At 44.0% G+C, this 144,179-nt stretch overlaps 1 protein-coding gene across 1 annotated transcript; it reads left to right on the top strand.

Moving 5' to 3' along the window:
- The first annotated feature begins 26,749 nt into the window (after positions 1 to 26,749).
- On the top strand, positions 26,750 to 134,690 carry DHH (desert hedgehog signaling molecule). Its single transcript, XM_073563472.1, has 3 exons — positions 26,750 to 27,352; positions 96,649 to 96,910; positions 128,540 to 134,690. Exons 1-3 carry the CDS (start codon positions 27,053 to 27,055, stop codon positions 129,166 to 129,168), a joined length of 1,191 nt encoding a protein of 396 aa, XP_073419573.1. The 5' UTR covers positions 26,750 to 27,052; the 3' UTR covers positions 129,169 to 134,690.
- Positions 134,691 to 144,179: the final 9,489 nt, after the last annotated feature.

Genomic DNA, 144,179 nt, shown 5'->3' with positions numbered 1-144,179 from the left:
ATCCGTCAAAAAAACGGTCCGGTGGAATCCGTTCACATCAGTTAGCAACGGATTCGCTTTCCGCCATTTTGACGGATTTTAACTGACACAAAAAAACTGAAGTCTGAAACAGGCCTAATCAGTATATGCAAAATAAACATTGAACTTATCGGTTGAAGTTCTGGCAAGGGGAAGGCTAGAATATCTCCCAGCGGCGTTGCAAACGGTGCACAAAGTCTCTGTTCCACAGGAAGGAATAGCACTGACGCCCAACAGTGCTGAAGGATTCAGTCCTCTTTGTCTTTAATGCGCTGTAACGTGGAAACAATCCTCTGGATGAATGTCCCAGGAATGGTGCAGGACACGGGTCGAGAGCACGTCCACTAGCCACAAAAGTCCGTGGTCTCTCGGAGTAGTCTCTAGGCCGTGGTAACAGTAACTCAAGTGAGACAACAATATTCACTGGTTTGCCCACAGACGGTAACTCAATAACGTCAGGGGTGAACCCCAAGTCAGTAGACGGAGGTCTGGAAGCAGGGGAGTTGTCAGTAAGAGCTGCGGAGAGGGAGTCAACAGTCTCCTGTCGCCTTCCCGCCAAGTCTGTCTTGTTCCCACGCTCAGGCCCCCTTAAGTACCCCGCGCCCCCAGTTGTCTGACCAGATGGCAGATAAAAAAGAAAAAAATAGAATGGCACTAAGAAACAGTCTACTTAGGGTGGTTTCACATTAGCGCTTTTTAAGCGCACGCACGGCCGGGGGTAGCTCCGCCCCCGAGCCGGCTCTCTGCCCGGCGTGCCCGCCCCTTGCTTGTAGCGCCGCCTCCTAGCGGACAGCGGCGCCTGCGATCGGCGCACCCTATCTTTAGCATAGGGTGCGCAGATCGTGCGCAGGCCGTGCGCTAGTTGCGCTTTGACCTGCGCTGCGCACTTTTGACGGTGCGCCGTGCGCGCCAAAATCGAACTTTTCGGATTTTGGCGCGCACGGCGCACCGTCAAAAGTGCGCAGCGCAGGTCAAAGCGCAACTAGCGCACGGCCTGTGCACGATCTGCGCACCCTATGCTAAAGATAGGGTGCGCTGATCGCAGGCGCCGCTGTCCGCTAGGAGGCGGCGCTACAAGCAAGGGGCGGGCACGCCGGGCAGAGAGCCGGCTCGGGGGCGGAGCTACCCCCGGCCGTGCGTGCGCTTAAAAAGCGCTAATGTGAAACCACCCTTACTGGTGGAGTGGGTGGACTCTGAGTCTGGACCCGTGGAAGCGTGTTAAACGCGAAACGGCCGTAGTCCTGCCTCTTGCCTGCATGCCTGCACTTGCCCTGCCCTCACAAACCTTGTCCATGTATACTTTTCTAAAATAAAGGACTTAGGTTTTTTATGATACGGTAAACGTAGTGTGCTGCTTTTTTTCTTATTTTTTGGATTGTCTGACCAGATGGTTTCTCCCTCCCTGGGGAAATATCCCCCGCTAGCAGTGGTGACAGCACTGATAGTTCCAGCCTTAAAAGGCACCGCACACCGCTGACTCCGTCTTCTCTCATCTTCTTACACCCCCCCCACTCTTTTCACTCGCCATTCCATGGGCGAGGCATCTGGAACACAACTGGGAAATCTACTTTCAGTTTCAGCGGTTTGCCGCCAAATTAATTGGTTTTGATTACACCAAATGAGGGGGTTGGCCAGCCGTAGTTCATTCGGAGAGACGTAGTTTGGAAGGAGTAGTGGAGTCTTTGGACAGGGTCAGGACCAGATCTTCATTCGCGTCAACGTTGTCCCCAGGAGTCTCAGCTCCCTGATCCGTGGGCGTACTTTTAGATGGTTGTACGAGTTCTTCCTCCTCTTCCTCCGCCACTGTCACTGGAGGTACTTCTTCAGATACTCTGGGAGGTTCTTCCCTTTGTCTGGGATCTTGAGAAAGGCATGGCTGGAGCATATTCCTATGGAGCACCAAAGTGGGCGCATTCTCTTCTTCTGGAAGAATTTCATACATAGGACCCTCCACACCAACTCGATGCTTCAGTCTGTAGGGTCTACTCTCCTATCGGTTCTCCAGCTTGTCCCTCACCAACACTCGATCGCCGACCTGAAGATCTGTCCCTCGAAGAGAAAGCTTCTCAACATGTTCGAGCTCCCGGAGCCGGGTAAGCACTAGACAATGCAAGATCTGCAGCCGGTGCCGATGTTCTCGGACCCAGGTAGACACCCCCGTCTGTGGGTAGTCTTCCCCTGGATCCAGTTCCAGCTCCATGACGTTCTTTTCTGCTTGCCCGAACAACAAAAGGAATAAGGCGTGTGGCCCGTGGTTTGATGGACTCAATTGTTATATATCCACACAAGTTCGGAGACATATTCTGGCCACCTGGCCTTTCTGTCATCTTCCAGAGACCTTAACATTTCAATCAGGGTACGGTTGAATTGTTCGCAGGTCCCGTTTCCCTGAGGATGATATGGTGTGGTGTGTGACCCGTCGAACCGGTAGATGCGCTGTAATTTGTCCATCACTTTGCCCAAGAAACACGCTCCCTGATCTGAATGGATCCACTGTGGACACCCGTACACCTGGATGAAGTGTTTGCAGATGGCAAATGCAGCTGTCTCAGCCGTTTGTTCTCGGGTGGGTGTCACCACCGCAAATTTCGTGAAGTGGTCTATCATCACTAGGCAGTGGTCATATCCCTGATGAGCTGGCCCGATTGTTAAGTAATCAATAGTTCCAGAGGAGCGGATGTTATGATTGTTTGCACTGGAGCCCGTTGTTCTGGGGACTTGGCCAACTCACACACCCGGCAGAGTTTACAAGCCTCTTCAACTGCTGCTCTCATTTGTGGATGGTAAACAAACTGCTGTAGCCTTGAAACATTTTCTCAGGGCCAAAGTGTGCCCCTCCCTCATGGGCGTCATTAGCCAGCGCAGGTAGTACTGTTTCTGGTATCACCACCTGCCAGGAAGCTCCCAGTCCTTCCTGGAGTTGCACCTTCCGGTACAGTAGTCCATTTCTCATCTGCAACCGCTCCCACTGCCAGAAGATCATCTGGAGTCAAGGCACTTCGCTGTTTTGGACTAGACAGCTCCCCCTTTGTCACCCAGTGCCTAAACAAGGAGAGTTCATGGTCCTCCTGCTGTAACTGTACCCACTCTTCTCGAGATCTTCCCAACATTCCTTCTCGTCGGGAGGCCTGCATCAGGTCCAGCGTGGCCGCTGCCGTCCCAGCGGTCCTTCAGAACCTGGGAACCTCCTCCCCCTCTGACAATTTGTCTCTACTCTTCCACAGCGGTGCATGTCTTGCTCGAGACAGGGCGTCAGCGTGCGTGTTCTCTGCTCCTCTCCTGTAGGCGATCCGGTACTGGAACTTTGCCATCCTGGCCACCCAATGTTGTTCTAAGGCATCTAGCTTAGCATTCTCCAGGTGCGCCAATGGGTTGTTGTCAGTTCGGACCAACACCTCCGAGCCAGACAGGTATTCTGTGAATCTCTCCGTCATAGCCCATACCAACGCCAGCAACTCCAGCTTGAAGGAGCTGTAGTTGTCCAGATTGCGCTCCGAATCGTGAAGGGACCGACTAGCATAGGCGATCACCCTCTCTTTCACGTCCTGCACCTGCGACAACACTGCTACAAGTCTGTGTAAGCTGCCGTCAGTGTGGAGAATGAACGGTAAAGAGAGGTCCGCATAGGCCAGTACCGGGGCCTCGGTTAGTGCTTTTTTTTAGCTCACAGAACGCCTTCTCCTGTTTATCTTCCCAGGGAATGGATCTACCCTTGGCATTCGGGGGCACCCCCTTCAGGAGTTCCAGCAATGGTTGTACTACCCGAGTAAAGTTCTTCACAAAATGTCAGTAATATCCTGTTTGGCCTAGGAATGCACGGACATCCTTTACACTTTCTGGAATCGGCCAATCTCTGATCACCGCAATCTTCTCTTGTGATGGTCTCACTCCCTCGGCAGAAACAATATGCCCCAGGTACTCGATCTGAGTCCGGAACAGGTGACACTTCTGTGATTTCACTTTTAGCACGTACTTCTGCAGATGGCTTAACATCTGCTCCAGTCTTCGTAAATGGTCTTCAAACGTAGCAGCGTACACGATGATGTCATCCAAGTAGATTAGGGTGGCCTCAAAGTTCAAGTCACCTAGACACCTTTCCATCAGCCGCTGGAACATACCCGGGGCATTGGCCAAGCCGAACGGCATTCGGTTGAATTCAAAGAGGCCCATGGGAAGTATGAAGGCCGTCTTCGACCGGTCCTTTTCGGTCATGGGTACTTGCCAGTAGCCACTGGCGAGGTACAGTGTGGAAAAGAATTTGGCCTTGCCCAATGCAGACAGAGACTCCTCCATTCGGGGCAGGGGATATGAGTCGCGTACAGTGCAGGCGTTAAGCTTTCGGTAGTCCACACAGAACCTCAGGGTTCCATCTTTTTTCTGTATTAGAACAACAGGGGCCGCCCACGGACTTTTGCTTTCTCTGATGACACCTGCCTGTAGCATCTGACTGAGCATCTCTCTCACTTCTTGGTACAACTAAAGGGGAATCTGCCAGTAATGTTCTCGGATGGGCACCGTCTCTCCCATAGGGATCTCATGAGTAATTGCCATAGTGCAACCAAAGTCATCTTCATGATTAGAAAAGATGGATCAGTGGCGCCCCAGCAATGCCTCCACTTGATGTACTTGAGTGGGGGTAAGCTTGGACAATTCAGCACGCATTTGCTCCAGGACACGCCAACCCTCTTGGATGTACTGCGGTTCGGCCGTCTTACGGACTTACTGCTAGTTGTATGTCCTGGGGCGGTACGATTTCCTTAGGCATGCCCACCACTCGAGCTACTTCACATCTGTGTGGGACGACAATATTCTGATTAATGAACAACCAAAATACGGAGAACCTGAGTTACAATATACTATTAAAATAAATATTTAGTCATACAAAATTTCATTACATAAATGGTAAAACATACAATAAAACATTAGCTAATCTGTTAATACGTACAGTGGGGAAAAAAAGTATTTAGTCAGTCAGCAATAGTGCAAGTTCCACCACTTAAAAAGATGAGAGGCGTCTGTAATTTACATCATAGGTAGACCTCAACTATGGGAGACAAACTGAGAAAAAAAAATCCAGAAAATCACATTGTCTGTTTTTTTTTCATTTTATTTGCATATTATGGTGGAAAATAAGTATTTGGTCAGAAACAAGCAATCAAGATTTCTGGCTCTCACAGACCTGTAACTTCTTCTTTATGAGTCTCCTCTTTCCTCCACTCATTACCTGTAGTAATGGCACCTGTTTAAACTTGTTATCAGTATAAAAAGACACCTGTGCACACCCTCAAACAGTCTGACTCCAAACTCCACTATGGTGAAGACCAAAGAGCTGTCAAAGGACACCAGAAACAAAATTGTAGCCCTGCACCAGGCTGGGAAGACTGAATCTGCAATAGCCAACCAGCTTGGAGTGAAGAAATCAACTGTGGGAGCAATAATTAGAAAATGGAAGACATACAAGACCACTGATAATCTCCCTCGATCTGGTGCTCCACGCAAAATCCCACCCCGTGGGGTCAGAATGATCACAAGAACGGTGAGCAAAAATCCCAGAACCACGCGGGGGGACCTAGTGAATGAACTGCAGAGAGCTGGGACCAATGTAACAAGGCCTACCATAAGTAACACACTACGCCACCATGGACTCAGATCCTGCAGTGCCAGACGTGTCCCACTGCTTAAGCCTGTACATGTCCGGGCCCGTCTGAAGTTTGCTAGAGAGCATTTGGATGATCCAGAGGAGTTTTGGGAGAATGTCCTATGGTCTGATGAAACCAAACTGGAACTGTTTGGTAGAAACACAACTTGTCGTGTTTGGAGGAAAAAGAATACTGAGTTGCATCCATCAAACACCATACCTACTGTAAAGCATGGTGGTGGAAACATCATGCTTTGGGGCTGTTTCTCTGCAAAGGGGCCAGGACGACTGATCCGGGTACATGAAAGAATGAATGGGGCCATGTATCGTGAGATTTTGAGTGCAAACCTCCTTCCATCAGCAAGGGCATTGAAGATGAAACGTGGCTGGGTCTTTCAACATGACAATGATCCAAAGCACACCGCCAGGGCAACGAAGGAGTGGCTTCGTAAGAAGCATTTCAAGGTCCTGGAGTGGCCTAGCCAGTCTCCAGATCTCAACCCTATAGAAAACCTTTGGAGGGAGTTGAAAGTCCGTGTTGCCAAGTGAAAAGCCAAAAACATCACTGCTCTAGAGGAGATCTGCATGGAGGAATGGGCCAACATACCAACAACAGTGTGTGGCAACCTTGTGAAGACTTACAGAAAACGTTTGACCTCTGTCATTGCCAACAAAGGATATATCACAAAGTATTGAGATGAAATTTTGTTTCTGACCAAATACTTATTTTCCACCATAATATGCAAATAAAATGACAAAAAAACAGACAATGTGATTTTCTGGATTTTTTTTTCTCAGTTTGTCTCCCATAGTTGAGGTCTACCTATGATGTAAATTACAGACGCCTCTCATCTTTTTAAGTGGTGGAACTTGCACTATTGCTGACTGACTAAATACTTTTTTTCCCCACTGTATGGATATGAATGACCCACAAGAATAGTGGCCGCAGACTACGGGCAAAAAAAGCTAGCAGGACAATGCATGATGTGTATATATAACAAGATAATGGCATTAGAAGAAAGTAGCCAGTGAAAATTCCAAACAGCTGACCTATTAGTGTGAAACAACTTGAGTTACAAGCCTAACCTTAAGATAATAAAGCTGAATGGATGTGCCCAAATAAGAAAAACACCGCTATAGTATCAATAGTCAACATATATACAGGGCCTGCTAAATTTGCTAAATAAGAGTAAAAGGGTTAATTACTCATTGGTACTGTGGCCATGTACCCCAACGCGCATTTTGCGAGCTGTGTCGTCGCTTCCTCAGGGGGCGTGTGATCAGTGAGGTTCACACAACGCATCAACACGGTTCCCTCTCGCACCACGGCCAGTGTCTGGGCCACTAGTAATCCTGCAGGCAGTTGCTGCACTACTGGGGGTTCCAATTGAATTTCCACCCCATCCAGCGGGGCATGAGCTTGTACGGGTAGAGTTAGAACAGTCTGTCCCTGTGGTAGGGTGAGTTGCGTGGACGCCGGCACCACCACCTTTCTCCGCGCTTTTCCCCCTGGCTGGAAACTTCCTGCATGTGGGCTATGCGTATCAGTGGCTGAAACACACGCCGCTGGGAGTATGCGGACTCCACTGACTCAAAGACAAATGTGAAGGTTCATCACTCAGCAACTTTCCAAACTCCTTTAAAATAGTAATTCCTAAGGTCACAGTGTAGCCCTAGCCAGCCTCTCCCCAAGTCAATACGATCCCCCTCCGTCCGAGATCTCTCCCACACAGGGATACTTGCATACATGCATCCAGACCATGCCTGCAACCGGGATGGGCAGGTGATTCGCAGCCGTCAGTTTCACTACCGGGCCCCATTTGGGCCTCAGGGATAAGGGAAGTGCTGTCAGAAGCATATTTCCGGCACTGTGGTCACCTGCGACCAGGTATCCACCAAACAATGTACTGCCCGTCCATCAAATTCTGCCCATACCAGTGGACATGTTGATACTAGATTCGTGGGACTTTCACTTCTCCTTCCTTTCCATTCTGGCTCCGGGCGGCATCCTCCAAGCTCGGAGCCCTTTAGTTTAACGGGTGGCATGGACGGGGCCTGGCCCATCGCAGACACTCCCTGGCCAGATGTCCTATCTCTCCGCAGTTGTAGCATGCAAATGACCTCGGCCGACGGGCCCTTCGGTCCTCATTATGGGCAATTGTCCCCCCCTGACTTCCAGCAGTACACTGGCTAGTCTTTGCTTTCTCTGAATATTCACTAGCTCTCGTTGCATCTCTTCGGCCCATTGAGGTTCAACTGCCGATTGAACTGCGGCTTCACCACTCTGGACCTTCCCTACCGGGACTGTCACCCCCTGCTCCTGTTCACGTGAGCAGGCTTCTCTTCCTATGTGAGCGAAAGTGATACGAGGGTCTACACGCACCCGCTCTCTCAATGTCTGCTTGGTCAGGACATCACGTAGTCCGTTCACCAACAAGTCACGCAGCATCACATTCATCTGCCCTATCCCCATCCCATCTTTTATAACAATGGCGGTGTGGAGTTCTTGTAGGGCATTCATGTATTGTGTGACCGTCTCCCCCTCTCTTTGCATACGGCTAAACAAGCGTGTTGTAAGTTCCCCTACTTCAGTGGGGCCTGTTATGAATGGGTCACCGAAGAGAAAAAAGCAAAACAAGCTAAGCCACAGAAAACCAGAGTGGTTGGTAACTATGCAGGTTGCAGATCCCTGATCTTACCACACAGCTAGCAGTAGCCATGGAGCGTGCCTACGATCAACCTAGATGCCTCATCACGGCTGGAGGGCTACATAAGCCTAAAGCAAGAAAAGGAAAAACTAATTGCCCCAGAGCAGACCCCAAAGGAATAGATAGCCCCCACACATGTATTGACGGTGAAACAAGATGAAGGCACAAACACAGGCAGGAAAATAGGCTGAGCAAATGATAGGCCCAAACTAACTAGACAGGAAAGGAAAGGGAAGACACTGTCTGCAACCTGCAAAAAATCCCACAAAAATAATGTCCAAAACTTCTGATAGCAAAATTAACCCTGAAGTCACTAGACTTCTCCCACTATATCAGCACTCTGAAATATTCTGAGACAGAGCAAAAAGAGACCGAACTAGTAAGGGACAAAAAGCCAATTGGCAAAATACTGATTAATAAGGGTGGAAATTCAGCTCAGCCCCCAGCCGGGGCTGGCAGACCACACAAAAAAACTGAATAGACCAACAAAATCAAGTGTGAACATTAGCAGAAAAACTTAGCTTTAGATGACTGGAACAGAGCTGAAAACCAAGAGCTGACAAGCCATAAGGAATCACCAGCAACTGAATAGGGCGTCGGCTGTCTTAAATCCAATCTGAGAATCCTGAGATCCAATCGTCATCCTCATTCTCAGGTGGCAGATCTCCACCGATCAAACCAGCCGCACCACCTCCCGTCACCACCAGAGGGAGTCCAGAAGGGGAACTCACAACTGGTGAACCAGAGAATGAACTCACAACAGTACCCCCCCTTGAGGAGGGGTCACCGAACCCTCATCCACGTCACCAGGCCGATAAGGATGGGCCCGGTGAAAAGCACGAACCAATCTATTGGCATGAATATCGGAGGCAGAGACCCAAGAATTATCCTCTTGACCATAACCCTTCCATTTGACAAAATACTGGAGTCTCCGTCTAACCAAACGAGAATCCAATATTTTCTCTACCTCATATTCCACATTGCCTTCGACCAACACAGGGTCAGGAGGTGCTGCCATAGGAACCACTGGCTCAACAAACCTCTTCAACAGAGATTTGTGAAATACGTTATGGATCTTGAATGTAACTGGAAGAGCCAATCGAAATGAAACAGGATTAAGGCTGAGTGCAGACGGAGTTTTGAGCCCTGCGGATTTTTCCGTGCAGAATGGAACCGCAGGTCAAATGACCTGCATTTTTCCTGCGGATTTCTTCCATTTTTCACGCGGTTTTCATGCGTTTTTTGTGCGGTTTTCCATTGCGGTCTTCCCCCTGCGGATTTGGTGACAGGGGAGATAGAAAACCGCACAAAAGAAGTAACATGCTGCGGATTTTGTACCGCAGGAAAACCGCGTGGAAAAATCCGCAGCATCTGCACAGCGTTTTTTTTTTTTCATTCATTTTAAAGGTACTGTACATCACAATGCGGATATGCAACGTTTCTGCGCGGTAAAATCCGCTGCGGAAACGCTGCAAATCTGCATCGTGTGCACATGGCCTAAGAATTTCCAAAATCTTATAAGGACCAATAAATCTTGGCTTAAATTTAGAAGATGCAACCTTCTTAGGAATATTCTTAGATGACAACCAAACCATATCACCCACTTTAAACCGGGGACCAATGGTCCTATGTCGGTTGGAAAATCGCTGGGCCTTTTCCTGAGAGAGTGACAACTTATCCACCCATATCTGCTGCATTCTCTTAACCACAGTGTCCACACCTGGGCACGACGAAGATTCCACTTGCCCTGAAGAGAATCGAGGATGAAACCCAAAATTACAGAAAAAGGGTGACTGTTATGAATGAGTCACCGTAGGAGGCAAAAACAGAAATACTAGCTAAGTCCAGAAAACCAGAGAAGTTTGCAGCTATCGGATTGCAGACCCCTGAACCTATCAACAACAACTAGCAGTAGCCGTGGGGGGTTCCTACGGTGCCCTAGACCCCTCGATCACAGCCGGAGAACTAAATAGCCTAAAGACAGAAAGGGAAATCTAAACTGCTCCAGAGCAGACCCCCAAAGCAATAGGCAGCCCCAACATATAATGACGGTGAAGCAAGATGAAAAAACACTCACACAGATAGATAGGCTGAGCAAATGATGGGGCCCAAGCTAACTAAATAGGACAGGATAGAAAAGCTGCTGTCTGCAATCCGCCAAAAACCCTATCAAAACAAGAGCCAACAGACTGATAGGGAAAAAAGCCCTGAAGACGCTAGGCTTCAAAAAGACTATATCAGTACTCAGGTATTTTCTGAAGACAGAGCAAAAAGGAATTCAGCTCACCCCAGCAAGGAATGGCAGAAATCCAGAAAAAACAAGGCAAAACAAAACCAAAACACAAATGCAAAAAGCCGAGCAGAAAACTTAGCTTTTGAGGAGCAGAAATCAGACTGGTCTCCTAGAATCCCTCAGAGAAATCACCCGCAAGGCAGAAGGGTGTCGGCTGCCTTATATCCAGTCAGCAATTCCAGTGACCCAGTCATCATCATTCTGCTCAGGTGCTTGATAATCAGCCTCACTACCTTCCTTCACCAGAAGAGGGAGTTCATCAGACCTCAATGGTGAAGGGGAAAATGAACTCACAACAGGTGACATCAAAGTGGCAGAACTAGCTCTATTGTTCAGTGCGAATTCGGCCAAGGGCAAAAATGAGACCCAATCATCCTGATCAGCAGATATTAAACATCTCAAATAAGACTCCAAGGTCTGGTTTGTTCTCTGTCTGTCCATTGGTCTGGGGATGAAACGTGGAGGAGAAGGATAACTGAATTCCCAGATTGGAACAAAAGGCTTTCCAGAATCTGGAAACAAACTGGACTCCTCTGTCGGACACAATGTTCTCAGGAATCCCATGTAACCGAACCACCTGTTGTAAAAACAAGGGCACCAACTCAGCAGAAGATGGCAACTTTGGGAGTGGTACAAGATGGACCATCTTTGAAAATCTATCACAAATCACCCAGATAACAGTCATTCTCTGACAGACAGGAAGATCAGAAATAAAATCCATTGAGATATGGGTCCATGGCCTCTTGGGCACCGGCAAGGGCATCAGCAACCCACTAGAACGAGAACAGGATTTAGACCGAGAACAAGTTCCACAGGTCTGTACAAAATTCCTGACGTCACGAGATAAGGCAGGCCACCAAAAGGACCGACTCACCAAATCTATGGTGCCAAAAATACCTGGATGACCAGCCAATGCGGAGCAATGAATTTCAGACATCACTCTGTTTCTCCACTGGTCAGGAACATACAATTTTCCCATAGGGCAACGCTCAGGTTTATCCTCCTGAAATTCCTCCAGGGAGCGTCTCAAATCGGGAAAAATGGCAGAAAGAACTATCTCCTCACCTAGGATGGTAGTAGGCTCGGTCACACTAAGAATCGGCAAAGAAACTCCTAGAAAGGGCGTCTGCCTTAACATTCTTAGTGCCCGGAAGAAAAGAGACCACAAAATTAAAACGTGTGAAAAACAAGGCCCATCTAGCCTGTCTAGGATTCAAGCGTTTGGCCGACGCAAGATAAATCAAATTCTTGTGATCGGTGAGGACCACAACCTGATGTCTAGCTCCCTCCAACCAATGTCTCCACTCCTCAAATGCCCACTTCATGGCCAGCAATTCCCGATTCCCCACGTCATAGTTGTGTTCAGATGGGGAGAACTTTTGAGAAAAGAAGGCACAGGGATTCATCTTAGAAGTCACAGGGTCTTTTTGGGACAAAACAGCTCCTGCACCAGTCTCAGAAGCATCTACCTCCACCTGAAATGGAAGTGAGACATCAGGTTGCCGTAAAACTGGAGCTGAAGTAAATCTCTGCTTAAGCTCCTGAAATGCTGAGATAGCCTCAGGAGACCAATTTAGCACATCAGCGCCCTTCTTGGTCAGATCAGTCAGTGGTTTGACAATACCAGAAAAATTACCGGTCTGCTGTCCGGTCCGACGCCTCCCTTCTTCATGCGATGACATCCTCTTCTCCCGTCCTGTAATGGCTGCGGCGCAAGCGCACTGCTCTGCCCTGTTGAGGGCAGAGCAGAGTCTTGCAGTGCGCAGGTGTCGGGAAAGGTCCGGCGCCTGCGCACTGCAGAATTCTGCTCTGCCCTCAACAGGGCAGAGCAGTGCGCTTGCGCCGCAGCCATTACAGGACGGGAGAAGAGGACGTCATCGCATGAAGAAAGGAGGCGCCGGACCGCAACGCCCACCGGACCGGACCGCCCACCCCGGTGAGTATAATATAACGTGTTTTTCTTATCTTTCAGGTTACATCGGAGGCTTATCTACAGCATTACAGAATGCTGTAGATAAGCCCCCGATGTCTATGCCGGCAGCTGCAAGCCGAAGAAAAGGGTGACAGATTCCCTTTAAAGGGCACCACACACTGCTGACTCCATCTTGTCTCATCTTCTTATACCTATATAACAATGATTGTTAAAATTCATAAATTTGTGGGGAGGTTTTCCCCATTTTTGCCTCTGGGCTTATTCTATATAGGTTTTGTAAATTTCTTAAGATGTTAAAGTTAAACAAAGGCTGAGCAAACGATGGGGCCCACATTGACTAGACAGGACAGGAAAGGAAAGACACTGTCTGCAATCACGCAAAAAACCCTGCAAAAAGTCCAACACGTCTGATGCACAAAAACACTAAAGTCGCACGACTTTGCCCACCTATATCAGCACTCTAGTATATTCTGAAAGCAAAGCAAAAAGACCAATATAAAAGGGGACAAAACAAACTGGCACATGCAGTAACATATGGGCGGTGATTCAGTACAGCCCCAGCCAGAGCTAGCTGACCTGCACCAAGCAGAGATAAACAAAACCAGATCAAATGCAAACTGAATAGCAAATGAACCACTTCGCTGAACATGCAGGGAAAGAGCAGGAGACATCAGACCTCAGGAGGCACAAGAAGAAAATCACCAGCAGGGATAGAGAGAGTCAGCTGTCTTAAATCCCAATCAGAAACCCCAAATCTCCAATCGTCTTCCTCATTAACAGGTGGCAAGCCTCTGTCAATCAGATCAGCTCCACTACCTCCAGTAACCACCAGAGGGAGCCCAGAGAGAGAACTCTCAATCTGACCAGCTCCACTATCTTCAGTAATCACCAGAGGGAAGCCAGAGAGAGAATTCACAACAATCTCCCCAGTGACTCATCCACTGGCTTCTTCTCTGATGCAGGTACCATACACTTCTTCTCCCACATCTACTCTGGATGTCTTGCGATTCACCTCAAACTTTGTGTGTCAGCTAGGCTTCTCAAGAACAATGCCTTCTGACTCGTTTCAGGGGCTACCCTCGACTGACTGTCCCCCGGAAATCTCTCTCCGCTAATTCCCCATTAACACTCCTCTAATTAGCTCTCTAGTGTCCTACAACAGTGCTCCATTATGAATGTGCTCAGTGCCCCCATCTTGTGTCCATTTCCACTAACTACACTGTCCCTAACATAAATATATATAACACAATATGGCAGTAAACACATATACACAGCTTACATATAATGCACAGATTGATACATACAATACATTCAAACATATCCATAATTTAAAGGTAAACAGTGTTAACAATATTTACAGGGCTAGGGCCTGACCTCCTTACTCTTAAGTCTGTGCAGTGTGAGTACTGAGACTCCACACTACAGACATGATATTGTGACGGGTCATGCTGTGACAGTCTTTAGTAAGGAAGAGGGAGCTCAAACTGTCCCTGGAGCTGGGAAACTAACTATTCCTATCCCGGGCGTACTCTTAAAGATAGAGAGACTGAGTCTCCGACCTTACTATGCTCCTATAAAACCCTAATCTGTCCCTTCCCCCACGCCATGAGGCATGGGACATAAATGAAAGGTAGACCAGACACAAAGACAAAACAGGGATAACAGAAAACCTCTATAATCCAAAAGCACTAACCAACACTAGGGCGGAGGACAGGAACAGGAAGGAATAAACTAAATGGGAAAATGTGCGGATATAAACACACACATAAAACAGCAAATAACAGAACACTACAACTACAACTCCAACTACTTAGCTTTAGCACACAGCACAGGAAAACAAATCTTTCATCAGCAATGACTAAACGCCCAGAGCCGGCGGTATATATAGAGGGAGTAAAGTTGCAGTTGCAGCTAAGAACAACCGGGCTGGATTCTTCTCTTATCCAACATCATATAAGAGTCGGGAGGCCACCCTAAAAATTAGACTGCCGTCTGATCTCGCCAATATGTATGAAGGTGGGGAAATATGTCAGGGGGGAGAAATGGGTATTAGTTTCTGCAAAAATGTATGTAATTTTTATGTGAAAGTGGAGGCGCAAGGTGACCTTGCTATGAGTTGAAGAGAGTTAATAATGTAATGTCACAAAGCTAAACTCAGGCGCTGCCTTTCCCCACAGAGACCTTATTTGAAAGGTGTTAGTCATCTATGCTTTCTAGTCATGTAGTAGGTTAGACCAGAAGATCAGGGCTGCATCATTACATTTTACACACTGAGAAACCTGCTCTAAACTATTTTGCGCATGTTCTTTTTCTGCTGTTTTGCTGCCTGCTAATGATGGGTCACCATCATACTGGGAGAAGTAGTGGTATACATAAATTCCATTTAAAGGCAAACTTTTATTCAAAAATGTTAAAAACACCTACCCAATGCAAAAAAAGGTAAAATACCAATAATGAAAAAAGACCAAACCTTTAATATCCCTGCACTAGGCCTCTATAAGAGAGGTACTTATCATTGGCCAAATTCATCCGATGATAAGTACCTCTCTCGTTCTTGAGCCTGACATTATCTTACAAATACATCTCTGCCCTGGTGGCTGGTGGGGTAGTTAGGATATCTTTTATGTAGTAATTGTTTAAAGCATTTAGCCTTCCAATAAGCATTTTTTTGGCTTGGCATGTCAGGTGAATTTGCATTAACTTATTACTGATTATGTAAAAAAGTGTTGGGTACTTATCTGCTTAAGTTTGAATTTTTGATTATGATATATCTGTTATTTATTGAGGTATAAGAAACCTGCTGAGAAACAATTATGGCCGCTGTATTGTATATTTTTCTCCTCTATGTTTTCATTTCTGCACTATAAGACATTGTTTTCCCACCTATATCAGTAGGGAGATAATAGGGGAGTGAGGGACAGTCCTCGTTGAGTGGGGGTGCCAAAAAATCATTTCTTAGGGTGCCAACCACCACAGTCAGGAATAAATCAGTCAGGCCTAGTGCAGGGATATTGTAGGTTTGGTTTCTTTTCGTTATTAGTATTTTACCATTTTTTTTGCAATGGGTAGGTGTTTTTTTAACATTTTTGACTAGAATCATGGAATCCTAGAATCGTAGAGTTGGAAGGGACCTCCTGGGCCATCTGGTCCAACCCCCTGCTCAAAGCAGGATTCGCTAAATCATCCCAGACAGATGTCTATCCAGCCTCTGTTTGAAGACTTCCATTGAAGGAGAACTTACCACTTCTCGTGGCAGCCTGTTCCACTCATTGATCACTCTGTCAAAAAGTTAGACTAAAAGTTTGCTTTTAAAGGGAATTTATGTACACCACTATTTGAATTAATTTCCTTAATTTTTTGACTTTGTACAAAAATGGGAGAAGAAGTACACTCCCCCAGTGAAAAACATTGGGGAATATCCACTTGGACTTAACAAAAGTTAACTCATTAGGTGGCAAATATTTTAATTGGTAATATCTCTGTAACAGAAAGACAAAATAAAAAGATAATAAATAATGTTTTATTCAGTTCTGCAGTCATTGTACATTGTGTGTACAATTTAACATGAAAAATTTGGTGAAAGGTCCTCTTTAAACGTATATATAAATATATATATACACTGCTCAAAAAAAGTAAGGGGAACACTTAAACAACACAATATAACTCCAAGTCAAGCACACGTCTGTGAAATCAACCTGTCCAGTTATGAAGCAACACTGATTGTGAATCAATTTCTCCTACTGTTGTGCAAATGGAATAGACAACAGGTAGAAATTATAGGCAACTAGCAAGACAACCCCTATAAAGGAGTGGTTCTGCAAGGGGTGATCACAGACCATTTTTCTGTTCTCATCCTTTTTGGCTGTTGTTTTGCATTTTGTCATTGCTCTCACTTCTAGAGGTACATACAGTAGCATGTGTCTATAACTCACAGAAGTTGCTCATGTATTGCAGTTCATCCAGGATGGCACATTAATTTGAGCTGTGGCAAGTAGGGTAACTGTGTCTGTCAACGCAGTGTCCAGAGGATGGAGCAGATACCAGGAGACAGGCCAGTACACCAGGAGACATGGATGAGGCCTTAGGAGGACAACAACCCAGCAGCATGACCGCTACCTCCTCCTTTGTGCAAGGAGGAACAGGAGGAGCAGTGCCAGAGCCCTGCAAAATGACCTCTAGCAGGCCACTAACATCCATGTGCCTCCTCAAACTGTCAGAAACAGACTCCATGAAGGTGGTATGAGGGCATGACGTCCACAAGTGGATGATGTGCTTACAGCCCAACACAGTGCAGGGTGATTGGCATTTGCAAGAGAACACCAAGATTGTCAGATTCAATATTGGTGCCCTGTGCTCTTCGCAGATGAGAATAGGTTTACACTCTGTGGCGGATTAAGTGGACTATGGGCCCGGGGCTGTTCATAAAACCTGGGCCCCTGTACCCCCCTTCCCACCCGAGCGCTGCGGTCCCCGTGCGGGAATTGACAGCTGTACGGACCGCAGCACTTGGTTTGCTGCGGGTCCATACGGAAAACCCGCCACCATTCCACCACGTGTGGACATGGCCTAAAAAGACGTTGCACATAAGCTGTAGGCCTACGGCCAATACGCACAAAATCGCCCAACGTGATCCTGGCCATAGGGGATCCACTTTAATGTCCCCACTTTAATTTGAAGTCCCCTTACTTCATCCATTGCAGTCCCCTATCACCCACTCACTTCATCTGCAGTGCCGCTTCATCATTTGCAGCCCCTTATCCCCCCTTCCATTTCATCATGTGCAGTCCCCTTCCCCCCCAACTTCATGTGCAGCCCCACTCCCCCATCATCATGTGCAGTTAATTTTACCCCCACATCATGTGCAGTCCCCCTTACCCCCAATTCATCATGTGCAGTCCCCCTTACCCCCAATTCATCATGTGCAGTCCCCCTTACCCCCAATTCATCATGTGCAGTCCCCCTTACCCCCAATTCATCATGTGCAGTCCCACTTACCCCTTAATTCATCATGTGCAGTCCCACTTACCCCTTAATTCATCATTTGCAGTCCCCCTTATCCCCCACTTCATCATGTTCAGCCCCACTCACCCCCCCTTCATCATATGCAGCCCCACTCACCCCCTTCATCATGTGAAGCCCCCACTCATCCCCCCTTCATCCTGTACAACCCCAGTCACCCCCCTTCATCCTGTACAACCCCAGTCACCCCCCTTCATCCTGTACAACCCCACTCAACCCCCTTCATCCTGTGTAGCCCCACTCACCCCCCTTCATCATATACAACCCCACTCAACCCCCTTCATCCTGTGTAGACCCTCACCCCCCTTCATCATATACAGCCCCCAGTCACCCCCCTGTCATCATATACAGGCCCCAGTCACCCCCCCTTCATTGTGTACAGCCCCCACTCACCCCCTCCCCCATTTAATTCATTTTATAAATAAAAAAAAATAAATAAAGTTCCCCATACTTACCTCACAGCCGGCTCGCTCCCAGCAGCGCCTCTGCTTTCAGCATTCTCCGGGACATGTCGGCGCGTGCACGATGACGTCATCGTGCACGCCCGACATCTGACCCGGAAGTACAGCCTGAGGGAGCCGGAGCTGAGCAGCCGTCAAGGTGACGGCCGTGCACAGCTCCCGGCCCCGGCCTCATAGAATGTGACGCGGGCGGCTGTATGCTGCCGGCGGCGTCACAGCACAGGGCACGGCCGGCACTGTACAGGTGCTGGGGGAGCGGCCCGGGGGGCATTTGCCTCTCTGACACCCGGCCCAGCCCGCCTCTGCCCCTGGGCAGTGGCGTAGCAACTGTTTGTGGCGCCCGGGGCGGTCGAAAAATTTGCCGCCCCTTTGGGCGTTGATAATTCGGAAGCATCCGAAGAGCCCACATTACACTCAAAGATCTAATTTTTAGTCTGCTACTAACTCTGCTATTATTTCTAAATTTCTAGACTTTCAACTTCTTGCAGTTCTCTATATGTATGTATTAGCTTGATGATGCTGGATGAAGACCTAATGGCTTTTTTTAATACTAATTTTTAATAATGTGACAGAAAAAAACCCAGAAAGTACAAATTATTTTGGCGGACAGGGGGCGGACACTGACAGCTTGGGGTCCCTGTGCAAGAACTGTGTCCGGGCCCCCCTCCTTTTATGGCGTCAAAGCTACGTGTGTGTATATATACATATATATATATAGATAGATTATTGATGTTATATAGCCACACACACACACATACAGGTATATATTACATAGTCTCCTTTATTATGTATATTGCTGTCCCTTACACAGTGCCTTCTCTTGTTATGTACAGTTCCGTCCCTTACATATTGGATTATATAGAGCCCTGTTATTTATTACATACCGTCCTGTCTTGTTGGCTGTATAATGCAATGATGGCTGATGGAGCATGGGAAAGCTTCCTTTCTAATGGAGGAGCTGATGGACTGGTAGTTTGGTCACCGGCTCTTCGATCAGCAGTCATTTTATATCTAAAAAGAGAGGGGACTATGTAATAAAAGAGGGCACTGTAAATAACAAAATTAACAAGAATACACTATGTAAGAGACAGCACTATACATAACAGCAGAGGAAGCTATATAATAAGGGACGGCATCATATATAACTAGAGAGGATGGTACGTAATAAGGGATGGTGTTATACATAATAAAAGAGGAAACTATGTAACTAAGGATGGTGTTATACAGAATTAGTGAGTACACTATATACTAAGGGACTGTGTTAGACATAATAAGCGATAATGTCTTCCTCCACCTCCCCCTGTTCCTAAGGCCATTATAAGTCCCCCTTCCTCCCATCCCAATCCCCCACACCCCTCATTGTCCTCCTCCCCTCGCATCCCATTATTGTCCTCTCCCCCACCTCCATCATTTTCTTCTCCACCACTATCTTTGCTTTCTCCCCCACCACTCCCATCATTGCCCATTCCACCACCTCCATCATTTCCTCCTCCTCCACCACCCCCATTTATTGCCCTTTCCACCACCACCATCATTGCATTCTCACCCACCACCCCATCATTGCCCTCTCGACCATCACCCCATCATTGTCTTCTCCCCATCACTGCCTTCTCCATCACCCCATCACTGCCTTCTCCCCATCACTCCCATCATTGCCTGCTCCATCACCCCATCACTCCCATCATTGTCTGCTCCATCACCCCATCATTGCCTGCTCCATCACCCCCATCATTGCCTGCTCCATCACGCCATCACTCCCATCATTGCCTTCTCCATCACCCCATCACTGCGTTCTCCATCACCCCATCACTGCCTTCCCCCATCACTCCCATCATTGTCTGCTCCATCACCCCATCATTGTCTGCTCCATCACCCCATCACTGCCTGCTCCATCACCCCCATCACTGCCTGCTCCATCACCCCATCACTGCCTGCTCCATCACCCCATCACTGCCTGCTCCATCACCCCCATCATTGCCTGCTCCATCACCCCATCATTGTCTGCTCCATCACCCCATCACTGCCTGCTCCATCACTCCCATAATTGTCTGCTCCATCACCCCATCATTGCCTGCTCCATCACCCCCATCACTCCCCTCATTGCCTGCTCCATCACCCCATCACTGCCTGCTCCATCACCCCATCATTGTCTGCTCCATCACCCCATCATTGTCTGCTCCATCACCCCATCACTGCCTGCTCCATCACCCCCATCACTGCCTGCTCCATCACCCCCATCACTGCCTGCTCCATCACCCCATCACTGCCTTCTCCATCACCCCCATCATTGTCTGCTCCATCACCCCATCACTGCCTGCTCCATCACCCCATCACTGCCTGCTCCATCACCCCATCACTGCCTGCTCCTTCACCCCATCACTGCCTTCTAGACCATCACTCCCATCACTGCCTGCTCCATCATACACACAGACATACATACACACAGACATACACACACACAGACATACATACACACATACATACACACAAGACACCACCTCTCTCCTCTCACCTGTCCGCAGCATCGCCAGCGCTTCCTCCCTCACACAGCAGTGGCCGCTGAATGATGACGTCATTCAGCGGCGCTCCTCTGTGTGAAACAGGAAGCGCGGCCTCCGGGCAGGAAGCAGGACGGACCCTTGCCGCTCTGTTCCTGCTATTCACTCTTGCAGGCAGCGGAGCTGCCGTGATCGCTTCGCTCCCTGCCCGCCGCTGCACTGCACTGCAGGGTGGAATTGCTGCTGCCGCGCCGCCCCCACACACATGCCGCCTGGGGCGGACCGCCCCCCCCCCACGCTACGCCAGTGCCCCTGGGCCCCCGGGCCCCCAAAAAACCTTGGGCCCGGGGCGACCGCCCCATCCGCCCCTATTAAGATCCGCCATTGTTTACACTAAGCACATGTAACAGACGTAACAGAGTCTGGACCCGCCATGGATAAAGTTCTGCTGCCTGCAACATCCTCCAGCAGGACCGGTTTGGCAGCAGGTCAGTAATGGTGTGGGAGGCATTTCTTTGAAGGGCCACACAGCCTTCCACGTGCTAGCCAGAGGTACACTGACTGCCATTTGGTACCAGGAATATATCCCAGACCTATTGTTAGACCATAAGTAGGTGCACTGGGCCCTGGGTACTTTCTGATGCATGACAATGCTAGCCCTCATGTGGATGAAATGTGTCCGCAGTTCCTGCATAATGAAGGCATTGATGCTATGGACTGGACTGACTGTTCCCCAGACCTGAATCCAATTGAGCACATCTGGGACATCATGTCTCGTTCAATCCACAATGCCACATTGCACCACAGAAGGTCCAAGAGTTATCAGATGCTTCAATCAAGGTCTGGGAGAAGATACTTCAGGAGAACATCCGCAGCCTCATCAGGAGCATGCCCATGCATTGTAGGGAAGTTGTAAAGAGAGAGAGTTGAATGCAATGGAGAGCTGAAGGCAGAGGAGTTAACAGAGTAGAGTTTTTACTGTACAGGAAGTTAAACAAGGAATACTCCACGCAGGGAGACAAGACTAATAACAGCAACTACGGAAATTAAGTACAACCATCATGCACAATAGAAAGATATGCAAAAATGGGGTAACTTATCGCTTGCAGTTCTTGCAGGGGAAAGGCTGGAAAATCTCCCGAAGGCGTCGCAAATCGCGAACAAATTCTCTGGCTCTATTATGGAGGAACGAGAAGCACTGTCTTCCAACGATGCTGATGGATCTGATCCTGGCTGGCTTGAGTACGCTGGGTTGTAGAAACAGTCCTTTGTGTGGATTCCTCAGTGATGGTGCCGAACATGAGCCGTGTGCCCACTCACAGACCGCGGTAGCGGGCGGTACTCTGGGATAGTCTCTAGGAATGCAGCAAGTCGGCTTATCAGTCACCACAGGCAGGACTGGACTGTCCACAAGAACAGGGTCAGACAGTAACTCAATAGCGTCAAAGTCAATTGTGGGGTCGGCACTCTGTGGGAAGGGTGGCGTGGAGTTGTCAGCTGGAGCAGCGGAGAGGGAGTCAACCTTCTCCTGTCACTTTCCCGCCAAGTCTGACCCTTTCCCGTGCTCAGTCCTCTTTATATTTCCCGCGTCCCCTACAGTCTAGCGTGAAGGTCTTTCCCTCCCAGAAAAACCCTCCCCCGGCAACAGTGATGACATTCCCGATAGTTCCGGCCTCAAAGGGCACTGGATACCACTGACTGTGTCTCAGCTCATCATCTTACACCTCCCCTCTCATTTTACTCGCCATTCCACGGGCCAGGCATTTGGAACCTCGTTACAGATCAGGTTGTCTGTTCTAGCCGTTTGCCGCCAAATTATCTGATCCTGATTATGATTGGGGGGTTGTCCAGCCGTTGTTCATTCGAAGCGATGTCGATTGGAAAGAATAGTGGAGTCTTCTAATGGAGGCAAAGTTCTGCACCTGCTGCAATATTTTCATCTGGGGGCCCAGGGGTCGGACCAACAGACGTATTTTCAGATGGCTGCTCAGGAATTTCTTCTTCTTCATCTTCTACAGTCATGGGAGGCACCTCTTAGGAACCTCAGGGGTTTCTTCCCTTTGCATGGGGTCCTCAGAGAGGCATGTCTGGAGCATACTCCTGCGGACCACTCTGGTGGGCGCATTCTCTTCCCCTTCTGGGTAGATCTCGTATACGAGCCGTTCCGACCCGACGTTTCACTCTGTATGGCCTTCTCTCCCACCGATTTTCCAGCTTGTCACGGGGGATGCTTCTCCTGTACCAACACTCGATCACCAACATGAAGATCTGTCCCCCACAGAGGAAGCTTCTCAGGGTGCTCCAACTCCCGGGGCCGCATCTGATCTAGATGATGTAAGGTCTGTAGATGATGGCGATGTTCTCGGAACCAGGTAGACACCCCCGTTCATGGGTAATCTTCCTCTGGATCCAGCTCCGCGACTTCCCGTTTGCCCGAACAACAAGGAGTAAGGTGTGTAGCCGATGGTTTGATGGACCCGATTGTTATAGATCCACATGAGTCCGGAGACATACTGTGGCCACCTAGTCTTCCTGTTGACTTCCAGGGTCATCAGCATGTGGATTAGAGTACTGTTATACTGCTCACAGACCCCGTTTCCCTGAGGATGGTACGGTGTGATGTGCAAACTGTCGATCTGATAGATCTGCTGTAATCCATTACTTTTCCCAAGAAACAAGCTACTTGATCCGAATGGATCCGCTGTGGGCACCCATACACCTGGATAAAATATTTACAAATGGCGTGCTCAGCGGACTCAGCCGTTTGGTCCCGGGTGGGTGTCACTACCGCAAACTTTGTGAAGTGATCTACCATCACTAGACAGTGGACGTATCCTTGGTGGGCCGGCCCGATGGTCAAGTAGTCGATGGTCAACAGATCCAGCGGAGCTGAGGTTACTATCGTCTGAGTAGGAGCTCGTTGTTCTGGGGATTTGGCTAATTCACAAGCCCGACAGAGTCGACAAGCTTCCTCAACCGCTGCTCTTAGCCGAGGATGGTAAACAAACCGCTGTAACCACTGGAACGTTTTTTCAAGACCGAAGTGGGCCCCTTTTTCGTAAGCTTCGGTGGCCATAGCAGACAGCACCGTCTCTGGAATCACTACTTGCCAGGAAGCCCCAAATTCCCTCTGTAGTTGGACATTCCGATATAACAGCTCGTTTCTCATCTGAAGACGCTCCCACTGCCGAAGCATCTTCAATGCTTCTGGAATCAGAGCACTCCGCTGTTCTTGATTAGGCAGCTTCTTAAATGTCACCCACTGTCTGAACAGAGCAAGTTCACGATCCTCCTGCTGCAACCGAACCCACTCATCCCGAGATTTTCCCAACATTCTTTCATGATGGAGGGATTGTACTTGATCCAGCATAGCCGCCACCGTCCGAGCGGTCTTTCGGAACCGGGGAACCTCCTCTTCCTCTAACATCTCATCCTTACTCTTTCCTGGTGGTGCATGTCTTGCTCTGGATAGAACGTCAGCGTAGGTGTTCTCCGCCCCCCTTTTATAGGCGATTCTGTATCGGAACTTCACCATCCAGGCCACCCAGCATTGCTCCAAGGCCCCTAACTTGGCATTTTCCAGATGTGCTAATGGATTGTTATCAGTGCGCACCAGAACCTCCGAGCCGGACAGGTATTATGCGAATCTCTCCATCATGGCCCACACCAATGCCAGCAACTCCAGTTTGACGGAACTGTAGTTATCCAGGTTGCGTTTTGGAATCATGAAGGGACCAGCTAGCGTAAGTGATCACCCTCTCTCTTCCGTCCTGCACCTGCGACAACACAGCCCCAAGTCCGTGCAAGCTGCTGTCAGTGTGGAGAATGAACAGTATAGAGAAGTCCGCATAAGCCAGTACTGGAGCTTCGGTCAGCGCCTTCAAGTCACAAAACACCTTGTCTGGCCTCTTCTCCCAACGGATAGATCTACCCTTGGCATTTGGGGGTACCCCTTTCAGGAGTTCGAGTAACGGTTGCACCACCCGGGCAAAGTTCTTCACAAAGCGACGGTAGTGCCCCATCAATCCCAGGAACACGCGGACATCCTTTACGTTCTCCGGGGTTGGCCAATCTCGAATCACTGCAATTTTCTCCTGTGATGTCTTCACTCCCTCAGCGGAAACAACATGACCTAGGTACTCAATTTGAGTCTGGAACAAGTGACATTTTTGAGGTTTCACCTTTAGCCCATACTTCTGCAGAAGGCTCATCACTTGCTCTAGTCTCCGCAGATGATCTTCAAACGAGGCTGCTTATACAATGATGTCATCCAGATAGATAATCGTGGCCTCAAAGTTCAAATCACCTAGACACCTCTCCATCAGTCGTTGGAACATACTGGGGGCAGTGGCCAGGCCGAACGACATCCTGTTGAATTCAAAAAGGCCCATGGGGAGTATGAAGGCAGTTTTTGCCCGATCCTTGTCCGACATGGGCACTTGCCAGTAGCCACTGGCGAGATCCAGCGTCGAGAAGAATTTGGCCTTTCCCAACGCAGACAATCCGGGGCAGAGGGTATGAATCCCGTACAGTACAGGCATTAAGCTTGCGATAGTCTACACAGAACCGCAGTGACCCGTCCTTCTTCCGCAACAGCACAAGGGGAGCTGCCCATGGACTCTGGCTCTCCCTAATGACACCCGCTTGCAACATCTGACCGAGCATTTCTCTCACTTCCTGATATAAATGGGGGGTATCTGTCGATAACGTTCTCGAATGGGTGCTCTATCCCCCGTTGGTATCTCGTGAGTGATTGCCATGGTGCAGCCGAAGTCATCCTCATGGTTCGCAAAAACGGACTGATATCGCCCCAGCAATGCTTCTACTTGGTGCACTTGGGTGGGCGTGAGTTCAGACAGTGCAGAGCGCATCTGTTCCAGAATGTGCCGACCCTCTTGGATGTATTGAGGTTCGGCTGTTGGGGAAGTAGTGACTTTTACCAACCACGGGTCCTCCGGATTTACCGTCAGCTGTATGACCTGAGGCGGGATGACTTCTTTGGGCATGCCCACTATCCGTGCGACTTCAACTCTGCATGGGACGACGATCTCCTGGTCTGCTAATTTCACGCAGCGTACAAGCACCGTCCCTTCTCGTACCACGGCCAACGTTCGGGCCACCATGAGTCTCGCAGGCAGTTGTTCCACTACCGAGGGTTCCAATTGGACCTCCACCCCCTCCAGTACGGTCTGTCCTGGTGGTAGAATGAGTGGGGTGGAGGCTGGCACTACCACTTTTCCTAACATTTCCCCTTGACTAGAGACTTCCTGCACCCGAGCTGTGCGGATTAACTGTTGGAACACCACTGGTTTAAGGACAAGTGGGATGGCTCATCACTCAACAGTTTTCCAAATTCTTTCTTGGATGTCATCTGAGTGCAGTCCGATGATTCCCACGCAGCCATGTACTTGAATGGGTGAGTGGCATCCGATTTGGGCTGCAATTTTTCTTTCTCATGCCAAATCAGCATGCAAAAAAATAAATCGCAGTTCTGCACTGCCCCATAGAATAACATTGGTCTGAGTTCTATCCTATATAACATTGGATAGCACGTGTCCATGTATACACTGGTGTGAATAAAACCTTAATTGTAGTGATCTCCTGAATTAACTGTTGTTAAAAATTGAAAAAACATCTATACCAAATGTTAGCAATGAAAACTACAGCTGTTCCTGCAAAAACGAAGCCCTTGTACAACCACATCAGTAAGAAAAATACAACTCTCCGAATATGGTGACACAAAAAAACATAATATATAAACAATTATTATTTAAAATAGCTTTTTTTTTAATCACTGACCCCCCAAACAAAAGAATATATATATACACACACGATCACATGATACTAATAAAAAAATGTGTCGTTCTTTAAAAAAAAATAAAAAAAATCATACAATGAGATGGCTACATTAACAATAAACTATGTCTAAAAGAAACAAACACTAAAACAGCCTGGAGGTAAGTGGTAAGGGGTGAGACACTGACCAGAAGAGGGGGTGTGAGGTGACGTTGGGACCATGGTCTGTCTGATGAGCTATTAGACCCTTGTGGTCGGACTGCTGCAGGCAGGAGGGAGCCGGGCACAGGCTGGAGGCGTGCCCCGGGGTGGGGACAGTGCCCTGTCCGGCTCCCTATATCAGGCAGGCGATGGCCGGGGGCAGGCAGAGAGCCGGCATGCTGTGATGAGGACAGGCGTGTGCCCATGCTGGATGTGGCAGGGGCTTCTGGCTAGGCATCTCCCTGACGTCTCATCACTGACACTGGCATTCTATTCATTCTGCCATATGTGCCCCCTGGTTACCTAGGACTGTGCCCGGGGAAGTGATGACGCCCGAGCTGCGGTCCGGCTCTGCAGGTGCCTGGCAGTAGCAGCCGTCCTTACCTGGTCTGCCCATGACTGACCGCTCGGGAAGTTTCCGATCACACTCCGTGCTGCAGCGCTGCGCCATCTCTGGGATGCCCACCATGCCGCTGTGAGAGCGGAGATGCCATCAGCCCGGCGGTTGGTCCTGGTTGCCTGCTTCTGGCTCCTTCTGGTCCCGGTGAGGTGCTGCGGTCCTGGCCGGGGTCCAGTGGGCCGGCGCCGGTATCTGCGGAAGCTGGTTCCCCTCCGCTATAAACAGTTCGTGCCCAACGTGCCGGAGAAGACCCTGGGGGCCAGCGGGAAGACGGAGGGCAAAATCCGCCGAGACTCCGAGCGGTTCCGGGAGCTGGTTCTGAACTACAACCCCGACATCATCTTCAAGGATGAGGAGAACACCAGAGCAGACCGAGTGATGACTGAGGTGTGTACCCAGCAGGTGCCCCGTCCCGGAGCGCATACGATCGCGTTGTTCGTCTTGTGAGATGATTTCCTAATTATTGCTTATGTCATTCATTCTCTTCTCTGCTCCAAGGGATCGTTCTCCATGAGGGCTCCTCTCAGGGTGTATTGTGATAGCAGCATTACTGACTGATGCCATGTGGCTCTATTCTCAGCAGGGCACCCCTAGCCTGCGCCTTTATATTAACCCTATGAAGACTAGTGCTGAAGATGATTATATTGTAATATGTGGCAGCAGATCTGTAGCTGGAAAGGGGCTACAAGGTTCATCAATGACATACATAGGGTCAGACACTTTGGCCCCAAATCATGAGGGTGTTTCTGGGGTAATATTTGCGAAAATCAAAGTTGTGCAAATATCTTGCATTTTTGCTGGTGGTGAGATCGGGCACGAAAAAGCATGAATCTGATCCATCAAATCTGATGCCACCAAGGGGTCAGAAATATGACCTAGAAATATACTCTGGCCCTTTGCTGGAGTCACATTTCAGCAGAGGCACAATTGTGCGCTTATGTCATTAAGTGCCGCCTCCTAAAGCCTAACCATGGCTTTAATTTTTATTTCATAAATCAATAGTACGCATGAAAATAAGAAACTTTGTAATATATCTTATCAGAGAAGTCTGCTTCTTTATGGGACAGAATTGATCAGTCGTTATCAAAATTCTTATTTCTGGGGTAAAATCTGTGTATAGTGAAGACTTTCCCATTACTGAGAGAGGAGAGAAGAGCTGCGACTGATAAGATTCTATGTGGACTGGAGGGGGAGGAGGAGAAGTTCTGCCTCTGGCCACTCTCTCCTCCCCTCCTTTCCTCTACATAGAATCTTATCAGCACCAACCGCCATCTCCTATCTCTAATGTAACAATCTGCCTTCACTGAATGCACCAAACCGCTGCACGACCAGCTCTCCCCTCACCTACTGTATCCTCACCCATCCCTTGTAGATTGTGAGCCCTCGCGGGCAGGGTCCTCTCTCCTCCTGTACCAGTCGTGACTTGTATTGTTTAGGATTACTGCACTTCTATTTATTGTGTGTATTCCATGTAAAGCGCCATGGACTAAATGTTACTATAATAAATAATAATAATAATAATAATAATAATACAGATTTTACCCCAGAATTGAGAATTTTGAAATTGAAAGATCAGTCCTGTCCGAGAAAAGGGCAAAGTTCTCTGATAAGATATATTACAAAGTTGCTTATTTTCATGTGTATTATTGATTTATGAAATACTAATTAAAATGACGGTTACTCTTTAATGAATTGGTCGCACCTTCTCACGTGGTGCCATGCACAACACAAGACTTGAGGCATCACGCCCTTAGGGCTTAGGTGAGATTTTGCTCTCTCTACGTGTCCATGTTTTTGCTCATTGTGTTGTTAGGACAATAGCATAGCTGTAGTGGGTGCAGAGGTTGCATTTGCACCCAGGAGACCCAAAAGATCCCTTTGAACCATACTGTTAAAGAACCTTGATAGTTGGGGGCTTTGTTGGAGATTTTGAATTGGGCCCACAAGCTGCAAGTAACGTGACTGTGGTAAATGACCACTCTGGGGTTTTCTTTTATTTCACCACCCAGAGTTGGACTGGCGCTCCAGAGAACCAGAGATTCCTCCGGTGGGCCCTGGCTTCTTCTTCTGGAGAGTTCACAGTGCAAAACCGTGAGTGGGGGGAGAAAGGTGGGCCCTCAGAATCAAATCCTCTGGTGGGCCCAAGGTCTTCAGTCTGACACTGTCACCACCAAATAGGTATCAGTAATGTATATTGCCTGTGGTGCTCGCCATCTTCTGTTGTTCACAGCACCTCTTTGACTGGACTTGTGACTAGCCGTGTCACTCCAGTGTTTGCTAGTTGGACTGGAAGTCACCTCTCAGGGTGAGTCTGAGACTTCCGGCAGAGTCAGATTGCCGTACATCTTGTGTCGAGAATCGCATCGCTGGCCGGCACCTCTCCTGACCTGAGCATGACAGCGTGATGGATTACTATGCAGCTGTCAAGCTCAGGGCAGGAGAGCCGACAGCCAGGATGAAGTCCACGAGGTTTACCATGCGATTCTCACACCAGAGATACAGCAGTCTGTCTCTGCCCTTAGAACGAGGCTCTCATAGAACCATTTTCTACACGTTGGGGAAAGACAGTCTGATTATCCTGATCAGACTTTGATCAGAATGGTATCAGGTGGAGAGAAAAAAAATGTTTCTCCACCTTCTTCTCCGTTATGTCAGTCCATGAAAATCAGACCGCAGTCGGATGTCATGTCCACTTCTTGCACGGACCCTTAGACTTGCATTGCCGATTTTGATCCGATACTTAGATCAAAATCGGAAATGTCTCCAAATGTTTATGTGGACCACTCAGTCTGGGGCAAAATGGTACTTGTGCACAGCCCCATAGAATATCACAGGTGCGTGTGCTATCCGCAAAAAATAGTGCAAGAGCATCAGTCATGTGCATGGGCCCTTAGAGGGATAGTGACTGTGTCACCAGTGTTACCATTGACTTCGAGGCGGTCAGACCATACATGCTCACTTTTTTTTTTTTTTTAAATAGATTGTCAATTAGATTGCAGGTTGGCCCATAAAAGACCAAAATATATTAAAAAAAATCTAAAGCTGCCTGACCTATTTATTCTGTCATATATTTGGTGGCGTATGGATAAGGGCTCATTCAGGCACCAGTTTGGTTCGATTTTAATCAGTGTTCGTGATCAGTTTCATCAGAGCGCCATCAGATTTTCTCGAATGAAAAAACAATGATGAAAGTTTCTGAAGCTTCTCCTTTCAAATAGTGCGTGAAAAACGGACGGCATTCGGGTACTGAGCGATTTTTACATAGACCTTCAATGATGAAATTGATCAGAGACTAGGATCAAAATCGGACATGTCTCTTTGATTACCTGTGGACTATACAGCCTGCCAAAAATCACAGACATGTTAATAGTCCCATATACTATAAGACGTGCAAGGTCTATCCTTGAAGAACACTGATAGAACTCATTGCAAGAAAAGCTAAGTCTGTAGTCACTTTCTGTGATTGCAGACATATTAATCCCAACCAGCACACGCACGGCGAGGATTCGCCAGTTTTTGACCCAGGACCGTGCAATATGTATGAGTTATACATACTCCTGGCCAGTGGGTGGGGCGGCCTTGCTCTATACAAGTGTATGGAGAGAGGCCACGTCCACTGGCCAGGAGTGTGTATAACTCATACATATTGCACGGTCCTGGGTCAGAAACTGGCGAATGCTCGCCGTGCGTGCGCTGGGGAAATTCATAAGTCGGCAGTCACACAGAGTGACTACAGACTTATCAATTTGGACCGGACAACCCCTTTAATAGGTTTTCATATCAAAATTTAATCAGAATACTGGCAAAAAAAAAAAAGGATTTGACTTTTAATACAAAAGTTCACCTTCATACATCATTTTAGAATACATTAAAATGTGGTCTATATAAAAAGTTTGTAGCTTTGTAAATTCAATCCTTTGTTTATCTTCTACTGAAACTATGTTACAACTCTGGCACCTGAAATATAATTCAATGTATTTACAAAGTTACTCAACTTTTTTTTTATACACATGTTATCTGTGTGTGAAGTGTTTAGTGTGTTCAAAGGTGAACATGTGCTTAAAGAGAGCATGTCACCAGGTCAAAAGTGGCCAGATTCTACTGCTATACTGTGTTGCTATTCTCTGAGTATGTCTGGTTTTTTTATTGTTGTTTTCTTCAATCCTCCATATGGTTCCTGAAATATGGGCTTATTTAACTAGTGCTAATTTTTTAATCTCTTCTAAGGGGGTGTTTCTCACTGGATAATAATGCAGAGCAGCCTAAATAAACGCTCCCAAAGATTCCTTTGAGCCATGCCCCCTTGGAAAGACCAAAAAATTAGCATTAAATTGAAAGGCCCATAGCTCTAGAATGGTTGATAAAAAGAAAAAAAAAACACAAAAACCTACATACTCAGGGGAGCAGTAGAAATAAAATTGAAGTAAGGATGAGAAAACCCAAACAGTAAAGATCAGGGTTTGTTACGGACACCTAGTGTCCAGTGCTGAGCCTCCAAACACAGACTTCTAAACGGAAGTCCATGATACTGTATGGGTTCGTCAGACAAATAAATCTTGTTGACAACGTGACCCGGCCTGTATAACCGTGTTAAACAAATAAATGAGTAATTTAAAAAAAACAACATTGAATGTCCCTTATTTTTTTATAACCAGCTAAGGGAAAGCAAACAGCTGTGAGATGGTCTTATTATGCTTGGAAGGGGCCAATATCCTATTCATATCAGTCCACAGATGTCTGCTTTGCCTTTACTGGTTGTAAAAAATGGGGGTACCTATTCCCTCTATTTTTAATAACCAACATAGGTTAAGCAGACAATTGCAGACTGATTTAAGAGACTGGGAAGGTCCATGTAATTGGCCCCTTTTAAGCTTAAAAAGACCAGCCCTCAGCCATCCTAGAAATGGCACATCTATTAGATGCTCCAGTTCTTGCGCTTAGCCTCTGCTCTTTCAGATTTCCCTGGTGCATTGGCAAGTGGGGTAATGGTTTTGGAGTTGATGTCAGCAACTGGTGCTGACATCAAGCCCAGGAGTTAGTAATGGAAAGGCGTCTGTCAGACACCCTCATTACTAACTCTATAGGCAAAAGAAATAAACACACAAAAGTCCTTTATTTGAAAAAAAAAAACTCCCCAACAATTTCCATCTTTCACTCATCTGTAAAAATTCCCAAAAAAAGTCACGACAGTTAAATAACACTAAAAACACCCTTTAGTGCCGCATGAAAGACACTAAAGGGTGCTAGTTTATTATATGTAGGGGTTGGTGACTGATAATTTCCTTATCCGCATGTGTTTGCAGGGCAATTGTCCGGCTCACCAAAGTTCGGGTCCCTATTGGTTTCTATGGGGTTTGGAGTCAAGTTCGGGTCAAGTTTGGGTACCCGAACCAAACTTTGGACTAAAGTTCGGTCAAACCCGACGAACACGAACTTCCACGGGTCCGCTCATCCCTAAGTAGGAGCAAAAAGTGCCCACGTGTGACCAGCTGACATGCCCTCTTTAAAAAACAGAATGTCTTAAACCTAAAAAAGCAAACTGACGCTGTGGGATCCTATCCATTAAAGTTTTTATTTCAGAGTTATGATGTGATCAAACATATTGCTCCATTTGGCTTTTACGCAGCAGTCTAGGTCAGCTATGGCAGTAGGATGTGGCATGGGCAGACATGAGTAGTTACGCCCTTTTAGCGGCCACACTGCTGTCTGTTAAGGACATTTAAATGTGTTCAAAATAAAGGCTCAAGGTTTTTTAACTCTTTAACTACAATGGTGCTAGATGACCTTTTTTCTTTTATTGCTTCTTTCTCCTGACGGTTGAGCAGTATGTTTTTTATGGCGGGACTACACAGCGACTTTGGCCCATTCGGTCCCATTCAATTATGCTGTGATGTAGCAGCGGCATATAGCAATTTGGACACATGACCAGTCTTGCTGCCAATGTCTAGCCCCAGCGTAAAGGTGCATGGTTCCCCTTTAATCATCGATATTACTTTTGGCAACTTCTACAATAATTGTTGAAGAAAGTGACAATTATGGGACCTCTGCTGTTAAAGGAACATGAATCTGAGCCAATCAGTCTGTGTGGACAGTATTAGGCCGGGGTCACACTTGTGAGAAACTCGCACGAGTCTCGCATCTCAGTACCAGGCACTGCCGCCGGCACTCGGACCGGAGCGCTCAGCTGCATAGAAATACATGCAGCAGCACACTCCGGTCCCGAGTGCCGGCGGCAGTGCCGGGTATTGAGATGCGAGACTCGTGTGAGTTTTTCGCAAGTGTGACCCCAGCCTTTGAGCGGCATCAGCAGCGTGATGAGAATTAGGCCTCACTCACAACTCCGAATTTCACTTACGAGTGCTATCTGAATTTTCACAGATAGCACTCGTACCCATGATATTCTATGAGGCTGTGCACGTGTCCAATTTTTTTTTCTCAGATTGCGGTTTCCACGGAAAATATCAGAGACATGTACAATTTTTGGTTGGAGTCACACGAGTGTATGTTGCCTCGTGCGACAAAACTTGGGCCAATTATGAAAATCGCACTCGGCTCAAACTCTGTCAGAGATTGAGCCAAGTGTCAGTTCTCTGTGCTCCAATTTTCTCACATGAGAGAATCTCAGAGCAGGTGCAGAGGAGACGGAGAAAGTAATTTCTCCATCTCCTCCATTGCCGGCATCCGCAGTAAAGAAATGAGGGTGTTGATTGGCAGTTATGATCATGTGGAGTCATATTTGTACCGCTGTTTCTGATTGGCACATTATTGCTATGGTTATTTTGATGCATGACATCGATTGGTGGGCTTTCTTGGGGACTTTGTATTTACATTTGGATTAATTTTACTACATTTATAATAATGATACTATGTTGAGTAAAATTTACATGATATTATGTTGATTTACACGTACAAGTTTCTGATGGATGTAAATCTGTGTATTTATTGTAATTATATGTAATGGGTGTTACCGAAGTGGTGATTGGCTGTGCCACACCATAAAAGGTCACCATTTGAACTACATGTTGTTCTTGAAAAAGGCCACAATATGGTCGAAACGTTGTATTTTTTCACTGGCAGAATAAATCTTTGACACGATTTTTCACCTGGATGGGATGCTGCTCTCTTTCTTTTTATTGGACCTTTTTTTTATATCCATATGGCATCCGTCTGCCGAGATTTTCTGGCAGGCTTGCAAAATGGACATATAATGGAGTCCAATGACAGGTTTTCAAACACAAACGAAAGAATAGATATGGACACAAAGAATACATATACATATATATATATATATTATATATACACATGTCATAGAGACATATATATATACAGTTGTGGCCAAAAGTATTGACACCCCTGCAATTCTGTCAGATAATACTCAGTTTCTTCCTGAAAATGACTGCAAACACAAATTCTTTGTTATTATTATTATCTTCATTTAATTTGTCTTAAATGAAAAAACACAAAAAGAATTGTCCTAAAGCCAAATTGGATATAATTCCACACCAAACATGAAAAAGAGGGTGGACAAAAGTATTGGCACTGTTCAAAAAATCATGTGATGCTTCTCTAATTTGTGTAATTAACAGCACCTGTAACTTACCTGTGGCACCTAACAGGTGTTGGCAATAAGTAAATCACACTTGTAGCCAGTTGACATGGATTAAAATTGACTCAACCTCTGTCCTGTGTCCTTGTGTGTACCACATTGAGCATGGAGAAAAGAAAGAAGACCAAAGAACTGTCTGAGGACGTGAGAAACCAAATTGTGAGGAAGCATGAGCAATCTCAAGGCTACAAGTCCATCTCCAAAGACCTGAATGTTCCTGTGTCTACCGTGCGCAGTGTCATCAAGAAGTTTAAAGCCCATGGCACTGTGGCTAACCTCCCTAGATGTGGACGGAAAAGAAAACTTGACAAGAGATTTCAACGCAAGATAGTGCGGATGTTGGATAAAGAACCTCGACTAACATCCAAACAAGTTCAAGCTGCCTTGCAGTCCGAGGGTACAACAGTGTCAACCCGTACTATCCATCGGCATCTGAATGAAAAGGGACTGTATGGTAGGAGACCCAGGAAGACCCCACTTCTTACCCCGAGACATAAAAAAGCCAGGATGGAGTTTGCGAAAACTTACCTGAAAAAGCCTAAAACATTTTGGAAGAGTGTTCTCTGGTCAGATGAGACAAAAGTAGAGCTTTTTGGGCAAAGGCATCAACATAGAGTTTACAGGAGAAAAATAGAGGCATCCAAAGAAAAAAACACAGACCCTACAGTCAAACATGGCGGAGGTTCCCTGATGTTTTGGGGTTGCTTTGCTGCCTTTGGCACTGGTCTGCTTGACCGTGTGCATGGCATTATGAAGTCTGAAGACTACCAACAAATTTTGCAGCATAATGTAGGGCCCAGTGTGAGAAAGCTGGGTCTCCCTCAGAGGTCATGGGTCTTCCAGCAGGACAATGACTCAAAACTCACTTTAAAAAGCACTAGAAAATGGTTTGAGAGAAAGCACTGGAGACTTCTAAGGTGGTCAGCAATGAGTCCAGACCTGAATCCCATAGAACACCTGTGGAGAGATCTAAAAATGGCAGTTTGGAGAAGGCACCCTTCTAATACCAGGGACCTGGAGCAGTTTGCCAAAGAAGAATGGTCTAAAATTCCAGCAGAGCATTGTAAGAAACTCATTGATGGTTACCGGAAGCGGTTGGTCGCAGTTATTTTGGCTAAAGGTTGTGCAACCAAGTATTAGGCTGAGGGTGCCAATACTTTTGTGTGGCCCATTTTTGGAGTTTTGTGTGAAATGATCAATGTTTTGCTTTCTACTTCATTCTCTTTTGTGTTTTTCATTTAAGCCAAATTAAATGAGGATAATAATACCAAAGAATTTGTGTTTGCAATCATTTTCAGGAAGAAACTGAGTATTAGCTGACAAAATTGCAGGGGTGTCAATACTTTTGGCCACAACTCTATATATATAATTTGAACAGTTCTTCATAGCAGAATAGCCGCTGAAACATTTGCCGGCTTCATTGAAATCATTCCAAAACCCGACATGAAATGACACATGGTTTACATACAGTAAACCATTTCATTTCATGTTTTTTTTTATATGTCTTTCACTAATAATTAGATGAGGGTATGTGTGTAAAATTTGGGAGGTGTAGGTGTTAATTTAAGGGGTTAATTCGTTGAAAAAAATTGTGTGGGCTCACGCGGAAATTTGTCAACCAGAGAGGTAAAGCAGGTGAGTGAGGGCAGATTTTAATAGCCTTGAGAGGGACCATTGTTTTTGGTCCCCCTAGCTACAAAAATCTGCCCCCAGCCACCCCAGAAATGCGCATTTATTAGATGTGCCTTTTCTGGCACTTATCCTCTCTATTCTCATTACTGTAGTGGTGGCAAATGGGTTAATATAACAAAGGGTTAATGTCACCTTGCGATTGGAAGGTGACATTAAGCCGATTAATAATGGAGAGGTGTCAATAAGACACCGATCCATTATTAACCCTAGACTATGAAATGGTTAAAAAACACACACAGACATTAATTAAAAAGTCTTTCAATGAAATAAATACAAGTTTTTGACTAATTTTTATTATTCGCTATTCCAAAATTAAACCATGATCTGCAAAAAAAAACATAAAAAATCAACAATATCCTTACCCCTCCGCCGTTCAGTCATGTCCCACGCTGTAATCTTCACAAGGGGTTAAATAGTTTACAATGAGGACCGGTGCTAATGCGACCAGCCCCACTGTGAACTACTTCAGAATGAATTAGTTCAGCTCTGCACAGCCTCCCTGGCTGCCCGGAGATTAACTAATTATTGTGGGAAACTTTCTGACTTTTTTCCCACGCCAGTCAGTTCACCTCAGGTCAGCCGGGGACTCTCGCTGACGTCACTGAGACTGCGGGGAGTCCCCTGGCTGACCTGAAAACAGTATGAATTATAAATATATATATATATATGTGTCTCTATGACGTGTGTGTATATATATATATATATATATATATATATATATATGTATTCCATATGTCTATATATCTATTATTTTGTTTCTTTATTAAACCTGTCAGTGTGATTTTACTGTATGCAAAATCAATTGCCGGCTTTTGTTAAAGGACACCTGGTGCGATTTTCTCGCAAGTCACACTTGTGGTCCATTTGTAATCCGGTTTTTTCTCTCACCCATAGACTTGCATTGGTGAGTCTCGGCCGAGAATCGGTGACAATCGCAGCATGCTGCGACTTTCTCAGCCCGAGGAAAACGGCCGAGAAAAAATCGGGTGCTGTGTGCTGCCCCGTAAAATAACATTTGGACGAGTGCAATGCGATTTTTATCGCATTGCACTCGTCCGATTTTCTCGCTAGTGTGACTCCAGCCTTATAAAGATTAATGTCCACAGACTCAATTAATCAGTCAGACTCTAAACTCTACAACATGGGCAAGACCAAAGAGCTTTAGAAGTACGTCAGGGACAAGATCATAGACCTGCACACAGCCGCAGCGTCCAATCCGCAGCAGCCAGATGTTACAGCATAGTGGATGGGATTTAATGAAATCCCATCTCCACTATGTGTTCAAAGACGCAGGTGGCACCTTTTGACGGTGCGCCGACCTGCGCCAAACGCAACCTGCTGCAGTTTGGTTGCGCCGGCGCACCGTCAAAAAGGCGCATGCGCCGCCAAACGCATACTGCGCACGGCCTGCGCCCCCAGTGATAAAGATAGGGGACGCAGGGCGCATGCATCGTCATGCGCCGGTAGGCGGAGCTACCGGCGGAGGCGCGGTAGGGGCGGGGCTTAGCGGCGGCCGTGCGCAGGCCGTCGCTGCGCTCAAAAACGCTAGTGTGAAACTAGCCTTAGATGCTCAGTCCCCGCAAGATAAATATCACAGTGCAATGTATAGGATGCAGTGATTCCACATGGTTCAATGAACACATGCGGAATCACTGCGCATACAAAGCCGTCAGCACTTTGGATGGAGCGGTCACGTGCCCCGTCCTAAGAGCCGTGGAAACATACCCTTAGACTGTATAATCAAAGTAATCCCTTCAGAAAAGACCAGAGGTATATGCATACAGATGACAACATTCATTTGTGTAATAAATAGTTAATGCAGCATACCAACTCACCCCAAATGTATATAAGAGTCATAAGAGGGGGATATACTTTAAACTGTGCAGTATTGGATAGGGAAGAGGAATGGAAGTAGCAGCAAATATTACCTAGTGATGGTCTAGTAGTGGTCCCCGGTTCAAGTGTGACGCACACCCCAAAGCGCGTTTCGGAACTAAGGCTGGGTTCATACTGCGTTACAGCAGCCCGTTCAATGCATAGCGTTGACAGGCTGCGTTAACGCTATAGCATAATGCAATCGCGTTATGCTATACCGCTAGCGCAGATGCTTCATCTGCGCTAGTGGTGACGGAGCCTCAGACGCTGCAGCCTGCGTCCGAGGCTCCATCACAGAATGACGACACATCGCTAGTGCATGCCGATTATGGCATGCATTAGCGATGCGCCAGATAATGGGAGGGAATGGCATCGTTAACGGACTGCGATAATGCAGTGTGACCCCAGCCTAAAGGCCCAGTTACATTTAGCGATGCACCAGCGATCCGACCAGCGATCCACCCCGGTCAGGATCACTGGTGCATTGCTAAATGATCGCTAGTGAGCTGTCACACAGGCAGACCTCACAGCGATGCAGCAGCGATGCAGCGCACGATACTCACCTTTCACACTCAGTGATCCTGACGTCCTCCCGCCCGCCTCCACGCGTTGCTCGTCGTCACAGCAGGAAGCCCAGCAGGAAGCACCCGACGAGAAATGGAGCCGGACATTCTCGCGCGATCAGGGATGGACAGCGGGGGAGCTGGTCGGAGGTATCACACATAGCGATATCGCTAGCGATATCGCTATAACGTCACAAAATTGGTGACGTTATAGCGATATCGCTAGCGATATCGCTATGTGTAAAACCCCATTAAGTCCTTCATCAGGGGGAGGAGGGGAACTGTGTGGACGTGTCGGCAGACGTTACAGCAGCTTTCAGAATCTGGATGCTATGATATATTTTCCCACATTTAAATAGTAACCATATAGATTGTGGAAATGTGCACACCTCAAACAGTTATGTGTTTATGAGCAAAATTATTATTATCACAACCACCTGAAAGCAATATCAATTGTGTGTTTATGCCATGGGTGGTATATATTGTGTCCATGCTGTATTTGATTGGGTAATTAGAAAATATCCTAAAATGTTGCATCTTGTCCATTGCCATCATGGATTGCATTATTTGTGGAAATATGTTAATAAGGTATCTTTGAATCTGAAGAATTCAGTTTGCAGAGTGTTGGTATTTTCTCTTACTTAGTATCATGATTAGTCTGGCTGATAAATGGATGATGATGACCTGATGAACTTGATCATTATGGAGCAGAATGGATCATAAGAAGATTGATATCATTATCAATTCATGTGCACATTCTTAATCCTGGTATAAAGAGCCTTTTATACAGGGCGGTTATCGGGCGAGTGATTATTACATGGAGCCAACATTCCTAACTGTTTCCCTTTGTAAATATGTAAGTGATTGAATAATCTGTAATCATTTGCTAGTTTGCTGCCTTTATATAGAACTAACAAGCTGTCTCTCAAGTGATGATGGTGATTATGAAAAAGCGCACTATAGATGTAATGTATAAATTTGTGTTTAGTGAGCAATAATGACATGGTAATATTTTATATGAGCACACGGTTGACTAACTTCCCATGTGAACGTTCGCCTACCCAATTATACCTTGAAAGATCTAAATGTGCTTAACGGCTCATGCAAACGAGCATATAAATTGTACGTGTGCTGTCCAATTTTCAGTCAGATGGTACGGACAGCACACTGACACTGACCCATGTTATTAACATTCTTCCTCAGGCTGACTGTCCTTGAGATAAAAATCACATTATGCACAACTTTCTTCTGAGTCTCTGATTAGACTCACGCATTGAAGTCTATAGGTGCGTAAAAATAAATTGGATGATCCCACACAACATCCGAGTGGCATCCGATTTTTACGGATACATTTCTATTATAAACCTAGGAAACTGTATTTCGTCATGTACATTTTTTAGTGTAAATTTATGAAAACTATCGCGCACGGACACACAGAAGAAAATTGGATGAAAAGTTTTGCGGATGAATCTCTGATCTCTCACACACGTGTCTGCAGGAGCCCTAAGATGACCATCCATACCACTGAGATTTTTCTGGTCCGTTTTATATCAGTGGGTTTTTTAAATCAGATTTTCATCAGAATTTGGTCAGTTTTAAGCCCCCTTCTCACATAGCGAGATCGCTGAAACATCACCGATTTTGTGACGTGCCAGAGATCTCCCTACATGTGACACGCAGCGGCGACCGGGTCCCCGCTGGATATCAGTGATCGTGCTCAAATGTTCTGGGCCATTTTTTCGTCATCGGCGTCCCGCTGGCCAGTGCGCATCGCAGTGTCTGACGCCGACGAGCGACCTCGTTGGCGACGCAGAACTCAGGGACGCAGGTGGGAATCGTTTGAAAAGCTGCTGTGTGACAAGGTACCAACGACCGCCGAGGCCGTTACACGGATCGCCGGATTGTTGCTGCGTCGCAGAAGAGATCTGCCTGTTTGGCAGCTTGCTAGAGACCATGTAGCGACGTACCAGCGATCCTTGCCAGGTCGTATCATTGTCGGGATCGCTGGTGCGTTGCTAAGTGTAACGGGACCCTTAGTTTCTCTTATGAAAACAAATGGAGATTTCTCAAGATTTGCCTATCGAACAGTCAGTGAAAAACAGACAGCACACGCACGGCTTCCAAGTTCCACTGGCGAGTTTGATCCCAGACTCTGATCAAAATTGGACATGTCTCCATGATTTTGTGTGGACCACTCAGACCACAAAAATACATGGATATGTGAACATCCCCATTCTCCGTTAAAAAAATGGATATAACTTGTACGAGAAAAACTGACGTCTAAATGAGCCCTCAGCTACAGTCTCCAGTTCAGCAATTGGACCACCATGGTCTTCAAGCCGATTAGAACAATAATAAATTATATTCTGATTTTATCATCTACCATATATATTAAAATAATCTTGAAGATAAGCCTTTGCTTATATCACCAGTACTCAGACCTCAAAATACATTTACATATCTATGTGTGAATTATATTAGCGGCTGTTTTATGAGCCGTAACAGAGGTTCACACAATGCGTGTGTGATGTGTTTTCTGCTGTGATTTTCAAGAAACGCTTTATTGTATTTCTGGAAATTTGCAGTAAAAGCACGTCAGGAACGCATTGTGTGAACATGGCCCCACTATTAGAAGCTCAGTCTCTTAGGTGTAGCGCTCCTTCAGTGGCCTATTTTGGAGAAGTACATTCCCATGAGTTATGACGGTGCATTTTTATGTCAGCTTCCTTACACTATAGTTCAGCTTGAAATCTTTTCAGATGGGTCATTTACATACCTAAGGTACATTTTAGCCTTCCCTTCTGGTGTCTTGCTGCCCCCTCACTCTTCCTCACTTTCCTGTGCAGATTCCATGCTTGTAGCGGTAATATTTTGCAGTGTATAGCTTTATATTTATGCCCCATTATACCCTATTTAACATATTAAATGCCACTGTCAATCACTGACAGCGGCGTTTGACATGAGTGTGACGGAAGTGTGTCACTAACCTCGCTCATTGTCGTACCTGACACGATGAGCTTGTCATGACAACCAGGTGTCTGCAGAATGCCACCGTGCTTGTCAATGCAGATCTTCTATGAACACCGGCTCGTGGCCAGCGTTCATAGTACAGGGTGGGCCATTTATATGGATAAACCTAAATTAAATGGGAATGGTTGGTGATATCACCTTCCTGTTTGTGGCACATTAGTATATGGGAGGGGCAAAATTTTTCAAGATGGGTGGTGACCATGGCGGCCATTTTGAAGTTGGCCAGTTTGGATCCAACTTTATTTTTTCCAATCAGAAGAGGGTTATATGACACATCAAACTTATTAAGAATTTCACAAGAAAAACAATGGTGTGCTTGGTTTTAACGTAACTTTATTCTTTCATGAGTTATTTACAAGTTTCCCTTTGTTTACAGCCATTGACATGTCGCAGAGGTTAACACATGAGGAGCGGATAGAAATTGTGTTGATGTCTGGTGAACGCAGTACCCCGGGTCATTGCAGCAAATTTCAATGCAAGACACCCTACGCAAGAAAACTGTCACCATTCCCATTTTATTTAGGTGTATCCATATAAATGACCCACCCAAAAAAGTCTGCATCATCACTGAACATAAGGTTCTGTGTAAACTGAGGGTCCTGTTCCAATTTTTGTTTTGCTCATTCTGCAAATTCAGCGCGCCGATCTGGGTCACCAACCATTCCCATTTTATTTAGGTGTATCCATATAAATGGCCCATCCTGTAGATGAGCATTTCTGCCACTCATAGGAAGGCTGCAGCCCTGCTAGTTGTAGCACAAACAATCAGATGATGGTAGCTTCAAGACTCCTTCGGAGACTATAGAAGCAAGTAAAAACTAGAAAAAAAAGTTTTAAAAAATATAAGTTCAAATCACCTCCCTTTTGCCCAATTTAAAATTAATAAAATAAAACAGTAACAAAAAAAAATTACACATATTTGATATCGCTGCATTCAGAAATTCCAGATCTATAAAAAAATTTAATTTAAATTAATCAGATCGGTAAACAACGTAATGAGAAAAAAAAATCAAAACTTCAGAATTACGTCGCCGTAGCATTGCAATAACAGGCGATCAAAACATAGTATCTACCCCAAAATGGTATCAATAAAAATGTCGGCTCGACGTGCAAATAATAAGCCATCACCCAACCCCAGATTACAGTGGAGACGCTGCGGGTCTCGGAAGATGTCGCCATTTTTTTTTCTTGCAAACTTTGGATTTTTTTCACCACTTAAATAAAAAAATAACCAATACATGTTTAGTATCTGTGTACTCACTCATAATGACCTGGAGAATCCTATCGGCAGGTCTGTTTTAGCATTTAGTGAACATGGTAAATAAAAAAATCCAAGAAACTATTGTGGAATTGCACTTTTTTGCAATTTCATCTCACTTGGAATTTTTTTTTTACTGGTTTTCAGTACATTATATGGTAATATCAATGGTGTTGATCGAAACTACAACTTGTGTCTCAAAAAAACAAGCCCTCACATGGCCGTATTGACAGAAAAATAAAAAAAATTATGGCTTTAGGAAGAAAGGAAGCAAAAAATGAAAAAGCGAAAATGAAAAATCCCAAGGTCATGAAGGGGTTAAATGGAGCCTGTAACCCCCAAAATGTAAATTAAACTATATAAAGATCATAACTGTAGCATTTCATTGTTGTAGTTACTTTAAAAATCATTTTATTCCAGATGCAAATGATTGGGCTTTGGTTTTGGTTGGCGTGGTTAAGGGCTCAGTGCTCAGTAATGCCCACTCAATTTGTTTTATAAGCAGTTCTCCCTTATCCTGTTTGACAGTGCTTGCTTCCCCTGAATGAGCTGTAATAACCTGCAGGAACGTGGGATGCAGTCACGCACATGGAGGCAGAGCAAGGGTTAAACAGGTTTATTTACAGGGGGATGTGCTCCACGCAGGGAATGAGGGATTGTAGGGTGACTGTGAGGAATGGGGCAGAACTGGAAGGTTGGCTGGGTAGGTGAGGGACGAACAAGAGTTCAGTAATAAAGAGGTTAAACTTATCGGACTGTAGTCTTTTGTTGTGAGGAAGTACAGGGTTCCAACAGTGGAACCGGCAACATTGGCGCGGGTGGTCTCATCACAGTCAAGAATCCAACGGTGGCACCAACAACAGCGGCACATGCAGCCTCTCAAGTCTCTGTCCACAATAAAGAAACAGCCTCCGGGGAAAATAACAGGATACTGGTCGGTGAGAGGGGGTCCTGCTCTCACCACTCTTAGTCATAAGTCCACACTCAGAACGTTTCACCGCAGGGACAGTGCCATGCTTCTTGGTCAGTCCAGCTACTACTCTCAGGGACTCAGATCTGTCACTGCGCACGCCGGGCCTTCACGCACTAGCGACTGTCTCAGACTTGTCAAGAACACAGAGGGTGCTCACCGCGTACTGTCGGTCTGTCTCAGTCCTCAGCAGGAGGGCTTTTTGAGTATATGGTCACTCTTGGGCAGAATGGGTGCGGTACTCACTGTCTCCTAGTGTACGGAACCTGGCTTAGCTCTGCACGCTCCGCTCTGCTGGCACAGCTCCGCACGCTCCGCTCTGCTGACACGGCTAATTCTCCCAGCACTACAGCTCCTATTCCGGACAGCAGCAGCACGGCCTGTCACAGGGCCAGCACTCTCTGGAGGGGGAAGCAGAGCGCGCTCTTCTCTGCTTTGCACGCTGAAATTCCTTGGCGCCAACTCCTGCTCCAGTGCTCGCTTTTCCATCTTATACCCCTGTGTCAGCGTGCTCTCTCTCTGGGCTCTCCCCGCTCCCTCCTGTCAGCAGGAAACTCTGTCTCTCTTCTCCTTCCCTCCTGCAGCAGGAGAAGGTCCGCCTCCCTCAGGCTTTCCCCCAGAAACAGAGGATGCAGCCGCTTCAGTTCCGGACCAGGCATGCAGGTACACACGATCCGATCCACCTCCTTACAGAGCATTTTGAGTGCACACTGCCTCTGAAGTCGTCAGTGTGCGCACTCATTGGGGGCATTTTGGGGATGACAGACTCCCTTTCATAGAAATAGTTAAACTGTAATGCTGTAATGTAGCTAATATGTACCATACCTTATTCATAGGTGTCATACTCAAGGCCAATAGGCCTAATCCGTCCCGCCATGTCTTTTCATGCTGCCTGTTAGGTTAGTACAAACTACAATACTACTTCGGCAAACTCTCCTTACGGGGACAGTGGAGAAGCAGTCGGAGCAGTGTTGAAGTGAGCATCAGAGATCAAAACTTAAGATGGCAGCCCCCCCGTGCTGGTGCCACTCTCTCTACTAAGTACTGACTGCGTTCTACAGTCATGGCCAAAAGTTTTGAGAATGACACAAATATTATATTTTCACATGATCTTCTGCCCTCTGGTTTTTATGTGTGTTTGTCAGATGTTTTTATCACATACAGAAATATAATTGCAATCATATTATGAGTAACAAAAGGTTATATTGACAGTTAGAATGAGTTAATGCAGCAAGTCAATATTTGCAGTGTTGACACTTCTTCTTCAGGACCTCAGCAATTCTCCCTGGCATGCTCTCAATCAACTTCTGGATCAAATCCTGAATGATACCATTTAGTTATCACCTTTGCTTTATGGCAAGGTGCTCCATCATGTTGAAAAAAGCATTGTTGATCGCCAAACTGCTCTTGGACAGTTGGGAGAAGTTGCTCTTGGAGGACATTCTGGTACCATTCTTTATTCATGGCTGTGTTTTTAGGCAAGACAGAGAGAGAGCCCATTCCCTTGGCTGAGAAGCCACCCCACACATGAATGGTTTCAGGATGCTTGACAATTGGCATGAGACAAGACTGGTGGTAGCGCTCACCTGGTCTTCTCCGAATAAGCCGTTTTCCAGATGTCCCAAACAATCGAAAAGGGGATTCATCAGAGAAAATGACTTTACCCCAGTCCTCAGCAGTCCACTCCCTGTACCTCTTGCAGAATATCAGTCTGTCCATGATGTTTTATCTGGAGAGAAGTGGCTTCTTTGCTGCCCTCCTTGAGACCAGGCCTTGCTCCAAGAGTCTCCGCCTCACAGTGCGTGCAGATGCACTCACACCTGCCTGCTGCCATTCCTGAGCAAGCTCTGCACTGCTGGTAGCCCGATCCGCAGCTGAAACACTTTTAAGAGACGGTCCTGGCACTTGCTGGTCTTTCTTGGGCGCCCTGGAGCCTTCTTGGCAACAAGGGAACCTCTCTCCTTGAAGTTCTTGATGATGCGATAGATTGTTGACTGAGGTGCAATCTTTCTAGCTGTGATACTCTTCCCTGTTAGGCCATTTTTGTGCAGTGCAATGATGACTGCTCGTGTTTCTTTAGAGACAACCATGGTTAACAGAAGAGAAACAATGATGCCAAGCACCAGCCTCCTTTTAAAGTGTCCAGTGGTGTCATTCTTACTTAATCATGACAGATTGATCTCCAGCCCTGTCCTCATCAACACCCACACCTGTGTTAATGGAGCAATCACTGAAACAATGTTAGCTGGTCCTTTTAAGGCAGGGCTGCAATGATGTTGAAATGTGTTTTGGGGGATAAAGTTCATTTTCTAGGCAAATATTGACTTTGCAAGTAATTGCTGTTAAGCTGATCACTCTTTATAACATTCTGGAGTATATGCAAATTGCCATTAGAAAAAATGAAGCAGTAGACTTTGTAAAAATTAATATTTGTGTCATTTTCAAAACTTTTGGCCATGACTGTACATCAACACAGCTTGTGCTTAGCAGAGAGGGGAAGCAATCACAGGGAGCTGATATGATCTTTGAATCTAAGCAGAGGTAATCAGAGCAGATGCAGCCAATAGAGGAGGCGGTGCCTGCACATGGAGTGGGTGCCATCTTTGTGAGTGAACCATGCATACCATGAACACAGTTAGCCAGCACAAACAGTGAACGCAGTGATCGCAGTCTGTCTGATCAAACTGTCATCGCAGATCACAGTCAGCTTATGCAAACGGTGTACACAGTGCTCACAGTCAGTCAGCACAAAAGTGAATGCAGTGCATGCAGTTAGTCAGCACAAAAAATGAACGTAGTGCACGCAGTCAGTCAGCACAAAAAGTGAACGCAGTCAGTCAGCACAAAAAATGAACGCAGTGCACGCAGTCAGTCAGCACTTTTATGATGTTCCATTTTTTAATCAGAGCAGACTCAGCTAGTACTTATATTCCCACAACAAGGGCCTTAGAAAACATGGCGCTTCCCACCAAATGTATAAACCAAACAGACTAAGGAAGCATGTTGCCATAAAATACACGTTGCTTTATTAAAGTACATATAAGACACACATACATGATAAAAGGAGATGTGTATACCAGGGTATCACAAGTACATGGCATCCAAAAGTGGAAATAGGGGCTCAAAACACAGTGCTATACCGCCAGAAAGAGAAAATGCAATATGATCATAATGTGGGCGCTGTATTATAGGAATATTGTATATTGTAGGAATATACATGACCTGTGACACCGCGATCCCCGACGCGCGTTTCGCCTTAGCTTCGTCCTGATCGCGGTGTCACAGGTCATGTATATTCCTTCATGAGGGACTGTTAATACACCAACTTTATTCGGGAAAAACTTGTTTGTATTATGTCTCCTGATTTACCGTCAGGATGATGTCCACATTCAGGATTTTCTTTGTTTATCATTATAGCAGCATATGATATATGGGGGCACATGACTTCAGTAAATTATGATACAGCGCCCACATTATGATCATATTGCATTTTCTCTTTCTGGCGGTATAGCACTGTGTTTTGAGCCCCTATTTCCACTTTTGGATGCCATGTACTTGTGATACCCTGGTATACACATCTCCTTTTATCATGTATGTGTGTCTTATATGTACTTTAATAAAGCAACGTGTATTTTATGGCAACATGCTTCCTTAGTCTGTTCAGCTAGTACTTAGCATAGAGATCAGTTCATCTTGGATTCTTGGAAGTCTGATACATCCCTCTTAGCTCTACTACCCAAAGCCAGCTCTCCTACCTCTACTACCCAGAGACAGCTCTCTTAGCCCTAAGAGTGCTGTAAGTCCTACGTCCTAGGAACAGTTCTTTCAGCCCTATTGCCCAAGGACAGCTCTCTTAGCCCTACTACCCATGGATGGCTGTCTTATAGCACTACTACCCAGAGACAGGTCTCTTATAGCCCCTGCCTAGTGTATGCATTGCAGTACGGGCACAAAGCTTGTTGCATGGACGTCTGCATGAGCCCTTACAATTACAAGTTGCCCTTTGAAGTCAACCATAATGCTGATGTAGCCCTTAGTGAAAATGACTTTGACACCCCTGACTTATGTCATTGACCCTGTTCATTTTGCTGTTCTGTTATTCTGCAGAATAAAAACACCATTAAATACACATAAGATCTTATTCCAGTTTCTCTTTTTTAAAATAGCTAAAATTGGGCAATTTTAAAAAGCTTCCTGGTTTTCATATAAATAAACACTTGCACACAAGACCCTATTTGACTTCTTAATATGTTTTATTAGGACACGCTCCCCCTTAATCACATCACCTTTTCCCCACAAGCTCCTCTAAACTGTACAAGCTTCTGGTTTAAATAGGATCAGCTCTGTTCATGATCCTTTCGGGAATGTGTCACGTCACTAGAGATCGGTGCTGGGTGCCGTATGTAATCCTCAGCCCCACCGTGACCAGGAAATCCGCTCAGGGTACGAGGTATCAGGGTTTTATTCTACTGGTATAAGGCAGTAACGTGCACTTATGTTAAACCTCTACTGTGCTGTGAAGAAGGCAGCATCTTAACCCACGATCTTCCGTAAAAATCTCCCACCCATTATCATCAGAATGAATTTTGTACTCTTGGAAATGCATATTCACTGATGGGTTTTATGTCCATTCACCTTTCATATCACATACAACTGTAGGCTGACGTATAGTCATAAGTACCACATATCATCCAGCAGCTGAAAGGCTCTTTATTCTTTGTACTCCTGGATGATAGAAATTGTAATTCTTATAATTTAGGAATAAACTCAGCTTTTGTGTTGTTAGACTAAATCCAAGCAAACTCAGAAAGACATGTCTATAGTGGTGGGATTTAATGCACATGTCCAACACTGGGATGCACAGAAACTGCAAATTTGTGATTACTTACAGCACTCGCCCTGCAATCACAATGGAAGTCAGTGAGGACCAATTAGGTTCCATTTACATCAAATGGAGCTGTCTTAAAAGGGTATTTCACTTAAACATTTATGGCATATCTATAGGATATCCATCTCAGGATCCTCACTTATTTTTAAAATGGGGTCTTCCAACCCATGTCCCACCTGCTGAATAATGAAAGGAAAGACTCTTCAGTTATTCACAAAGGAGTTGCAGACACAGTTCAGCAAGCGGAATAGCAGAAATAGGACAAGAACTTTAAGAAGGGAACACTAAGGATCTGTTCTGTTAAATTTGACACAATTTCTGCACTTAATGACAATATACACCCATGGTATTTCTGTAATACTATAAAAGGGCGTAGAATCACCCACATTTTATTAACCAGTAGAGGGTTAGTGGATAGCTTTGGGCAGATGTTTATAACTAGAGAAGGGGGTAGTACCAATGGAGCTTCCCAGGCTATAAATATAAGCTCACAGCTGTATACTTAGTCTTTCCTGGTTATTAAAATGGAGCCCCCCCCCCCCAAAAAAAAAAAAAAAAAAGATGTAGGGTCCCTCTGTAATTAATAACTAGCAAATAATAACTAGTACAAGTACCTTCATGCAGGATCCAGGAACTCATTAATAGCTACAGGAAGCGACTAGAGGTTGTTATTTTTGCAAAAGGAGGATCTACAAAATATTAATGTCACTTTTATGTTGAGGTGCCCATACTTTTGCACCGGTCAAATTTTGTTTAAATGCAGATTGCACATTTTCTGTTAGTACAATAAACCTCATTTGAATCCAGAAATATAACTGAGTCCATCAGTTATTAGATATATGAAACTGAAATAGCTGTTGCAGAAACCAAAATTGTTATAAAGAAAAAAGGTTAACATTAATAGGGGTGCCCAAACTTTAACATATGACTGTACGAGAACAATTGCAGCATGCTGTAATTTTTTTTTCTCAGTCCAATCTGAGCTGAGAAAAAAATCACAGATGAGCGGGGACTTATAGATTACCATTAGTCAGAGTGCACTCGTCCGTGTTTCTGGCAAATGAGTATGAGCCCTAATGTTATGGATCATGCAATAATTACAAGCCGGAAAAGCAAAATTTTACACATGTACATATTACAGTAGCAATGCTGTGAAAACTTATGTAAGTGTTCACAAAGCCTAAAGATCCATTTACACTGCACAATTATTGTCCCACGAACACGCATTTATGATAAACATCGAGTCTAAACAGGTTGCCAATCACCCGGCGAACGTGCAAAATGTTTGCTTGTTGGGTGACATGAACTTTCCGATTGCACAAACCCATAACATCGTTCTTTGTAAGTAGGAACTTCGTCGCCAAGAACAATGACAGTCTACGCACACTGAATATTCTATTACAGATCATTCAGTGTGCAACTGAAGTGCTGTGTGTCTGTCTAACTGGGCTTTTAGATAACCGCCGATTGGTACATACAGTAATTACCAATATGGTCAGTTAAGAGTAGCTGGTGATAGGTTAATCTGAGATTAAGTGGACTTTACAAGATACTGGGCAGTGACTACCTGGCCCATCAGAGTACCAAGAGATCTTCAAATTAGTTATTAAGTGCCAAATATGCTTTTATTTTTTGGGGATTTATTAATCTTCAGTAAATCCATACATAAATATACGTATTTTATATAGCAGTGACTACTAGCTAACAATCACCTACTGGAAGGCAGAGTTCATCTGAGAATGGAGCTGAGTGCTGAGGTTGTGGAAGTGCTCCATCCAACCCAGAACAAGTGCAACCTTATTAGCATATCACTTTGAAAAGGACTGTTCTGTATCAAAGCAGCGTTTTTGTTTCATGAAGGTATGGCTTCACTTGTGTTCTCATAATCTACTTGTAATTGTTTTTTGGGTAAAATTCCCCTTAAAGGGGTGGTCCAATATTCAAATTCATTTTCGTCCTAAATCTCTATTTAATGCCATAATCTAAACTATTTTCCAATATTCTTGAATTAATAAGAGGCTTATCCTTCCCTAACTACACTATTTAACTGCTTTTCTTTTTTTTCTCCTTCATTTTTGATGACACTTTGTTTGAATATCCCAGTGCATGCTGGGATACTCAAATTAAGCATCATCAGGGGGCAGAAGCTGGAGTCACTGCCGAAACCTCTGTCCCCTCCTTGAAACAAAGTGTCATGATTAACCTTTATTTCAGGAGCTAGGTTACTTCCCACATGATGTGCACTGTGTGATGTGCACAATGACAGCATGCTCTCTTGCTGGCAAAGATCAGCTAACTATAGCAAGCTAGCAACAGAGCCCACTGGCAGTGCACATTGTCAGAATTCCAGGTGTGCAGAGACCAGTGCTCTCCTACCCTCCCTGCAATTGAAATACTTTTTCAATTATCGCCACAGTACTGGTCCCAGTCTGCCAATCAGAACCATGTAGTGACGCTTGCGGGGCAGCACTGGTGTCTGCACGCCGGGTTTTGGAATAACGTGCGCTGACATTGTGGTCTGTTGCGGCTCAATACTGCTGATCTCTGCCAGTGAGAGAGCGTGCTGCCATTGTGCACATCAAATAGTGCACGATGTTTCAGGGACTAACCTGGCCCCTGAAACGAAGGTCATTGATGATGCTCTGTTTCAAGGAGGCTGCAGGGGCTGCGGCAGTGATCATGCACTGGGATTCTCAAATGAAGGAAATAGGAAAAAAAACAGTGTAGTTAGGGAAGGAGAGGTAATTTTTAATTTAAAGTATATTAGAACATACATATGTAAATTAGATAGGGATTAGGATGAAAATTCATTTGTATTTCGGACCACTCCTTTAAGTAATTTTGCCACAAGTTTGGAAATATACTTAGGGTCATTGGACTATTTGATGCTGCCATCCTCATACTTCGCGGCAGGCATGGTGTTCTTCGGCATGCAATCTTCCAAATTATTCTCTATAAATAACAATGGGCTTTAGGACTGAACAGTTCCATTTTTGTTCCATTATACCAGAGGACATTTCTCCCAAAAGTAATATCTGTGTGTCCATGTCCAGTTTCAGACTGTTACCTTGCTTTCTATGGTGGCTGGCTTCTTTCTTTATAGTCGCTTATCAGGCTATATCAACATAGGACTCATTTTACTGTCTGTTTAAATACTTTTGTACCTGTTTCCTCCAGAATCTTAGCTATGTTGTTTGCAGTTTTTCTTGGATTGGCTTGTTTCATTCGCAGACATCTCTAGGGGACAGAACATGTCTCCTCCTTGATGTCTGCATGCTCCAATGGGGTTTAAACCTTCAGATTATGTATTGAACAGATGAACGTGATATCTTCAGGTGTTTGGAAATTGATTCCAAGGATGCACCAACATCCAAGTTTTTTCTAATTTTTTTTTTTTCATTTTGTGGCTTTGTTTTGATTTTCACATCATATCAATCAAAGAGACAAGTAGGCCTTATAATTCAGCCACACACCTCTTAACTCACATGAAGTCGATTAACTTAATTAATCAGTAGCTCCTAAAGCCATAACATCGTTTTCTGGAATTTATCAGTGCTTGTGTTGTGGCTCACTGGATTTTCTGGAGGCATGTTTATAGGTTGATTATCGAATATGCCCTTTGTAAAGACCATAAATATCACCACTAAATAAAAAGGCCTATATCTTTGGAACTGTATTTCAGATTCCCAAAAAAAGCAAAAGGCAGATTATTTAGGGAAAGAAATGGCTCAGGAATTGGTGTAGGAAGGAGGGGTTTGGGTTCCTGCAGAACTGGGCCGACTTCTCAGTTGGCTACAGGTTCTACGCTAGGGACGGGCTGCACCTCAATGGGGAGGGTGCAGCTGTGCTGGGGGAGAAAATGGCTAGAAGGTTGGAGGAGTGTTTAAACTAGGGACTGGGGGGGGGGGGGTTGGGTATTCCTTTTATAGGAGGGGAAGACAGTGCAGATAGAGACCTGGGCGCAAATAATGACATTGGGGGTGGGGGTGGCATGGGGGGTGGGGTTAGAACAGTTAATAATTTAAGAAAGAATAGAGGTACAGAGAGATACATAAAGTGCATGTATTTTAATGCCAGAAGCCTCGCCAACAAGATGGAGGAATTGGAGTTAATGTTGTTGGAACATAATTATGACATGGTGGGGATGTCTGAGACATGGCTGGACGAGAGCCACGACTGGGCGGTTAATTTACAGGACTATAGTCTGTTCAGAAATGACCGAACAAGTAAGCGAGGGGGAGGTATGTGTTTATATGTAAAATCATCCTTAAAACCCATCCTGCGTGATAATATATATGAATCTAATGAAAATGTAGAGTCCCTGTGGGTAGAGATAAGGGGAGGGGGGAAAAATAATAAATTACTGATAGGGGTTTGTTATAAGTCTCCAAAAATAATGGAAGGAACAGAGAATATCCTCATAAAGCAAATAGATGAAGCTGCGACTCAAGGAGAAGTCATTATTATGGGGGACTTCAACTACCCTGAAATACATTGGGGAACCGAAACCTGCAGTTCCAGCAAAGGTAATAGGTTTTTGACAACTATGAGAGACAATTACCTTTCACAACTGGTTCAGGACCCAACAAGAGGGGGGGCACTGCTAGACCTAATATTAACCAACAGGCCAGACCGCATATCAAATGTAAGGGTTGGGGTTCACTCGGGTAATAGTGATCACAAATTAATAAGTTTTCATGTATCCTTTAATAAGATGTGTAGTAGAGGGGTTACAAGGACACTAAACTTCAGGAAGGCAAATTTCCAACGGATGAGAGATGATCTTGGTGCAATTAACTGGGACGATATCCTGAGACGTAAAAATACACAAAGAAAATGGGAGACGTTTATTAGCATCCTGAATAGGACCTGTGCACAATATACACCGTATGGGAATAAACATGCTAGAAATAGGAGGAAACCACTATGGCTAAATAGAACTGTAAGGGGCGCAATAAGTGACAAAAAGAAAGCATTTAGAGAATTAAAGCAAGTAGGTAGTGATGAGGCATTAAATAAATACAGAAAATTAAATAAATTCTGTAAAAAGCAAATCAAAACAGCAAAGATGGAGACAGAGAGACTCATTGCCTGAGAAAGTAAAAATAATCCCAAAATATTCTTTAACTACATAAATAGGAAGAAACTAAAAAATGATAGTGTTGGCCCCCTTAAAAATAGTCTGGGTGAAATGGTGGATGAGGATGAGGAAAAAGCCAATATGCTAAATGACTTTTTTTCAACAGTATTTACACAAGAAAATCCCATGACGGATAACATGATCAGGGATAAAAATTCTCAGTTAAATGTCACCTGCTTAACTCAGCAGGAAGTACAGCGGCGTCTAAAAAATCACTAAAATTGACAAATCCCCGGGCCCGGATGGGATAAACTCCCGAGTAATGCAGGAATTAAGCACAGTTACAGATAGACCATTATTTTTAATCTTTAAAGATTCCATAATAACAGGGTCTGTACCACAGGACTGGCGTATAGCAAATGTGGTGCCAATATTCAAAAAGGGGACAAAAACTGAACTTGGAAATTATAGGCCTGTAAGTTTAACCTCAACTGTGGGTAAAATCCTGGAGAGTTTTCTAAGAGATACTATACTGGAGTATCTGGAGAAGAATAACCTTATGACCCAATATCAACATGGGTTTACAAGGGACCGCTCCTGTCAGACTAATCTGATAAGCTTTTATGAAGAGGTAAGTTCCGGACTGGACCAAGGGAATGCAGTGGACGTGGTGTACATGGACTTTTCAAAAGCTTTTGATACGGTGCCACACAAAAGGTTGATACATAAAATGAGAACAATGGGGATAGGGGAAAATATGTGTAGGTGGGTTAAGAGCTGGCTCAGGGATAGGAAACAAAGGGTGGTTATTAATGGAGCACACTCGGACTGGGTCACGGTTAGCAGTGGGGTACCACAGGGGTCAGTTTTGGGCCCGCTTCTTTTTAGCATATTTATTAATGACCTTGTAGGGGGCATAGAGAGTAGAATTTCAATATATGGGCAAAAACACATGCAAAAACATTTGACAAACGCTTACTAAAGCGCGTAAAAAAACGCATGCGTTTTCCTGGGAGCAGGGTGTGCGATTCTGCTCAGGTTTATTCTGCTTCAGAATCGCTACGTGGGCACATAGCCTAAGGGTAATTTTGACCAGGGGTGTCCAAACTCTTCCATGCCACTGTATATTTACTTTTATGCACACCCATAGAAATATTATAGTAGTAGTGTTGTAAAAACTAGTAAATATTGTAGGTGGTATGTTATATGGCATATGTAGCATTGTTTTATCACACTTTATTTATATTGTAAAGTTTAGTGAGCATATATATGCATCAGAGATTAGATTAGCAGATTGCCACCACCCCAAAGTGTGCCCTCTCTCTCTGAGATGTGTCTGACATTCTTCCCTGCCCACTGGAATGGCAGTAATTTCAAGGATTTTGAAGTGTTATTTATTTTTTTCTTTTTATGGGTGATAAACTTTTGCTGACCCTGCAGCACTCCTTGAACTCACAAAGCACCACCCCCTTTAGACAACAAAGCCCCCCCAACCTTCTAATTTCCTTCTGTTGCACACCTTGATCTCTGTCTCCACCTTACACTGATACCTGCACAGGTCTGGCTGCTGCTGAGGTGTAGATGGGGGCAGGGGTTTTCTCTGTGCTTCAGGTCCATATATATATATATTAACACACAAAGGATGACTGGCAGCATTTTCTTCACTTTATTACTATCATAACTGTATTCTCATGATCATTGATGTTAAGGTCCTTACTATGCACTATAGTGAGGTGCAGTAGTATGATACTATGCAGTCATGGCCAAAATTGTTAGCATCCTTGAAATTGTTCCAGAAAATGAAGTATTTCTGCCAGAAAGTTATTGAAAATACACGTTTTCTTATACACGTTTTATACCTTTGTGTGTGAATTGGGACAACATAAAAAAACGGATACAAAGAGGCAAATTGGGCATAATTTCACACAAAACCCCCAAAAATGGTCTGGAAAAAATTGTTGACACCTTCAACATAATATTTGGTTGCTAACCCTTTGGAATAAATCACTGCAATCAATCGCTTCTTATAACCACCAACAAGCTTCTTACACCTCTCAACTTGAATTTTGGACCACTCTTCTTTTGCAAACTGCTCCAGGTCTCTCGTATTTGAAGGTTCCCTTCTCCCTACAGCAATTTTAAGATCTCGCCATGGGTGTTCAATGGGATTTAGATCTGGACTCATTGCTGGCAACTTCAGAACTCTCCAGCACTTTGTTTCCATCAATTTCTGGGTGCTTCTTCAAATATGTTTTGAGTCATTGTCCTGCTGGAAGAACCTTGACCTAGGATGCAAACCCAGCTTTCTGACACTGGTTACTACATCGGGACCAGAAATCCTTTGGTAATCTGATTTTATGATGCTTTGAACACAGTCAAGGCACCCAGAGGCAGCAAAACAGCCCCAAACATCTTTGAACTTCCACCATATTTTACTATAGGTAGTGTGTTCTTTTCTTTGTAGGCCTCATTCCGTTTTCAGAAAATGGTAGAATGATGTGCTTTATTAAAAACCTCTATTTTGGTCACACTGTCCACAAGACGCTTTCCCAGAAGGATTTTGGCTTACTCACATAGATTTTAGCATACTGCTGTCTAGCTTTTTTATGTCTCTGTGTCAGCTGTGCGGTCCTCCTGGGTCTCCTGCCATAGCATTTCATTTTATTCAAATGTCGTTGAATGAGTTGCCCTGAAACTGATGTACCCTGAGCATAGAGGACAGCTTGAATTTCTTTGAACTTGATTGGGACAGTTTATCCGCCATCCAGCCTATCCTATGTTGCAACCTTTTCTCAATTTTTCTCTGCCATTCATGTCCATGAAGATTAGCTAGAGTGCCTTGGGTTGTAAACTTTTTGGTTATGTTGCGCACTGTAGACAAAGGAAAATCAAGATCTCTGGAGATGGACTTGTAATCTTGAGACTATTGATATTGTTCAACAATTTTGGTTCTCAAGCTTGCAGACAGTTCTATTCTCCTCTTTCTGTTTTACATGCTTAATGTGGCACACAAAGTCAAACACTCCAAAGATTTCATCAAATTCTTCCCTTTTTTCTGGTTTCTGATGTAATTTTTATATGTCCAACTTGATAGTTGCCACAGGGGAGTTTTAACGAGCATCACATGCTTGAAGCAAAGTTGTCGACCCACAATTTTAGAAAGGTGCCAACAATTTTGTCTGGCCTATTTTTGGTATTTTGTGTGAAATTTTGTCTAATTTGCCTTTTTTTCTCAATTTTTTTGTGTTGTTCCAATACTTATAAAGGAAATAAATATGTGTATAACAAAGCACGTGTAATTAAATATTTTTCTGGGAGAAATACTGCATTTTTCTGGAACAATTTCAAAGGTGCCAATACTTTTGGCCATGACTGTATGTTTCTTCTTCTCCCTCATAGACGTTGTTTAACACCACCAATTGTGATGAGATCCACCTGGAGAATCATTAGGATCAGAACAAAGAATCAGAACGTCACTGGAAAACCGGCACCTTGCACACCTCCGCACCTCCCTACTCAATGCGTCTACTACTCTGCTTCCCCAGCATAAGACCATCTACCTGAGCTGCCTTGTGCTCACTGCCAGCTCTGCTCCTAGAGAATCCCCATCTGACTACAGGCAGGCGAGGCCAGATCTTGCAGGAATTTAATCCTTTTGTGTCTAGCAGGGTTCACCTTCAACAGCTTATCCCTAAGCAGCAGGGGGTTTATTAGGCAGCTCCTGCCACAACTCCTTGCCGTTGGTTTTCAGTTGCTTGTCTCTGGTTCCTGTGGGTACATGTTTGTACTGACTCTCCTGTTATTGGCCCACTTTGTTTGCCATTTATCCTGATCTCGCCGCACCTGACTTCGGCTTCATATACTGAATTTGTGCTGTCTGACCTGACCCTGGATTGCCTGACCACATCTTTACCTTTGTTTTCCAGTACCTTGTACACATGCCTCTCACCCACTGGTCAATTGCTGCAGACTCGGGGAATGCCTTGGAGTAGTACCTGGTGACTACCTGTGGCCACCTATCCTCACCATCAGAGGCTCTGGTGAAAACCACATAGTCACTTGGTTACGCCCCTCTAGGGTAAACCCGGCCAGTGGTGCAGTGGATCCACACCCACTAGTGTTACAGGTATTTTGCTAACTGATATATGATATTAGAATGTACACTTATTATTACTGTGCTGCTCACACGATCATGACTTCTATGGCCGGCTAGACATGTGATTATCAGATAATTTTGTATTTAGGCAGATTTTTTTTCCTGTTGTATATTGTGATACACTATGTTACATATTGCATCATTGCACACTTTGTATTCAAGCACATAACCATTTAAACAATGAACGATGCAATTGTAACTCACAATTAGCATCGTCAGACAAGTGGTTACATAGGATGAGAATCGTGCATGAAATGGTTAAATAGTTATCGCTACATCGTAATAAAGAACACTGTGCACTGTGATCACACAGACAGATATCTGATATGTATTTGTGTTCATGTTTAAATACCATAAGTGATAGTATTATTTCTTGAACAGGAGTTCATAACATATTATATAAATATTTCCATTGATATTTTACAAAGAAAATATAATTATTGATAAAATGTTCCATAATCAATTTCATGGTTTTACAGTGACGAGCAAAAGGGTAACAATGTTTTGAACTTTTGACTTTCAGGCTCCATATCTCACCATCCCATACTGCTTTGAACGTGAGACTGTCTGCCATCATTTTATAGACAACCACCTTGGCTATCTCATACATAAGTTTGGTTTGCAACTATTTAGCATATGATTAGTTATGCAGATTCTTGTCATGTCACTGTATTGTTACCTGTTTTGCTCCTAAAAAATCTAAATTTAAATTTGTATTATTTTGTTAGTATTTTGTAAATTCACCTTTGGCTTTCAATACTGCTTGAATCCTTCTGGACATGCTTTCGATCAGATTCAAGCATGTCCCGACCATAATCTAATCCCCGGTCTCTTCTACACTTTTTCTTCAACTCTACCCAGAAGTACTCGATTGGGCTGAGATCTGGGGACTGTGGGGGCCAATCAAGCACGTCTACTTAATTGTCATCGAACCATTTCTTCACCAATCTCGCTATATTCTTCATGTTGTTGTCCAGTTGGAACACTATGTTGTCTTTTTCATACCCATAGTACTTGAGTGTACGAAGTAACTCATCTTGTCGGATACTCACATATAACTCAGCATTGAGCTCACCATTGATCCTGGTCAAGTATCCAATGCCTAAAGGTACTGTCACACTTAGCGATGCACCAGCGATCCCGACCAGCGATATAACGCGGTCAGGATCACTGGTGCATCGCTAAATAGTTGCTAGTGAGCTGCCACACAGGCAGATCTCACCAGCGACATAGCAGCGGTCGGGGGTCGTTACTTACCTGTCAGACGAGGCGATCCTGATGTCCTCCCGCCCGCGTCCACGCATCGCTTGTCGATGCCACAGGAAGCCCAGCAAGAAGCTGACGACGAGAAATGGTCCAGGACGTTCTCGCGCGATCAACGATAATCAGAGGGGGAGCCGGTCGGAGGTAAGTATCACACCTAGCGATATCGTTAGCAATATCGCTGCTACGTCACAAAAACCAGTGACGTTATAGCGATATTGCTAGCGATATCGCTTAGTGTGACAGGCCCTTTAGACAGTGAAACAACCCCAAATCATCAGGCTTCCTCCATCGAATTTGACAGTTCTTTCAATTTCTCGATCCGTTAGCCTCTTTTTCCCTTGTTTCTTACAGACCCATTTGCAGTTATCAGAGCCTAGTCTATTGACTTTCATCTCATTGCTCCAAATCACCCGTTTCCAATCTTCTACTGTCTACTTTTGTAGATCCGCAGACACAGAGAATGGAGAAGATGAAGAAATTAAGTTCTAAAGGTACTGTCACACAGCAATGTACCAGCGATCCCGACCAGCGATATGACGCGGTCAGGATCGCTGGTACATCGCTAAGTGGTCGCTAGTGAGCTGCCACACAGGCAGATCTCACTAGCGACATCGCTGGGGACGGGGGTCGCTACTTACCTGTCACACCAGGCGATCCTGCGTCCTCCCGCCCGGCTCCACGCGTCGCTCGTCCTCACAGCAGGAAGCGCCGCAGTAAGCTGACGACGAGAAACAGTCCTGAACGTTCTCGCGCGATCAGCGATAACCAGCGGGGGAGCCGGTCGTAGGTAAGTATCAGACACAGAGATATCGCTAGCAATATCGCTATAACGTCACTAGTTATAGCGATATTGCTAGCGATATCTCTTAGTGTGACATGCCCTTAAGTCTTCTCCACCCTCATGTGAGAGAATCTGATCACAATAAAGGCCCCGTCTCACAAAGTGAGATTTTGTGATGCAACAGCGACCTCGCCAACGATCTCGCTACATGTGACACATAGCGGCGACCGCCCCCCCGCTGCGATCTCGCTGATCATGCTCAAATGTCCTAGGCCATTTTTTCATTGTTGGTGTCCCGCTGGCCAGCATGCATCGCTGTGTTTGACGCCAATGAGCGACCTCGTTGGCGACTCAGAACTCATGGACGCAGGTGTGAATCGTCAAAATAGCTGCTGTGTGACAAGGTCCCAACGACCGCCGAGGTCGTTATATGGATTGCCGGATCGCTGCTGCGTCGTTGAGTAGATCTGCCTGTTTGACATCTTACTAGCAACCATGTAGCGACGTACCAGCGATCCTTACCAGGTCGTATCATTGTCGGGATCGCTGAAGCGTTGCTATGTGAAACTGTACCCTAAGGTGACAAAGTTTGAGCCGGGAGTCATAAGCATAATTGGCCCAATTCTCTCACATAGCTTAACTCTGAAACAAAATTTTATAAATATCTCCACTGTAGCGTGGACCCAAGGGTGAGCGGAAATGTATTCTGTAGACATCACTTTGGGCACCAAGAGAACTACCGTACTTCTACGGGAAGACATATTGTTTGCTTTTTAGCTATGGACAATATTTGATGAAAATTTCTAATCAAGACTATTTGCAAAGTTGCTCCATTTTTATTTTACACAAATAAACTTAATAGGATAGGTGTAAAGGATAGGCCTTTTTCACATTTTCATTTTTTGACGTCAGTGGAAATCCGCCAGAATGTGAAAAAACGGATCCGTTTCCGTTGTGGCACAAACGGAGGCCACCGGATCCGTTTTTTTGACGGATCCGCATTATCAGCTAGTGGTGGAAAGTTAAAGGAACACGAACCTGGAAAAAGGAGAGAGAGAGAGAAAGAGAGAGAGAGATTTTTCTGCCGCCAGAACAGAATTTGGGGTTAAATTTCTGGCAAGGAAATTCTTCCGGGCATGCTCAGTGTCAAAAAGCGGATCCGTTGCTGGATTCCGTCAAAAAACGGTTGGCAACGGATCTGCCGCCCATAGGCGACAATTATAACGAATGGCGGATAGCGGCGGATCCGTTGCTATCCGCTATTTTGACGCAGACAAATAATGTTTCATTCTCCGTCCACTGAAGTCAGCGGATGCCAAAATTTTGGCGGATCAGTCAAAAAACGGATCCAACGGATGACCATCTGTCAAAATCCGCCGCTAATGAAAGTCAATGGGGAAAAAAATGGATCCGCCAAAAAAATGGCGGATCTTTTTTTTGCAAAACGGCGGATTTTGACTGATGGCAACAAACGGAAATGTGAAACAAGCCTTAGATTTACCCATTAAATGGAATGTAATTCTAAAAAGTATACTGTACATAAGACCTGGGGGTCTTGTAATACACTGCAAAATTGAAATTAGAATCATAGAATCATAGAATCGTAGAGTTGGAAGGGACCTCCTGGGCCATCTGGTCCAACCCCCTGCTCAAAGCAGGATTCGCTAAATCATCCCAGTCAGATGTCTGTCCAGCCTCTGTTTGAAGACTTCCATTGAAGGAGAACTCACCACTTCTCGTGGCAGCCTGTTCCACTCATTGATCACTCTAACTGTCAAAAAGTTTTTTCTAATATCTAATCTGTGTCTCCTCCCATTCAGTTTCATCCCATTGCTTCTAGTCTTTCCTTGTGCAAATGAGAATAAAGTTGATCCTTCTACAATGTGACAGCCCTTGAGATATTTGTAGACAGCTATTAAGTCTCCTCTCAGTCTTCTCTTTTGCAAACTAAACATTCCCAAATCCTGCAACCTTTCCTCATAAGACAGGGTTTGCAGACCGGTCACCATTCTGGTCGCTCTTTTCTGAACTTGCTCCAGTTTGTTGATGTCTTTTTTAAAATGTGGTGCCCAAAACTGGACACAATATTCCAGATGAGGTCTGACCAAAGAGGAGTAGAGGGAAATAATGACTTCACGTGATCTAGACTGTATGCTTCTGTTAATACATCCTAGAATTGCATTTGCCTTTTTTGCTGCTGCATCACACTGTTGACTCATATTCAGTTTGTGATCTATTAGTATACCCAAGTCTTTTTCACATGTGCTGTCACTTAGCCCTATTCCTCCCATTCTATATATGCTTTTTTCATTTTTATTGCCCAGATGTAGTACTTTGCATTTCTCCCTGTTAAAAACCATTCTGTTAGTTGCTGCCCACTTCTCCAGTTTATTTAAATCTTTTTGAATCCTCTCTCTCTCTTCTCTAGTATTAGCTATCCCTCCTAGCTTTGTGTCATCAGCAAATTTAATCAGTTTACCCTCAATTCCTTCATCTAAATCGTTGATAAAGATGTTGAACAATACAGGGCCCAGGACAGAGCCCTGTGGTACCCCACTTGAGACATTCTTCCAACTGGATGTGCAGCCATTTACGACCACTCTTTGGGTCCGATCACTAAGCCAGTTATGAATCCACCTAACAGTTGCCTTGTCCATTCCATACTTAGTCATTTTTTCAATAAGGATTGTATGAGAGACTTTGTCAAATGCTTTGCTGAAGTCAAGATATACTATATCTACAGCATTTCCCTGATCCACCCAATCAGTGATTCCGTCATAGAAGGAAATTAAGTTAGTCTGACATGACTTATTAGTTACAAACCCATGCTGACTCTGTTTAATCACTTCATTCTTATCTAGGTATTGACATACATGTTGTTTAATAATTTGTTCAAAGATCTTTCCTGGTATAGAAGTCAGATTCACCGGCCTATAGTTGCCTGGGTCCACCTTCTTCCCCTTTTTGAAGATAGGAACAACATTTGCTCTTCTCCAGTCTTCTGGCACTTCTCCTGTTCTCCAAGAATTTTCAAAGATTATGGAGAGGGGTTCAAAAATTTCTTCTGCTATCTCCTTCAGTACTCTGGGGTGTAATTCATCTGGACCTGGAGACTTGAATTCATTTAGGTTAGCTAAGTGTTTCCTCACTATCTTTCTGTTTATAGATATCCTGGATTCTTCTATTCCCTTAATAGGACAGTGAATAACAGTTGATGTTACATTTCCTTTCTGAGAGAAAACAGATGCAAAATAGGAATTTAAAAGTTCAGCCTTCTCAACATCCTGTCTTACCATTTCATAATTTTCATCCTGTAAAAACCCTATAGCATCTTTGACTTTTCTTTTACTTTTGACATATCCCCAAAATCCTTTATTATTGCTTTTGACATCTCTTGCAAGCCTCAATTCATTTTCAGCTTTGGATAATCTGATTTGTGCCCTGCAGGTTCTGCAGACAGCATTATATTCTTCTTTAGATATGCCTCCCTCTTTCCATTTTATAAACATTTTTTCTTCCTTTTTAGCATGTGCTTAAGTTCTGTGTTCATCCATCCTGGTTTCTTTAAATGCTTCCTATTCTTCCCTCTTTTCGGAATTGTTAACAACTGTGCTTTGAGAATTTCATTTTTCAAGATTTCCCATCCTTCCTGGACATTTTTGTCTTTAAGGATATCCAGCCATTGGATCCCTCCAATTCTCTTTCTGAATCCCTTAAAATCTGCCTTTCTGAAATCTAACCTTGACGTCTGAGTCTTCACAGGTCTTCCGCCTCTAGTTATCCAAAATTCTAAAATAGCATGGTCGCTACCTCCTAGGGTCCCAGCCACTTTTACCTCCTCAACCATTTCCTCCCTGTTTATAAGGATTAGATCCAAGGTAGCAGTTCCCCTTGTTTTCTCCCTTACCTTTTGGAAGATAAAGTTGTCAGCAAGAGAGGATAAGAATTTCCTTGACCTGTTAGTTTTGCCTGAGAGAGATTCCCAACAAATGTCTGGATAGTTGAAATCTCCCATGACAACTATGTCATATTTTTTGGAGAACTTGGCCATTTGATGCATAAAGAGTTCATCCATATCTTCAGCTTGCACAGGCGGCCTGTAGTAAATGCCTACAATGGTGTCCTTTCCATTGTTCTGTCCTTGTATTCTTACCCAAACAGTTTCCACAGAACTCCCAGTCTCTGAAGCTTCAATCTCTGTGCAGATATACGCGTTTCTAACATACAATGCGACACCCCCTCCTCGTTTATCAAGTCTGTTTCTTGCAAATAAGTTGTATCCTTCTAGTCTTGTATTCCAATCATGTGTATTGTCCCACCAAGTTTCAGTGATTCCAATGACATCATATTTCTTTTCCTCTGTTAGTAGTTCCAATTCTCCTTGTTTGTTGCCCATGCTTTGTGCATTAGTATAGAAACATTTTAGTTTGTGATTGGTTTCTCTTTCTCCAATATTTTTATTAATTAGATTATTTCGTCTTTGTTCTTCCTTTCCACTTCTAATAGCAGAGTTCTCAATAGCATTTGTCAGGTGTATGGCTTTTTCTGGTCTTTTGCTTCCCTTCCCATGTTGTTCTAGTTTAAAGCTCTCCTTACAAGTGTAGCAAGGCGACTTCCAAATACATGCTTTCCAGTCTTCGTAAGGTGCACCCCATCTCTAGCAAGTAGTCCATCGTATAAGTAGTTCACTCCGTGATCCAGAAATCCAAATCGTTGCTGACGGCACCATCGACGTAGCCAGTTGTTTACCTGCAGAATCTTATTCCACCTCCTTGTTCCATGGCCATCCACTGGGAGGATGGAAGAGAAGACCACCTGCGCTCCCAGTTCTTTCACTTTCTTGCCTAAGTCTTCAAAGTCTCTGCAGATGGTTTCCAGGTCGTTTCTTGCGGTGTCATTTGTCCCCACATGTAGTAGCAGGAATGGGTAGTCATCTGTAGGTCTGAAGAGTCCTGATATCCTGTCAGACACATCTTTAATTTTTGCACCTGGAAGACAGCACATTTCTCTTGAAGTTACATCCGGTCTGCAGATAGCGGCCTCTGTTCCTCTCAACAGGGAATCCCCCATGACCACCACTCTTTCTTCTTCACAACATTTTTCTTTCTCCATCCAGGAGGACTCTGAAGGCGTACAAGGTTGCTGTTTGTTGGCAAAGTCTTATCCTGATGTATTTCTTCATCATTCTCCTGCGTGAGAGCCTGGTACTGGTTCCTGAGCAGTATGGGTGCTGACTGCCTCCTGATCCTCCTGCTTCTCTGGGTCACATGTCTCCATTCCTCTGTTTCTTCAGGTGCACTTCGAATTTCTTCTCTTTCTGTAACATGAAGAGATAATTCTGCTCTGTCCAAGAACTCTTCACCTTCCTTAATGATCTTCAATGTAGCTAACCTCTCTTCGAGATTTTGCAACTTTTCCTCCAACAGGGACACAAGCTTGCATTTGTGGCATGTGAAGTTTGGCTTTTCCACTGGTAAATCTGTGAACATGTAGCAAGAAATGCAGCTCACCAAATGGCTCCTGGCCTCTTCCATCTTGAGATTTCTTAAAAACGATGAAAGATGAGCTTTTCCGATTTCCTCTTTTCAGCTGCAACGGCCAAAACCCAGTGATCGTTGAGCTCTCGGAGACTCTTCACTTATCCCAGAAGGCACTGGGAATATGCAAATGATCTCCTCAAGACTCTTCCCCTGGTTTTCCGATTTCCTCTTTTCAGCTGCAATGGCCAAAACCCATTGATCGTTGAGCTCGCGGAGACTCTTCACTTATCCCAGAAGGCACTGGGAATATGCAAATGATCTCCTCAAGACTCTTCCCCTGGTGTTTGCAACACCTAGAAGGAAAAGTCATGCCTTTATAGAAATCACAGGATGGGTAGACATGTTAATGATATGCAAATGATAAAAAAAATAAACAGAATTTTTGAATCATCTTGATTTATTCAGTATTGAGTATGAGCAACGAAATACATGCTCTTACATGCCTTGGCTGCTATCAGTGAGGTGATTAATGATTGACTGAGTAATGTGTTACAGCTCTGAATTCATTTGTTCATATAATCAAAATCCACTGGTGGGAATTCCTTTTGCAATTGCTGACCAATAATGTCCCAGATGTGCTGTAGGCGATGGTAGCCATTCACATTACTCACAATAGCAAAACTGCTTCTGAGACACTTTAAAAATGGCCATACAACTGTTTTCACAACCAAGGTAAGGTAACCCCAAGCTGTTAATGTATGTGCAATGAAGACAAAGGGGTTTTTGGCCACTGTACATTATGCCACCCCACACCATAATCCTGGAAGTAGAGACAGTGTGACTTTCCCTCGCGAAGGCCTCTTCATGGCATTGTCCATGAGTCTGCAGATGGAGATCGGGGACTGGCATGGAGATTTAGCTTCTTCAGCAATGAGCCCTACTTTTATCTTGGATGCAGTGATTGGTCTGGAGAATACTTGGGCAATGCCATCAAGATGCCCTCAAAATGAAACATCACACCATTCCTACTCCTGAAATTAAGGTGTGGGGTAGCATAACATACGGTAGCCAGACCCCTCCAGGCTGCATTTGAGATACACTAACAGCTCACAGTTACATTGATTTGGTGATGGAACCAGTGGTGCTGCCATTTTTCAAAAGTGTCCCAAGAGCCGGTTTTCAACATGACAATGCCAGGCCGCATGTTGTATGTGCTACTGTGAGAAGCTTATGAGACTTAAATGTGCTACCATTTCATGCAGCGTCTCCGGACTTTCGAGCACACATGGGACGTCATTAGTCGTCAACTGCAAAGAGAGCTGCCAGCAGTGGATCTTGATGATTTGCTACCCCAAGTGCATTTAACTTGGCAGAACATTCCTCAAGCAACCATTAATGTACACCTTGGCATTCTGTCAGTGAGAATAAGTGCATGCATTTCTGTGTGTGGCATTGAAACTCAATACTGATTAAAATGAGATGTTTTGAACATTTTGTTTCATTTTTCATCATTTGCGTATGATTAACATGTCTATTGATGCTGTGATTTCCAGAGTTTCATGACTTTTCACCCTTGATGATGCAACTTCAATATTTAGGAATGGATATTTTTTATCCAATAATATTCCGAATTGAGAGTCCTCAGTGGTTGATACCTTTTAATGGCTAAAAAGGTGTCAACCACTGAGGACTCTCAATTCTGAATATTTTTCTTTATTATACATCTTTCCTTTATTCTTTGTCCAATGATTAGTTTTTGTGCCTTTATAATGAATGACATCTAAGAACTGAGGAGTTTTAACCAAAAGAGTAGAAATATTAAAAATTCCCATACACTGATTTCGGCTGGACCAGCTGAACATCTATGTTCATGGGGATGTCCTGTGTATGTCTCGATAGCAGATGTGTTAGATAGAGTGGAGGAAATAAGTATTTGATCCCTTGCTGATTTTGTAAGTTTGCTCACTGACAAATACATGAACAGATTATAATTTTAAGGGTAGGTTCATTTTAACATTGAGAGATAGAATATCAAAAATAAAATCCAGAAAATGAGTGTGCCTAATCTTAATCTTTTTAGAAATAAAATACTTTGAGATCATGTGACAATGGAAATAGTCACCATAAAATAAAACAAATTTTGCCCAAAATGTGGATAAATATTAGAAAATATTAGGAATTATGGGAATGTCCAGAACAATACAGGAGTATGAGTGTACATTTTAATAATAGATTTCATTTCAAATATTTCCATACTTTTTCCTGACAAGTCATCCAGAGCAGTTACTGCTGGAGTGTTATCAGCAACCAGACCTCTAGCAACAGTTTTCTGGATTAAGTTATGTATGTAAGTTATGTAGTTCTCTTCCATCCTGTTGGTTTACAGTAAAAAAGCTTGGACGTCTTGTGCCACTCAGATTACTGTGAAACTGTTGAGTGCCACTTTACAGCACTTTGTGTAACTCCAGTGGAATTCATAATATGACATTTGAATACCAGGATTTCAGTTTGTTTTTTTCTCTTTTCTTTGCTCTTCCTTGTTTCACAAATCATTAAGGCTGACAGTGATGTGCAGCAGGTCTCAGTTCTAGATGTCTAGAAATACTGTAGTAGAGAAAAATCCTAAGGCCACGTTCACACGTTCAGTATTTGGTCAGTATTTTACCTCAGTATGTATAAGCCAAAACCAGGAGTGGAACAATCAGAGGAAAGGTATAACAGAAACATGTCACTACTTCTGTATTTATCACCTACTCCTGGTTTTGGCTTACAAATACTGATGTAAAAGTACTGAATATGTGAACGTGGACTAATAGTTTTCTAACAGGTGTAGTCAGTGCCTGTCCAATCGCTTGTTTGTCCATGAATCAATGACAGATCACATCCGTTGTGTGTTTTTGAACCCAGGCGTAGTGACTTACAACATAAAGAAAATGATTTTTATCAATAAATTCAACAGGTGGTTGGGCAGGGGTTGAATTCCAGCCTTCATTACCCATAATCAGGTACGGGCTAGGGGTGAAATTCAGCCCTGGCTTTTGAAATCATACAGGCCCATGCTGTCACTGTCCCCAAGCACCACATGGGATATATTACTATTACTCTGGATGGAAGAAAGCAAGATTTACTACAAGACCAATATTTCCAATGATACCCGTAGCCTGCTGGGGTAAGTGAGGGAGTCAATGACTTTGTGCTTCATCACAGCTCTTAACAGTGTGAGTGTCTTGAGAACACCGATTCTGCTAACAACATAGCAGACAAGGCAGCCCACGACCAGACAGGCCCTTCTGGCATTTGGATAGACTGGAGTGGTGCTAGAGTGCTGGAGGGGAGGCCAGAGAGTAGGAGGTTGCAGTAGTCGAGGCGGGAGACGATAAGGGCGTGCACTAGTGTCTTTGTGGTTTCATGGTTGAGGAATGCACGGATCCGGGAAATATTTTTGAGTTTGAGGTGGCAGGAGGAGGCAAGGGCTTGGATATGTGGTTTGAAAGAGAGGGCAGAGTCGATGATCACTCCAAGGCACCGATCGTGCGGGACTGGGGAAAGAGAGCAGCCATTGACATTGATGGATAGGTCTGGTGGAGGGTTAGAGTGAGATGGGGGAAAGATGATGAATTCTGTTTTGTCCATTTTCAGTTTGAGAAAGCGAGCAGAAAAGAAGGCTGAAATAGCAGACAAACATTGTGGGATTTTGGTCAGTAAGGAGGTGAGGTCAGGTCCAGATAGATAGATCTGCGTGTCATCGGCGTAGAGGTGGTACTGCAAGCCGTGGGATTCTATGAGCTGTCCCAGGCCGAAGGTGTAGATGGAGAAGAGAAGGGGTCCGAGGACTGAGCCTTGAGGAACACAGACAGGGGGCGAGGTGAGGAGGTGGTGTGTGAGAGGGAGACACTAAATGTCCGTAATAATAATGCAAATATTTCATCGACCTTCTGTAGAAATATAATGAATTGAACGTTTGCCTACAAAAAGAAATGTGCCCATCTATGCGTGTTCTGTGCCATGTTAGCAGCCTGTTCTGATATGAGACATGCCATGTGCCTTAGCTTTTCAGACGTCTCCGTCAGCTTCTCATTCTCCCCTCTCACAGCATGCAGTCTCACATGCACAATGAGGGAGAGGGACTGAAGCAGCACCTCCCCATCCAGGTCTAGTATTTACTTTTATTCTAAGATGTTTTTATGGTGAGAAAAGAGGTTTCTGAAGATTTAAGGCCCCATGTACATTAGACTAATGTCAGCTGAACCCACAAATATTAGCTGAATTGTCCAACAGTCTTACGTGTATATAGGGGCCTCCCGGCTCTCCTTCGACAGAATGAGATGTTGGGGGAGAGAAGGCTCCACCACATCAGATTTCCAACAATTGATTTTTTGATTCTCTGTGAGATAAGCCACTGATGGAGGAATTTGACAGCAGGATACAGGAACTATGCATTCGCATGTATGAGGATCTTGGGAGAGATAGCTGTCAGCCATCGGCAATGTATTGGGTATGGTGGGAGTCTGCAGGTAGAGAAGAGGAGACACTGCTGCCAGCAGTTAAGGACCATGTGAGAAAAATATTAATTTAAAGTGTCTGTTGTGAAATAAATCTGGAGCTATGAGCGGCAAAAACACATTTGTTTCTTCGCTCATGATATGCTAATTATATAAAACTGCTCCAGCAGAGGGTCGTTGGGTCGCCCTCCCAGGGCTGTGGGGTACTCGGTACCGGGCCGGTATCAGCGGGATGTGTCACAGCAGCAGGGACCCGGTCCGTGGCCCTGAGCGCCCAAGTAATGAGGGAATGTAATGGTTTGAATGAATAGATCGTGACACCACCTGTGGTGTTCGGCAAGTGAGATGTTAAGCCGACGCTGCATGCAGATCCTCTGGGGCTGGTGGTGTGCTGCAGCCAAAATGGTGAAGCTCCCCACAGGTGAAGCTGTAGCCCCAGGACAGTGTAGATGTGGAGTTAGAGGAGAGGCACAAGTGGTGTAGAAGCTGGTACCCAAAGGTAGCAGTGCTGGGTGTGTTGGCGCAAGAATCAATGGAGGACACCAGGGCTTGCAGTTCCAAAGCTCTATTCACAGTCTGCAGTACACACAGGTGCCTGCCTCCGTGCTGTGTCCTCCGGGTCAGGGACTCAGTCAACCTCCAGGCAAGATGGAATGCTCCCTTCCAACGCTCCGCCAACATGTGCCTTTCTGAATGTCTCCTCTATAGCGCCTTTAAGTGTGAAGTACTCCCAGTACTGAGTTACACTAGAGTGACTCCTGACAGATGTTCCCAAGAACTTGTACGGCAGACAGCTGTAGCCTGCTTCGGGGACTCCCTACTCCTGAGTCCCGGCTCACTATCCAAGTTGCTGTTGTGCCCCCAAGTCATAGATGGGAGTAGTGCATTTACTGCCCACTACTCCACCGGTGTCTGCTGCAGAACCATTAGTGTCCATACAACCTCGGGGACCAGGCCCCGGCCTTGCGCTTAGAACTTCTAGACAGGGTTCTTCCTCTAACCCACGTCCTCTCTGTTCCCTTTTACTCCTTCGTTCCGTTCTAATCTCTCTCTCTTATGGAAGATCAGGTTTCAGTTCTTCCAGGGATCTTCTTTCCTCACTCGTCTCTGAGTGGCTTCCTCTCCCAGACTGACCTGTAATTCTAAACCTTCCCGCTCTTTTATGTATTCTCAACTCCACCCGCCTCCCAGCACGTTTCGTGTTCCAAGCAGGGAACCACCAAAGGTGCTCTGCTACTCTCTAAGCAAGGAGCCGCAATGTGGCTTTGCTGAACTACTCTGTTGTGTGGGGTGCGAGTGTTGGAGCGTGGTCAGGAGCCTCCAACTTACCTGGATGGTGGGGCACCACACCTCAGGTGGAGGTGCAGTACCTCTGTGGCGACTGAGCCTCAGGGGTGCCACATCTATTCCCCCAAACTATGAACATCACATTAAATATTGCCTAGTTAAAAAGTACTTCCGATTATACAAAAATCATACAAGAAGGTTTGGAAGCTATATGCCATAAAATCAATAAAGTTTTATTATGAAAATGTTAAAATGCGTAATAGTACAATGTAATACATATGAGGGCAAAAAAATGCAAAAGAAAAAGGCCTGTAGACCAGGTACATAGGGTTCCGAAAAGTGTGTATATATGAATCCTGTAGTTAATTTATAAAGATATATAATAAGTGTAACCTAGAATAGCAAATGGAGCTTAAAACATAAAGCTTACAATTTTAGATTGATCTATATCTGAAATAAACAAGAAGGATCCTATTTAAAACCCCATTACATAAAAAGACATCAAAATCCTAATCCTTAAATGGCAGCAATGTATAAACATTAATAAGATGCATAGTGCAAAAAGTGAACAGGCATGCTACAAGAAGAAATGCATAATGCAATATATGAGAGCACGCAAACTATGTAAGATGTGACATGCAAAAAGCCAGGGAGGAGGAGGAAAGGGTTACTGCTGCAAATACTGTACCTGGAAGGCCGTGGCACCCCAAACTAGTCCCAACTACCAGTGAGGTAATCATGCCCACTCAGCTTCAATAATATCTTTAGTGCAGGATCTCACCCATAGGTGCACAACATCCTGTGCTGACTGGGCACAGTGAAGAGGTTGTCAGTCATGCACCAAGTGGGCACGATTACAGCATCTAAGGCCAGGCAGGAGGCAGACACAGACATTCTGCTGCAAGTTCTCCTGAAATGATAGATACAGTTCTCCACAGACCTTTTTGGCACCAATTGTCATCTTCAACCTTTTCAGATAAGGGGAAAGTCTGTATTCACTGAAGACAACTTTTATCCGTGAATTAAGAATTTTGAGAATGAATAATCAAGAAGCGAAAGAAGCACATTTCTCTTGATAAGATACATTACAAACTTTTTTATATGCATGTGTATTATTGATTTAGAAAAAAAAAAAAAATGTTGGTTACTCTTTCAGACACTAGGAAATATAATATTTCACATCCAAATGATCATGAAAATTCAGAGGAACACAAGAGAAGCGGCACTCACCACTGGCAATTTCTGTAAAATGCGCTTTATTTCGGTCACAGGATTGCAGACGGAGACATCAGTGAAATGAGCAATGGCTGTTTCGCATGAGGATACGCTTCTTCTGGCTCAAGAAGGATCAAACAAAATATATCCACATAACAGCCGTGTCTTGCGGTGCTCATCTTGATACTTGTAAATTCAGAGGAAAGCAAGAAGAGCATCACTCACCACTGTCAATTTCTGTAAAATGCTCTTTATTTCAGTCATACAAAGACCAGTGAAACAAGCAACAGCTGTTTCGTTTGAGTATACGCTTCTTCTGGCTCAAGAAGTGTGTACTATATGCAAAACAGCTGGACATGGCTGTTACATGGATATATACCGCTCAAAAAAATAAAGGGAACACTAAAATACCACGTCCTATGTTATAGTGTTCCCTTTATTTTTTAAGCAGTATATTTTGTTTGATCCTATTTTTCCCTGTAACTGGGTGTGGTGGTAGTGCCAGAATTTTTTTCCTTCGGTCCTTTTACATTCAAATGAATTATGAGTGGCTATCAATACTATGAAAACTTCTCTATATGTTATATATACTGCAATGTCTATAGCACACTATCCCTAATAATGTGCCGCATTCATGAGTATATGGCACAGGCGATACAGCAGACATGATGATTCTGCTATTCACATTGTGAAGGAGTTCAGGTTGACATGGGAGAGGTGTCTACAACGATTCATTTGTGCCTGCTAGAGGGGAAGGACGCACACAGGGCACAGTGATCTCTCTTTAGTCCCACGTTGCCCTTTTCTCCGTTTGCCCCGCTTCCTGACAGCAGTGACGTCTCTGAAAAGCTCTTTTGTGGGCAGGCTGCGGAGCTAGCTGGTATGTTGCTTCTGAACTCTGTGCTGGCAAATTCTCACCCTGTTAAGTCATTTGGAGAATGGAAATGGCTATTGTTTGGGCTTGGCAAGGAGTCCAAGTACCATTCCACTTGCAGACCTTTTTTCCTAGGTCAATGTGCTTAAAGGTGCAGTCACACTAATTAATGTATGGATTCTGTAATGAACGCTTTATTAGCTGTAATATTCTACTCTGGATCACATTCCTTATATTAGGAATTTAAGTCAGAATTTGTTCTCTACTTTGGGCTTTTTTTTTTATTTCTAAGATTCTGTTATATTTTTCTGCCAGTACAATGGAAAGCGGAAGGTCACTGTCCTCATCTCTGCATCTCCTGTCTGTGGGAGGATAACAAGAGGATGTGTGAGATGCAGTTCAAAAACCGAAGGACAAAACCTGCTGCTGGCTCAGAAAGTCACACAGAACAAACGCCATTGTTTCGGCACAGAATAACTCTGAACTATCGAAAAATCAACATCCATCAACATTCCGCCCGTTCTGGCCACAAGTACTGGAAGGGTCTACACAGATAGATATGTGGCAGACAGACACTGAACGGGCTGAGTGTAGGAGGAGGTGATGCCAGTTTACAATAGGATAACAAGACAACATAAGGCTTATTCAATGGACCGCAGCTGCATAATGTACAGTAACCCACTGAATCTCTACACCACACCATGTATTCCCACATTAACAAACTACTCTGGGTTTGCTAGAATAGAAACATTTATTACAGTGCATGGGGTATATTGAACTCTTTTTATATTGACTTTCACAATGGTAATATTTTTTTTTGGTTTGGGGCGACTGGAAAGTTCTGCAAGAAAACCAGAGTTAGCAGAGTAACTAAACTTTCCCAATTTTTATTTTAGGAATGAGAGTCATTTAACTTTGTAAATCACTTTAATAAGCAATTTTGCTTCAGTCCTCTAGAAAACTTACATCTACGTGACCTCCAAATAAATGAAAAAGAGCCTGGAATCTGGTACATGTGGCCAATTAACAGGTACTGGCTGTATGATCTCAGTCAGGTATGTTTGACTCTGAGACGCTGCAGTGTTTCCAGAGAAAAACATACTTTAAAAGCCACTGGGGACCGAACCTCCCTGGAAATTAGTCGGATAGGCAGGTCTCCGGCAGCTTCTCCACAACCACTGTACTGGTCTGTCTTGAAGACCTATCAATCCAGAGCAGGGAGCATGGAAAAGCTGCTGGGGACCTGCCTGTCCAACTGGTCTTCAGTGTGGCTCAGTCTCGAGTGGCTTTTTTAAAGTATGCTTTTTTTTCTGAAAAAAGTGTATCAGACTTAACCATACCTGCATGAAATCATATGCCAGTGTCTGAAACATGCTGCCTGTGGATCGTGCAGCATTATCAGCTGTCAGGTTCACTTTAATTCGTAATCTTCTTATCTGGTTTGTAAGAAGATGAGCTGGGACAAAGTCAGCAGTTTCCGGTGCACTTTGAGGCCGGAACTATCGGGACTGCCACCACTGTTGCCGAGGTACGGTTCTTCTGGGAGGGGAGGACCTTTGCACTGGACAGCAGGGGGCGTGGGGGAGATAAAAGGGACTGAGCTTGAGAACGAGGGAGATTTGACGGGAAGGCGACAGGAGAACAAGGAGAATGTTCACTCCCTCCCTACTGCTCCGACTGCTAACTCCACATCATCCATCCCCCAGCGTTCTGACTTGCAAACTGGCTGTGTCCTTCATGAGCTGTCATCGGACCCTTCCTTGCTGGATGGCTCCTTCCTGCTCTCAGTGAGAGACAATCTGACTTGCTCTGTTCCTAGCGACCACTTCAGAGGTTCGCACGCTGCGGCAGCGTGCGAGCGTGCATGTGGTTCGTGTTCGACGCCATTCCACAGAAATCCACAAAAGAGACTGTTTCTACATTCCAGCGCACTCAAGCCAAGCGGGACTGGATACATCGGCACGGTCAGAAGACGGTGCTTTTCGTTCCTCCGTAACAGAGCCAGAGACATTGTCCACGATTTACGACGCTGGCAGGAGATATTCCAGCCTCTCCACAACAAGAACTGCAAGCGATAAGTTATCTTTTTCATACACCTTCTTCTCAAATATTGTGTCTGTGTTCAAATCCTGTTGTTGCCATTGCTGATCCTGTCTCCCTGTGTGAAGTATTCCTTATATGATAATAACCTGTTCTTGTAAATCCTGTTAACCCCTTCTCTGCCTCTGGCTCTTCACTGCATCCAACAAATCTTACTTACAGTACCTCTTACATGGTTTTTCTGTACTCAGTTACTATGTACTGCAAGTACAAACTCTGGCAGTGGAAGAAAAGTAGGTATCCTCATAGTACTCAGGAGGATTGTGTTGCCACCTGCATAAGCTCAACTCACTGTGTGTCTACTGTACTGTGCCATCAGCAATAACTCCTCCAGCCTGGTTCTACCAACGCTAATGAAATAAGGCAGCGTTACCATGCCAGCTTTAAAGCAAATCTGTCAGCAGGATTTTGCTAAGCAAACTACAGGCATTTTCAGGTTGGCAGTGTTAAACTGATTAAAATGATACATGGAATGAAGAAATCCATCTTGTGGTTCTTGTGTACTCAGTGTTAGACATTTTCAGTTAATGATATGCCCGTGCTCCATTGCGGGACTGTAGGCAGAGTCTGATCTTCCTACTCTAAGCCAGGAAAACCAAGGATAGACCTGCCCACAGGCCGTCCCGATTCTGGCATATTTAAAACTGTCTAGTTTATAGCCTTCCATATACATTAGAGCAATGTTGGCTGCACCAACCGATATCACCGGGTTCGGAAAACACTCAGTGTGTACTGCGGCACTGGTCAACCGATTATCGGGGGAGGGTAGAAGTTGCTCAGGCATGTCAGAACTTGGACTGACAATGGCTTTGTTTTCCCATAGATAAGCTGCCAAAGTGATTTATGTTGACGGCTTTCTCATTGATTGAGAACACAGGAGCGGTGGACCAAATGAGCTCTCCTATGCATTGGAGGCTGTAAGCCTAATGATAAATTGAAGCATCGTTCAGCCGACAGCCATCCATACATGGGGGTATTAAGTTTACACTGCCTAAGAATAGACAGTATTGATAAATATTCCTTCATTTCTTCCAATTCACGGTCCAATTTTTAGACAAATGGGCCAAAATATTAGTTGATATTGTTTAGTCACTTTATACATCTGGTCACTGGCCAACATTCAAGAATAAACTAGGCAAAGTGAACTTCATTCATGCAAACTTCTCAGCAAGTCAACAAGAGGGCACGTAGGGACAGCTACTGTAAGTGAGGAAATGTGCAACTGACTTTAAGAGAAATAGGGAGAAATGGTTGGTAGGGAGTCTATAGACAGATGGGCACAGATCAGTAACGAATGTGAACTATTAATGTATTTATGGCTGGTTTAGATTTATGGAGTCCAAAGGAATTCAAGTGGAAAGATCTTATTTTGACTCTTGCAGTGGATAACATGTGTTACTTCCAAAAAATTGATAGTATTTATCGAAAATGTGGGATGTAAAGATGAGAGTCACATGGGTCAGATTTTTTAGGGTCATAACCACAGATATAACTGAAATACATTTGTCCTATAAGTCCCCATATGTATATTATCCTTTGTGGTTGAACATAATCCAAAGCCACAATGTAAGGACCTGTAACCACCCCGGACAGGTCTCTTCTAAAGGTTTTCCTGTCTCTGTTGTTTGTTTCTCCTGAATATGTAATACTACATTCGCAAGAGGGAATTACAATTTATCCTGTCAAATGGGTTTGTCTTATACAGTATGGTACTGTCAGGTCAGTATCAGAATATGAAGGGACACACCTCGAATTAGTAACTTCCTGTTAATTAATTCATACGTTTCCTGGACATATATAAATACTGCCTTTGTGAAGGCCATACACAATGACTTTGTGAAGGCCAAAGTTTGTTAATGATGATGGGAGGAAGGAAGATATACAGAAGTAAAAGGAAGCTTCTGTCATCCTTCTGTTGCAGTTTGGAGAGAGTAGGAAGAAAGTTGTAGTCACCACTGCTTGAGTTCAGTCTACGCTCTTTTGAAGAGATGGCAGGAGCACCCAATGCCTCCGCTTCCTTTGTTGTAGATTGGGTATCAAACAAGAAGACACAACAGCCAGTCACACTGTGAAAAACACGGGCACATGGGTCTTTGAAATGTATCAACAAAGAGGGTTTATCGTGAAGGAAATGGAATGTTGGTCATACACACAGGATACTCCTCTGTGAAGCCATTCTAAAATAAGATTACGTGATTGTACATTAGTTTCTTCTCCAGTAGCATGAGATCACAGAACGAGCTACTATATATAGTAATGACAATGCATGTGGCTAAAGGCCTGATCTCAGACATATTACGGTACATCCATTACTTAAAATTCAAGGTATGCCATTGTAGATACACTAAAGTCTAGGTCAATGGTTTTGTTCAGTTCTATCCAAACTTTTAGGATCTTGGGTGTCCGAATTTCATCAGAATCAAATGACAGAAAGTTACACATGCCAAAAATATACCGAAAACAAAGATTTTTCAAAACTTTTTATTTTTGTGAAGATGGTGATAGTAACTTATAGGCTAAGGGCCCGGTCACACACAGCAATCTCACCAGCGAGATCACTGATTTTGTGACGCCACAGCGATCTCGCCAGCGAGATTGCTGTGTGTGACAGGCATCAGCGACCGGCCCCCTGCTGGGTATCGCTGATCGCGCGCCATCGTCCTGGGACGTTTTTCGATCGTTGGTCTCCCGCTGGCCAGCGCGCATCGCTGCATGTGGCAGCGAGAGACCAGCGATCAGCGACGCTGGATGCTGGTTTCCAATGTAAAAAGCGGGTATTTAAGAGCCGCGCGGCTCTTGGATACCCGCTGTTTACATTGGAAACCAGCTTGCTCGCTGGTCCTGATCGCTGGAAGGGCTGTCTATGTGACAGCTCACCAGCAATCAGCCTAAAGATTTCCCAGCGATCTAATCCATGTCGGATCGTTGGTGGGATCGCTGGGACATCGTTATGTGTAACGGGGCCTTAAGACTTATAAGACTAGTATTCCGATTCCAGGTGTATACAACTATATATATATAGACATACACAATGTTATGCGAGTTGTGTGGGGTTCATTACATTTCCCTTATTAAAAGGACATGGTTTCTAGGGTCTGTTCCTTGGTTCACAAACTTTGTGTCCATAAACCATGACAAATGTCAGAGAATGTGATATTGTTAGAGAAATGTCCTTCAAGAAATGAAAAAAAAAGAAAGAGCAAGAAAAAGACAGCCCTATGTAAGTGCATTAACTGTTTGGATCCAACATTGAAGAATAGAGTGTTAAACTCCGAAACTATTTTGGTTGCGCAACAACAGGGCACAAGTCCTTGGTACATGCCAAAAAGTAAGTATTCCAATCATGCACACCCCACCCAGTCAGCTTCTAGCTTTTTCTTCTTCTTCAGACAAGATCCAAGGAACAAAAATACGGTGGATAGCTGAAAAGTCACTGGGGAAATGGGCGCTCCTGATGAAGTGTCTTTTATTTATATTTCTATATAATTTTTTTTTAAAACAAATATCTATAACATTTGTCCAGTTCCTTCTGGTGGTAATATTGCCCCTTTGATTAGGATATCTATATTTGCCAATGTAGTTTGATATTCTGTGTATACATTCTGAACAGCTGCCATAGCTCAAAAGCACTGTATTTTAACTTTGCTAAATAGTCACTGTTCATGACCACAAGGTAGTGGATTTTATTTTTTATGACAGTCCATCAGGAGCACCCTATTTTCCCAGGGACGTTGGAGCTTTCTGCTATAATGGTCAGAAAATGTACTGCTCGTTTTGACCACTGTTATTAAAGAACTGGTAGAATAGTGGACCCACAGCAGGGACTGGTACTCACTATGTTGGGCGAATGTGCTCGGATAACATGTTATGGGAGTGGGTCGCCCTCCCAGGGCTGTGGGGTACTCGGTAACGGGCCGGTATTAGTGGGATGTGTCACAGCAGCTGTGACCTGGACCGTGGCCCTGGACGCCCAAGTAATAGGAAGATATTAATGGTGGAATGTAGTTAGAGTAATAGTTTGTGACGCCACATGTGGTGTTCGGCAAGGGGGGTGTTAAGCCGATGCTGCATGCAGATCCGCTGGGACTGATGGTATGGTGCAGCAAAGATGTGAAAGCTCCCCACAGGTGAAGCTGTAGTTCCAGGGCAATGTAGATGTGGTTGACATGGGGATGTTGCGGTGCCGGAAAGGTAGGAAGCAGACAAGACACAGCGGGGGGCAATTTCTGTACCTTTACTTGATAACTGCAGTCCAGGGTCCTGATTACAGATGGTACCAGAGCAGGCTAGCCTGGAAGCAACTCAGGGATTCTCTCTCAGCAGATGGGCTGTGCAGTCTCCTTCCTAGCACTTATTTGAGGGATCTCCAGTACCGAGTTACACTGAAGTTCCTCCTGTCAGATGTTCCCAAGAACTCTACTTGTACGGCAGACAGCTGTAGCCTGTTCCAGGGACCCCTCACTCCTAAGTCCCGGCTCACTATCAGTGTTGCTGTTGTGCCCTCAAGTCTTAGATGGGAGTATTGCATTTACAGCCTTCTACTCCTCTGGTATCTGCTGTAGGACCATCAGTGTCCGTACAACCATGGAGACCAGGCTCCAGTTCATGAGCTCTTGCGGGAGACAAGCTCTTCCTCTCAGCTCTATCTCAGCGCTCCTTCCTCACGTCTGCACACTTCACCCTCCGCAGACTAACTCCTCACTCCTCCCTCTTGGCCCTCAGAGAGCACTCCTCCCCCGAATTCCGGTTCAGAGCTCACCCTGCTGGCCTGGAGTGGAACTGTGTTGCATGCATAGATTGACTGCGAGAGAGACACGTCGTTGCCTCCAAGCCTGGCATTACCCTCCCTGGAGGAAGGCAAAGCCACTGTGGCGACCATAATCCTGGGGGTGCCACAGGAGTATGCTCTGGTGTTATCCACGTATCTTGGGCGCACTCGGATAATAAATTTGAGACCCTGCGACTGCATGTTTGGCGGTGGAAGACAGCCACAACACATGCGGGGATTGTCTGTTTGCTATCCCCGCATGAGTTGTGGCTGACTACCACCGTAAAGCATGCAGCCGCAGGGACTTCGAAAATACTATCCAAGCACACCCAAGATAACACCCGAGCATGCTCCCATAACATGTTATCCGAGCATGTTCGCTCAACACTAGTACTTACCTACTACGTGGCAGCACGGTGGCTCAGTAGGTAGCATTACAGCGCTTGGGTCCTGAGTTCAAATCCCACGAATAATAACATCTGCAAGGTGTTTGTATGTTCTCCCCGTATTAGCGTTTCCTCCGGTTTCCTCCCACATTCCAAAAGACATACTGATAGTGAATTTAGATTGTGCGCCCCACCGGGGACAGCGATGATAATGTCTGTAAAGCGCTTCGGAATATGATAGCGCTATATAAAAAAAGCATAATAATTAAATAAAATACACATGCTGCAGCTTTCCAGCTCACAGCCATTGTAAAGTTGACAGGTTATTCATACCTTTCACATCATGTGTCATGATGGAAGATGTCATCATGCTCCATTGTGAACAGGATTATTCATGAAAAGAGAAGAAATGCATGCTATAAGTGTAATGAGACGCTAAAAAGGTTTTATTATTTTAATTTATCTGTACAATATTTTTTAACTAAGCTCGCTCCAATACCTAATGAAATATTCAAATTTGTCTTTAAAATGTTACTAGTTATCGCAATATTTTATGTTTGTTAAGACACATGGATCATCAGTAATAAGCAGGGGAAAACATTTTATGTTTGTTAACCAGATAAATTCATTTAAGGCAGTTTTTTTAGCACAAAATGACTGTTCAAACTTGGCACACGAAGCTTGGTGCCATTCAGTGCACCTTCCGACCTAAATAGTTTCCATCTCTGTCCTTGGGTTCCTGTGAAGCCAGAATTGTCAGTCAAGGAAGATGATGATATAAAACAACTAGGTGTAAAGTTGCTTTGATTTGCTCAGCCACAAAAGCTGCACCGAGCACCTGTGCTTGGTTTGAACAGTCATTTTCTACTAATTTCTTTAACAATAGGTGCATGTTTGTAGAAAGGTGTATTCGTTGTATAGCCCCCGTTACACATAACGATGTCCCAGCGATCCCACCAATGATCCGACATGATGGGATCGCTGGGACATCGTTAGGCTGATCGCTGGTGAGCTGTCACATAGACAGCCCCAGCGATCAGGACCAGCGAGCAAGCTGGTATCCAACGTAAACATCGGGTGTCTAAGAGCCGCGCGTCTCTCTCTCTCTCTCGCTCTCTCTCTCCTCTTCTCTTCCCGGCCAGCGGTTCCTTTAAATTTCCTCATTTTTCAGGATCCGTCTGAAAACGAATCCTGTGCCATCCGTTCACATCAGTTGAGAATGGATCCGCTTGTCTGCCTTTTTGGCGGATTTGAACTGATGCAAAAAACTGAAGTGTGAAAGAGGCCTAAGGAGAGCAAGGAGAACAAGGCTCCCTGCTCAAGGTTTAATTGTATTGTTTTCTGTGCACAATGATAAAGTTAAGAGTGGAGGTTTCTCTGGTTGGGCCTCGGTATGTAATTGGGTCCCTGAAGATCCGCACTAGTAGCTACACTACTGCTCATACGTTCTCATGCATTCATTTCATGCAATACCAGTAAATAGCAATTTTCTAATTTAATTAAACTTGATGCACCATTCAAGAAAATAGTAATATATATATTAAATAAGGGGCATTATAAGGTGCGAATAAGATTCATGTGTTAGAACAACCCCCCACTTCCACCCCTATTATACTATGAACTTTAACATTTTGTTGGGCTGAAATGACTTGGCTGGAGTCACACATAGCGACTCACCAGCGATCCTGACAACTATATCAATGTGTCAGGATTGCTATGTGATCGCTGGTGAGCTGTCAAACAGACAGCTTCACCAGCGATCAGCACAGCGACGCCCAGCGCCCGTCGTCGCTGTGCACGTTAGTAACCATCACGCTGATGCAGGAAGCTGGTAACTAACGAACACATCGGGTATCCAAGGGACATGCGTCCCTAGATACCCGATGTGTACATTAGCTACCAGCTCCCTGCATCAGCGCGCTGGTAACTAACGTACACATCGGGTATCTAAGGGACGCACGTCCCTTGGATACCCGATGTGTACGTTAGTTACCAGCAGATCGCTGGTCTCCCGCCTGTCACACGCAGCGATGCATGGTGGCCAGAGGGAGACCAGCGACCAAAAAAAAGTCCTGGCCTTTCCTGCAGCGATCAGCGATACCGGCAGGGGGGCCGGTCGCTGATCGCTGTCACACACAGCGATCTCGCTGGTGAGATCGCTGGTGTGTCACAAAAATTGTGACTCTGCAGCGATCTCGCTAGCGAGATCGCTATGTGTGACGGGGCCTTTAGAACTGCCCTTTGTTCTTCTACAAAGCTAGATAAACCTGATGTCAACAAACAGTTAACCAACACCCATCTTACCTTTTTACCGCCCTGTTCAGAGGCCCCTAACAGAAAATAAGAAATTGATAATTTTCAAATAGAGGGAGACAGATGTTATTGTGCGGCAATATTTGTCCAAGGCAGGTAATGCCATTGTTCCGAATTGTTTGCATTCACAAAGTCACATTGTTGTTAACACTATACATGCTGTAGAAAAGTTACTCATGATTCATTTTCTATTTTTTCATAAACTCTCAAAATTATTCATTTATCAGCACCCAGTGCCAGGAGACTGTGGGTGCTTTTCAAAAAGTAATTTTGATGAATATTTGTGAGGACTTTTTGAATTTTACTACTTGTTTGATTTGTAAAACTTCATGAAAACAATACATGTAAAAGTACCCTAAATTCCCCATACAGATTAGATACAGACCAGCCAACCAACCATCTGTTGTGTGTTGAATTTAAACTCTTTTATCATTTTCCTCTTTTAGGCGATAAACTGCAGGTTGTTGCTCTTTCCCTATTGAAAACATTAACACTAAAGGTACTGTCACACTTAGCGATGTACCAGCGATCCCGACCAGCGATATGACGCGGTCAGGATCGCTGGTACATCGCTAAGTGGTCGCTAGTGAGCTGCCACATAGGCAGATCTCACTAGCGACATCGCTGGGGACGGGGATCGCTACTTACCTGTCACACCAGGCGATCCTGCGTCCTCCCGCCCGGCTCCACGCGTCGCTCGTCCTCACAGCAGGAAGCGCCACAGGAAGCAGACGACGAGAAACAGTCCTGAACGTTCTCGCGCGATCAGCGATAACCAGCGGGGGAGCGGGTCGCTGGTATCAGACACAGAGATATCGCTAGCAATATCGCTATAACGTCACTAGTTATAGCGATATTGCTAGCGATATCTCTTAGTGTGACATGCCCTTTAGTTGATCTAAAGGTCCATTTACACTGCAAGATTATCGTGAACAAGTGTTCTTAGGAATTCACGTTTCACAAAAATCTTGCATTTTAAACAAGCTGCCACTCACCCGACAGATGAGCAAAATGCTTGTTCGTTGGGTGAAATAGTCTTTAAGTTTGCACAAAAGTTAATCGTTCTTGGATGCACTTTGGTGTAAACAAAAATCTGCTTCTGAAATAATGGCCACCTACGTCTATTGCAGATCAATAGCGTTGTGATCTCTGTGACCCAAAGTCAATCATTTTTTTCTGGCCTTCTGTACTTTGCAAGTTTACATCTTTCATTGCATTTAATCAATTGTATTACAGTAAATTTTCAATCCAAAGTGGAATTTTATTTTGGTTTTGGCTACAGTTTGTTTAGGTACTTGGTTTGACATCTCAAAGTCTAAATGTCTTGTAAAGAGGATTTCCATACATCATGCAAAAGTGGCAATATATTAGTAACTCAGAAGTTAGAGCAATAACTAAAGTTTGATATCTATATTTCTATTACTTATTATTATTTTATTACTTTAACTGCATTTGGCTCGATCTTGAGCCATGGCGACTTGATAGATGAACGATCTGTAGGAAGATCGATCTTGTGCAAGTCTACATGGATCCACCAGGGTTTTCTCTTCTGTTATTTTGATGGTATCAAGCCGTTGGGTTGCTGGTTTTTCTCTTTGTCTTGTTCCTTTTATTCTTCCAACCATTCTGTCCTTCTCCATTGATTTCTCTCTTCATATGTGTCAATAGTAGGGAAGTTGTAGCTTGGTAATCCTTGCTTCCAGTGACATGTTTGGCTAGATTTGTTCCAAGATTGATTTGTTTGTTTTTCTTGCAATCCATGGCATTGATAATATTCTTCTCAGCACTCTTCTTCCTCTATCTCGTTTCTTTATCATCCAGGTTTCACATCCATGTTACTACAGAAAAGAACTATGTACGAGCCATGTCTTCAAAACCAACGACATGTTCCTTGATTTGAAGACCTTGTCCAGTGACTTTTTTGTTGATTTGCCCATAGCTATTCTCCTATTGACTTTCGATGTTGTCACTGTATCTTGAGTGATAATTCATCCGAGTAGGTTGAAGTCTTTTGCAACTTTCTGTTTGTCGCTGTCCATCTCAAATGTGTCCCGGTCGTACCTAACAGTAGTCAATATCTTTGCTTTCTTTGGGTTGAGTAGCAGTCCCATGTTCGAAGTTTCCATATTGACACGCCGTAATAAGTCTACCATTCCATCTACGCTTGTTGCTGTCAGTGTTGTATCGTCTGTTTCTTTTACTTACAACAGTGAAAAATACATATTTCTGTGCATTGATCTTTGTGTGTAAACTTATAACTGAGTGTTAACTGTGATATAACTTTTCAGAAACCAAAGATCAACTGCCATGTTATCAGCCTATCAATAACTAGTGGTAATTTACAAACCATATAATTAGGAGTACAACTACTGCAAAGCAAAAAAAAATTTTTTTGTAAATAATAGAAAAATATGGCTATTTCTTTAAAATGGAATGCTCGTTGTACAAAATAATGTCACTGTGAGAACGAAGGGGAGTTGATACTCATATCGCTGCATCCCCTTCCTTCCATCTTTATAAGATTTTTCACTTTTTAAGAAAATGATTGTAAATACCTCCACTGAGCAATTTCACGAACATTTAAAATTTTATCGTGAACTTTTGAGCATTATAGAAAGGATACATAGTATCCTTGAAATTATAGAACACCATTGACATTTTACATTGGCAGTTACAAAGGTCAAACGCAATCCTTTTTTTATGCCACCCTGTGATATCCACTACACCTTGTATTTTATTACATGTTTCTTACTCTTCTGAAGATTTTCCTCAAATTTATAAACACATATATTAATGGCAGGGAGCGCATGTCTCATTTTCAATATCGACCTTTGAGCTGTGCTTATTACTTGAGGATGTTAATTCTTTTGGTAGTCCGGCCACACAAACAAAAATCAATTTGTGTGCCTCAGCTTGATAAGCTTGAGGCATGTATAGTGGAGAAAAAAAGTATTTGATACGCTGCGAATTTTGGCAGTTTTCCCACCTACAAAGAATGGAGAGGTCTGTAATTTTTGTAGAAGGTACACTTCAACTATGAGAGACACAATCTGAAAAGGAAAACTAGAAAATCACATTGTATGATTTTTAAATAACTAAATTGCATTTTATTGCATGGAATAAGTATTTGATACAATAGAAACATAGAACTTAATATTTGGTACAGAAACCTTTGTCTGCAATTCCAGAGGCCAGGCATTTCCTGTAGTTCTTGACCAAGTTTGCACACACTGCAGCAAGGATTTTGGCCCAATTCTCCATGCAGATCTTCTCCAGATCTTTCAGATTTCGGGGCTGTTGCTGGGCCACATTGAGGTTCAGATCTCTACAAAGATTTTCTATTCGTTCAGGTCTGGAGACTGGCTAGGCTACTCCAGGACTATGAAATGCTTCTTACGGAGCCACTCCTTAGTTGTGTGTTTTGGGTCATTGTCATGCTGGAAAACCCAGCCACGACCCATCTTCAATGCTCTTACTGAGGGAAGGAGGTTGTTGGCCAAAATCTTGCAATATATGACCTCATCCACCCTCCCTTCAATACAGTGCGGTCGTCTTGCCCTTTTGCAGAAAATCAGCCCCACAGTATGATGTTTTACCCCTCCATGCTTCATGGGTGTTCTTGGGGTTGTACTCATCTTCTTCTTCCAAACATGGCAAGTGCAATTGATACCAAAAAGTTTTATATTGGTCTCATCTGACCACACGATCTTCTCCCATACCTTCCCCTGGATCATCCAGATGGTCATTGGTGAACCTCAAACAGGCCTGGACATGTGCTGGCATGAGCAGGGGGACCTTGTGTGCCCTGCATGATTTTAATCAATGGCAGCCTAGTGTGTTACTAATGGTAATTTTGATTCTGTGGTCCCAGCACTCTTGAGGGCATTGACCAGGCCCTCCTGTGTAATTCTGGGCTGATTCTGACCTTTCTCAGAATCATCCTTACTCCATGAGGCAAGATTTTGCATGTAGCCCCAGACCGAGAAAGATTGACAGCCATCTTGTGTTTCTTCCATTTTCTAATAATTGCGCTAACATTTGCTGCCTTCTCACCAAGCTGCTTGCCTATTGTCCTGCAGCCCATCCGAGTCTTGTGCAGGTCTACAATTTTGTTCATGGTGCCCCTGTATCCTAGGGCTTCAGCAGTTAAAGTCACTTTGCACTCTGCTCTGTAGCAATATTTGTACATTTATATTAACCATAGCCAATAACCAATAGCATACGAGTGCCCTTATTACACCTGCATGAGCAGTACAGTCTAGTCATGACCCTGATCGCAGGTTTGATTGATTGTTTCCTTGGGCTGTCTTGCCAATACTATAAAGTATTGCTGCCAGCTGTTTTGGGGTAAGAAACTGAAGTTCCAAAGGAGGCCCAAAATTCCTGAAAGAGTATGGGCCCGGCCATGGGTTATTATGGTATTTTGGCCCCTTTAAGTTTAGCAATGTAGGCATCTAGAGAAACACTATATGGCTGCTCTGGAATTTCTTAGTGCCCCTCTGGAAATTATCAACACAAGCTATTTGGCTACTTGTAGACTTATTTCTGTAATATTAGATTACTATTATTAATAGTACTCTGCGCCAATCATCTGCTTGCACTGTTGGCCAAGATTTTCCAGTCTTCCAAAGCCAAACCACCTAGTTGTTTTCCCAGTGAAAGGGTGCTGAAGTTTCAGCAAAAAAGTATAGTGAAAAGTTGTAAAATTGTTCAGTATACGTTCTGTAGCAGTGGTTTTCAAGATCTTGGCTGGCAGTCATTCAATAGGGACCTTCATTGTTGGATCCTCTAGTCTTGGCTCTAGATATCCTGAGATAAGTGTCACTAAAGGACCAGCTTTTAAAAATAAAGCAAATAAAATACATTGTATTACTCTGAGCTTTATTTATGCTAAATGTGTCTCTAAGAATTATCAAATCTGTATTGTGAGTTAATAATGGCATCCTAGAAAACTTTGCGGAAAGTGTGGACAGATCTGTACTTTCTGTAGCCCATCCCAATCTTGTGCAGGTCTACAATTTTGTTCATGGTGCCCCTGTATCCTAGGGCTTCAGCAGTTAAAGTCACTTTGCAATATATGTACATTTTTATTAAATGAATTGTTTCAATTATCAGTGCTTTATCTACTAACAACTATTTCATAGCCAGAGAACAAACATATAATATCAGCTTTGCAATCTTCAAGGTTTATTTAACTTATTTTAACGTATTTTTAATTTGGTTGTACATTGGATATTTATTAAGCGGTTGTGTTCTCTTGAATCTCCTAGCATACTAAAGGCATAAGCTGTCATATGTTTGTACTTTAGGAGTAAAGCCCTATTTATGGCCATTATATGACTTGTTCCTGGTATTTTTAGCCATTTTTCAGATGTCTCTAAGCTATTGGGTTGAGGCTAGCAGTTATATCTTCCATACACTGCACATACAGGGATGAGGGATTCTTTGCCTCCTGTCTCTATGTAGCACACATTCAGAAGCAGCATCATTATGGAAGACATTATATAGTAGTACTGAGCAGTATAGCTGCGAATCCATCTTTGGAGCAAGATAAACATTTACTTTAAAGAAGCTGCACATTATGTCTCTTTACCTGTTCCTCCCCCCCAACCTTCTCCATGAATTTCAAAAGGCAGTTTTAATATGATTCCACAGTGAGTTGGAAGTCCATATTGTCTAAAACAAGATTAATTTGAGCTGTTATTGGGAGTGGCTAGTGATCTTAGGGAGCAGGAAATGGAAGAAAAACGTCTTATAAGTGAAGAAAGAAGCATATTTCTCTGATAAGATATATTGCAAAGTTTAATATATGTGCATTTAAAATTATTTTATGTAAAATTTGTTGAAATTAAATTTAAAGAGAACTCATTATGAGGACAAACATAGGGAGTTTTTGCTCTTATTTCACTCCTGTTGCCTGCCTGAGTATTCTTATTTTTTTTTCTGTCATGTTTTCAAATAAATTTTACAGTTCCAGAGATATTGGGCCTTTTTATTAATGTCACCCAATATGCAAATTTTTATGGTCAGTACCATAGGGTAATTATGCTGAGCAACCTACGAATGAATATGCCCCCAGTGGCTCCTGTGAGCAAAGCCTCTTTGGTAAAGACATTAAGGTTAGCGTATTGGGCTAGCTATATCTCTGAAACTGTATGCCGGATTTTAAGAAGAAAAAAAAGTAAACAGGCAGGAGCTACAGAAATCAAATAAGAGCAACAACTGGCCACGTGTGACCTGGTGATAGGTCTTCTTTAAAGTGTATCACACATGTACAACACATGCAGGGATCACATAGCCTTAAAATTCTCAGTTCCTGTTGAAGTGAATAGGAGCTGACCTAAAGCAGCACCTGGTGATGGCCCCCAGATAGTGAATAGAGCTGTGCTGTTCCTGCTCCGCTCACTGTTTAAATTTGGCAGCGCCAGAGGGAAAAACAGTGGATCAGTAGCAGTGCCAGACGCTGGGCCTTCACTGATCTGTTATTGATGACTTATCCTTAGAAATAAACCGAGAAAACCCACTTAAATAGTTTAAATTTTAACATTATAAAGGAAATACAGAGCCAACGGCACTAAGCGCGAACCATTGTGGTACAAAGCTGCAAGTAAAAAGACAAAGACCACTCGACTCGTCCAAAGAAAAAATACAAATAAAAAATATAAAATATATATATATAACTTGCGCTAAAATGGTGTACTCAGGTTCAATAAATAAATCCAGTAGTACCAGCAAATACAATACTGAGCAAAACAAGGGGTGAATTACCTTGAATGGTGCTTAGATGGCATAAAATAAAGTAGTCCTGGAAGAGGGTCCTTAGGAGCGAGGTAGATGAAGGGTCCTTCCCAATAATGAACAGTAGTCTAACAGTAGCTGGTGTCCCAGATGAATTGAAGTAAAATCTCCATATATGACGCTGTCCCGGCCAGTGACTAGCGTACAGCTAGAGATAAGCAGTGGCCGTCTGTGTTAGTTACAGACGCCGCGTTAGAAGGCAGGCCTACAAGGTCCAGAGACGCTGCAGGACCTTGCGTAACGTCACAGACTCATGATAGATCACGTGACAGGCACTGGAACGCTATGGAGCGCTATTGGGGCCAGAAAAAACTTGCTTTCCTACGCGTTTCGGAATTCTCGGATTCCTTCTTCAGGGATGAAGAAGGAATCCGAGAATTCTGTAACTAACACAGACGGCCGCTGCTTATCTCTAGCTGTACGCTAGTCACCGGCTGGGACAGCGTCATATATGGAGATTTTACTTCAATTCATCTGGGACACCAGCTACTGTTAGACTACTGTTCATTATTGGGAAGGACCCTTCATCTACCTCGCTCCTAAGGACCCTCTTCCAGGACTACTTTATTTTATGCCATCTAAGCACCATTCAAGGTAATTCACCCCTCGTTTTGCTCAGTATTGTATTTGCTGGTACTACTGGATTTATTTATTGAACCTGGGTACACCATTTTAGCGCAAGTTATATATATATTTTTTATTTGTAAATTTTAACATCCGTTTCAAGGATGGTGATTGGTTTTTCCATACCATAAATGACCGCTCCTCTTGCCATGATTTGCACTTGATAAAGGCCTCAATAGGGTCGAAACGTTGTATCTGATGATGGCAGAATAAAAGCTTCAGATTTTTTTCAACTTACATTTCCAAAAGTCTTGAATACTTTCGAACATTTTAAAACAACTTTGTTGCCCATAACAACCAATCACATAGCAGCTTACATTTTCTGCCTTTGAAAAAAGAAAGCCTCTTTGTGATTGGTTGCTATGGGCAATAAAGAGAGTTTTTTTTTATTTAGACATATCACTATAGCCTTTATTTGACACACTGCTTTTACAATTAAAGGGTTGTTCCCATCTCAAAGATCCTATCCCAATATGTAGAAAGTGTAGTAATAATAATAATATTAGCAAATACCTCCCAATTAGTAATGTAGTATAGTTCTTCGGATTAGTTATGTTGCTTAGCCCATGTGCAGCGCATTGCAGTAACTAAAGTATCCATGGTTATGACCACTCATATGGCGATAGTTAGTTATTAGTGGTCATAACCATGGAAATCTAATCAACGGCAATGCCCTGCACATGGGGTAAGCAACAAAGTGAAACACTGCTCCAAGATTTTCTGAATAGAGAGAAGGAATTGAAGCAATATTGGCCATCACCACAACTCTTCCTCTTTCGGAAAGCATTCATCTAATGTGTATGGCCATGTTTGACCAAAAGGAAGAAGAACACCAGTTTGGGATTGTTGAACTCGCCATGGAGACTGCACACCTCGATGCACATCACACTTACACGATACATTTATATATGGCTTCTCTTCACCAAAATCTGCAAAAAAGAGTTCTATTTTTACAATGGCAAATGAAGCATATAACCCCAACTATGAGCTGCTTTTGCAGTGAGTTTTCTGTGGAACATGACCATCGTACGTTTCGTGTAGGGTGTCTCATGAAGAATGTCATTAGGGGGAGTGTTGCAGGAAGCAAAATTTCAAAGTTTTTAAATTTTCAACATTCCAAATCAGAAATTTGCATGGAAACAAGTTAATTAATGACCAGCTATTAAAGTGGAGTCATTGAGCCGTAGTGTGTGAGCACTGGGAGTAATGGGACAGGGAGCTTGGCTCCATTCAGGCGATCATGGCCACATTATTTTTATGAAATAAAGGCTTCAGCGGCTCATAAAATGAGTGCCCCTCTTTGTTATACAAAGTGATCAAAAGTCATGTAAACAGCTTCATCTAATGAGGGCATGTACACACTAATATAGTTGAAAGATATATATGAGGTACAACTTTCTAGCAGTGGGTTGAATGGTTTTTGCCCTGAATTATTTATGGCACAGATTCTGCAAGGTCTTGGAAACATTCCTGAGAGGTTCTGATCCATGTTCACATAATTCATGTTGCTGCACATTCATGCACTTCACTTTCAAGTTGTGAATCTCACTTTCAGCTAAATGTTCCAGAAGTGTTGTATTTTCTTCAGATTTGGGAACTGTGTATAGGGCTCCATACAGATTAACTTATTCATGCTGGGCTGGCCGATCATCTAATGTGTTCCACGGGGGTCTTCAAATTCTCCCAGACAGATGATGTCGGTGGAAGGAAGGATGGGCATGTTGAATTTTGGTGCCTGATCTTTTGGTTCCCACAGGAGATTAGCTGCTACTAGAGAAACCTGGAAGCAGCTTAGATCTCTGTTCCCATTGAAATGACATGTCAAGATGAGCATACACATGTATGTGGTGGCTGGGAGAGAGCTATCTTAGGTGCTAAGGTGTATGGGTACCTCAAGTCATTAGAGTGTTCTGAACTCATTGTGCTATGACATGCTTTTTGACATGATATGTTTTTTTCTCCTGAAAGTAGCCCTTCGCGTCTTATTTTGCATTAATTATTGTATTGTTAACGTTTTTACTTATGACTTGTGTTTTGAAACTGTTAAACTGTAAAGCGCTGCGGAATATGTTGGCGCTATATAAATAAAGATTTATTATTTATTATTATTACTTAGAAGCCACACAGGCCAGAAAATATTCAGTGCATATCTACCAAAAGCAGCCGGAACTATTTGAAAAGTGTAATTAAAGTTCCTGGATCCTAATCCAATTTTTTCAAGGGCCCCACCTACTATCAGTAATTAGAATTATAGCGTCTTGTTATGTGATAAGGTACATCTATGGCATCAGGTCCTGTCCTGAGTTCAGCTGCTACCTTTGCACCTCTTAAAGCTCCACATCTGACATTGACCAAGGCTAGATGAATAAATATAATCACATGATTTATACCATATCTTGATCATACCATCTGCATAATTCATCTTAAACTGAGATTTATCATATCAGGCAAACTTTTGCCAATCTTCAACATTTTTGATAGCCTCAGGTCTTTTGCTCATTTTCAGCTTGTGAATTTCATTAGGCTATAACAGATTGTGTAGACCCATGTAATTTCTTAAAGGGAAAATGAGAATAAAACTCACAGCAATTTCATAACAAGAAAAAAAAATTGCCAAAGTTCATTTAAGGCCGGGGTCGCACTTGCGAGAAACTCGCACGAGTCTCACACCTCAATACCCGGCACTGTCGCCGCCACTCGGACCGGAGCGTTCAGCTGCATAGAAATACATGCAGACACACACTCCGGTCCCGAGTGCCCGCGGCAGTGTCGGGTATTGAGGTGTGAGACTCGTGTGAGTTTCTCGCAAGTGTGACCCCGGCCTTACATGTAGAGTGGCATTGAAATTAACAACTCGTGAAGAGCCCAGCTGTACAAAGCAGGCCATAATGCCAAATGCATAAACGCCTGCTACATGATCCAGGTCTAAAAGTTTAGTGCCAGCGAATAAAAGATTCTTGAATTATGCTAATACCCTTTGATATCACAGTACAGATGCCCTCTGCTAGGAAGCCAATTGGACAACTCTGCCAGAGGTTATCATCATCTTAAAGATTCAAGGTGCTTCAGTTCATTCATGTTCTTCTCATTGCTGTTGTTTCAGCTTCCTGCCTTCCAGTCTTGCAATTTGTAACACTAGCTAGATACAAGAAGGAAATACATGGAGAAAATTGAAAAGAACAAAATGTAATACACCCACCATTAGTAGAGCTGACATGACAAATTTTATGTGCCAGTTATCGTCTCAAAACACAAGATTGTCCCTGGGTACTGGCTGCAGAGCAAGCATACCAGAGATAACTGGCTGTGCCCGTGGGTGACTCGTGGAGGATGGGCAATTGCTTGGGCACAACATTTTGTTACAGAGTTAATAAATGAAACCATTTATTAATATGTAGTTAAAAATGTACATAATTTTCATGGATGACAACTGGAAAATAATGAATAAAGAAAATGACCAGAAAGCGGGATTACTAGGCAAAAATAACTGACAAATGGATATAGAGTTTCCTTTCAGAGGAAGGAAACTGTATTAAAAAGTGCAGTTGACACATTACTATGAGTATTTCACTGTATTCACAACTTAGTATTTGTATTCTGGTTTAGATACATGTAAAAACACAAATCTGACCAGCACCTCCTAAGAGAGTAAGGCCTCTTTCACACTTCAGTTTTTTGCATCAGTTCAAATCCGCCAAAAAGGCAGACAAGCGGATCCGTTCTCAACTGATGTGAACGGATGGCACAGGATCCGTTTTCAGACGGATCCTGAAAATGAGGAAATTTAAAGGAAACGCTGGGAGAGAGAGAGAGAGTGAGAGTGAGAGAGAATATTTTTTTTTTTTGTCCGGCACCCAGAAAGAATTTCGGGTTAAATCAGTGTCTGGAGGATCCGCCAGAGAAAAAAACGTTGCAAGCTCCGTTTTAAAATCTTTGAGGATGGTGACGGACAGCAACTTTTGGCGGATCCTCAAAAAAAACGGATGCAACGGACGGCAATCCGTCACAATCCGCCGTTAATGGAAGTCAATGGGGAAAAAAACGGATCCTCAAAAGAAAATTGAGGATCCGTTTTTTTTCAAAACCTGGCGGATTGTGACTGATTGTAAAAAACTGAAGTGTGAAAGAGGCCTAAGCTGCATTCACTGCAATATACACAAATCAAAGCATACAGCAGCGCTCTGTGTGTGCCAGGATATACAGTGCCTTGCGAAAGTATTCGGCCCCCTGGAACTTTTCAACCTTTTCCCACATATCATGCTTCAAACAAAAATATACCAAATGTAAATTTTTGGTGAAGAATCAACAACAAGTGGGACAATTGTGAAGTTGAACGAAATTTATTGGTTATTTTAAATTTTTGTGGAAATTCAAAAACTGAAAAGTGGGGCGTGCAATATTATTCGGCCCCTTTACTTTCAGTGCAGCAAACTCACTCCAGAAGTTCATTGTGGATCTCTGAATGATCCAATGTGGTCCTAAATCACTAATGATGATAAATATAATCCCCCTGTGTGTAATCAAGTCTCCGTATAAATGCACCTGCTCTGTGATAGTCTCAGGGTTCTGTTTGAAGCACAGAGAGCATCATGAAGACCAAGGAACATAATAGGCAGGTCCGTGATACTGTTGTGGAGAAGCTTAAAGCCGGATTTAGATACAAAATTATTTCCAAAACTTTAAACATCCCAAGGAGCACTGTGCAAGTGATCATATTGAAATGGAAGGAATATCATACCATTGCAAATCTACCAAGACCCGGCCGGCCCTCTAAACTTTCAACTCAAACAAGGAGAAGACTGATCAGAGATGCAGCCAAGAGGCCCATGATCACTCTGGATGAACTGCAGAGATCTACAGCTCAGGTGGGACAGTCTGTCCATAGGACAACAATCAATCGTACACTGCACAAATCTGGCCTTTATGGAAGAGTGGCAAGAAGAAAGTCTTTTCTCAAAGATGTCCATAAAAAGTGTTGTTTAAAGTTTGCAACAAGCCACCTGGGAGACACACCAAACATGTGGAAGAAGGTGCTCTGGTCAGATGAAACCAAAATCAAACTTTTTGGCAACAATGCCAAACAATATGTTTGTCGTAAAGGCAACACAGCTCATCACCCTGAACACACCATCCCCACTGTCAAACATGGTGGTGGCAGCATCATGGCTTGGGCCTGCTTTTCTTCAGCAGGGACAGGGAAGATGGTTAAAATTGATGGGAAGATGGTTAAAATTGATGGGAAGATGGATGGAGCCCAATACAGGACCATTCTTGAAGAAAACCTGTTGGAGTCTGCAAAAAACCTGAGACTGGGAAGGAGATTTGTCTTCCAACAAGACAATGATCCAAAACATAGAGCAAAATCTACAATGGAATGGTTCACAAATAAACGTATCCAGGTGTTAGAATGGCCAAGTCAAAATCCAGACCTGAATCCAATCGAGAATCTGTGGAAAGAGCTGAAAACTGCTGTTCACAAACGATCTCCATAAAACCTCACTGAGCTCGAGCTGTTTGTCAAGGAAGAATGGGCAAGAATTTCAGTCTCTCGATGTACAAAACTGATAGAGACATACCCTTGTGACTTGTAGCTGTAATCACAGCAAAAGGTGGCGCAACAAAGCATTAAGTTAAAGGGGCCGAATAATATTGCACGCCCCACTTTTCAGTTTTTTAATTTCAACAAAAATTTAAAATAACCAATAAATTTTGTTCAACTTCACAATTGTGTCCCACTTCTTGTTGATTCTTCACCAAAAATTTACATTTGGTATCTTTATGTTTGAAGCATGATAAGTGGGAAAAGGTTGAAAAGTTACTGGGAGCCGAATACTTTCGCAAGGTGCTGTATGCCAACATAGAATATACAAGATATTACTACCATATAGACTATACTTATGGAATTGAACTACTTAGTACACAAATTGGCTTATTAATGTGTGCCAACCAACTACAAGTCATATCATTTTTAGGTGAACCTGCTCTATTAGACGTGCCTCTCCAGGGTCAAGCCCTACAGGCAGGTAAATTCCAGCTCTAATTGAAAACAACCTTACACTATATTTCATATGAGCGACATATGATATATTTAAACTAAAAATTAGAAAATGTAAGTTGCATAAAGAATTAATAACTATTTGTTGACCTGTTATGCTTCTTCTTTACTTTCAGCGCTGCAAGGACAGAGTGAATGCATTGGCTATCTCCGTGATGAACATGTGGCCAGGGGTGAGGTTGCGGGTTACCGAAGGATGGGATGAGGATGGCCACCATTCCCACGATTCTCTTCATTACGAAGGACGTGCACTTGACATTACAACCTCAGACCGAGACAAAAGCAAATACGGCATGTTAGCCCGCCTTGCAGTTGAAGCTGGCTTTGACTGGGTGTACTATGAGTCAAAAGCTCACATTCATGTCTCTGTGAAAGCAGGTATCACTTCATAAGATATAAAACCTGGAAACTATGAATTCTGTGCGGCTAAAATTATATTTTTGAAATTTCACTGTAAAATGCAATATACTGTATATAAGTATTTGAAGTCGTAGGAGTTAGATCAAAGGACTATGGTACTGGAAACTTCTTTCAATGGAATGTGTCAGGCTTGGATTCCCTATGTAAGTAAAAGCAGAGCATGCCTCTGTGATAAGCGAAAGGAGAAATCAATGTTATAATTGCATGGTGCCCTGTTCCTTTCCAGTCATCGGAGTAGGACGCAGCACTGAGCAGTCGCGGTTGTTCCCAATCTTGCCAGTGGTCAGATGATTTACAGCTTATCCTGCGAGAATGTGCTGAGCATCACGTCAGTCACCTAAAATGCGGCCATGATTGGTAAACAGCTGTAACGGCTCCATGCTGTGCCTTGCTCCCGTTTCTGGAAAGGAACAGGGCACAGCAAGATTACAACATTGTTTTCTCCTTTCCCCGATGACTGCCACCTGTGTCAGACACATGCTCTGGATGCATATTATCATCCATATCACATGGTCAGCAAGGACATAAGGAATCCAGACCTGATAGGTTCCTACATTTTTATATTCATCTAGAGTTAATCCAAATCTCTATCCAGTCATACAAATAGGTGAAGTATAGACTATTGTTTGATAAGATCCTCATAATATAGAGCTGTGTTAACTGTTCCTATACATCTTCAGAAACATCATAGAGGGGTTCACCACTTTATTATTTTGGCTGTGAATTAAAGCTATGCAGGGTCAGAGACTAAAAAGAATGTATTCAAAGTTTTGTAAATCCATGGCAGGGAACCTATCAGCAGAATTTCACACCCCAGACTATACTATTTGTAGTTGTGCTCAAACATGTACATACCGCAGCAGAATTTTTGCTTTCTTGGCCTTTTTTACAGAGAAAATGAATGATAAAACTTTTTCTCTCATGGTATGTGGTTGGGTGAAACCATTTATTGTCAAACTGTTTTCTCTTTTTAAATCATGACAACCCAAAATATCCAAATGACTCTGACCAAACGTTCACATACCCTGGTGATTTAGGCCTGATAACATGCACAGGAGTTGAAGCAAATGGGTTTGAATGGCTACTAAAGGTAACATCCTCACCTGTGACCTGTTTGCTTGTAATCAGTGTGTGTTCATAAAAGCTGAGTGAGTTTATGCAATCCAGACAGACTCTTGCATCTTTCATCCAGCCACTGACGTTTCGCCCAACCACTAACCATGAGTGGAGGAAAGTTTTGATGTTATCATTCATATTTTCTGAAAAAAGCCAAGAAAGCAAAAATTCCGCTGGGGTATGTAAACTTTTGAGCACAACTGTACATGTGCACGTAGCTCTTTCAAAGACCATTCTAGCAATACCATTACATGGCTGGTCTGTTCCTCTATTACTGAGATATTAGAGTTTGAATTGATATGCAAATGAGGCTGAAAAACATTGTAGATCTGAAGTCTGTCACTCCTGCTCTGTATGCTGCCTCCTTCTGCTTGACTGATGACTCCATTACCTAAAGTCACACAGATTAGAGGCTGTGAGTCAAGCAGGAAGATGTGGCAATGGGAGGAGAACAGAGCTGGAGTGACAGAGTTCAGATCTACAGCCTCATTTGCATATCATTCAAATGCCGATTTCTTAATAATAAAGGAACAAACTGGCCATGTAAAGGTATTGTTGGACTTGTTTTTGAAAGGGCTATATAAACATGCAAATAGACAAGGGGGAGGGGGGTAAAAATGCTGACAGATACCCCTTAAGCAAACAGACAGTTAAAACAAGTCACTAATGTCAGAACACTGTTAGATATAAGATCATTTTTTTTTAGCTTTTTAGGACAACAACTTGAGAGACCAGGAAATTGGTGTTTACTGCAGTGAAACTGGAATTTCAGATTTTATCAGTGTTATCACTTAAATGAAGTACCGTATTTTTCAGATTATAAAATGCATTTTTTCCTCCAAATTTTGGGGGAAAATGGGTGTGCGTCTTATAATTCGAATATACCTTATTGGCCGCGGTGGAGCAGGGTCCCAGGATCGCTGTTGGAGGAGGCAAGAGTGACGCGTTGCTGCAGGTCACAGGCTGGGATGAGAGGGTGTTTGGAAGTGCAACACTGCGGGTGTTCAGTGGTGCGGGGGCTCCGCCGACATTTTGTGAAAGCCCGGGACCCCCGCACTTCCATGGTTTATATTATGGTGGACTCCAGGAAAATGTGACTGCCGGGGGCAGTGCATGCACAAATGGAGATCTCGACACCAAGATTTCGGGAGATGAGATCTCAGCGCCAAGATCTTCATCTGCGCATGCGCTGCCCCTGACAGCCATTTTTCTGGAGTCCACTGCAACGTAAACCATGGAAGTGCAGGGGTTCCCGGCTTTCACAAAATGTCGGTGGAGCCCCCACACCACCGAACACCCGCAGCATCGCACATTCGAACACCCCTTTCTCCCAGTCTGGAGTCCGCAGCATCACCCCACTCCTGCCTCAGCCAGCAGCGACCCTGGGACCCCGTTTTGCTGCAGCCACCTCCCCCGTTAAGCAATAAGACACATGGATTGTAAAAAGCGCCACCATTTTATTAAAAAAAAGATTTTTTACCTATTTTTTCCACAAAATTTGTGGTGCGTCGTATAATCCGGTGCCTCTTATAAACCGCAAAATACGGTATGTCAATAAGATCAACCCCCCAGCCAAACTGCACATATGAGCAAGCAGTTTTTTGAAAACTTAGTCAAACAACACCTTTTTATCTTCTACCTGTTGCTGCATTCCCAAGAAATAGAAATTTTAATCCAATTAAAAATGAAGTGTTTAGTGCTCTGGACAAACCACTTTCCAGGCATCTGCATAGTCAAAGCCTCTATAGTTTGACTGATAGCTCACTGCATCACTGCATGTCAAGCACCAGCCAAGGAAATCAGACAGTGAACTATCATTCAAGTTAAAGAAGCTTGTGCTAGACTGGGAATCAACTCCAGGAGGCAGGGGCTTGGGAAGTGCTCTGTCACACCCCCAGGGAACTTAATGCCTCATTTGCATGTGGATTAAAATAATGATTTATTGGGAATGCTGTAACAAATCTTTCAAAGACCCGCAAACCCATATGTGCAGTTTGGTGGGTTGATCTTTAAAGGAATCTGATTTATGCTGCCTAAACCACGGGCTGTATGAATCAGATGCTAGCTGTGTTATTGTAGCCATGTATATTTTACTTTGGAATGTGCAACATTCAAGAAAAAATATTTTGAAAATACGGTGAGGACTATGTGTCCTGGCTTCTCCTCATATCTTTTCTTATTCAAAATTTTATTGTTTTATAATACACAACAAAAACAAACATATCAACAAGGTTCAAACAAACACACCATATGGCATAGTAACTTCTCAAATAGAGAATTGTTTAGTTACATGAAAACAAACAACTCTATACAGTATCAACAGTAGCTTGCAAAAGACAATCGACAACCTGTTAAACTAAATAACAAGAGGGAGAAGAGAAAAGAGAAGAAATGTTTATAGAGACCACAAGAATAAATCACAAAGGCAGACGGAGTATGAACTATGATACCGGCATATCAAATATCGTAAAAAAATAAGGTAGCAATTATCTTAACATATTTTGGTGCATCGATGAAGATAAGAAGGATTCCCAATGAAACCATTTTGCAGCCACTTTGTTAGCTGCCTCTTGTGTATGGGCTATCAGGGATTCCATCCGGTAACCTCTAGCCACCTTCCCAAACCATTCCTGTAGCGAAGGCAGGTCTAAGGAGTTCCAGTGTCGTGGAATTACCACCTTACGAGCCTGAAGAAGGGGCCTCAATAACGATTTCTTAAAAGCATTCTTAGGTATGGGAAACATAAATAGCAGAATTGCTTCCGGGCTTTTAGGGATTGACACCCTGTCATTTCTTTAATTGCTTTAAGAACACCTTCCCAGAAGGCTGCCATGTCCGGGCATGCCCAACATATATGCGACATCGAACCCACATGGGCTCCACATTGCCAGCACAAGTTGGATACTCCCAGGAACTATTTATGTAAGACCGAAGGAACACAATACCATCTAGATATTATTTTATAAATAGTTTCCGGAGCTTTAGTGGCTATATTAGATTAATGAGAGAGGTGGAAACATTTAAACCATTATACTCTTGTAAAGGTTTGATGGAGTGCCCTTTCCCACGCCTTACAAAAAGGGGGAAGCATATCCAGATCACTATCTAATAGAATCTTATAGATATCGGGGATTGCATGTGCAGGATTAGTGGGAGCTGTATATAGGGATTCAAATGAAGAAAGCGGGCACACCCATTCGAAATGATTGGCAAGTGTAGTGAAAAAATGCCCTAGTTGAATATATTCAAAAGAATATCTCACTTTCTGTGGATGATCACCTAAAACAGCTGAGAGGGTAAGCACTACACCCTCAGGGGCCACATGATAAAGACGCAAGGGGTTTTTCTTGGAGCTACCCTGAAAAAGGCTTGAGGAGACACGGTTATCTGTTATTGGGGATAACGGTCTTAATGGGTCAATTAGTATTCTGCCTTCAGGCACGCTGACACGGTGCGCAATCCAGCATACAGTATAAACCACGACTCTGTCTTCCAAAATAAGCAGACTGTTCTCTGTAGTCTAACTTGTTTATTTGTGAAGAGTATAGAACATGCGCGGTAAAACAGATATGCTTTAGCCGGGTAGTGACTCAAGTAGAGAAGATGCAGGAAAAACAAAGGTTACACAGGAGGACAAAATAACATGTGCTTCCTATGAGATCCACAGAAGCAAAATGGCCCTTCTTCATCCAAGAATACATTGCTTCCTTCCCACAAAGCACTGCTTTAATCCCATGTGCATTGCTTCTGTTAAAATCACAGGCTTTATAATGCTATTGAAGACACTGCTATAAAATCAGCCACCACTAGATGGTGCTATAATTAACCCAGCAATAATAAAACATTATTTGCCCTATTAAGAGGGCAGAACACTCCCCGCTTGGCATTAACTAATGCCACTTACAGGCTCTTTAGGTGAAAGCAGTATAATTAGCTCTGCAACTGGTCTGAGGAATAGTTTACTCTCCCCAGCCTTCAACACTTTGACCTCGACCTTGCGCACCTTCTCATCTTTGCTTGGGAACACCTTGGTGATGAGGCCCAGAGGCCACTCATTTCGATGTGACTGACTGTCCTTCATGAGCACAATATCACCGGGTTTGATGTTCGACTTGTCGATCTGCCACTTCTTCCTAGGCTGTAAGGTGGAGAGGTATTGCTTTCTCCATCTGTCCCAGAAAGTATTGGAGAGACTTTGAACTTGTCTCCATTGATGTCTGTAGAGGTACTTGTTGCTGAATTCTCCCAGTGGAGCGCTAGGAGTGTCGGTTTTCTGAGTGAGTAACATGGCGGGAGTGAGAATGGTTGGATCTTCAGCATCACTGGAGAGTGCAGTCAATGGTCTGGCATTTATGATGGCCGAAACTTCTGCCAAGAATGTAGTCAAACCTTCATGTGTGAGTCTTGTGCTACCTTCTTGCAAGAAGATATAGTCTAAGATTCTGCGAGCTATTCCTATCATCCTCTCCCAAGCACCTCCCATGTGAGAAGAGTGTGGTAAATTGAAGGTCCAGGTACATCCCTGTTCACTCAGGTATCTTTCCACACTGGTAATATGTAGGTTGGAAGGAATTTGGAATTTTTTCACTGCTCCTACGAAATTTGTGCCTCTGTCAGAGTGAATGTGTTTCACGGTGCCTCTGATGGCAATGAAGCGTCGGAGTGCATTTATGAAGCTTGATGTGTCCATGGATTCAATCACTTCGATGTGGACCGCTCTGATGGACATGCAGGTAAACACAACTGCCCAGCATTTTGCGTTGGCTTGGACTCTTCTAGTATGCCGTGCAACCACAGACCATGGCCCGAATACATCCAGTCCAACGTTGGTAAAGGGAGGATCCATACTAAGTCTGTCTGATGGGAGATTGGCCATCTTTGGGCTTTGAGTCGCGCCGCGGAGTTTGCGACAAGTCACACAGTTGAAGATGAGTTTACTCACACATCTCTTTGCTCCGACTATCCATAGTCCAGCAGTTCGTAGTTTCCCTTCGGTAAACAATCGGCCCTGATGTTTCACCAAAACATGATGGTGCTGTACGAGCAGAGTAGTCACATGATGATGGCCAGGAATTATTACAGGGTGTTTTTCCACGAATTCCACCTTGGCTTCCTGAAGACAACCTCCAATTCGTATCAGCTCGTTTTGGTCAATTATTGGATCAAGCTTTTTCAAGACGCTGTCTCTAGAAATGGGTTGACCTTTGTTGAGGTTGTCTATTTCTTTGGCGTAACACTCATGTTGTATAGTACGAATTATCGTGTTTTTGGCATTTTCCAGGTTCGGAGCGGTAAATGCGTGTTTGCAAAGGTGCCAACCTTTACAAGACTTCTGACTGGTGGGTAAGCGTTGCCTCTGGGGTTTAAATGGTAGAGCGGCCATCCAACTCTTTGACTTATCTCTTACCATCTCTCGATCCATGATGTCCAAAAACAATCTGTCTTCTATGGACATTGCTACCTTGTTGTCCTCTCTTGTTCTGTGGAAAACTGTGCACCCTATGTGATCTTGGTCGCCGTCACATGAGTGGTCTTCACAGGAAGGATCAGCTAATGGACAAGGTAGAGGAGCATTGTGTGGCAACTCTTTTACCAGGAAGCTACTTTTACATGGCTGCAAGAGAGACGGACGTCCATTTTCAAGAGTATTGGTAAGCATGCTGTCGACTGAGGCTGGCTTATGTGCTCCTCCTAGGCAGACGTCCCCTATGATGACCGTTTATAAATTCTCTCGCCTTGTGGACTTGTAGTATATCTCTTCCCAGAAGTAGAGTTATTGGAGTTCCTGGATCTAGTTCAGGTATCAGGTGGGCTATACGCTTTAGATGGGGGTGATATGTCGCCACCTCCCGTGAAGGTATTTCTGACCTGTTGTCAGGAATCTGGTTGCACTCCAGGATGGCCCGTAGTGATAGGCAGGTCTGGCCATCTGTGGACTCCACTTTGTATCCGGTTGCTTTTCTCTCCGCCGTCTCAACAGTACCTGAACATGTTCTCAGGGTGTAGGGAGAACCAGAACCTACAATGCTGAAGTTGTCAAAGAAGATGGATCTGGCTAGAGACCTGTTACTTTGGTCATCCAGGATTGCATAAATCTTGAAGGCTTTGTCCTTGCGGCCTGCAGGATAGACTCGGACAAGGCAGATTTTTGAACAGGACCATCCTCCTGTGAGTCCTCTACAGATCTCAGTACATTTAGAGCTGACCTCAGGGGTGTCTTCGTCAGTGTCCTTCTGCTTCCCATCGTGCTCCTCTGCTTGTGACAACACTCGCGGAGGTGATCCAGGGTGCAAGGCTATATTGCAATCCGTGCTGCTGCATTCTGCACATTTCACGCTAGCTTCACAGTTCCTGGTGAAGTGAGAGGTTGCGGCACAACATTTGAAGCAGATGTTGTTCTCCTTGAGGAAACCTTTGCGATCCTCTAAAGACTTCTCCCTGAAGGCTCTGCATTTTAGTAGAGGATGTGGTTTCTTGTGTAGAGGACAATATTTACTGACATCCTGAGGTTTGTTCTCATCTGGAGGGGGTTTATTCACCTTGTGAGGAGGGCCAGTGGAATCAATGTTAGTTTTGTGGACTGCCACAGGTGTCTTACCAGATTTGACGCCAGTGGCAGTGGAACACGACAGAGTAAAATCAAAACTAGAGTCATTTCTAATCCTAGATTGTTTGGTGACAAAATCAACAAATACAGTGAAAGGAGGAAATGATACATTATGATTGTGTTTATACTCTGAACCACATGTAATCCACTTTTCTTGTAGGTTGTAAGGAAGTTTCTGTACTATCAGATTGACACCCTTAGCGATATCTAAGAATGCCAATCCGGGCAAGTCTCCTTCCTGCTGAGCAACCTGCAACTCATTCAATAAATCTCTCAGTTCTCTAAGCTTTAGATAACCTTTAGGTCCTATCTTAGGAAAATCCTCAATTCTTTTATATAAAGCATTCTCTATGACTTCTACTGACCCATAGCATTCATCAAGTCTTTCCCACACTTTCACTTTATGTAGGGCTGTGCGAGGATGTTTTACATTAATGTCTCTCAGTCTTTTGGCATGCTCGACTGACTCATTTCCGAGCCACTTTACCAGGAGAGCTAACTCCTCACCACAAGAAAGGTCCAGACCATGAATGGCGTTCCGGAATGAGGCTCACCATGACTGATAGTTCTCGGGTTTCTCAGTGAACTTTGCAAGTCCCTTTGTAACCAGTTCTTGGCGGGCAAGGAACTTTGCAAGGTCTTTGATGGCTCCGTCAGTGCTGGCACGAGCCGGTGTGTAATAATCATGTCTAGTGTGTGGTGCATCACCATACCTGTAAGGCTACTTTCACACATCAGGTTTTCGGCGTCAGGCGCGATCCGGCGTCGTGCCGGAACGCCGGATCCGGCAAATGTTTCGTAAAACCGGATGTGACGGATCCGGTTTTCTGGCGGATCCGTCTTTTTCTGGACAGACAAAACCGGATCCGTCTCATCCGGTTCATCCGTTTTTCTATCTGTTTTTCGACGGATTACGCCGGATCCGGTTTTTAAAATTGACCCTTGTGGCCTTCCGAACGGGATTGGCTACTGGAAAACTATATATAGCATGTTCCTACAGCCCTTCTTTGACAGGTTGTAGAGGAGAAAGTGCAGGTTGGAGAGAAGAGCAAGTTACTGGCGAAGATGGATGTCGTCATTGAAAATATTTTGAAGAATTTGGCGGATTTTACAGCGGAGGCAAATCGTTTGAGGGTGATTGTTCTGGAGAAGGAGAGAGCGAGACAGCAGCGCATCAGGCATCGTAGACGACGTTTGTGGATCCACCCCATCACAGCCAAGAGAATGACGCGTGGGGTCTATTCTACACTATGCATGGACCTTCGACGAAACCCGGATACATTTATTGGATATGTTAGGATGAAAATGGAGAATTTTGATTACTTGGTGGAGCGCATTGCACACCTCATAAGAAAAGCGGACACCTATTGCCGCTTTTCTGTTTCACCCGCAGAGCGTCTGATGGTGACTTTAAGGTAAGCCACATTTATTGGATATGATCGCATCAGAGCACACTTTCACTGCAATCTTGTTGGTGGTAATTTGTATCTCCAAGTGTTATAGGTCAGTTTTGGTATGTAATGCTGTGATTTAAAACTAATTTATTGTTTTTTAATTCCCCACAGATTTCTTGCAACTGGAGAATCCCTTTCGTCACTGCATTTCCAGTACAGACTCGGGATTTCCACCATATCTGGAATTGTGAAGTACACATGCCGTGCACTGTGGGACTCCTTAGCTGAAGAGTTTTTACCAGAGCCCACAACAGAGAGGTGGATTGAAATTGCTGACAAGTTTCAACAGATATGTCAGTTTCCAAACTGCTTGGGCGCTGTGGACGGGAAACATATCCGCATTGTAAAGCCAGCTGGATCGGGATCGGAATATTTCAATTACAAGAAATATTTTTCAATTGTCCTCATGGCCATCGCTGACGCGGAATACAAATTTATTGCGGTTGATATTGGGGCCTATGGCCGCTCCAATGACTCTCAAGTTTTCAAACTGTCTGCCATGGGGCGTAAACTGTATGGAAACACCTTCCAGTTCCCACCACCTAGACCGCTGCCGCAAACATCTGGTCCACCTATGCCATTTGTCTGTGTAGGGGATGAAGCCTTCCAGCTGTCAGAACACCTTTTGAAACTGTACTCTAGCAGAGGATTGACAAGACCAAAACGCATTTTTAATTACCGCCTCACAAGAGCAAGAAGAATGGTTGAATGTACCTTTGGTATTCTGACAGCCAAATGGCGGGTCCTATTGACTGCGATCAACCTCAAGACAGAAACTGTGGACGAGGTGATCAAAGCGTGCGTGGTACTCCACAATTTTGTTATCTGCAAGGAACCCATTTCCATTGAGGACACCTCTGAAGAAACCACCTTGCAAGATTACCATGACATTACCACTAGAAGTTCTGTGACGGTTTCAGTAATGAGGGACAATTTTGCACTATACTTTATGTCACCTCAAGGCAGAGTACACTGGCAGGATGGCAGAGTGTGAAAGATTTGTGCCCTAACCAAACTTGTGTACCTTCTGTACCAACAGTATATACCTTTGCCAACCAAAGTTGGCTATCTTGTCATGGTATCTATTTTTAGCTTTAGGCCACAGGTGTGTACCTGGTTGTGTTTTATGCAAAGTATTTCACCTTTTAACAAAAGTTGTGTACATTGTTAGGAAATCACCAACAATAAACACAACTTTTTAGGTGAAATACTTTGCTTCAAACACAACCAGGAACACAACTGTGGCAAAAAGCTAAAATTTACCCACAGTTATATACCTAGTTTTGAATACCATTTTACCTTTTAAATACCCTGTATTTAACCTTTTTCGCCGCAGAAAGAAATGACAGACAACCAGTGTAAAATAATTTAACTTTTATTGAAAAATGTTTTTTTTAGTAAACTTTTTAAAAATTTTAATAAACTTGTTTAATAAAACTTTGAAACTATAAAACTGAAACCATAAAACTGGTCATTTTTATTTAAATACACACATTATAATTCTGTGTAGTGTGTGGTGGAAATACTGCTGTAGGGGCTGCGGGACACTTCGACACTGGGAGTGTGGAGAGAGGACTGGGATCGTGGTGGGGAAGGAACAGTTAGAGGTGAAGGTGTGGAAAAAACTACAGAATGGGTGGACATGTGGGAAGCAGAAGAGGTGGTGGGTGGTGGAGTGGAGGGTTGGGCAGGGACTGTAGGAGCAGATGATGTTGATGGCAAGTTGTATGGGGAAGGAGTTTGGTACGGGGCAGGTTGCTGGAAGTGGGGAGATGTCTGGTACGGGGCAGGTTGCTGGAAGTGGGGAGATGTCTGGTACGGGGCAGGTTGCTGGAAGTGGGGAGATGTCTGGTACGGGGCAGGTTGCTGGAAGTGAGGAGATGTCTGGTACTGGGGAGGTTGCTGGTATTGGGGAGTTTGCAGGTACTGTGGAGGTTGCTGGTACTGGTGAGGTTGCTGGTGCTGGGGAGGTTGCTGGTGCTGGGGAGGTGGATGGTGCTGGGGAGGTGGATGGTGCTGGGGAGGTGGATGGTGCTGGGGAAGTGGATGGTGCTGGGGAGGTGGATGGTGCTGGGGAGGTGGATGTTGCTGGGGAGGTGGATGGTATGTAATAGGAGGGGGAGGATGGAAAGTGGCTGGAGGTGGATGGTATGTAATAGGAGGGGGAGGATGGAAAGTGGCTGGAGGGGGTGTAGATGTAATAGGAGGGGGAGGATGGAAAGTGGCTGGAGGGGGTGTAGATGTAATAGGAGGGGGAGGATGGAAAGTGGCTGGAGGGGGTGCAGGTGGAGGAACTACTGTGGTGGGAGGAGGAGGAGGTTGGGAGGTAACTTGCTGGAGAGCAGCGTGGCATGAATGCATTACATGCATCTGCTGGGCAGGAGAGAGCGTTTCCATGCGCTCCACAACAGACCTGAAAAAGGTGTGGTTTGGCGAAGATCTTGCTTCTGAATGCATGGTTTGCAGAAGTGTCTTCACCTCCAGAATGCTGGAGTTGATCTGCTGATAGCCTGCGGAGATTTGCTCTGACAAGACTTTTAGACAGTTCTGGAAAGATGCATTCAGATGCAAGAACTCTGGCGCATAAGTCTTTTCCTGACCCCTCTGCCGCTGCCGCCCAGTACCCGCAGGTGTACTAGAGGTGTCAGGGGCAGAAGGGTGGGGTAAAGGGAAAGCGATCTCCTCACCAGCAGCTTCATGTAATGTAGGCGGCCACGATGCTCCTGTGCTGGTGGATGGGACAGATGAGTCGAATGTGTGGGAAGGCTGGGAAGGTGCAGATGTACCGGGGCGGTCGAAGTGTCCCTCGGTGCCGGTCTCCTCAGGGATCGCCTCAGAAGGGTCCAATCGTGCCGGCTCCCGAGTGCTGCTCACCGTGCTGTGGAATAAAGAGAAAAAAAAACAATTAAAATACTGACATGGTATGGCCCTGGCTGAAAAAAAAATTTACATCTAACATTTTTTTTCACATGTGGTGTGTAATATTTACCTTCTGGTGACCATTGTTTCCCGGAGGAACGACAGGGCTTCTGCGTACTTGTACTTGCTCCTGCGTCCTCCAGATCCACTCGGGGCCCGCATCTCTTTATTGAACTCCTTCTTGAAACGATCTCTCACAGACCGCCACCGATTCACAATTCTGTTCCCTGAAACGAGAAAGGAGTGGTTAGTATACAACATCAGTGTTTTCCAAACTCCAGTCCTCATGGTCCCCAGGGGTCATGTTTTCAGGATTTCCATAGTAAATAGAAATCCTGAACACATGATCCGTGGGGACCACGAGGACTGGAGTTCGGGAAACACTGGTTTACATCAAGCAACCGGTACTGTATATACTTACGCTCTTTAATCTGGGCCCGAGCTTCGAGGTCCTCCCAGCGGCCCACAAGGAGCGAACAGATTTCCTCCCAGAGTCGTCGGGTAACGATCAGGTCAGCGTGGCGGCGGTCAGCCATATTCCAGAGCGGCTCCCTTTCTCTGACGAGATCGATGAGGCGGTCCACATCAATCCCTCCATCCTCACCGTCAGAGTCGGGAGCACGCTGTGAAGGCTGTTAAAGAAAAAGACAAAAATAACATAATTAGCCTCCACAAAAGAAATGAAATAAAAAGTGCAAAAAAACAAAGCAAAAATATTTATACTTACACGCTGGTGACCGCCGCGTTGCTGTCGCCGACGACCCTGGGAGGCACTGCGAGGACCTCTTGGCCAAGCACCAGATTGGGAAGACTAGAGAAGAAAACAAAAAATGTTATGTCTTTGGATGTAGGCATTTGTTTGCTGTGTGTGGTCTGCAGAACATTGTTTTCTATGTGTTGTGTGTAGTGTGATGTTGTGTTTCTGCTTTTGATGCAAAAAACTTACCAATTGTGAGCCCACTCCAGGTGTCTGTCCACCCCTTCCTTCTTCTTCTGGGAGCTCCTCTTCATCTTGTGATTCCTGTTTTGAAATAAAAGGCAATGAATAGACATATATTACAGAGAAGATGGATTTTGGAAATAAAAACTTACCGTCAAACGCTGACGATGCGAGGGAGGGCTCCCAGAAGATGATGTGCTGTCTTCCTGGTGGCCACACTCCATGCCTGTGGGTGGTGTTCCAGCTGCTGCCATTGCTGCTGCTGCTGCTGCATCTATTGGGCGGCTGTTGAATAAAGAGAAACAAAGGGCCAATGAATATCTTGATATTCAATAGCCTAGTTTGGAGGAATGGGTTATTTGATAATTACCGTCTCTCATCTGCTGCTGGCCTCCCCTCCTCAGCATGTTCTATTTGCTGCTCCATTTGGGGTGGTGGTGGTGCCGATGGTGCTGCAGTGGTCTCCTGCCTTCTCCTGCGCCTGGTTGCTGTCTTGGGTGGCATGTTGGGTGTGGCTGTGGGTCCCACTGTCTTGCTTTTATATATGTCTTGTGGGCAGAGCTACTGAGCATGCTCAGACCAAAAAACCGGATCTGGCCGCCGGATCCGGCTTTCGCCGGATACGGCGCATTGCGGCGCTCATAGGCTTTCATTGTGTGAAAAAGCCGGACGCGCCGGATCCGGCGTGTCCGGCTTTTTCGCCGGAGACAAAAAACGTTACAGTCACCGTTTTTTCCAGACGCCGGATCGCGACACATTGCCGGATCCGGCGCAAACCGGATGAAACGCATGGCCATCCGGCGCGATCCGGCGCAAATGCAAGTCAATGGGGGGGAAACCGGATCCGGCATTGCATTTCGCCGGATCCGGTTTCTGTCAAAAGCACCGGATCGCGCCTGACGGCGAAAACCTGATGTGTGAAAGAGGCCTAAGACGCTTGTGACTCCGGATTGCCTGTGCGGTACCTTGTTGGTGAAGAAGGTGTCTCTTTAAGGCAGGATGGGAGCTGTACCTTATTTTCAGTGGAAAGGTAGCTGTAGTCGACCTCTCTGTGCTGGACGTCTCCTCGCCTATGTTAGTGAAGCTCAGGTTTGGATCGCTGGTAATCGGCATGGGCTGATCGATATGATGCACCAGGGCTGTCATCTACGCTGGAATGTTGACGGACGTACTCTGCGACGCGTTGCGCTGGATCTTGCTGCTCTAGATCTGGTCTGAGAATGCTGCTGTGTCTCTCAGAATCAGGATTCTTCATAGCTTCCAAGCACTCTGCTTTAGCTATTGCAGCTGCTGTCTCTTTGTCTGCCGCAAGTCTTTCTAGCTCTGCTTGCAAACGTGCAGTTTCCGCTTCTCTCTCCACCTGCAAACGTACGGTTTCAGCTTGCTGGCGTGCAGCTTCTGCCTCTCTCTCTGCCTGCAGACGTGCAGTTTCGGCTTGCAGGCGTGCGGTTTCTGTATCTTGATCTGCTTGTCTCAGCTTTAGATGCATCTCTCTTTCGGCGAAGGAGGATCTTGCTTTGGCTGCTTCGGCCTCGGCGTGAGCGACAGCAGCTAGCTCTGCTAAGGACGACCTGCTGGAGCTTGCCCGTGACCTTGTTTTGAGTGAGGATGTACTTTTCTGAGACATAGTGCGTTTAGCTGACTACTGCTTAGTATATTAGAGGGAAACAGTCTATGTATGGCGGGCTTCCGCGTGGTGGGAAAGATGTAGCACTTGGCGGGCTGCAGTGGCATTCTGCAGCTGTATGGCGGCTGCTGTGATGCCCGTATGCAGAGCAGTGGGTGATAGCGGTCCTGTACAGTCTATGCAATCACCACGTGCGACCGGCGGTCCTTTACTGAGCCCTGGGCTTGTCTCCTGTGGCTGTATGGTTGCTGCTGTAGTACCCGTATGCGGAGCAGTCTGGGTGATAGCGGTCCCTTACAGCTTGAATTCACTGTCGCAAACGTATGGCGACCTGTTTTACTCTTCTGCCTTCAGGCACGCTGACACGATGTGCAATCCAGCATACAGTATAAACCACAGCTCTGTCTTCCAAAATAAGCAGACTGTTCTCTGTAGTCTAACTTGTTTATTTCTGAAGAGTATAAAACATGCGCGGTAAAACAGATATGCTTTAGCCGGGTAGTGACTCAAGTAGAGAAGTTGCAGGAAAAACAAAGGTTACACAGGAGGACAAAATAACATGTGCATCCTATGAGATCCACAGAAGCAAAATGGCCCTTCTTCATCCCAGAATACATTGCTTCCTTCCCACAAAGCACTGCTTTAATCCCATAATGCATTGCTTCTGTTAAAGTCACAGGCTTTATAATGCTATTGAAGACACTGCTATAAATTCAGCCACCACTAGATGGTGCTATAATTAACCCAGCAATAATAAAACATTCTTTGCCCTATTAAGAGGGCAGAACAATTAGAATTCCCTTTTTACTGAGAATGTGGAAAGTTTTGAGTGTTTGCCTAAGACTAAATTAAATAGTGATGTCATTTTGGGCCAAAATAGGCCACATCCATGGAAACTAATGTATGACAAGACTCATAATCCATGCATACCCACAGTTTAGATTCTCTGCAGTACAGAATATTTAAGATTCTTGCATGGGCATATAGTATTTTCGGCATTCGGGCAATCCTATACCCCTCAAATCCTTTAGAAGCACCAAAACAGTACTACGAATTCTTGGGCGTCCCACTGACCAAACAAATTGACTGAATTTACGTTGGACCCTCATCCAGAAGGAAGATGCGATATATATCGGGATAGTTTGAAGTAAATACAAAAGTCTTGGCAATACAGTCATTTTGAGGATGTTAACTCGGCCAAAACAGGAGAACTCTCCATGGTGCCAGGAATTAAGATCCCCTTCCGATCTGGACAAAAATCGACCAACGTTCAATTCTGACAAATCTGTCGAAATAATGGTACCCAAGTAGTTAATATGATTATTTGAGGGCCATTTAAATGGAAAATTAGATTTCAGAAAATTCACCATTTGCAAGGGTAAGGAAATATTCATGGCTTCAGATTTTTCGAGATTGACCTTAAAATTGAACCAACTACTAAAACGTGTCAGGTCAGACATCAGGAAAGGAAGCGAGATATGTGGATCAGTTAAATAAATTAGTAGGTCATCAGCAAATGCCGAACATTTATACTCAGAATCTGCTATTTTGATTCCCTGTATTTCTGGATTAGCACATATGGCCTTCATAAGATGCTCCATTATCAAGATATGCAACATTAGGGAGAGGGGGCAACCTTGGTGAGTACCATTCTTTATAGTAAAGGGGGCCGGAAGAGAGCCATTAGTTTTTAGCTGGGCTGAGGGGGAGTGGTAGAAGGCTAAGGCTAGGTTCACACTTGCGTTCAGGAGGGCTGCGGATGGCTGCCTACTTCTTTCTTTCTTCCTACCTGAAGCTCTGCCTACTTCTGTATGCGTCCTGCATTTCCCTGCATACCTATCTTTAACATTGGGTATGCAGGGACATGCGTTGTATGCAGATGTGTCCACATGCGGCGATTTGATGTGTGCGTCGACCACACGAAAACGCAAAATTTACCGTGGACGATTCAAACCCAAGTAACGTTTCTTGAATCCTGATACCCGGAAGGAGCACGGCTACATTCCAGGAGATGGGCCTGGACGAAATGAAGAATTGGATGAATGTGTGGAAAGACGACTAGGTGTTCCTTCCTTGGCCTCCAGGGCCAGATGAGTTAAATCCTAAAGTAGGCCAGTGGGGTATAACAACCTTAGTCAAATCCAAGCTGGATAGAAATATTGGTAGATCTTCAGGTGAACGCAAAAATAATGACTTTGATCCTTTTTGGACAGACAGAGAGGGGGAACTCCCAACGAAAGGGAATTTCCTTTTTCGGCAGGACATCCAGCAAGGGTTTCAGCACTGAGCGTTGTGCCAGGGTATGGCATGAGAGATCAGGCATAATTCTGATAGATTTGTTTTGGTATGTAAGATTGGCCTTCCTCCTTGCAGCTTGAAGGCTGGATTCTTTAATGGCATAGAAATGAACACAACAAATTATATCCTCGGCACGAGATTCATCCAGGTTTGGGGGACGAAGGGCTCTGTGCGCTATACCAATTTCTGTTGGGGTCCCTGGGGGACGTCTGAGCAGGTTGTTGAAATTAGATAAAAGTACAAATAGGATATCTTCAGTACTGATTGACTCTGGAAATCCTCTGATGCGGAGATTATTTCTCCTGTTTGTTATCTAAATCAAGGTTTTGCTGAAGTGAGTATAATTGTAGGGAATGCTTGTGGAGCGCCCCCTCCGGGCCGTGGGTTACTTGGTACTGGGCCGGTGTCTTAAAGGAATGTGTCACGACAACAGTGACCCAGGCCGTGGCCCTGAGTGTCCATGAAAAAACGGATTGATGAGGAATAAAGTCTATGTGTAGATAAGTTTGTGACGCCACCTGTGGTTTCTGATCAGAGGTGACCAGCGCTGCAGTGCAGATCCTCAGGGACTAATGGTGTGATGCAGCAGAGTTGGAATAGCTCTCCACAGGCATAGCTTTTGTCCCATGGCAGTTGTGATGGAAGAGATGTTGTATTTGGTCAGGATAGATGTAGCAGAGTGGGGTAGGTGATGCAGGAAGAATTAGAGGACACAGCTGGGTGCAGTGTGGGGAAGGTAACTTGATGGACAGACGTGACTTGAAGTAGGAGGGGACGGTTTGTACACCAGAGATGGAGATTGACAGGATAGAAGGGTGACAGTTGAGAAAGGTAGACAGGAGGGTGTAGTACCGAGAAATGACCACAAGATGGCAGGGGGGAGTAGTTCAGGACTCAACAGCAGCTTAGGGCACGGGAAACGCTTAGTCATGGGGGGCGGGGAGATAGGAACCCAGGAGGGGAATTCCCGGTGAGAGAGGGGATAAATAGGACTGAGAGGGGTTCCAGACAGGTTAGTCCCGGGAGGAGCTCAGCAGAGGAAGAAGCAGGACAGAAGACGGAGACCGCTGAGGAGCTTGACCAAGGGACTGACAGCAAAGAGACAGTCGGGGGGGTGGCCCTGACCCGACGGACCACAGGACCACAGGTACCGATTGGACGACGACCTCGGGCAGGTGATGCGCTGGCGGTAGATTGGTCTAGGACAGCCCCAGTGAAAGATCCGCAAGGTGCAGGTCTGGAGACAGAGAACTGTAACGAAGCTGCGGTGCGTGGTTTGTCGTCAAGAGGACGGCGAATAAAATCCGGAACTGTTACAAGTGGAATCTGTCTCCGACTCGTCTTTGCCTTGTCTGGTAAGCAGCGGTCCACCCCCCAAGCCCGGCCCCTACCACAGCAGTTCCAAAGCTTTACTCACAGTTCTTGTGTACACGAATATCCGCTTGGCGCTGCATCCTCCAGGTGAGGGGTCCAACAAACTCCCAGGCAGATGGAGAACACCTTTCCAGAACTCCCTTCAGTGTGTTCCTTTCCTGAGTGTCTCCCTGTGCTGATTTCCTCCCTCCTGTCCAGCACCTTCACAAACAGTGTCCCAAGCCAGCAGACTCTGATCTTGTCGAGAATAACCTGTAGGTCCCTGGATCCTATGTGTCTGCCTTTTCAGCGAATAATTGTGGATTTGACTGCAGCACTTGCAATACTCGTAGCCTCTGGTTGATTTATCCGAGTCCATTGTTCACTCCACTAGTTGTAGGGCCAGTCCCTATACTGCAACCTGATCCCTCGACCCGACGTTAGCCATCGTGGAACGAGCCCCACGGGCATTAGGGTCGGTGCACTGTGCCTCTAGGATCCCTTCCCTCTTCAGGGAGCTTCCTTCTGTCTTTCCCTTGCCAGCAGCTCCTCAGCTGGAGCTGCTTCAGCACACGTCCTTCCACTTCCTCCCATCAGGGCGGACTCCTGACTAAACTCTCTTCTCCCGCTCTCATCCCACTAGCTCCACCCACCTCCCAACACCCTTTATCACCCAGGCAGAATTAAGATCATCCTCCCGTAGGGTACATCCAGATGCGCTGCTGCTATAGGGTGTGTGTTGGGTGCAGGTGTACTGTCAGGTGCCTCCACCTTACCTGGGAAGTGGGGTACCACACCTATGGGTGAGGTGCAGTACCTCTGTGGCGACTGAACCCTCAGGGGCGCCACACTTGTGCACAGTGTCCTGTAAGACCTGTATAGCTGACATATTGTTCTCCTGAGCTTGGGTTATTACTTCAACTCTAGAATTAAGAGATGAGAGATCTGACCTAAATTGTGCAAACTGCTGTTTACACTCCACCACCACCTGAAAGGTCAGGGCCGCAATGTCACTTTTAGTTGGGATTGTTTTGGAGAAGAGCCCATAAATCTTCTAAGAACGCAGGTCTGTCATCATTTTCATATGTGTATTTGAGGGGTAGTGGCCTTTCTGTAGGAGATTCATTTTGTGTTGTGGAGTTGCAGAGATCAGGCTTGCAGAAGACTGATGTCCCACCCACTGTAGCCATAGTCAAAGATGGCTGAGTGTTGTTGAATTGGTAAAATGTTCACAGCATTTAAAGGAATAGTGTCCACATTGTTTAAAGTATTCATGACCACCTCAGGTCTTACTGCTGAACATGGTGATGTGTCCCCCCATGACGAGCCCGTGGACCGTCTTGATAGGGAAGCAGGACGAGTCTCATCTGGGATGTGCATCCACTGCTGCACTCCCCTTTCTCCTGAGGTGAGCAAGCCTGATCCCTCAGTGGATATACAGTGGGGCAAAAAAGTATTTAGTCAGTCAGCAATAGTGCAAGTTCCACCACTTAAAAAGATGAGAGGCGTCTGTAATTTACATCATAGGTAGACCTCAACTATGGGAGACAAACTGAGAAAAAAAAATCCAGAAAATCACATTGTCTGTTTTTTTTTCCTTTTATTTGCATATTATGGTGGAAAATAAGTATTTGGTCAGAAACAAAATTTCATCTCAGTACTTTGTGATATATCCTTTGTTGGCAATGACAGAGGTCAAACGTTTTCTGTAAGTCTTCACAAGGTTGCCACACACTGTTGTTGGTATGTTGGCCCATTCCTCCATGCAGATCTCCTCTAGAGCAGTGATGTTTTTGGCTTTTCGCTTGGCAACACGGACTTTCAACTCCCTCCAAAGGTTTTCTATAGGGTTGAGATCTGGAGACTGGCTAGGCCACTCCAGGACCTTGAAATGCTTCTTACGAAGCCACTCCTTCGTTGCCCTGGCGGTGTGCTTTGGATCATTGTCATGTTGAAAGACCCAGCCACGTTTCATCATCAATGCCCTTGCTGATGGAAGGAGGTTTGCACTCAAAATCTCACGATACATGGCCCCATTCATTCTTTCATGTACCCGGATCAGTCGTCCTGGCCCCTTTGCAGAGAAACAGCCCCAAAGCATGATGTTTCCACCACCATGCTTTACAGTAGGTATGGTGTTTGATGGATGCAACTCAGTATTCTTTTTCCTCCAAACACGACAAGTTGTGTTTCTACCAAACAGTTCCAGTTTGGTTTCATCAGACCATAGGACATTCTCCCAAAACTCCTCTGGATCATCCAAATGCTCTCTAGCAAACTTCAGACGGGCCCGGACATGTACAGGCTTAAGCAGTGGGACACGTCTGGCACTGCAGGATCTGAGTCCATGGTGGCGTAGTGTGTTACTTATGGTAGGCCTTGTTACATTGGTCCCAGCTCTCTGCAGTTCATTCACTAGGTCCCCCCGCGTGGTTCTGGGATTTTTGCTCACCGTTCTTGTGATCATTCTGACCCCACGGGGTGGGATTTTGCGTGGAGCACAAGATCGAGGGAGATTATCAGTGGTCTTGTATGTCTTCCATTTTCTAATTATTACTCCCACAGTTGATTTCTTCACTCCAAGCTGGTTGGCTATTGCAGATTCAGTCTTCCCAGCCTGGTGCAGGGCTACAATTTTGTTTCTGGTGTCCTTTGACAGCTCTTTGGTCTTCACCATAGTGGAGTTTGGAGTCAGACTGTTTGAGGGTGTGCACAGGTGTCTTTTTAAACTGATAACAAGTTTAAACAGGTGCCATTACTACAGGTAATGAGTGGAGGAAAGAGGAGACTCTTAAAGAAGAAGTTACAGGTCTGTGAGAGCCAGAAATCTTGATTGCTTGTTTCTGACCAAATACTTATTTTCCACCATAATATGCAAATAAAAGGAAAAAAAAACAGACAATGTGATTTTCTGGATTTTTTTTTCTCAGTTTGTCTCCCATAGTTGAGGTCTACCTATGATGTAAATTACAGACGCCTCTCATCTTTTTAAGTGGTGGAACTTGCACTATTGCTGACTGACTAAATACTTTTTTGCCCCACTGTATAAGGGGAAGCTGTGGGTATGGGAGCATGAAGAGACTCCTGGTGTAGGGTGTTTTGGGCACAGCTAAATGTTTCACCCAGCATAGAAGTGGGGGTCCCCAACAATTGTGTGCTCCCCTGATATTGCTGGCCCAGAGTTATATAATTAAGGGAGTCAATCCTCTGCTCACCCCGCATCCCAATTTGCTCCATGTCTTTCTTATTGTGTGATCCAGCGCCCTCATTAAGCGTGTCAGAGGGGGCACAGCAGGCAGCCAGCAGCTCTGACTCACCAGCGTCTCCTGCACACTGTGTGTGACACCCTGCAGTGCTGCTGCTAACAGACTCTGGTCAGCGGGGACTCTGGGACTTTCCTGCCACATACAGGATCTTGCTGGGGATCCTCCCTCTCCTCCCGGTTACCTGGTAATCTGAAGACTCGTCCCTGGGCTCCGATGCAGAAACTGCACCCTGCGTGTGAGGACCTCCTGACTCCCTCCAGAGGGTTCCAGGGGGTATGGTGGAAACGGTGCCTGGTCTGGTCTCTGTGCCCTGGTGAGGAAAGGCTTAATATTGCCCTGGGAGGGACGCAGAACGAGTGGAGGACCGGGTCCTTATCTTTGTAGCCCCTGATTTGCCAATGCTGAGGTACTGGAACCGACTGCTAGGTGTATGGTGATTAGGAGCAGCAAAAAGCATGTCTTCACTCAGCTATTGTCCAGCCACGCCCCCCAGCTCCCCATATCTTTGACTGACAGGTCTCTCCCTAAACAAACACATAGAGAGAGACCTTTCAGTGTGGAGGAGCATGGTGGAGAGGAGATGTTGACAAGAATCTGCCTTAGATTAGCCATCCAAGACACATAGACTATGGCCGGCTTTTCAAAGTATAATTTCACTGAAACACTGCATTGTTTAGAGTTTCATAACTTTCAAGGCTGAAAGTAGCCTTAAAGGGAATCTGTCACCCCCAGGATATACATGACCTATTAATATGGGCATACAGGTTATAAAAAATGTTAAACTAGTCCAATTTGTATGCCTCACATTAGTGGTCTTGTTGTTGAGAAATGTTATATTCTTTCTTCCTGCTAATGATTTCTTCCAGGCTCCGGGGTGTGCTGTACCTGGAAGAAATCCCTGCCTCCTGAATTCATTATATTACCCCCCCTTCCATGCATGTCAGTTACGGCCCCGGAATCCCGCGCCCTGCACTCCATTCAGGGATCTTCTGCACAGGCAACTTCTGGCATACGGGAGGATTAGGTGCTCTTCCTGCTTTCTCCCTGCATAGTCATCACTATGTACATATGGTTCCTAGAGATGTGTATGCAGGGAGGAAATGGGGAGAGGACCTTATAGTTGAGCACGCCGGGGGCCACAGTGACTCGCCGGCACTTGTGCAGAACATCCCTGTATGCAGTGCCCATAGAAGGGAGGAAGAGGTAAGGAGTTTTTTATGGAGTGCAATTCACAGGCGCGGGATTCCAGCGCCAGAACTGACATGCATGGGAGGGGGGTAGTATTACAGTGAAGACTGGAGGCAGGGATTTCCTCCACACACCTTACAGTATGCCACAGAGCCTGGAAGAAATCATAAGCGTAAGGAAAGAATATAACATTTCTCAACAACAAGACCATTAATATGAGGCATACAGGTAGGACTAGTGTAACATTTCTATCACTTGTATGCCCATATTAGTATGTTATGTGTGTACCGGGGGGGTGGGTGACAGATTCCCTTTAAATCTACTTTCAGCCTTGAAAGCTATGAAACTCTGAAACAGGGTGACAGATTCCCTTTAACTGCATCGAGTTCATCCAATAGCCTACACATACACGAATGCAATAACCCAGATATCATCTGATTCGTGCTGCCCATGCTTTGGATAGCATGAATATGATTCCAGGTTATTGTTAACATGCAATTATTGTTACAGTGTTTTCTAGAGGAAATGGTCAGCTGAGGTCTTTAGAAACATGTGGGTGAACAAGGACTCTTATTGTAAAAAAAATTTTTTAAAAAGTACTTTCCAAGTATAATAGTAAAACACTTGAGAATTTACACTGCTGGATACCTAGAAATAAAATGTAGCAGTAGGTGGACGTATACCAGTAGGTGGACGTATACTTGTATTTATTACTTGTTCCAGTCCAGTGGATAATGGGAGGATTTACCTTGACGAGGTTGTATCTCTCTATTATACATCAATGAAACCTTATTAATACTACATTGTGTGTACTGAGTGTACTGAGACTATTTTACGTAATTCTGTGCAGACACATCATTCTTCACACATGTTACCACCATTTTCTCACCTTACTTCTTCTCTTGTCTTCTCAATCCCACATTTCACATTGTGTCTTCCTCTTTCTCACAATTGTGTTCACCTAATTACCTCTCAGTTTCTCTTTTTGCGCTTACCTGTTGAAAATAAGACATAAAAAGTAAAGACAATGACAGGTCATTTACTTAGAAATGTTGTTAAAATTCATAGTAGCAGGTGAAGGACAGTAGATAGAAATGCAAAAAAAACCCTTTGTCACTTAATTCCTGCCATACATCATTCACATAACCACTGCAACTTATAACTGGCTTCAGTGGTGATACTGGCATGGATGGCACAAGATCTATGAGGCCAGTGAGTGGCTGCAGCCGTCATGTGCATGATATATGGCGCCATATCACTTCTGAAAGTAAGCAGAGGCCAGTGGGGACCAGCAGGAGTATTTGCCATGGAGCAGCAGGGAATAGAAAAATTGAGCATAGGTTTTATTATTTAAAGGGTTTGTACCCTACTGGACAAATTATACTGAAACATGTCAAGGCACCATGTAAACTAAAACAATGGATATTCACCTCCCGCAGCAATGAATTTCATCTATGTCAGCACCACTATTCCCACTGATTATCTGAAGATCAACATTTCTTCAGAATTTGCAACCTTCATACTGTCCAAACATACATACGATAGCATACAGGTTAGTTTGTCATTCTGAAAGTGAATGCTAACTTTGCACATCACTTTCCATTGATTTTGTGACAGAATATTGTTATACAATGCAATGCCATTACATGTAAGTACAGCTAACAGGTACTAAGTAGAGATGATCAAATCCTTTGAAATTCAAATTTTCCAGTTTCATATACATTTCCAAAACAATTACATTTTTAGCTATTTATCAAATCAAAAGAAAGGCAAGGCCTTTAATTTCCTGGAAAAACATATATCAAAATCTCAGTTCTCCTAGGACCACAGTAAACCCCTTTCGAGCTCTTTAACATAAACACAGCCTTAGAAATGTCAAAGTGATCTTAACATATTGAGCGATGGATAAAATGATGATAACTGTTGATAACCAACAGCATGTTTAATAGCCGACTACATTAACAAACTTTTCAAAACTTTCTGATCGTAAAACCGTTCCAAAAATAATCCATTTTGATGGGAAGATACCTGCTTCACTGCTATTTATACACAGAAGTTATACACAGAAAAAGCCATGGCTTTTTGACACCTGCTGGTCCAAAAATTATCCCTGTTTGGGTAGTAACAAGAGGTTTGTTCTTTGTTAAATGAAGAAGCTATAACTTTTTTGCAAGAATTTCCAAAAATATTATTTTTTGGGGTCAGCAATTCACTTGCATTTTGGAAAGAGAAGAAGCAATGGCTTCTTCATAAGCTGTGCAAAAATTATTCATATTTTAAGATTAGCAAAATGGACAAAACAATGGGTTTTAAATCAAGATGTGCAAACATTATTCCTTTACTTATAGAGCAGGAACGGGTTTGCTGTTTTGAAAGTAAAGAAGCTATAGTTTCTCAACAAGCTAGGAATAAATTATCTCTGTTTTGGGAACAGGCATGAGTTCACCATTTAGAAAGAGACAAAACAATGGCTTCTCAACAAAACATGCAAAAATTATCCCCTTTGTGGTAGCAGGTTCATGTTGCAGCCCCGTCACCATATGTACAATATTATAGTTACAGAATACAGTGGACAGTCAGGAGATGTGGGGTTGTTGTGGCTGTCTGACCACACTGACAGTGGTAGAATCTGGACAGTACAAAATAGGATGGGGCAGGCAAGGAGATGGCACTGGCAGCCCTAGCAGTAGCAGTACAATACAACTATAAAACACAATAGACAGGATGTGTCTGTCACTGTCATAACTGTATAGTTACAGTGGCAGCTTCAGAATCATCACAACATAAAATTGGATGAGGAAGGCAAGGAAATGTCCTGGTGTGTGTGGCCAGCATTGGCAGCAGCAGTACAGTAAATATCAGAACAGGCAGGAGATTTCTGAATGGGTGGGACCATCAACACTAACATCAACAAAACTGTGTAGAAGAAAATGGACAGGCAGGTATATACTATGGCTGATCTAATTATTATCATCTGCCATAGTTAAAAGAAAACTGGCAGTGACCTATGCTTGATTCATCTTGACAAATGTAAGGTTTTCCACGCTTCTGGAGACAATTTGGTCAGCTTGGGCTTGATATAAGAACCTGCTTCTTTACCTTTACATAAACAAAAATATGAGGGCTGTATTGGGGTCATATTTATCAAAGAGAATGAGGAAGAGGTGTAGAGGGAGATAGACAATTGCCACCTGGAGGTTGAAATAGATGGAGCATCCAACAGTGGAGGTTTTACCACCTGTCCTGGTTGTGGTGGTGCTTGGCTTGCTGCTCAAAACATTCATCCAGTGGATCGTGAAAGGCATGTATTGACCCTGTCCATAGTTGCTGCTCCACGTGTCTTTGGTGCAGTGCACTTTACAGCTCAAAGATAAGTCAAGAAAGTGAACAGCCCACATTATCCTGCATGTGAAAGCACAACGCAGCCAATCTTCATGAAATAATGGCGAGTGAGCATCTTTCAGTAAGACTGACAACACCTCATCATTTCTCAAAAGGCAACGTACTTCACTAAGTGGTATTTCAGTGATTGCAACAAAAGGAACTTGAGCAGATAGAAGTTGAGTTGGCACACAAATGGATGACTGGAAGTGTATATCTGTTTCCTCGACACACAATAGGGTATAGATATCTTGCAGTGTGATGGAGAAGGAGTAGTGGGAGTATGATAAGGAGTATTGTGGATGGCGATGTTGGTGATCATGACATCATCCAGGAACTACTTTAGCTACCAGACAGATGAGTGTCAGTAGGGGTAGAATCATAGAATCGTAGAGTTGGAAGAGACCTCCTAGGCCATCTAGTCCAACCCCCTTCTCAAAGCAAGATTCGCTAAATCATCCTAGACAGATGTCTGTCCAGCCTCTGTTTGAAGACTTCTATTGAAGGAGGACTCACCACCTCTTGTGGCAGCCTGTTCCACTCATTGATCACTCTAACTGTCAAAAAGTTTTTTATCTAATATCTAATATCTAATATCTAATATCTAATATCTAATCTGTGTCTCCTCCCATTCAGTTTCATCCCATTGCTTCTAGTCTTTCCTTGTGCAAATGAGAATAAAGATGATCCTTCTACAATGTGACAGCCCTTGAGATATTTGTAGACAGCTATTAAGTCTCCTCTCAGTCTTCTCTTTTGCAAGCTAAACATTCCCAAATCCTGCAACCTTTCCTCATAAGACAGGGTTTGCAGACCAGTCACCATTCTGGTCCCTCTTTTCTGAACTTGCTCCAGTTTGTTGATGTCATTTTTAAAATGTGGCGCCCAAAATTGGACACAGTATTCCAGATGAGGTCTGACCAAAGAGGAGTAGAGGGTAATAATGACTTCACGTGATGTAGACTGTATGCTTCTGTTTATACATCCTAGAATTGCATTTGCCTTTTTTGCTGCTGCATCACACTGTTGACTCATATTCAGTCTGTGATCTATTAGTATACCCAAGTCTTTTTCACATGAGCTGTTGCTTAGCCCTATTCCTCCCATTCTGTATATGCTTTTTTCAACTCAAGATATACTATATCTACAGCATTTCCCTGATCCACCCAATCAGTGATTCTGTCATAGAAGGAAATTAAGTTAGTCTGACATGACTTATTAGTTACAAACCCATGCTGACTCTGTTTAATCACTTCATTCTTATCCAGGTACTTACATACATGTTGTTTAACAATTTGTTCAAAGATCTTTCCTGGTATAGAAGTCAGACTCAGCGGTCTATAGTTGCCTGGGTCCACCTTCTTCCCCTTTTTTGAAGATAGGAACAACATTTGCTCTTCTCCAGTCTTCTGGGACTTCTCCTGTTCTCCAAGAATTTTCAAAGATTATGGAGAGGGGTTCAAAAATTTCTTCTGCTATCTCCTTCAATACTCTGAGGTGTAATTCATCTGGACCTGGAGACTTGAATTCATTTAGTTTAGCTAAGTGTTTCCTCACTATCTTTCTGTCTATAGATATCCTGGATTCTTCTATTCCCTTAATAGGAAAGTGAAGAACAGTTGATGTTACATTTCCTTTCTGAGAGAAAGCAGATGCAAAATAGGAATTTAAAAGTTCGGCCTTCTCAACATCCTGTCTTACCATTTCATCATTTTCATCCTGTAAAAATCCTATAGCATCTGTGACTTTTCTTTTACTTTTGGCATATCCCCAAAATCCTTTATTATTGCTTTTGACGTCTCTTTCAAGCCTCAATTCATTGTCAGCTTTAGTAATCTGATTTGTACCCTGCAGGTTCTGTAGACAGCATTATATTCTTCTTTAGATATGCCTCCCTCTTTCCATTTTATAAACATTTCTTTCTTCCTTTTTAGCATGTGCTTAAGTTCTGTGTTCATCCAACCTGGTTTCCTTAAATGCTTCCTATTCTTCCCTCTTTTTGGAATTCTTAACAATTGTGCTTTGAGAATGTCATTTTTCAAGATTTCCCATTCCTCCTGGACATTTTTGTCCTTAATGATATCCAGCCATTGGATCCCTCCAATTCTCTTTCTGAGTTCCTTAAAATCTGCCTTTCTGAAATCTAACCTTGACATCTGAGTCTTCACAGGTCTTCCTCCTCTAGTTATCCAAAATTCTAAAATAGCATGGTCGCTACCTCCTAGGGTCCCAGCCACTTTTACCTCCTCAACCATTTCCTCCCTGTTTATGAGGATTAGATCCAAGGTAGAAGTTCCCCTTGTTTTCTCCCCTACCTTTTGGAAGGTAAAGTTGTCAGCAAGAGAGGATAAGAATTTCCTTGACCTGATAGTTTTGCCTGAGAGAGATTCCCAACAAATGTCTGGATAGTTGAAATCTCCCATGACAACTATGTCATATTTTTTTGAGAACTTTGCCATTTGATGCATAAAGAGTTCATCCATATCTTCAGCTTGCACAGACGGTCTGTAGTAAATGCCTACAATGGTGTCCTTTCCATTGTTCTGTCCTTGTATTCTTACCCAAACAGTTTCCACAGAACTCCCAGTCTCTGAAGCTTCAATCTCTGCGCAGACATACGCGTTTCTAACATACAATGCGACACCTCCTCCTTGTTTATCAAGTCTGTTTCTTGCAAATAAGTTGTATCCTTCTAGCCTTGTATTCCAATCATGTGTATTGTCCCACCAAGTTTCAGTGATTCCAATTACATCATATTTCTTTTCCTGTGTTCCTGCGTCAGTAGTTCCAATTCTCCTTGTTTGTTGCCCATGCTTTGTGCATTAGTATAGAAACATTTTAGTTTGTGATTGGTTTCTCTTTCTCCAATATTTTTATTATTTAGATTTTTTTTATCTTTGTTCTTTCCTCCCACTTCTAATACCAGAGTTTTCAATAGCTTTTATCAGATGTATGGCTTTTTCTGGCCTTTTGCTTCCCTTCCCGCCTTGTTCTAGTTTAAAGCTCTCCTGATGAGTTTAGCAAGGTGACTTCCAAATACATGTTTTCCAGTCTTCGTAAGGTGCACCCCATCTCTAGCAAGTAGTCTATCGTATAGGTAATTCACTCCGTGATCCAGAAATCCAAAACCTTGCTGACGGCACCATCGAAGTAGCCAGTTGTTCACCTGCAGAATCTTATTCCACCTCCTTGTTCCATGGCCATCCACTGGGAGGATGGAAGAGAAGACCACCTGTGCTCCCAGTTCTTTCACTTTCTTACCTAAGTTTTCAAAGTCACTGCAGATGGTTTCAGGTCGTTTCTTGCTGTGTCATTTGTCCCCACATGTATTAGCAGGAATGGGTAGTCGTCTGAAGAGTCCTGATATCCTGTCAGACACATCTTGAGACAACTTGAGCTTTTGTCAGATTGCTGGACAGCTTGCTTTTTCCAAATGTACAGATGATGTCACTTCATGTCCTGACTGAGAGACATACTGTAGCTCTTAGTCTATTTGAACCTAGGCATCTACAGCTTATTAGAAGAATTAGAAGAATATCAAAAAGTTAATTTATTTCAGTTCTTAAAATCCGAAATGTTGGACTGCTGAAATGTATGTTCAGTAAATGCACTCACTATTTGGGGGCCCCTTTTGCATTAATTACTGCATCAATGCTTCGTGGCATGGAGGCGATCAGCCTGTGGCACTGCTGAGGAGTTATGGAAGCCCAGGTTGCTTTGATAGCAGCCTTCAGCTCTTCTGCATTGTTGGGTCTGGTGTCTCTCATCTTCCTCTTGACAATACCCCATATATTCTCTATGGGGTTAAGGCCAGACGAGTTTGCTGGCCAATCAATCACAGTGTTACTGTTGTTTTTAAGCCAGGAATTGGTACTTTTGGCAGTGTGGACACAAAAGGATAGCACAAAAAATGTAAAAACTCAAAACAGTCGCGTATTACTTGTCACAAGCAAGCAAGAACGCTTTTCCTAACTTGCACTGATTTCAGTTTTTTTCTTCAGTAAAAAAATGAGTTGAGGCCTTTTATTGGATTCTTGCTTTTTAACGTTTGAATAGTGAAGAAAAATGTTTAAATCACAGGCAGCAGGACAATGTGCCAGCCCTCCTTTAGTATATCACTGATTAATCACACTAAAGGCCCCGTCACACACAGCGAGATCGCTGATTTTGTGACGCCACAGCGATCTCGGCAGCGATATCGCTGTGTGTGACACATCAGCGACCGGGCCCCCTGCCGGGTATCGCTGATCATTCAGGATCGTCCTGGGCCATTTTTTGATCGTTGCTCTCCCGCTGGCCAGCGCGCATCGCTGCGTGTGGCAGTGGGAGCCAAAGATCAGCGAGGCTCCCAGCGCTCTAAGCAGGCCCTGGGAGCTGGTATCTAAGGTAAATATCGGGTTACTAAGCGGCGTGCGTCACTTAGTTACCTGATGTGTACCTTAGAAACCTGCGTGCTCGCAGCTCCCTGGCGTGAACACACAGGTTTCTAAGGTACACATCGGGTAACTAAGTGACGTGCACCGCTTAGTAACCCGATATTTACCTTAGATACCAGCGTCCTCACTGGTGCTGATCGCTGGTGAAGCTGCCTGTTTGGCAGCTCACCAGTGATCATGTAGTGATGCACCAGCGATCCTGTCAATGTCGTATCGTTGTCGGGATCACTGGTGCATCTTTAAGTGTAACGGATGCATCAGTCTTCTGCTGTTGGCACTTCCCTTAGCTCTCTTTCCCCTTATCAATAAAATCTATATATTACTCACAGACTACGACCCTCATGTTCCATCTTCAGCTTTGTAGTTGTATACTACACTCAGGAGGAGTTTTACAATATTTAAACAAATTTTTATCCGTATTTCTAATGCGCTATGAGGTCCACTCTATTGCCTTTAACAGTCTAAAATAGCTGCTGCATACCCCAAATCAGCTTTTATAGTGGCTCTGATAGTCCCTCCTTATTGGCTGCGCTATCTGATGGGATTGTTGTAAAGAATCCCATGCTGCCGTACCTAAGATCATGTGAACCAGCTCTGGCTGATGCACTCTTAGGAATTGTGTTAAAAGGTGCTGAGCATTTTTGGGGACAATTCATGTAAATTGAATTTCAAATTATTCAAGTTCACCAGTTGCTGCGAATTTAATGAAATTCAACACAAAGTCAATTCACATTGAATCGATTACTGACATGTCTTACAGAAATAATACTTTATGTAAACAGTAATATAAATGAGAATAGGAATGTGCTGAGAGGACATCTGGGGCGTAACTACACAAGATGTAAAGAGGAGTCTCCATACTGTAATGGTTGGTGTGACTGTTCGCATTTGATCACAATATGCGTTTGTCAGGTTTCTGCTTTTCTCATCATTTTAAAATGTTTTTCTTATAAGTTATACCATCCAAATATGTTCTGATATCTACCCTATGTTCTCTTACAGACAATTCCTTAGCAGTCCGTTCTGGTGGCTGTTTTCCTGGCACTGCCATGGTTACCCTAGCTGGCGGTCAAAGAAAATCTCTTTCGGAGATTCAGCTTGGTGATAAAATCCTTACTACAGATAAGACAGGACAAGTGACAACAACAGAAGTCTTGCTATATTTGCACAAAGACCAGGAAAAACTGGCCGCCTTTGTTGTTATAGAAGCTGAAGGACATCCCTATAGGCTACGGTTAACACCGCACCATCTACTTTTTGTGAGCAAAAACCCACAGGCGGATTTTATGCCTGTCTATGCTCATCGTGTTCAGGTGGGAGAATATGTTCAAATTTATATGAATGGCACTCAGCTTGTACCATCTCAAGTGGTGAATGTGTCTGTACAAGAAGAAATTGGAGTTTTTGCTCCACTGACTGCCCATGGTACATTACTGGTAGACGGCATTCTAACATCCTGCTATGCAATTATTGAATGGCATGAATTAGCACATAGATCATTCGCTCCTTTGAGATTCCTTTACAACATGTTCTCAATATTTCCCGAATTTGTAGACAGTGATGGAATTCATTGGTACTGCCACTTTCTCTATGTGCTGGCCAAGAATATTCTTTGGTGGGAGATGCCATGAAGTGGCATTTATTAGGTTGGGTAATTTAGAAATGCTGCTTCAGAAGGGTCTCATAGACCTACAGGGACTTATTTTTCCCGGTGCTTCCTGTATGCTGCCGAAGCATAAAATTCAACACATGCTTCATGGCTTGAAGGACTTCAGTTCCCAAAGTTTCTATGTCATAAAACTGCTAAATAATGACCACCTTGTTCAGACAGACTAGGAGCAAGTCAAAGGCTTTATGAAAATTGCTTATCAAGCTACCAAATTACCTTTGTGGATAACGGATAATGGTCATGCAAAAAAAGAGATCTCTGAGGATAACAAAAAGTCGATGTTTGATCAGTAATAGAGGAGAGTGGGTCTTATTTTGCAATTACAGTCAAAGGTATTGCTATACAACTTGTTACAGATCACGTTAATATTTCAAAGTATGGAATATGCAGCTAGCACTGATTTCAAATTAGGTCTAAAAACTTGACTTTATATAATTTCACTGGCTGTAGACTGCACTACTAAGGAGATGATCGTCTACTTATATGTATGTCTTCCCTCTTTGACTGGCTTGGCATAACCTCATATATTTAGCTTTTTATTTCACCCGAGATGCAAAATGTGTTCAACCACAAACCTAAATATATTAAGCTAAAAGCATAAAAGTTCCCCATACACATTAGACAAGTCAGTCGAATCTGCCGTCTAATGTGAATGGAGGCCTTTGAGTTTGAAGGATCAGGTGCTTTTGAATTTATGCACCTTATCCTTTTGCATTGCAGGAAGATAAGCCACCGCCATATGACAGTGGCAGTGGCTTACTTTGCTCTCCTCACAGAGAACCCATGAATGCTTAACTGAGCTGAGCATTCATATAGATGGAGGAGTCAGGAGAGATAGCTGTTGGCCAGACAAGGTGAATGAGCACCTTAGCAAAGGTCATTGTGCACTGATTATTTATTACTTTGATTTCAGTAACTGTTATGATCTTCTTGTACATTTACTATTCATTGGAAGATTTTCATAGAACTTGTGTGATGCAGGATTCCAAGGGGTGCTACAGGGCAATAAAACTCAACGCCTTTACTTAAACACTGTCTACAGACCTGTGGTATACATAGTTATTATTATTGTTGATTGACTTACCTCTGTCATTGAATACAATCAAAATTCTTATAAGGGAACAACACCCATAAGTTTTCATGTTTAGTATTTGGGACTTTTCTTATTCACTGTTGAACATTAATGGTTTCAATTATTATTCCTAAACTAAAGGGGTTGCATCAATTTGAAGGTTGGGCTCAGCTGTCTTTGGCAATCCCATAAACAATGAATGGAGTGGTGGTGTGCATCAGTGCCCCATTTCTGGGAGCAGTACCAGTCCCAGTAATCAGACCAGCAGTGATAAAAAGTAGTGTCCTATTCTGTGGATAGATGATAACTTGTCGTGTTTTGACAACCCCTTTAAATAAGACTGTTCACCAAATTGTTCACGCTGAACTGGACACACAATGTAATAGTGACTGTAGAGGGGAATAAAAAAAAATTATTTTGTTTTTAACTTTGCCTCTCCATTGCACAGATATTAGAAGTCAAAATACTGTATTTGGCACCTAATAATTTAACATTTGTTAAGTCCAAGTGGGTGTTATGAGATAGCAACTCATACCAGGAGAAGTAAAGAAATACACACCCATAGTGAAAAGGGTCTAATAACACCTAGTTGGCTTAAAAGGAAGCTGTCACCAGGTTTGACCAATATGTGATAACACCACCACCTTTTAGCCCTAATATACAGCAATCTATAATGCTGTATATAAGCCCCAACCAGACCTGTAAGACAAGAAAAAGACCTTATATTATACTCCCCTGCCGGGGGCTGTAACCGAGGGGTGTCACAGGGCTTGGTTTAGTGCTCCCTTCTTGGGATAATAATAATGTTTATTTTTATATAGCGCTAACATATTCCGCAGCGCTTTACAGTTTGCACACATTATCATCGCTGTCCCCGATGGGGCTCACAATCTAAATTCCCTATCAGTATGTCTTTAGAATGTGGGAGGAAACCAAAGAACCCGGTGGAAACCCACACAAACACGGGTAGAACATACAAACTCCTTGCAGATGTTGTCCTTGGTGGTATTTGAACTCAGGACTCCAGAGCTGCAAGGCTGCAGTGCTAACCACTGAGCCACTGTGCTGTCCTTAGATGCTGTCCTTCTTCTCGCGTACCTATGTAGAAATGCAGGTACGCGGGATGCAGTGACAAGCAGGAGGCAGAGCAAGAGATAAAGGATTTATTACAGGGGATACTCCACGCAGGGAGAGTAAGAGTTATGGGGGGGACCAATACTGGGTATTGTATCAGTGTAAGAACAATGGATTATGAAACAGGTAAACATATCAGTTTGGCTTCCGGGCTGTGGAAGCTTGAAATCCCACAGTGGTGCTGCAAGTGGTGCGTGAAGTCTCTGGCCTGATCCTGCAGAAAGTTGAGGCACTGTCTCCTGACGGAAGCAGCGTATCCTGGCACTCCTAGGCGAGGTCCTGCATTACTGGCGCGCTCGCGGCAGTCAGGGGAACGGTGCGGGACGAGTCCTCGGTGACAGGGGTGAGTGGGAACACAGATTTACAATGCTCACAGTCAATGTGCATGTGGACTGGGGAGCTACACCTACATCATTCACAGTTTCCCAGGTATCAGGCTCCTGCGCAGGTGTAAAGTACTGTAGTGAGCATGTACCAGGGTTCTTTGACCTTTCTCGGCACCTGCACACTGCAGTACTTTGCTCTGCCCTCGTCAGGGCAGAGAAGTACGCCTGCGCAGAAGTGTGATGCCGTGAGATTGTGGATGACGTAGGGACGCATCATCTACGTGAAGCAACAAAGAGGACAGCATTACAACATGAAGGGAGGCGCCGGACCAAGACCAGTGACAACCCTCAGACCGGACCCCGCAGGTGAGTATAATAAAAGGTCTTTTTCTTGTCTTGCAGGTTGTATTGGGGGCTTATATACAGCATATTAGAATGCTGTGTATCAAGCCTGAAAGGTGGTGGTCTTATCTCAAATCAGTCAAACCTGGTGACAGATTCCCTTTAACTAAAGATAACTCATCAGGTACCAAATATTTTGATTGCTCTTATCACAATGGAGAGGTTAAAAGAAAAAGAAAAAAAATATATATATTTTATTCCATTCTCCAGCCACTATTACTTTGTGTTTCCAGTTCACCATGAAAAATTTGGTGAAAGAAAAAAATCCGATTTTTACTTCGCTTCAATCATGCCTCGGTGAAGAGCAGATTTAGAAATACTCCTACCCCAAGTAGCTAATTCTGTTGGGATTTCTCTGTATATTGCCAATAAGAGATGTATAAGGGAAATCACAACTGTGCTGAGCACATTTCTAACTCATTAAAGTGATTGACTGGTGAAATAGGCAATGCGCACGTTTGGGCATTACTTTAGGTGTACATGTTGAGTAGCACCACCCGACATATCCACGATCATGTTTTTTGCAGAATCTCCTTGTATTGAAAAGGGTTGTTGAAATTAAAAAAAATAAAGGTAGCTGACTTATATATGTTTGACACATGATAGTCTATGCCAATACAAAGTAATACACCAAATATACATCCTAAGATGGATATGACATTTTCTGTCCATCTGGCAATGTCTTACAATGGCTTAGGGGTGCTGACAATCGCACATTGAATTTAAAGGAGTAATACAGTTTCAGCAAATGGAGCTTATTCCGTATTTTATAAAAAGATACACAATTTTTCAAGATACATTCTGTATTAAAGGGCTTTTAGAGTATCTGAATGGGCACAGGATAGGGCAGTAAGAAAATGCTATATTTACTCCTCAGACAGGAGCCACTGCTCCACGATCACTGTTTGTTGATGCCAGCAGATGGAAATTAATGTAAAGTTGATAAAAATTTTCATCAGGTAAAACTTACCAGTGAAAGATCTGACCAATAGCAGATTGTCATCATCTGGAAATAAAGTCTGTTTTACAATTTTCATTCGGTTGTAGCTAATCCATAAAAGATCCTTCCAAAAAAAAAACGTTCCCCAAATGCTCTCTAAAAGTTCCAAGAATGAACAATCAGCCTTTGCCTAGTGGCATTAAATTTGAATGGCCAGTCTGGATGACAGTAAAAGCCAAATTAGTCATCTATCAATCTGATTCTGAAATGTGTATGGCCACCTTATGGCCTAAAATAGTCAAATAATCATGACCAATTACTCTTTTGATGCCATTCAGGCATCAGCAGTCTGGTCCCTGACTATGCACTACACTCTGTATCATCCATGCCATCCTATTTACTAAAAGAGTATTGTAGTAGTAAAGAAAATATATTGGAAAAACTATTGTTTTACTATTTTTGGATTAAAACAAAACTTTGCCAGAATTTTGTAGAAGTGTAAAGGCCCACGTACACATTAGACTAATGTAGGCCTAACTTGCCACTATCTATGGTTCAGCTGACAGTTTCATGTGTGGAGCTGCTGGTTGACTGATGGTGGGGGAAGATGACAGTCACACATGTCTGATTTTGGATCGCATTGTTCTACTGAGACAAGCTGCCGACCAATGTGTTAGCCGGTGCCTTTCTCATAGCGAACACTGGAGCGCTGGGTCAAACAAGCACTACTGTAAATGGAAGATTTGACTGATATGACTGTCGGCACGAAGCATCATTTGGCTAACAGCCATGTAATGTGTATGGCCAGCACGAGAGAACACCTACTGTAGAGTCACGCTTTGCATTTTTGCTGTGAAAATTGTCTGTGACTCCTCCATGTATTTGAATAGGGTTGGTAAAAATTCATGTAGAACAAAATTTAGAGTCACAGAATTTTTTTGCAACAAACCTGCCACTTTATGGGTAAAACGGGTATCCTGATTTCAGAGGCATGTATATCATTAGTGCAGTCTGTGCAGCTGCACAAGGACCCAAGAGGTAACAAGGCCACATCCAACTCCAAAACAGGAGGAATTGTGCATTACGATGAGCTATTGGACTGCAAAGGACCCATATATTGTTCTTGCACATGTTCTTCTGTTTGTGGCCGCTCCTGCCCTGACATTTTTTTTCCTGCTGACAATATACACAATCTGTTTTTACATATATGGGTGGAGTTCCCTTATAACATATTTTTAGTTAATATTCTCCTTGGTTGAGAGTTGAATTTAGAAAATACCGCAGATCTCACTCAAGCAACCCGCTATTACTAAAAATACATAAGGTGGGAGGTGTAGTTTTCCAGGGTGTTGTCAATTCCCTGAATAAAAGTATATTTTTTTAGATCGTGTCTTATTGTAACATTCCAAAGGAAATCTGCTTTAACACGGCTGCTGCACAATCATTCTTAGAGTATATTTTTCTACTTATAAATTGTAATTTAATTTGGTCATTGTAAAGCTCCAGCTTCCTGTAGATGTGAGACGTTGAATGTTCAAACAAAATTTAATATCTTTTTAACAATCTTATTTAATGTGTTTACTACTGTTAATAAACCAAGTTATAATTTATCAGTACTGGTCATTTTCACTTAGTAAATGTATAGATTCTGTATAAATGTCTACATTAAAAATATCCATCTAAAGCATGAAATATAAAATTGCAGCCCAAAAAGTATGGTTCATTGTCTTGGGGAGTCCATGTTCTATTCATTGTGCACTTGTAAGCTAAGAAAATGTCTTTAAGGCCAGGATCACACTTGTGACAAACTCACAATAGTCTCCCGTCTCAGTACCCAGCACTCAGGACAGAGTGTGCGGCTGTATGTATTTCTATGCAGCTGAGCTCTCCGGTCCGAGTTCCGACGGCAGTACCGGGTATTGAGACGCGAGACTCGTGCGAGTTTCTCGCAAGTGTGACCCCGGCCTAAGTCTTATTTTCCACAGATCTTGCCGATTCCCTGCTTTTTAGTTTAGCTCCATTGGAGGATGTCTGGGACTACAGTTTAGTTACATTGCCTACAGGGAGTCTGGGGCAGTCTGAGACACACCTCCTGTCTTATTATTGGTTCAGACGGCTCCTCTCTTCTCCCCACTGCAGTCCCTCCCCCGCAGAGTAGCTGCTGTGCATCAACATAGGATCTCACATAAGTCAGTCCATGGAGAGCTGATTTTAAAAAAGTAACTGTCACTTCAAAAAACTTTTAATATGTCAAAAGTTTTTATCAGCAGGGTTCTGGTTGGTAACACCCCAATTGATTACTGAAATGAAGGGGCCAAAGTGCTCAGTTTCAACGGATTGCAGTGCTTGGCTGATAAAATAACTGAACCTGTCCTCAGCTAACTCCACTTAAAGCTTCTGACCCTTCATTGCAGCGATCAGTGAGGGTCTCTACTCCCCGGGCCTCACTGATCGAAACTTTCACATGTAACTAAGGCAAATATGTTTTTTTTAAATGTGAAACAAGAATTTATTATCAGAAAGTACAGACTGCTAAGCCACCAAGAAAAAGGAAAGAAGATTATCTGGCAAGTGCTATGGAGGAACAGTAGTAACCTTTATAGTGTTAGCTCATGAACTTCTACAATTTATTCTGCTTTGATACATTTTTGTGTCTGTTCAATCCATTCTCAGTGCAACAAAATTCCAATTAAAATGTTGAATGCAGATGATGAAAAAAAATGGTAAAAGGTTCATGAAAATGGTTCATCAAATGTGTGTAATTTATTTGTATAGATGCATCCTGTATAATGGCCTATAATGCCCTATCAGACATAAATGTCTTGATAAGAAAAATGGCTGGATATCATGCATAATACACATTCTTAAGCCCCCGTCACACATAACGATGTCCCAGCGATCCCACCAACGATCCGACATGGATGGGATCGCTGGGACATCGTTAGGCTGATCGCTGGTGAGCTGTCACATAGACAGCCCCAGCGATCAGTACCAGCGACACTGGACGCTGGTTTCTAATGTAAACGTCGGGTATCCATGAGCCGCGGCACAAAACTTGACACGAGATCGCTATGTGTGACGGGGCCTTAAGGCCATAGACTCTTTACATAAAGACTAGGTAGTCATAAATCAGATCTAGTAGTGTGGCTGATTTACACAGTATAAGAACCGACACCGGAAGAGTACATGGAATGGATTTTGGGGGTTTGTTCTGTCTGTAGATAAGTGATGGAAATAGCAATACTTATACTTACATTTCAAATAAAGACAATATGTTACAATTCTTGAATAGAAGACATTAAGATACCATAGGAAAATGGTACCATGGATAGGAAATGAAGCAGGCAGAAAAGTGAAACTAATAAATCAACAATCGCTGAGACTCAGAACAAGGTCATGATACATTATACCTTGTGACGAAGTTAAACCGACATTACGTGAGTTGGCTCCGCATCTCTCAATGCATTTCCTACCTCCTCACTGAGCACTCGGATGCAAATGGAAAAGAACATGTAAAACAAGACTTGCATTGAGGACTCTGTGGTCACCCCCAGTAAATATTGTGTAAGCTCTGAAAGAATGTGATTATCTGGGGGAGCGGAGGGGATTACCACGGTAAGCGGGGAAGCTAACGGTGGGTTTAATGAGTCTAATCTCAGCGTGATTAGCAGGCTCAAGGGCAGCAGCACCGGGTGCCGGGAGGGGCTCTCCTCTGCGGAACCCCTGCAGCCATCCCCCCTCCATTTATAATTTCAAGCTACCCAAATTCTGTACAAATATTAGAAAAGCTGGATTTGCATCTAGTAAGGCTTGATTAGAGGAGGCAATCCGTACACGGGCAGTAACAGGAGGTCTGGTAAGTAGGAGATAAAATGCAGGACCAGAGAGCAGCCATTATTAAACAATGTACGGGAGCTCTGCTGTTTAGGCTTCGTCCATTGATTACATCAGGAGCAGCTTTTAACTGGTTGGTGGGAGTTCTGGGTGTTGGACCCCTACCATTTTGATGTTGATGCCGGGTTTCAGACCCCATCCCATCTAATATTGTCCTAGATCATTTAAATTCACAATATGACAGACAGTGTGTAAATATACATTTTTTATAACTAAGGATTGCCGTGTAAATTATAAAGCTGTCAATCGAACTGACAAACATTTCTTCAGACTTCACTGTACACAGGAAGGCTTGTTTTGGCCGTGAATTCCTGTGTTCTCTATGAACACAGTGATTGGGTGATTACATTTCATACGCCTGATCAGTATTTTTGATCAGTATTTGTATGCCAAAACCAGGAGTGTCTAGAAAACACAGAAGAGGAGTCAGTCAATCTTTCAATTATAGTTTTTCAATGTAAGCTCTACTCCTGGCTTTGGCACACAAACACAGATGAAAAATACTGATGTGTGAGTGAGGCCTAAAACAGTAACATTATGGGTGTTAAACCCTGAGGCTGGAGTCACACTGCCATAATTCTCGTGGGAGAATCGCATCGTAAAACTTGCCCTGGCCGGCACCTCTCCTGACCTGAGCTTGAGGCTATGTGCCCACGTATGCAGAAAATTTCTGCATAAAAACCGGACTCCTTCCCAGAAAACGCGCGTTTTTTATGCGTTTTTTTCCGCGCGTCCCCAGTCTCATAGAAAATAGCTAGAAATGCGGACTTTTCTGCAAAATTAATGAGCATGCTGTGTTTTTTACCGCGATGCGTTTTTTTCGCAGAAAAAAAACGCATTAATATGCACAAAAAGTGCAGAATGCATTAAAATGAATGGGATGCTTCTTTTAAGCGATTTTTAAGCGTTTTTGCCAGTAAAAACTCTTAAAAACGCAAAAAAAAACCGCTTACGTGGGCACACAGCCTGACAGCTGCATAGTAATCCATTATGCTGTCATGCTCAGGTCAGGAGAGGTGCCGGCCAGTCCGTGAAGTGCGATGCGATTATCGCAGGAGAAATATGGCAGTGTGACTCCAGCCTTTGTCAGGAAACATGAATTAGGCCACATTCACACATTCAGTATTTGGTCAGGTTTTTTACCTCAGTATTTGTAAGCCAAAACCAGGAGTGGGTGATAAATACAGAAGTGGTGACAGGTTTCTATTATACTTCTTCTCTGATTGTTCCACTCCTGGTTTTGGCTTACAGATACTGAGGTAAACAACTGACCAAATACTAAAAGTGTGAATGAGGCTTTATAATTAGTTACATAGAGAGCGTCAACAGTCCTTGCTCCAAGGTGGAATCCCATGTAGCAAACCAGGTAGATATGGTTCATGGTGATGTGTCCTCACACACCTCCACTGAGGATCACCATAAGGCCACGTTCACATGTTCAATGTTTTGTCAGTATTTTTATGCTTGAAAAAATACAGACTAAAGAAAAAAGTTCATGACTTCAAGAAAAAATACAGAATTGCAATTGTAAAAACAGCGGGGACGTTGAATTGGTTTGGAATAGTTTACGTAAGGCCAGGGTCACACTTGCAATTGCAATGCGAGAAACTTGCATCAATACCCGGCACTGCCGCCAGAACTCAGGACCGGAGTGTGCGGCTGCATGTATTTCTATGCAGCTGAGAGCTCCGGTCCCGAGTGTCGGCAGCAGTGTCGGGTATTGATGTGACAGACTTGCTCGAGTTTCTCGCATTGCAGTTGCAACTGTGACCCTAGCCTAAGATATTGGCACAGAATATTGCAGGGTGGATACTGCTTACTTTCACATATTGGTCTGCCATTGAGTTGGTCAGGTATTGTTCAATTTGACACATTGGTCAGGCAATGTTTAATTTAAAGCCCCCGTTACACATAGCGATATCGCTAGCAATATCGCTGTAACGTCACCGATTTTGTGACGTAGCAGTGATATTGCTAGCGATATCGCTATGTCTGATACTTACCTCCGACCGGCTCCCCCGCTGCTCATCGCTGATCGCGCGAGAACGTCCTGGATCATTTCTCATCGGGCGCTTCCTGCTGGGCTTCCTGTGGCGCCGACGAGCGACGCGGGCGGGAGGACGTCAGGATCGCGTCGTCTGACAGGTAAGTAGCGACCCCCCGACCCCTGCTATGTCGCTGGTGAGATCTGCCTGTGTGGCAGCTCACTAGCGACCACCTAGCGATGCACCAGCGATCCATATCGTTGTCGGGATCGCTGGTGCATCGCTAAGTGTAACGGTACCCTTACACACTGGTCGGCCATTGAATTGCTCAGGCGATGTTTAGTTTTACATATATCACTAATATAATTAAATTATACTAATCTGAACTGCCATTCTCAGGTCAGAAGACCAAGACATATTGGTTTAAGCTTGAGAAAATCACAAAAATAAATGAGCTGCACGTTTTGCTGAACCTTTTTTGCAATTTTTTTTGCTGTGCTTTTACTGCTTTTTTGCACTTACTCATTTCTTCCTATGGGTGAAAAAATGCAGTAAAAACACTGAAAGAAGTGAAATACTGCAGTTTAAAAAAAAAAAACAGTTTGCCAGTTCAGTCAAAATCTCATGTCTTTTGCTGGTACTGAAAAAAGAAGCTTTTAATTTGCATTAAAAAAACACAGCAAACACGCAATGTGTGAGCTTAGGGTGACTGGATCTCATATGGGGGGGAAAAAATGTCAGAATCTTGTTCGTCTGGACCCCACAAAACGATTCCCCTTTCCAGATTTTGAGATAGCCAAAATTTGAGCTTGATCAAACGACGTTAACCCGTGCCGATCGTCGCTCAAAGTTTGAAAAAATCCAAATTGAGGTATTTTAAGATTTAGGTATTTTGCATAGTCTGTTAGACTATAAAGAATGTGACAACAACATTGCAGAAATAGCCCTGACCAAATTTTCGAACCATTTGTGGTATTTGAATGCAGAGTTGGTGGGATTATCGTTTTTTGATCCCACCATTACAGACAATGAAAAGTTGTTAATGGCTAATAAATTGCTCAGTAGCACAGATGAACCATCAGAGCACGCTAACCTACATGAGTTGATAATTTTACATAGTTATCTAATCTATTCTAGAGCTTTTGTTAAAGTAGTTTTTGAAACGTCAGAATATAATGCTCGGCATTTGCTTACAACTTGCAGGACATATTGCTCTTGTTCTTCATCTTTTGTCAGAAGGTCGTTAAAGTCGGTTACTTCCTACCTCTTTTAATTTTTCTTTCCTAACTTTTGGATTTACATCCCTAGCGTGCTCTGATGGTTCATCTGTGCTACTGAGCAATTTATTAGCCATTAACAACTTTTCATTGTCTGTAATGGTGGGATCAAAAACGATAATCCCACCAACTCTGCATTCAAATACCACAAATGGTTCGAGAATTTGGTCAGGGCTATTTCTGCAATGTTGTTGTCACATTCTTTATAGTCTAACAGACTATGCAAAATACCTAAATCTTAAAATACCTCAATTTGGATTTTTTCAAACTTTGAGCGACGAGCGGCACGGGTTAACGTCGTTTGATCGAGCTCAAATTTTGGCTATCTCAATATCTGGAAAGGGGAATCGTTTTGTGGGGTCCAGACGGACAAAATTCCGACATCGATTTTTTGCGGTCACCCTAGTGAGCATAGCCTAATGGTTGCTGCCAAGTACTATCAGTAAAACCGCAACCCTACTGTCAACTGCTGTATATTCCTCATGGACATGTCATCCTTTCTACTGTAGTGAGCAAAACAGATTTTCAAATATGAGGGTCGCAGAAATTTCTCAGGGCTACAGAAAACACTGCAGGCCACATGTGGCCCTTGGACTACAGGTTGTTCGCCCATTGTTTAAATGTTACATAAACCTATAAATATTTTTGGATATGCTGTACCCCCTATTTAATAGTGTTGGTCGGTGGAGGATGTATCACTAAAACCTACCAGCTGTAGGAAGTCAATGGGTCTGTACATCACTCTTCTCATGTTTTGGGAAAGGGTGAGGGCTTCGGCCCCTTGAGAAATCTGTGGGGGTTTTTAGTACTTAGATTCAAGGCTCGATCACACAAGCATATAACTCGGACTAGCCATATCAGATAAAACATTGGATAGCACTTGGGCCAATGTTATACTGCGATGCTCGAGGTGTGCAGAGCGGCAGTGGAGAAAATCTCTCTTAGCAGAAGACTTCATCCACTATAAGTTCATGCTCAAAACCTATAACTCTGCCCTTCATCTGGCCAAACAATCCTACTTCACCACCCTCATCACCTCACTATCCAACAACCCAAGACGACTTTTTGAAACCTTAAACTCCCTCCTGAAACCTAAAGTACAGGCCCCCATCACCAACCTCAGCGGTGAGGATCTGGCCACTTATTTCCTAGAAAAAATCAACCACATCCATCAGGATATCTCAGCCCAATCTCCTCAGTGCCTGGATCCCCTTCCCTGCCGCACCTCAAGCTCACTAGACATCTTTGAGCCTGTTTCAGAAGAAGAAGTTTCCAAGCTCCTCGCTTCTGCTCGGCCTACAACCTGCAACAGTGACCCTATTCCTTCACAGCTCCTGCAGTCTCTCTCACCAGTGGTCACCACTCACCTGACTAAAATATTTAACCTCTCTCTTTCTTCAGGTATATTTCCCTCCTCATTTAAACATGCCATCATAACCCCTTTACTTAAAAAGCCATCCCTGGACCAGAACTGCACTGCTAACTACAGACCTGTCTCTAACCTTCCCTTCATCTCTAAACTCCTGGAACGCCTGGTCCACTCCCGTCTAATCCGCTATCTCTCAGATAACTCTCTTCTTGACCCCTTACAATCTGGTTTCCGCTCGTTACACTCTACTGAAACTGCCCTCACTAAAGTCTCTAATGATTTAATAACAGCTAAATCGAAAGGTCATTGCTCCCTGCTGATTCTCCTGGATCTCTCTGCCGCATTTGACACTGTGGATCACCAGCTCCTCCTCACTATGCTCCGCTCTATAGGCCTCAAGGACACAGCCCTCTCCTGGTTCTCCTCCTACCTCTCTGACCGCTCCTTCACTGTATCTTTTTAAGGCTCCTCTTCCTCTTCTCGTCCCCTTACTATCGGGGTCCCGCAGGGCTCAGTCCTAGGCCCCCTCCTCTTCTCTTTATACACTGCCCCTATTGGACAAACAATCAGCAGATTTGGGTTCCAGTATCATCTCTATGCTGATGACACCCAATTATACACTTCTTCCCCTGACATCACCCCTACCCTAATTCAAAATACCAAGGATTGTCTGTCTGCTGTCTCTAGCATCATGTCCTCCCTCTATCTGAAACTAAATCTCTCTAAAACTGAACTTCTTGTGTTTCTCCCCTCTACTAACCTCACTCTACCTAACATCGAAATAACCCTGGAGGGTTCAACCATAACTCCCAAGCAGCATGCCCGCTGTCTTGGGGTCATATTCGACACTGAACTTTCCTTTACTCCGTACATCCGATCACTCAGTCGCTCTTGTCACCTGCATCTTAAAAACATCTCCAGAATCCGACCTTTTCTCACCTTTGAAACTGCTAAGACTCTTACTGTCGCTCTTATTCATTCTCGTCTGGACTACTGCAACTCTCTTCTGATCGGTCTCCCTCTTACCAAACTTTCTCCTCTCCAATCCATCTTGAATGCGGCAGCCAGGGTCATATTTCTGTCCAGCCGCTTCACCGATGCCTCCATCTTATGCCAGTCATTACACTGGCTACCTATTCGCTACAGGGTCCAGTATAAACTCATCTCTCTCACCCATAAAGCTCTCCACTGTTCTGCACCGCCTTATATCTCCTCTCTCATCTCTGTCTATCGCCCTACACGTGCCCTCCGTTCTACAAATGACCTAAGACTAACATCCCCCGTAATCCGAACCTCGCACCTCCGTCTCCAAGACTTCTCTCGTGCTGCTCCAGCTCTCTGGAATGCACTTCCCCAGACGATCAGACTGATACCTAGCCCTGACCTATTCAAGCGCGCTTTGAAAACCCATCTCTTCAAACAAGCCTACCACATCAACTACTCAGCAAGCTAACTTTGCCCTGTTCCCTACTTCCAAATATTATTCTGAATCTGCACCCTACTATTCATCTGTCTCCACACCCTTCATGCACATAACTGCACTTGATACTTGTCTATTGCACTTAAACACACGGGCTGATGACCGGATCATGCAGCTTTATATGAAAATCCCTATTATAATTGCCAGACCTGAATTAACAAGCATTTCTCACCTACTGTGTCCCCCCATTTCCTTGTAGATTGTAAGCTTGCGAGCAGGGACCTCACTCCTAATGTCATTGTTTGAATTGTCTTAACTTGTATTGAATTTATTGTCTGTACATGTCCCCGCTTAATTGTAAAGTGCTGCGGAATATGTTGGCGCTATATAAATAAAAATTATTATTATTATTATTATAGGGTGGTGCAGATCTGCTTTTTTATTTCTCATGACTATTGGTATAAGGCCGGGGTCACACTTGCGTGTACAATGCGAGAAACCCGCGCATCAATACCCGCCACTGCCGCCAGCACTCAGGACCGGAGTGTGTGGCTGCAGTATTTCTATACAGCCGCACACTCAGCTCCCGAGTGCGGGCGGCAGTGCCGGGTAATGATGCGCAAGTTTCTTGCATTGCACACGCAAGTGTGATCCCGGCCTAATTTAAAAAATTGCAGCATGCTGCCAGTGGCTCCGCAAATCAGACTACGTGCAACCATTCAAGTCTATGGGTGCATGTAAAACATCAGACTGCAATTTGTGCAGACACAGACAATGCAGAAATGGGGAAATTAAGTTCTGTCCTTTCTGCACCTGTGATATGGTTCTCTCATATTAGGCTATGTGCACACGCTGCGGATTGATCTGCGGATTTTTCCGCGCGGGTTTGGTGAAATCCGTAGGACTGCGGATTAACCTGCGGTTTCACACTTCATAAGGATAACGTGTGAAACTGCTGCGGATTCCGCACAAACAATTGACATGCTGTGGATTGTAATCCGTGGAAAAATCCGCAGCATCTGCACAGCGGTTTTTGTTTTGCATAGGCTAACATGGTACTGTACACCGCAGCAGAATCCGCAACGTGTGCACATAGCCTAAGATGATCGGATAGCAGTAAACTGACATTTGGATCAAACTCGGATGAGAGTTAG

Source organism: Dendrobates tinctorius, unplaced genomic scaffold (genome assembly GCF_039654945.1).
Source record: "Dendrobates tinctorius isolate UK_male_01 unplaced genomic scaffold, ASM3965494v1 ptg000388l, whole genome shotgun sequence".
In the NCBI taxonomy this organism is placed as follows: Eukaryota; Metazoa; Chordata; class Amphibia; order Anura; family Dendrobatidae; genus Dendrobates; species Dendrobates tinctorius.
The sequence above is the reverse complement of the archived record's forward strand: the minus strand, read 5'-3'. Positions and strand labels throughout refer to the sequence as shown.

Excerpts from the sequence above, each read along its gene's own strand:
- DHH (XM_073563472.1), top strand. The coding sequence starts at position 27,053 with ATGCCATCAGCCCGGCGGTTGGTCCTGGTTGCCTGCTTCTGGCTCCTT. Across the intron at positions 27,353-96,648 it reads CAGACCGAGTGATGACTGAG|CGCTGCAAGGACAGAGTGAA; the intron begins GTGTGTACCCAG and ends CTTTACTTTCAG. Across the intron at positions 96,911-128,539 it reads TCATGTCTCTGTGAAAGCAG|ACAATTCCTTAGCAGTCCGT; the intron begins GTATCACTTCAT and ends GTTCTCTTACAG.